Source organism: Bacillus rossius, chromosome 8 (genome assembly GCF_032445375.1).
Source record: "Bacillus rossius redtenbacheri isolate Brsri chromosome 8, Brsri_v3, whole genome shotgun sequence".
In the NCBI taxonomy this organism is placed as follows: domain Eukaryota; kingdom Metazoa; phylum Arthropoda; class Insecta; order Phasmatodea; family Bacillidae; genus Bacillus; species Bacillus rossius.
In genome coordinates this window covers 6,237,391-6,381,569 of record NC_086336.1, presented here as the reverse complement: position 1 = coordinate 6,381,569, position 144,179 = coordinate 6,237,391, and the positions used below count along the sequence as shown (strand labels likewise).

Sequence of the window (144,179 nt, the reverse complement as noted above, 5' to 3'; positions counted from 1 at the left end):
AGTCGTACAAAATTTTCAGTTACAGAACAATAGGTGGTTGAGTATTGAACTACCATGCATTTAGTAACACACATCACATGCAGTGGATGGTGGTCACTATGTTGACCACCTACACAGACTGCACCCCAATTCTTTCAAATCAAATTGTTATACAACTTACAATTTCAGATATATTTTGTCATTGTTACAATAAATGCGTGTATAGTTTACCAAACTAAATTGTATACAATTTTACAATCACACAAAAATTTTTGAAACACTTGTAGAAAAAATTTAGTAACATGTTTTGAAATTCCACTTACACATAATGCACACCACTTCTTTCAAATCAGATTTATTCAACTTTTACTGTTTCAGATATTTTGTCATTGTTACAATAAATGCGTGTATAGTTTACCAAACTAAATTGTATACAATTTTACAATCACACAAAAATTTTTGAAACACTTGTAGAAAAAAGTTAGTAACATGTTTTGAAATTCCACTTACACATAATGCACACCACTTCTTTCAAATCAGATTTATACAACTTTTACTGTTTCAGATATTTTATAAGTGTTACACTGAATGCATATTTAGTTTACCAAATAAAATTGCATAACACGTTACAATCGAACAACATTTTCTGAAATTCCTAGAATAAATTTTGTAACACACATGTCGGAATTCTGATAGTCATTCTGAAAGCTTGTTGTTCCTACAAGTTTTTATGAAAAGGCTCGAAGCAACTTACACATAGTGCAACCTTGCAATTTGTGCAAGTAACCCTACTTCTTTTTGGATTTTTTTTAGTGCTGCTATGTGCGCAACGTCTTGGTGTGCTTTCGGCAGGCATGTGAGATCCAACATCGCAAAGTTGTAAAACATTACTTCTTATGTTGCTATTATCACATGTGCTTTTTCTAGAAAATTTTGCTTTTGATATGATAATTTTTGGGCTTGTTTTAGGACCTGGTGTCTTTTTTGAACAATAAATACCAATAAGTTCATTAGCTAACATATTTCTGAAATTTAGATGTGACATGGGTTTTGTTCCCCTCATGCCAGAAAGTTTCGTGGTTTCAGAGTACAGAATAAAGGAATTAACAATTGCTGAATCCAATATGTAATAAAAAAGCTTGACCCACCATCTACGCGATTTTCATGATATGGAATAACTTGAAAGAAGTTGGTCGAACCTGTCTACACCCCCATGTATGCATTATAATCTGCAACTACCTGTGGACATGAAATCATTTCCTTTTCACCTTTTTTGTTCGTTCTAGAAACTTGAGTCTTTGCTAATGGGTTGTGCATGTTGCTAGCTAAAGATACTGATTTTGTACCTCTGTCTTTCCATTTTACGACAGAAATATCATTGTCCATTACAAAATCACTTTCTCCCAATTTCATTTTTCTGTCCGCTTGTAGGCTGTGTTTTGGAAAATGTTTTTGATTCTGGTTTATTGTACCACATGCAAAAGTGTTTCTTGATAACAGTTTGAAAAATAATGGGAAACTGGTAAAAAATCTGTCAAAAAATATACAATACCCTAACATTTGGAAAGGTGCTGTAAGTGCCATCACAACATTTTCACCTAATGAACCTTCATTGTGCAACAGATTTTTTCCATCATATATGCTAAAACTTAGCATATATCCAGTCGTTGAACAAGCAGCAACCCATACTTTGAAGCCACGCTTGGTTGGTTTCAGTGGCATGTATTGTTTCAAAGTTGAGCGCCCTTTGAAACCAACCATGCTTTCGTCTACACTAATAAATCTACCTGAATTGAAACAATTGAGAAATACAGTCTTCATATGAGTTATCAAAGGTCTGATCTTGTACAACTTGTCAAATGTAGATGTCCCTCTTCCCGGCATTTTTTCGTTGTCACTAAGATGTAAAATTCTAAGTATTTGCAGAAACCGTCTCAAAGACATAATACTTGCTATTCTAGTAACATGTAAATTTAGATCTGATGACCAGTAGAGTCTCATTGTTGGTAAAGAGTGGAACCCCATTATTATCAAAATACCAAAGAAAGCTTTTAATTCCGTGACAGACAAATGTAAATCTACCCCTTTTTGTTGAGCGTATAAATTTGACTGGTCAACAATCATTTCAAGAATTGAAAAGGTAAAAAATGTAAGAAATATTTCAAGAGGAGATTTCAAATTTACCTCACACTTTGGGCCAAAGGGAAGTGTAAAATTGTAACCAGAAAATTCTTTTGCATTCCTTGCATTCTTCACAAAATGAAAATTATGCGTAGAACTTGGTGATCGCATTACTTCACAAGGTTTATCGGGTTAATCAGAATCACTACTTGATTCAGAGGGAACCAAAAGTCGCATCCGTTTTTCTGGTAGCTCAGGGATGATATCAGGATCGTTCACAGAATCATCAGAATCCAAGCCTGTGTCGGAAATACCTGCTGATGCTCTCACAGATATTTTACTTGTCCCACGTTTACTCGGCTGTAGTGCTGGTAGCTCATCGTCTGCATCTGAATCTCCTCCTGCCTCGGAGTCAAATGCCTCTTCATCAGAAACAGAATTTATGAAAGACATTAATTCTTCCTGGCTCATAGACTCAAGCTGTTTGGCTGTGTATCTCTCGCCCATTTTCTGTACAAAATAGGCATGTAATTAGATATAAAATTACCTAAATGAAAAAAAGGCATAATACTGATAATTGCAAGATACCTAAAAAACACAAAAACTACTGTATTTAGGAAAAATGTTTGGTAATATGAGTGGAAATAATAGTTCACACTATTATAAATGAATCATAAGTTAGTTTTTACAATGGAGAACCACAATTGTATGCCTATAAAAATAAAAATAAAAATAAAACTCGCATAAACGTGTTTCATAACCTAAAATATCTCTGCACTCTCTCATATATATATATATATATATATATAACTCGAAAGCACAATACCTAAAACTGTTATTTGAATATTAATAACCAGCATAAATATAGGGTAAATCCAGGAGAGATGCCGCGGCAGGGAAGATGCCGCACCCGTCGTAGTTACTACACTTCCACACAGATCGCAGCACGGGTCGAGCAGAACGTGCGTTTTGTATCCACGAAGCGACGCCATGTTAGTAATCCGGGATAGCTGCTACATTACGCTTGTAACAGTCGATTTTTTATGTAAAGCAAGGGGTTTTGACTCGAAAAACTTCAATGAAGGTATGTGAAAAGCTTTGTTACTACGTGTGTTTATAAGTTTATTTCTTAATATGGTTTTATTAACTTCTCTATTGTGTTGTGAATCTTGTGATGTACAACCATGGTAAGAAAACCGTTTCCTTACTGCAGTTCGTGAGTGCGGCATCTCTCCTTGAACATTTGAAAAGATGCCACGCAAAAATAAAGGAGAGATGCCGCAGTGTCAAAAGTATATTTCTTAAGTCTATTTACTCACGAATAGCTACAGAATGATTTATTTACAGTGTTTTTATATATATTTGCCGTGGTTTAATAAATTTGAAAACTGTATAATTTTTTGGATTTATAATTAAAAAAAACTTCATACAAGATACATATGTTATGTCATAATAAGTAGATCAAAATAAACGAATTTTATATGCTATAAAATAAAATAGACCAAATTACATTATCACTTATGTATTTAATTTTATTTCAGATAAAAATATAACTTATATCCTAATAAATATTTTGTATTTGTTTCAGGAAAATGCCTAATTGCTACCGAAGGAAGTCAGAACGAGCAAGTTGGTCAGAAGAAACTTTGAAAGAAGCCGTTTCCAGAGTGAAGGCAGGGGACATAGGCAAGAGAGAGGCAGAGCGTTATTATGGCATTCCAGCCCGGACCATATCTCGGATTGAGAGGAACGACTGCACAAAGAAAGGTCTTGGACCAGAAGGTACATTGGGTACAGAAAATGAGAAAAGACTTGTTCGTCACATCCAAAATCTTTGCAAAGTTGGATTTGCTCCTGACAGACAAACCGTCCGTGTTTTAGCCTACATGTTCGCCGAAAAATTGAACATTAAAAATAAATTTTCTAGGGAAACTCAAATGGCAGGGTATGCTTGGTTGAACTCCTTTCTCAAAAGAAATCCGGAACTAACAATAAGACAAGCCGAAGGTCTTTCTATTGCAAGAGGTGTAGGGATGAATCGTGACGAGACATGCCATTTTTTTCAGAATGCTACAGTCAGTCTTAGAGGAGTATAATCTGATGGACAAACCAGGGCACATTTTTAACGTTGACGAATCGGGATTCCCTCTCATTAACAAACCAGGGAAAGTGTTAGCAAGTAAAGGTTCAAGAAATGTCCACACATTGACACCTAAAGAAAGGGGAGAAAACATCACTTTGATAGGATGTTTTAATGCAGAAGGAAGGTACTTACCACCTGTCCTTATAATGAAAGGTGTAAACAAAAAACAGGAGTTCTGTGATGGGCTACCTGCTGGTTCAGATGTGTACATGAATCCAAAATCCTCCTACATAAGTGCTGAATTATTTCTTCGGTGGTTTGTAGAACATTTTGTACCAATAAAACCAACAGGAAAAACAGTGCTCATTCTCGATGGACATGCTTCTAATGTAAGTGCCCTAGATCTTTTGGAAATCGCTGAAAAGGAAGATGTTGTTATCATTTGTTTGCCCAGCCATACAACTCAAGCACTCCAACCACTAGATCGTTCGTTTTTTGGGCCTTTGAAAGGAATGTACAACAAAGAGGCTAGTATGTGGATGCGAGAGCACCCAAGCCGGAATATAACCAGATACCAAGCTGGGCAGCTCATTGGTAATGCATGGAGAAAAGCGGCCAGTGTTGGTAATGCTGTTTCAGGATTTGAGGCGACTGGGATCTTTCCTTTTAATCCTGATGCGATTCCTGACCATTTCTATTCAATTTCTGATGCATCTTCGGCTTATGTGAAAACGGGATGTAGTCATGCTTCTCCTGAGAATTTTGAAGTACTGGTGGGCCATAGGCCTACTAATGCTCATATGTACCAAAATAAGGGTATTCAGTCACAGGAGTCATCTAAAGTTCCAATTGAAATCTCATTCCAGAGTACAAATCAAAGTAAAACAGATCCTACACCATCCACTTCTAAAGAAACTCCAACAAAGCATCTCCATGATATAAGTCCACTCCCACAACTACCTCCTCTTCAGAAAAGAAGATTCAAACAATGTGCACAAATTCTTACCTCAAGAGAAAATTTAGAAAGATTGAAAGAGAAAAAGAAAAACAAACCCATGCCAGCATCACTCGAGATAACCCAACCTGTGACTTCAGCTAAAGGATTGAAGAGAAAGAAAACATCTCGTAAAGAATTTAACAAGAAAAATGAAAGTGTTTCTGTTACTCAAACTGGTAATGACATTGATAATATTTGTTGTGAATGTTGGGAGAACTATAACAAAACTACTTCCAAGGTAGACTGGATTCAGTGCAGCATGTGTGCAAAGTGGTTTCATGAGACGTGTACTTTGTACAACACATTATGTAATGAATGCGGAAGAGAAGAAAAGAGAAAACTTAACTTACAACAAAAAAAATAAAGTGCGGCATCTATCCTCATTGGTGCGGCATCTCTCCTGTAGGAAGTGTTATGCTGAGAAAAAACAAGCCCCAGAAAACATTCACTTATTTCGAGACATCTTGTAATTACTATAACTATATGTTTTTTTTTCTGATAAAGCACAAAATGTAGTCTATGTAACATTGTGTATGTAAAATTTAATTCAATATATTTTTTTTATAGATTTTTTTCAAAATGTGCGGCATCTCTCCTGGAATTACCCTATACAGTTGTAAACTATTGTCGTTATCTTGCATTGTGCTGCTATGGTTTTGTTTTGTGTAAATTATAAAAATATGTAAAAACAAAATTGTTAAGTCATTCTTTTAGGTTACGGACTAAAATTTCATATTCTAGGTTTTAAAATGTTGATGCATTAGAATTAATATATGATTTTAACTTGTTACAACATATTCTTCAATAACTCACCTTTTATTTGCCTTCCGTTTTCACGCAAATGCTAATAATATGTCAGCAAACACATGTTTAGACACAAAACCATAGATAGCAATGGATGGTGGTACGCATAGCGACCACCTCGGGAACTTTCTCCTCTCCACAAGGCCTGCCAACATAAGAAGCCTAGAGGTGGTTTCCACAACAACCACTGTCCATTTAGCAAAACACTCCAGGTGCATAAGGTTGAATAAGTATGTGTAAAATACATTATTTTTGCGCTTATTGTATGTGGTTGAAATAGAGACCACTATACTTTAAAGGGTTGTTAAGGTTCCTTACGAAACATAATTTTATACAGACCTGGAGTCCCGTGTGGTTTGTACTCTTCTACACATATTATATTTCCTGGTATAAAGTTTATTTTTTTTAATACCGAGGAACCACTTACTTACTGTACACTCCATAGGTTTTGGCAGGACCATTACATTATCTTGGTGTCCGCGTTTCCATAAATTTTTATGCTTAGAAGCTGTACTTGTAAAATCCTCTTATTCAGGAGCTGATTCATATTTCCTCTTCTTTGCAGTAAGCATCTCGTCATCAACTCCTGTCTTCCTACTGATGGTTGGTTCTCCCTTAATTTTAAGTTCGTAGAGACCACTAGCAAGGAGAAGATTTTTACAAACAGGCTGTATAGCTCGATGAAGGTCACTGGCCAGGTCCGATATTGTAACTGGCTGAAAACAAGACAACCTTTTATACTTTTTATTCGTCCGCAGAAAACTCTTCCATGTGATAAGCAAGATCTGTTTTCGTTGCAAAATGAGTTAGTGGTACGTGCATTGGGTGCCCTCGGCGAACTCATCGGTACTACGAGCGGTATAGTGTGGGCAGTCAACATTCCAAGACCGTGTGCAAGCAGTTGGAGAAAGCACGATGTCAAAATGTCAACATGGAAGCCATTGGCATGGGTAAAAAAAAAGGCTCAGGACTTTACCTGCGACACCACAAATTAGGCCGAGGCATAAAAAAGAAACGATTTAAATAATTCTAAGTTTTGTATCGAAACGTCCGCTCCGATTTAATTAAGTAAGCCCGAAAACTGAAAATCCATTATTTCCGAGGCGTGTATATGCGAGACACTTTACCTAGCAAGCCAAAGACTCGTAAGTGTGCCATTATTAATATTTATGCGTTTTACACGTCGTGGCATGCACTGAGTGGTATACGTAAAGTCTGGAAAAAAAGGCCTAGTACTTCGACAGTTTCGGTAATTAAAGACCTCCGTCAGAACTTAGACGGTACCTGCGTTGGACAACAGCTGTACTACGATTACGAAACCAAACAGTCACCTAACCAAACAAACTGCGGTCACTTGTGCCTTCGCTTTCTTCCTGAATAAAATAAAATAACTGTTCAGGCATGAAAATAAGTCAGTCATGTCTATAACACTTACGTTGACAGGTCACAGTTCGGAGCTGCGGGTGGTCCATTTCTCACCTCTGGAGTTGGAAGTTGAATGGTGTATTCAACACGTACCTAGGCTTTCAAACATATAATGTCATACCAAATATAGACGAAGATAACTGCCAGATCCGCTTCCTGAAAAATAATGGGACCGCTCATGGAATACAGTTACCTGTTGTATCTCACGAAATTCACTATATTGCAAATTACACCAAGGAAAAGTTACCAGAGGATGTAGACTTTCAACAAGGTGGTAACCCAAACAACCAAATAGCATTCTAACATTCAGTGAAAATGTCGACTTTACGAAACCTGGGACCATAGGCACGATGCTTGGATTCGAGCCAATGATTAACGATGCAGCAGAACGTACGAATCTACTCCTCGCGCTGTAAACATATTGGCCGTTAATGTGATACGAATAAACTGCAATTTGACAAGTGGAACGTAACTCAACGCAGGAAGACGAAACAACATGCTACATGAGTTTTCTCCTATGGTCCGGCCAGGATATACCTAAACTGGTTGAAGTGCCGCAAAGTATAATTAACCTTCCAGTCGACGTGAAGTGCTCACACGAAGTCGTCGTCAGTATCGTTGACCAGCAAAGACACTTGGTGAATTTTCAAGACGAATAAATTACATTACGTCTGCACTTGAAGCGATGGGCATAAAGTTTGTGACACCGGAAAGTTATAAAAGAAATCGCATTGGCGTGCCAAATACCAGTTCTCTACCAGATGTAAGTGCATTTAACACCTGATAGCGTCAATTTTTATTTTTTGGCGATATCTTTGAAATAAAGCAATTTTTTTTTCGATTAGTTTTATTCAATATTTTTCGGCAAGTTGTCTCATGCATGTCAGTCTCCTCGTAAACGCAAGACTGGATAATGTCAATCTAAAGACCATATTGCACGCAACATAAAATTTTATGACATGCAAGTTCGTGTTAAAACAAACTTGCAATGATAATAGAATAGTGCAAGAACTTCTTGCTTAACGATGAAGTCAGACAAATTGGTGTACAACTGGTTTCAACTGTAGGTATGTAAGCGTTATAGAATTTTGGTCGAAGGTCACAATTAAAGAGTAACTCAAGCAGTTTCAGATAAGCGCATGCGCGAGTACTGCTTTGTTGTTTTCTCACTTGTTAAATATTGCATAACAGACTCCCTGCAGTTGGTTTGGACCCCAGCTACTCACTGTGGCGTTAAGCCCCTCATAACACCTTCTTTATGAGCCGAAGTCGAAACGTAGTACATGTATTCGTATGTGTTTTTTTTTATTTGTTTCTCACCTGGCTTCTAGCCTTTCCTTCGAAATTTCGTATTCACAGCGAGCAGAAACCACGGCGTCTTGTCTCCTCCTCCTGACCTCTTCCCCCCCCCCCCCCTTCAAGGATCACAGACAGCTCCCCCCCCCCCCCCCCTCCCGCTCACCGCACGACCAACACTCCGAACTTCCAACTTCCACGCGCCTCGCGATTATTAATAACAGTGACAAGAGGCGCAACTGTCGGAGTGTATACTCGTGTACGGACTAATCTACATTTCGCCGCGGGCCGTCTTCAGCGCCTCAGCCGCCTATTTCTCACCTGGCGTCTACCGCGCCTAACTCTGCCGGTGACGTCACTGCCTCGACTCGCTCGCTGCCACCCCCACCCCTGATGGATGGCCGGGTTGTTACAACTTGCAGGTTACTGAAGTCCCTCCGAGTTGTCGAGGTCTGTCCAAGACATTATCTTTGAAAGATTTGTGCAATGGGAGTGCATGACTTGATGTAAGCTTTTGGACATACGCCATTGCTAAGCACATGTATGTCTGTAGAAGAAAACTACAAAAAAAAACCAAAAGACAAAAAACACAAACTAAGCAAAAAAATTTCTGTTGTCAACAGGATGTATCCAGCCCCTACTCAGTCGCACCTGTGTTTTCGTACCATGTGCGTCTCTTCCTGAGGACGGGAACAGATAACAGTTCCCGAAACGTCGCTTGTTTCTGTTTTGGAAAACGATTGTGTTTGTTTCGTCTTTGTGTTTTTTTCTCGTTTAAACTGTTGTGCTAGCTAGTTTCTGTTTTAAAACTATTTTGTTTGTTTCGTCTTTTCGTTTTTTTGTTTGTTTGTTTTTTGTCTCTTTTCAACTGTTGTGCTGAATTTTTTGGTGTTCAATTCATCATTTGTGTTTTTTTTTTCTTTTTTTCGTTCTCTTAGTCCAATTTTCTTTGTTTTTCTTTGTTTGTTGACCATATTCCTGTTATGGAATATTATGTGGTGTATATAGCCTGTTGACAACAGCAATTTTTTGCTTAATTTGTGTTTTTTGTCTTTTGGTTTTTTGTAGGTTTCTTCTACAGACATGCATGTGATTAGCAATGGCGTATGTCCAAAAGCTTACATCAAGGCTTTCCAAGACGGCCGGCGGCGAGACCCCAGCGGGACTTCAGTACTTCAGAACCACTGTGTGTCCCCGTGCGAACAATCTCACAGTGATTTCCTTTTTCTTCTCTATCACATCATGCAGTAAGAATGTTATCATCAATCGTGAAACAGTTACTGGTCGTTTAATAGAATGCGTAAAGTAGTTTATGTATGTGGCATATAGTAGTATTGATAGAAGTGGGTGTTAGTTTAAATGGGAGCTCATCATATATTTCTTGCACTTGGTTGTGGAAAAATGTGGTCATTGTTATATCTCCGGTAACCATCAACGTAGCGAGATTATATTATATATATGTAAGTTTTTTATTCGGATCATAAGCTTTTTAAACACAAATAGTTTCATCAAATTCATTCCATTAGTTTTTGTGCAATACTCGAACAAACAGACAAACTTATATTCAGTAATTATAATAAAGAAAATAAATTTTAAAATGTCAATAAAAACTACTATAATTCAAACTATTTTTAAGTCGATAGTAAAAAACTTTCGGCACAGCCTACTGGCGTAGGTAGTTTTTAAAGTAACTATTTCTTATGGAAATATTTTGGCAATTTCTGTAAACTCCTGGAACATATTAAGAACTTAATGTAGACTACAAAACATCCTTTATGTTCGTAAACATTCAAAAAAGATCGATTTACCATTTTGTCATATTCTATGCTGCTAAATTAATTATAATTTTGTTACTTAATGCATCCAGCATTGAATGTATTAACGTATTTAATATTATTCCTACTAAGGTAGTTATGAAATTATGTTTGACCTCCAAACACTATTTTTCAATCCTTTCACTAATACGTGGTCGTATAAAAAAGTTTTTGGACAAAGGTTTAAGGTACTATTAAGATGGTTATTATTAAATTCCGACGAATTTGATTCTAAGTAAGATTAATTTTTTTTTGTTACAACCCCTGTTTTACGGTAATATGTAGTTCGTTTGATTAAAAATTGTTTTATGCAAATGTATTAGATAAAGTTTATGGTTTTTAAAATAAATTATAACTGTTTTCATAGTATATCTACTAAAAAAAGTTATGATATTTTGTCTTTCTATCCTTGTTATTTCCTCCCCTTGCTGTAATGATTTATTATATAAACTGTCTGTTTATGACTTACCTATAAGTTTTATATTTTTAAACTGTATTTAAGCCTTTTTCACTCCCTTAAAGTTTCAATTTTATTATTATATGATCCAATTATAGCCAGTCGAAATAAATCAATCAAAGACCTTAAATCTAAACCAGTGTTAAATATTCAATAAATCTTGTAGTTCTGCATTATGTCTTAAAAGATGTGGTTTTTATTTAATATCTACAACTACCGTCATTGTAGCCAGATAAAATAAACACCAGTTTTTATGTCCAAAAATAAGCATTTAAACACAAAACGTTTCATCAAAATCGGTCAAGTATTTTTTGCGTGATGGTCAAACAAACAAACAGAAAAACATATAGGTACAGTTTTATAATAGTGTAAATAAATTAAACTAAGTGCGTTTATATTGTGACTTTGATTTTTATAACTTGGAATAAGTATAAGTATTAATCGTGAAATAGATTTCAATATATCGTCTGTATACTGTCAAAAGTGTCCAAGTCAAAAAGTGGTAAAAATGAGATGCCTAAAAAAAGGGCAGAATTATAACTCGAAAAAAGTGTTCAAGTCAGCATCTCAATCTGTAGACAAGTAAATAAAATGTCACTTATCGGACCAACTTTCAATGTCTAAAAAATTGTTTGTAAAAATTATATCGTTAATTTTTTAAATTTTGCCACTTTTTGACTTGGTCACTTTTGTCATTATTCAGTTGATATAGTTTATTAAAGACAGTAAACTATAATAATGATATAAAATGTAAAGCAAAATTTGAACTATCGTGAGTTGTATATTTCTAAAAACTTGCAAAATAAATCATATTTAAAATCTTGTACACACCTATAGAAATAATCTAATTATTTTCAAAGAGTAAGTAAAAGCTGGAATGTGTAATGAATGGTTACCTACCTACCTGTGTTTCTTATGGTGAAAATATGCGAATATGTAATCAAATTTGTATTTGTAGTAATAATTGTTTCTAATCGTATTTGCATAGCCATGTGTCCAAGTATAAGTCTGTGTTTATCGATTAAAGATGAGAAATATATTAACACTGATTGGTTATTCATATATGTTGCATAAGCACCAATTGAAACGCGAATAATAATTCTACAAATAAATAGTTCACGTTATATAGGCATTTAAAGAATCCTTAAATCATTAAGGGTGTGTTTCTAGGAAGACATTTTCATGTTGATATCGTCCAATAGTGGTTATAACTACCTTGAGTTCACGGTTCATATGTACATTAACAGGATTTTATTTCTAAATGAAACACATAAAGGTGATGTATTCAATATCAGATTTAAATAATACACAGGTTTATAAATTAATGCACAGTGAAAATCAGCAATGGTGTATGTCAAAAAAAAATATTTTTTAAACAATCTTTTCCAGTGCAAAAATCTTTTTTAATTTTTTTATTATAGAGATTTTCTTCTGCACCAATGATATTTAACGGTAGTTAAGTCTTCTTCGTGGTTGTGTTATTTTAACTATTGTCATTTTTTCGCTGCTGCCTAGAGATGGAGAATGGACAGCAACTAACTGTAGAGCAGTTTGGGCAGGCTCTGAGGACACAGTCTTAGATTTTGCATGAAATATATTTTGTGTATTACTTTAGAAGTGACTATATATTTAATACATCTCGCGAAGCGGTAAAAAAAACTGTCCTAAAGCGTTGTTGATTTAAGAGAGAGTATTTTCCGGTAAATTTCGGGATTTTAAATCCTCCTCTTTTCGAAGGCCTTTGCAGGACTCAAGCTGTGCTTGTTACAATATTTTCAGTGCATGTAGACACATTAGCCAGTATTATATCGCCTTAAGCAACCCCAGTCCTGTGAAAGGTTCTGTTTCGACATTAGAAGAAACAATTGATTAGTTAATGTTCCAAATAAAGGACTCTATAAAACTTCAATCTCAATTTACTTTTAACATGGACATATTTATGCTCTATTTACTAATATGATAAAGAAACTGTGTGGGTTTGTTTGTTTGTAAAAAATTAGCTCAAAAATGTTTGGAGCTATTTAAACAATTATTTCACTTTTATAAAACAATATTTATTCCAACTTTATATAGATTGAGTTACTAAAGCAAAATTATAAGCATTTCATAAGATATAGCAACATTAGTTACTAAACAAAATTAGCAAAACGACTCAATTTATTTACTGCTTGTTTTACGCTGAATACAGTTAGGTACATACACAACAGTAGGCCTAGTCTAATCCTTTGAGATCATAGACCATAGATTTTCACCGAGATAAGTGCACGAGAAAGACTTAAGACGAAATAGGAATCTTAATCGTCAATGTTGAGTACGACATATGTATGTTTAATAAACGTGGTTGCTTTGTCCATGCTTGTCAAAAAAGTAAAATTTAGTGTTTATTTGAACACGAATAACTGCGTGCCTTTCTGGCAAAGCGCGCATAGAATTTATGTGTGCATGGTATTAAGCGATCCAACTTTACTTGATGTCGGAAGAAGAATTATGGTGATGAAATTTAGATTCATCTATTTTATTTATTGGTTGGCTGTAAGGGCTAGATAAATTGACCTGGGCTCTGAACTTATAACTGCAATTACATAAACGTTTTAAATGTGGTAAGTTTGTTTTCATTAAGTTAATTCCATGCTTGAATTCGTAGGCGTTAGAGAGGTGAGATCTCACATAAACCATCTATATCCATAGTTATATAAACTTTTAAAACGAGCACATGCTATAGCAGAAATGTTTAAGAATTTTTTTTTATAAATTCCTAGTCATATTACAACAATACGTTTCAATGTAAAATACAAAAAACATGCAAGTTCTTAAAGTAAAATTAATTCAAAAAAGGTTTATTTAAAATATATATGATAAAATAAAAAATATTAAATATTGTTTGGTTTTTATAATTTCCTTATAGCTACGTACAAAACTAAACAAGATTTATTTTCGCTGTATAAAGTTTATTTGTATCTTTAAAACGCCATATCAACGAAAAAAAGGTTTGTTGTATTTTCATTGTGAACCTCTGAGAAGGTTAAAAATGAGCAATTAATTTATAAGTTATTACGGCTGTAGATGTATGTCTACGGATTCTCTTAATTAGATCTTTGGATTCAATGAATCAGAATAATATTCTGGTTCAATGAATCCGTAGACATTATGTGACATTTGACGTCTATGCTAACTCTGATCTCAATTCAATTAATCAAGAAATAAAATTTGTAAAAATTTTGGATAAGAAAATCTTCAAAATCTCAATAGCGGGTGTACGTGCCTGATGTATCATTAGAGATTTTATATATATATATATATTATATAATTTCATTTTGAAAACCATACAATATTTTTACGGAAAATGTATAACATTAATTTGAGTTTTTATTTTAACAAAAAGCGTTACTCATTATGTCTCAAGAATATTATAATTTTATTCTTATCATTTTTTTTCACCACCCACAATAAATCCAGCACCATAATTGGTGCAGTAAAACTGTACGGTATTTTATAGTAGCGAGTTTATAAAAAAAATTATTGCAAAACCATTAATATTCAGAAAATATGTTTTGCGCAAAATGGCAAGAACTAGAGATTTAAAGACAGGGAAAGGATTTGAATTTCTATTTTCATTTAAGTAAACTAGACAATACGTTTTGAATTTTAGGTTAATATTTTTCTAGGTCTCCAAAGAACCTGAACTTAGACATACTGGAAATGTTGCGACACACTTGCAAATACAAGTTTTACCAAATTAATAATAGACCTTGAAAAATAAACGCTATGAACGTTAAATATATTACAACACAAATATACCTTATACAAATTATGCTAAATTCAGTAAAGATCAACCAATAATTTATTTATAATACTTTTTTTTTAATTCCTAAGTCACCTTATTAGAACTGAACGTGTGTAATTGATAAACCTTATTTAATATTAACAAAACCATGTTTCTGTTAACTTTTAATTGAAGAAAAACGTTTTCAGTGGATATTAGTTTTAGAAATTATAGTAATTATACATATTACATTACTAATACCATTCAAGTTAATTACGCTAAAAATTAGGTGAATTAGCTAAACTAAAATATTATTTTTATAATCACAAAATTTTAATTTTTTAAATTCACGTTAGTGCCTATTTGGTATACAAATCAAGATATATTTATAGTACTTAAATATATATTAAAATATAAGAATAACTATACAAAATATTATGGAAATATTTTGTAAAATATATAATTTTGGATACATTAGATAGCTAAAAATTGTTTAACTAAATGATCGTTATAATTTATGGCTTAAGATTTAAAAACATTTGTAACATTTAAGACTTCCGAGAAAGAGAGAAAATTGTACCTGCTAGGGATTCAGCGAACACAACCCCTAACAGTTCAAGCGTATACCGCTAGAAAGCGCCTCATTTGGCGGGGTAAGCGAGGGTTGCGCGGTAATATTGTGTACTCTCATACACAACAATACTTCACAGCAGGACGCTTGAATTGTGATCGCTCAGACATTACCTGTTTAGACATCTGTCACAATACTAACGCATGGTGCACTAGAGCTTGGCGTAGTTATGCAATACAGCCTGTCTCACTCATGTCACTTGTCTCTAATTTGACAGCTCTACGTAAGTTTTTGCAATTTTTGTTCTGCCAACAAAGACTGTAAAATTTTTTAAAAGGGTACCAGTAAAGTACTAACAAAACCAAAATCTATTTTTGACAACACCTCATAAAACACCACAATTACAAATATTTTGATTCAACTTAGATGGATATCTGTACATAAGTATATTTATTTATTTATTTATATGCTGTCATTTCATTTTTCATGTATTGCAAATTGTATAATACGTGAAAAAATCAGTTTTTAAATATTCGACGATATACATGCATATATCTTTCAATACAAATAATTCAGTTCATATGCCCTGAAACATGTATTTGGGTTTTAAACTACGATATTTAAATAAATATATATATTAAAAAATTTTTTGCCAATTAAGCGCTTCCCCCCCTCCTTTTTAAAAACAGCACAAATGCGGTGCACGGGGCACAAGCCCCGTCTGCCTCCCCCCCCCCCCCCCCCTTTTTTAGTTACGCCCTTAGGTATTAGTAATACTACTTCTAAAAAATTTCATATCGGAAACAAGTTACATGTGACCGATTATACAAATATTTTTATTCATAACTTATTTAGCAGCGATCTTTATTTATTTTTTTGCAAAACTTTAGCCTACTGTAAATGTAAAATTTTCCAAAAAGAAAATCAGATAAAAAGACATTTTAAATAGTTTTAAAACATTACAAATATCCATTACGAATGTTATTTCTACACTACAGATATTTTATTTCTACTATGTGCAAAACGGAAATATTTATTTTTGAACTATAAAAGGGACTTGTAAGTCTGGAATGCTTTCTTATTTTTAGCATAAACGTATTTGTTTCTTTGTCACAACTCGGTGTGATTTATGAAGTTTATTTTATTTGTTTTTTCAGGTAAGGTCTAAATATAAAATTTTAGACACCGGTACTAAGAACTAGAGGAACCGCGGCTACGGGTCACTGGCTCACGCACTCGGTCGAACGACAGGTGGAGCGAAGCTGCTATCCGTGGGATTAGGTACGTCCGAACGTCTCTAAGGCAGCATCCACTCTGAGAGGAAGCGATGTTCAAGAGTTGCTGATGATGACTATACTAGGCGGTTCCGTCATTGCTACGTCCGTTCACAGACCCCTTGTGTACCTCCTCGAGGTTTCATCGGACACAGCGACTCTTTGCTTCCGACGGTCAGCCGTGAGTATGAAGTTCGGTGTAGGTAATCATCGCCTAAACACGAAATAGAAGAAAAAAATTTATGTCTGTAGTATGTTACTTATATTAAAAAAAATATATCATTGTGCATTAAAACACGTGGATTTATGTGTTACGCTATTTATAAATAAAACAAATTGTGTAAATTTTAGGAACAGACATAATCCAGTAGAAGAATGTTTGAATTAAAGTTTAACAGTAATATCATAACTAGAACATCAAATGTTAAGTTCCTTGGTGTGAACTGAGATGACCAGCTAAAGTATAAAGACCATATTAACTCTGTCGCTAGCAGGCTAAGTGTATCCTGCTATGTACTAAGAAGACTGGCAGACATAGTTAGTATTGAAACATTAAAAACTGTCTACTACGCTCACTTCCACTCTATAATGACATATAATATAGATATCTGGGGAAAATCAGTGGTAATTGAAACAATTCTAAAATACAAAAAAGAGTTATTCGTATAATGACACATGACACAATGTCAGCTTACTGTAAACAAAAATTCAAAAAACTTAAAATCTTAACAGACATAAACCAGTATGTACTAAGAATACTCATATTCATACATACGTAGAAACCCTATTTTCAAAAAAAAATCTAGATATTCATTTATATAACACAAGAAACTCCAATAAATTGAGGATAACAGTTCATAATACCAGTCAGAATGAAAAGGTCATAAATTACATATGCAAAAAATTTACAACTTATTGCCACAAAATGTCACAAATATAACCGTTTTATCTATAGGTATTCAAAAGAACAATCAAATAAGTTCTGTTAGAAGTTAGAACATCGTTACTACTCTCTGATAGAATTCTTTGACCTAATAACAAATAAGAAAACTAAACTCTGGCAAATCTTATTTAAATCCATTACAAAACGAGGAGAAAAATATTGAGTTTTGTAAACTATCTCTTCGCTCTGAGCCTTACACTTGAGTTTATACCATTTCTTATGTACCCATGTATTTTCTTGTATTTTCTCTTTCTTATTTTTGAAAGTAAAAGTAGTCTGTAATATTTAGTTTTTGTGGTTGTACAGTATGTTTGAATATATGTATATATTTGTATTAATTAACTTGTTCTATATCCCGGAATCCTTACGACCATATGGAATATACAGATCAAAAACTGAATAAATAAATAAATAAATATAATAAACAAGTTTTAAAATGAAAAGGAATGCAATGGCGATATTTATATAAATATATTGGTGTGTTAAACATTAGGATTCGTGATAGATTAAAATATTTTCAATTCAGAATATGGTTGGTTTTTTTTTAGACTAATAATTTAAAACGAGTAGGCCGATTCTAAGTTTAATAATTAATATGTGTGTACTTACGGTAGAGGCTACAAGGACCAGTATCTTGATATGTTACCAATGTTTTCCCTCCATATTTAATGGTCTGTTTATTACTCAGCGGAAGGATACATCTTTAGCACTCCAGTTTTTGGTCATTTCAGATTATACATGTCTCTGTAAGCCATAATCGTGTATTCTACGAGTAAAGCTTAACTCGCCGCTAGCTCGCTTATTGGCAGGGTCACGAGTATTTCGTGAATTCATTTGATATTGTTACGTGTGGGAAAACAGGTCCAGGAAGGATAGCCCAATGAATTAAAAACAGTTTTATTTACTACCTGATATTTACACTATTCGTTCAGTAAAAACAATTAAATTCAACCACAAATTAATCACTCTTTCATTAAGTCCGAAATTTACTCTCCTCACTAAAACTCGGCTCGTCAGTGGCTCGCCCTACTGCTCGTCTCTTACCGCGCCCCTCTGACTCAACACACTTCCTCGCACTACTTCCTCGTCCGCCGCACATACAACACCCTGATGCTTCGGTCCCCGATGCACCAGTCTTCGCACACGAAGCATGTCACTCGTCGTCCACTATCGCTCGCCAATTAGTCACTCGCCCTCTTCACTTCACTGCCCTCGCAGGCCAGTCTCTCCGTCTACATACCTGCCAAGTCTTGCCTTGGGAAGATTTCGCAGCCGTCTCGAAGTTTCACGTCATCAGAACCCCCAGCATCACCCCGGAAACTCGGAGAAATATGGCGTCCTAGTTGCGCCACTTCACGTGGACGGGGCTCTGGAAGTCCCTCGAGAGCCGCAGAGGATACTCCGGGCTCAGTGGGGAAGCGCTGGGGAAGTTAAGGGAAGGTAGCGAGGCGCTGCGCCTCTGGTAATAGGATTAGCCGTGTAACGCTAATTGAGAGATGGGCGCTACCTGCATCGCGCCCAACCAGCATGCAAGAACGCAAGCTGGCTGGCCAGCATCGTCGCTAGAGTCCTCGTAACAATACTAAAGTAGACTTGAAGCACATGTATTATATATATATATACATACACATCTTCACCGCGATGATTGTGCCACAGTGCTCTAACACGTCTGTAACGGTAGTACTGTATTATATATGAAATTATTTTTTTAACATATGTTGTTTTGTTTCTTCAAACTCCGAATTCGACTTTTATGACAAATTGAAATATTTTAATACACTCATACATATAAAGCAAAAATAATTTTTTTGCATCGATGTAATATTGTACCAAGAACGGAAATTGATCGAATCAATCAATATTTTATTTTTTCCATGTATTTTGGAATTGTTTCCCGAGTATTTTGGAATATAATTATGATTTTCAAAATGGTGACCAAATTGGCTGACAAGAAAGTGGATGGTATAACAGCTTACGATCTGCTGATTGACTTTATGGCCTCTAGTGGGTAACAAATAAACCAAGATGGTGGCAGTGCCCTTTAACAAACGATGTGTGCAATATGCGACCTTAACGATCCTAGTAGCTCGCATTTAAAACAAAAGTGGTAGCTAGGCCTCTATCAGGTGCAGCTATTATTCCTTATTTAAAAGATAGGAAGAAGAAATATATTTTTATATATAACTAATTGAAATTATATTCTAATGTATGTTCTGATGACTGTGTGGTCAACAGCATAAGTTTTTCATTCCAGAGGTCCAACATGTCGTGGTTCGAATAACCATGGTTCCCATGTTTTTGTATAAAAAAATTTATTTAATGTAAAAATAAGTATCATAACAACAATGGTAGGTATTGGAACCTCAAACTTACATGCCCAAGACAGTGCGACGCGGACACACTCAAGGAACAAACAGAAGAAACAATGACGGCGAACATTACGTCATACAAGATGTCGACCTCCAGCAGGCGAAATTAGATGGCAGCCTCCAAAGGACGAAAACAATATGGCAACCTCCAGCAAACGAAAACACGATAGTTGAATCCAATATGGAGGAATACAAGATGGCGGAATAAAAAATTGCTAAATGTTCTAGGAAACAAGATGGCAGTCGGGATCAAGGTCATTAAAGATATCCACCGTGGTAATGCTAAAGGTATAATGTCAAGGTCATACAAGAGGGCCGCATTCACATCGCAATCCAATATGAACCAGTTTTCGGACCAGTTTATATAGGCTACACTACTCACATTATTTTTTTTTACATATAATATTATTTAGCATACAACGTTGATATTTTATTATTATAATTATTTAACATTTATAAACTCATTAATAGCCTCATGTGTTCTTTTTTTTTAAGATTTGTTGTGACGGTAACAGCCGTCTTTTTCGTTTTTGCTAGACATGATTTTGTTTGGCTTTTTCATCCAACCTCCAACCAATTTTAAAACTTGTCCTATATTCAAATCATTTGGTTTAAATAAGTCATCCAACTTGTCAAACAAACATGACTGTGCTAGTGACGTTTTTTGTTACGTCAAAATCCTCTAACTTTATTTGACAAAACGCGTTGCAAGGTGTGGAAGCGAAAGTTTGACAGTTAGACAGGGCTTTAGGGACTTAACGTTACACAGCTATGCACCTCGTTGCTAGGCGACGGGAGCTCCCAAACACTGGGGTGCCAACCGGGTGATGGTAATAGTTCTTTGGTAGTGCCGGTGTTTTTGGATCGAACCCGAGACACTCTCAAAGTTAGAAACCCAAGCTAATTTCAGTAAAAGGTCTTTAATCCTGCGCGTTTGAGATAACATCCGTGCTAAATTAGCGATTATGACAAACATTTGAAAGATAATAGCCTATTGTTGATATGAAACATCTTAGCTCCCGGTATACGGCATGTGGTGGGGGTAATTTCGTGAATGAAATCGAAGTCGCATGAAACGGAAATGTGTAACAACCACGATACTGCCATCCGTGGCGGATGACGCGAACTAAACTTCACAAAACTAAAGTGGAACATTAAAAGTATTCACTGTTTAATTAATTTTAACAAGATGGGCAGTATTTTAATAAAATCCCTTGTCAAAATTCAGGTCCAAAGCCAGGGTTTAGTTTTTTTTTTTTAATATTTTGTGTTTTGTTTTATATCGGAGCCGTTTCATTACACAGTTTAAAATATCGCTCTTCAAATCAAATGATTCAATAGTCGACGTAGCTGTTCCGGCAGTGAATTCTAGCGACGGGTGCGAAAACTACGTTAGATTCGCGTCCAGAAATGTAGTTGAAAACATAATTTTCGTAATTTGGCATTATTTTAAATAATTCTACGTTAAATTCCGTGTCCTAGTTTCGTATAATAAATTTATTTCCAATATGAGAACACGTGAATTTCCTATTTACGGGGCTTGATGTTACACACTCTGGTGAGTAGCCTACGGAAAGACTCGCTGACATGTTTCTTTTATTTAACGGAACTACCTAGTAATTTTTTTTTACTGTAAAATGGTGTTTAAAACAAGTTTAAATAAGCTAATATAAGTATGCATATGAACGTTGGTTTTCGTAAAAAAAAAAAAAAATAATCATGTAACCCGCAAGAAAATAGGAAATGCAAACCGATAGTAACGATAAACTCTAGACGAACTAAAAACGCCGTGAGCGCAGTAGTGCTACCTGGAGGCTCAGGCCAACAGACGGAATCAAATATTTAAAAAAAAAATTGGTTGTCTGTAAAGACGGTTTACGGACGATAGTTTAACGTGACAACGTCATAACAAAACATTGATGAAATGATTGCATACTTTTGTGAATAAAATTGAATAATTTTATTGAATAATCACTATTTTGTAGATGGATACAAAGAAGGAGTGAAATGAAATCTACAATTTAATTGATAAATTTACTTTTATTTGCACTCATTAATTCAAATATGTTTATTACTTTAACGAAGAGATTATTTAAACTATAACTTTTATACATGTCTGCTATTTAACTTCTACCAATCTGTGTTATTCTGTTAAGGATAGGACGATGATAGGAAAAGTAGGAAACGAATGGGAGTGTTTCAAGTTTAATGTGCCTCGAAAAATTCAAATCGATGGTTGTTCCAATCGAGTGGAAGAGAGATAGATGCGGCGCAAGCGTACAATGAGTGCAACGGGACACAGCGTCACGGGATAATGTGCGTTACGGGACAATTGTTCGTGCGTGCAGCCGGCGTTCTTCGATTTATTAGACGTTGTCACGTCAAAAAAAATAATCATGTCACCCGCAAGAAAATAGGAAATGAAAACCGACAGTAACGATAAACTCTAGACGAACTAAAAACGCCGTCAGCGCAGTAATGCTACCTGGAGGCTAAGGCCAACAGACGGAATCTAATATAAAAAGTAAACTGAACCAGAGCGGCTAGACTGGTGCCGGATTACAAAATGTGCCGAACCATAGAGTACCGGATTGAAGACCCTGCGCTGTACTGCGCGTGGCGTCGCCCATTAATTCCCCTTCCCCTTCAGCGAGCCGCCGTACACCGTTCGCCAATTACCGGTTGATTGACAGGAGATACGTCACCGGGTGTTCACCCCCCACCCCCACCCCCCGCGTGGTCGCTGGCTCTCCTGAACACCGATGGGGTTGTGCTTGGCTATAAGGGCCATTCTGGCCAAGCACACATTCTGGCACATCGCCTTTATGCGCGAGACAGTGAACTGAGGATGCTTTTTAAAGTTGAAGCTTTATTTATGTCTCTACACACAATACAATATATATTTTTTTTTGTGTGTGTTTCACTAAGCGATTCTTTAGAAACCCTATGCTAGCATTTTATTTTGTTGGACCATTGGTTATGCTGCTAGTAGATCGCTGCACAGTTTGCAACATGTTTCTTTGGGACAATTAATAACTAGGCCTTGCTTTTTTTTAAAGATTAAATCATCAGTTTCCATTGTTTCACCAAAATGAACTGTACAGTTTGCAGCTGGTTTACAAAAATTTCTTTGAAAAACTACGCACAATGTAGAATGTAGATGATCACACGAGACTTTCTAAAGGACCAATTATTTAAGTTAAAGAATATTACTTTAGATTATAGTAGCGATCTTCTTGATTAGGAGAATCTCGTTCATTTACGTGTTTCTTAAAAAAAAATTGTGTAACTGAAATTAAGTTATCATTAGTTTGCAAAATGACAAGGCTCGCCGTATTTTTAATGTTGTTAATTCTAGCCTCTGATATTGACTGAAGCTAAAAACAAAATATTAATTTAAACAATTTTTGTGGGGTATGAGGGGTGTTAGTGAACATATTGTGGGTGACGAATATAAAAAATGAATCGTCTGTCACGGAGCGATAACGCATTGTTTCGCGCATACGCGCGGGAACAAATGCGCTCGCCCTCTTCCGCTAAACTGTGAGCCCCGTTCCCCCCCCCCCCCCTCTCTTCCCGGGCGATGCCCTCGGTTAACTTTTAATTCTCCTCTCATGCAGCCGACAAGCCGCAGGCCGTAATTAAAAGGCTAACAAATCCCCTCGCCGCGTCTTTCAATCATCGCCGGGCCCGGCAGTGAAACCATTTCTGCCCTCGGACCCTCCCCTACGTAGACGCCTGGGAGGGGATGGGGCGCGACTGGAGGGGAGGAACACGCAGGGTCGAAGAAGTTCGCCCCGTCACCGCAAGATGGCGCGCGGGCGGCGGGTCGAGCCCGGAGCAGCGGCGTTTGAAATGTTCCACAAGCTGAACATTACGTTTATTCCTGAACATCTACATAACGTACCCTTCAGAGCAAATAATACTTGAAATGTTATCTTAGAGGTTGACAGAGAGTAAAAAATTTAACTAGCGCTTATGATTGCTACGTAAGATAAGGTTAAGTCCATTCTAAATGGCACGTAAACGGAGACGGATCTACAGGAACATTTCACTTATAGCGTCTGCTGTTTGCACAATGCAACGAAATGTAACAATTGGCAACCAACGAGATTACAATTCTAAGTTACGAAATATTAATTTTATATATATAATAAAAAAAGAGGGTTGTCTGTAACGTCGATTTACGGACGATAATTTTACGTGATAACGTCATAAGAAAACATTGATGAAAAATTGCTTACCTTTAAATTTTCAAATATTATTTACAGTTTTTGGAAAATTTAATTTAAATGATTTCTTTAAATATAATCACGAACAATTAGTTAAAAAGCCCGCCTTAACCTGTTTGATATTATAGAAGATTTTCTCGCACGGTGGTTGGCCGGTTCTTGCACGCTCGGCTCAGGCGGAACGTGACAATGAGTCATGCTTTTTCGTGCGTGCAGCCGGCGTTCATCGATTTATAAGACGTCATCACGTCAAAAAAAACAACGCAATAATAGCACACTAGACATTCTTATACTTGAAAGACATTTTAACGTATTTAGAACATAAACAAACATAGCTAGCCCCCGCAGCCATGTACTCGAGTTCTATTGGTCGCACGGATCAACGTAATTGGAAGAGCTCAGCATTGCCGAGCTAGTCCGTACGGGTTCATCTACGTTTCCGTGTCATTGTAGAACGGGCCTTATTACCTTAAATTCGCCACCTAATACATTAGATAAATTAAATTAAATTATAGTTTCATGTCGCACAATGATTAGTGATGCAAAAAAAAAACTAAATTATATTGAAAAATAAAAATTAACGTAAGTAAGTTTGCATAATTTCAATTGTGTAAACATATAAAACAAATGCAGCACCAAATGGTATTACATTTTTATTTTATTTTTCAAAATTTTATTTTGTTGGTCGAATTATGTGGATATTTACTATCGCCATACTGCGCGTTTGTGAATGGAAAGCGGCCCAATTGATTGGTTGTACGTGAAGCAGCCGGCAGTCGGACAGAGAATAGTTGGAATTTTTTCCATTATTATTTCCGGCCTTTTTACGTCGTTCAGCCGACAATATTGGACAGCGGTGCGGCTGTTAGCCTAGTATTATGTTTCTGCGCGTCTGTTCAGCCACGTTATTGTTAAGTTCCCAGGCTTTTTCGAATCTGGTAATCTAGCGTTATCTTTTAGTCCAAATGTAAAAATTACTTTTTCCAAGGCAGAGTTAAACCAAAGTATCCTTAAGTACAAAGGCTGCATTTAGTAAGAAACTGGTCGGGAAATTGCGTTGAGATTCTTTCGGCGCTTACACAAACTACACTGTAAATATTGTATTTTTTGTAAATGGAACAGGAAAACTCAAAGGAAATTTAAGATATTTGAACATTTGTACATTTTTAAAAACAACTGTATCACTACAAAATAGTGTTCTCAGTATTCCTGAGTTTGGATTCTTACCCGGGAATTTACGCTTTGTTTTCCCAGTACCTCCAATATTTGTAAACCGTTCTCTGAATAGCTTTCCAATATTAACTGCGCATCTAATAAGCATTATAAAACAAAACAAGTCACACAATTTAATGTTCGATTATGTTTTACCTGGTTTAAAAATTTTGTTAAAATAAAACATCAATTAAAATATAAAATTACGCGCCAATTTAATAAGAAATGATCAGTAGGTATTACCTATCTCGATAATCATATTTCATATTTGCAAAAATAACCATAGCCATCATGTGTTGGACAAATTTAAAAATTTTCTCTTGTAGGTACACTTAACTGTTTCTTGGCAACTGGTTTCCAAAGGAATCTTTTCTAAAAGTACAGAAAAAAGTTTTTTCTGTGTGGTTTATCAAAAAAGAAATGCGTTTCCGACGGCCGTGAGTTTTTTTACAGATTGTTGTCAATATCTTTCAGATATTTTTTTAAATATATACGTGTTATTAGTTAGTAAAATCGCAATGATTAATACGACAGAAAAAACTTCTTTGGACGGTAATTAGCTAGTTCAGCAAACGACAATCTTTCTTCTCGAGCGAGCGCTACAACGACGCATGTGAGAGGATGGGAGAGAACCGTAATGTCACGAAAGGCTGCATGGGTGATTCTGTTAGGATCCTTTTAACTGTTCGGCAGGTCAGGAAAATTGCCTGGCATTCTTTCAGAGGCACGTTCTAATGGTCCGAGGCAAAAGGCTTCTTTAAGATGATAGGCTATTCGGGAAACGCCATATATTCGGTTGTTTAAGGAGCCTACTATCGACCATATCCATTTGTTTCTTCTTTGTTATTTTCAATACCTTAATTTGAACGCGAACAATCTGGAACGTTCCTGAAAATATTTGCCAAGTATTTGTAAAATCAAATAAATGACTGCCAAAGATATATTTCTTAGTTGACATAACGTGTTAGCATCGAAATCATTTGATATCTTTCACGGTTGAGAAAACGGCATTAATATTTGGACACAGTCATTCCAATAGAAAGTTTTTATATCGGGATAAATACCCACTAGCTTGGGTAGGAACTTATTAATCTAGCAGTTAAATAACCTAATATGTAAAATTAGTACGTAAACATACAACTTTTTAATTGTGTACAGTATAAATTATTTAATATAGCATGGAGTTTTTAAAATTACCATAGTTATTTCTGTATACTTTGATTTAAAAAAAAATTATATAAATTATTTTACGTATATCTTTCAAAATAATTTTAATTTATACAAAAAAAAATGTAAAATAAAATCAAGGATCAATTTAAAAAAAATTAAAATTAAATTATGATTTTTAACAATATTTAATGTTTCATTGGTGTATGTCTACCTGCTATTTAGGTATCCCAACATCACAAACACCAGAGACGAAATTCCCGATACATCACAGCATTATTAAATAAAATGCTTCAGATCTAAATAAAAGTTTGAAAATTAAAAAAAAATTATATATAAGTATTTTAAGTATCACCACTGCCAAAATATTATTTTTGAGTTGTTTCAAGAACTATGTACGTAAAAATCTTTCTTTTTAGGTAGATTTCAAAGAAATACTACATATTGTAGCCGTTACCATGGTGCGTTTAAAAAAAATGTTTTATGAAAAAAATAAGAAAAATTGCTGTAACTAACATAATATGGAAAATATCATATCTGTATTATAACTCGTAAGAATTATACCAAAATCTTTTGTCGGAATAAGTTTTCGATATGACCCACCATAACTAAAAGGGGTTGAAAAAATTAGGGTAGGACAAAAAAAATATAATTACCTTCGTAGCGACATAGAATTTGTACAAATTTTGTATTATCATTATAATTTTTATCTAAAACTTTTGTCTGAAATAATTTTTGTTAGACTTACCATTGCAGAAAAGGGTTGAAAACATTTGGGGTAAAATTTAAAAAATATCGTAACTTCGGTAGTGTGTACAGTGACAAATCCGTTTGAATTATTTGTAAATCTTATAATTTTTACCTAAAACATTTGTCTGAAACATTTTTTTATAATACAAACCATTACTGGTAGGAGTGGAAATATTAAGGGTAGAATGACAAAATTTCATTACTTTCTTTAATACAAATGCTATCATATCCATTAAAAAAAATTATAACGCTTAAACTTTATCTAAAACATTTGGTTGAAACATTTTTCGATAAATTTATTACTGTAAAAACAGGGGTTGAAATTAAAATAAAATAAAAACCTTCTTAGTATCAAATTCGTAGGAATATATTGATAACCATATTATGTTACCTTACAACTGTGTTCAAACAACACTTATACGATCACGTATTAGTGCAAATGATTAAAAAAAATAGTGCTTGATGTTCAAAAATATGAAATTCGTTAAGACATCCAATGCTGGATACATTCAGTTTAAATCATCCATAATATTTTCGCTGCATGGAATATGAGAAAATGTTAAATAATTTTTTTTTTAATATTGACGATTGTATAGGATGCTGCGTAGAATCAATTAGGTTTTTTTTAGTGTTCCAGGAGATTATAGAATTTACCAAAATAATTCCAGAAGAAATAGGTTCTTCGAAATCTACCTACGCCTGTAGGCTGTGACAAAAGGGATTTTTTTTGGGCGTGTATGAAATGTTTGCATTTGTTTTCAAGAGTTTTCAGAAGTTGCAAACTTCTGTTTGTGAACTCTGAACTTTGTTTCGGTCTGCTGGCTGCTTGCCGGAGCATCTGCTTCGCCGCCGGCGGAACTGCGACGACGCAATCTCTCGGCCGCTGGAGTCGTGTCCAGTGCACGCACTTCATGGTCGCTTTGCCGGGCATTTGCTGCTTGGTTTAGGTTTTCATAAATGATATTTATTCAATGAGTATTGTGATTACAGAGGTCTGGAGGCTAATAATATATATATACAAATATATATACAATAAGGATAATAACACTGACAACTTTTCAAAAGCTTAGGTGTCTTAACATTACCATCGTTATACATTTATGAATTACTCATTCACAGTAGAATGAACTGCAGAATTTCAATTTACATAATTATTCGACTAGAACATAAAATAATTTTCATATATTACAACATCGTACAAAATGTTTTGCAAATAGTCCGAGATACTCTGCTATATATCTTTGTAACAAACTTCCACCAGATTTTAAATCAGAAAACCAACTTTGTGCATTTAAAAAAAACTGAAGGATTTGCTGTTGGAATTCAGTTTTTATTCTTTTAATCATTTTATGGAAGCAAAACTATGCTAAAAGTGTATTATTATCATTATTATGATATGATGTACACTATTGTTTTTTTTATTATTTTTGTTTATGTTTATATGATTTTACTTTAATGTGTAGGTATTCATAATGTTTGATATTCTTGACAAGTCCTATACTACATGTACAATATAATTGTATATTTTTGTAGTCGACTTGGACAATAAAACTACTACACAATACTATACACTTAAACCTTGAGAAGCAAACAAACAGCAATTCCAGACGATATGTTCTGTTCTTGCAGAGGTGATAATCGATAAGAACAAAAGGACAAAATTATGCATTATAAAACACACTATAAACAGACATAAAATACATGGGGAAAAGTAGAATTAAAAAAAAACACCAAATTTGCTGCTTGACCATTTATTCGTCCGTTCATTCAATCATTCATTCATTCATTCATTCATTCGTAGCTCTCGGTACACAGCATTTGGTGAGAGTAATTTCCTGAATGCGACGGATGTCAAGGAACGGAAATGTGTAACAACCACAAAGCTGCCATCTTTGCAAATGGCGCCTAACAAAAATTTACAAATACAAAGGGAAACTTTATAGTAGTAACTGTCTAATGAATTTCAACAACATGATAGTAGTATTTTAATAAAATTCCCTGTTTAAAATCAAGTTCAAAGCTGGGGTTTAGTATTTCTTTCAAGTCTTCTCTTCGCTTCTATCGGAGCAGTTTCATTGTACAGTATTCAATTCCTGTCTGCACATGAAATGATTTGGTAGACGACGTAGCTGCTACTGCAGCGAATTCTAGCTGTGGGTGTGGAAACTACGTGTGATTCGCGTCCAGTAATTTAGTTGAAAACACAATTTGCCTTTATTATCACGCTCGGCATTTTTTTTAAAGAATTCTACCTTAAATTTCGGGTCCAAATTTCGTATTATAAGTGTATTTGCAACATGAGAACACATAAATTTGCTCGTTACCGATTTTAGACGTCATACGTCACTGGCAAGTATTAAAAGAATCGCTCACTTTTTTTAAAATTATTTCCTGCGATCCATTTTATTTATGCCTCAGAATTTCCGAACATCCTCTATGTATAGCTCTTTGTACTGTATAAGAGATTTACTAAATTAGTAAATATAGTAAAATTAAATAAAAATTGTATTTAGAAGCGTTATGATAATTTTCAATAACAAAGCCAGGCACGACGAAAATATAAATGTATCCTGTCAGGTTATTGAGATTGTGTCTGGTTGACGTCACGTTGAAATAGCTAATTATTGGCTGTTGTTATTTTGTCAAGGACGTCGAGGTATATGTATTTCAGATTCTTTTACCGTCGGGTGAGAAGAACTGGCAGTTCCAGGACGACAGTTCAATTAAGTTTATTTAACGTCAAGATGATAACTAATACAGCATAAAAGAACTATATTAAACACATGAAAACCAAAATATTAAAACAATTTCGCAATACAGAATTTGAATTTGGTTTCTAAAAAGCAAAGAGAAAAACTTCAAAGCTTAAATCTATAGATAATTGAACACGTGTAGGCTACTGTATGTAAAAGATTTATGTAAACCATATTTCATTTCAAACAAGTGTATGAATATCGTGTAAAAATGGATCTATGACTATTTCAGCATTAAGGGCCATTCTAAAATATAAGCTTGAAAAAATTAATGGTCGAAAGATTAGGGCTCATAACGATATAATTATAATTAAGCTCTCGGAAGTACGTGTAAAAAATTAAAATCTCTAAAATTTACAAACTTCAGTGCAATTGAATACATTACATCTGTCGCAGCCCAATATGACCTTACATGGAACGTATTGGTGGGCATCGAATTTCCCGTGGAGCTGACGTCACTATACGAAATTTCTTCTCATTAGCTGTTGTTAATTGTTTGGTCGTGTCAGGCAAAAAATTTCGTGGTTTTGATGTTCCAGCATATATTCTTTTTTTTAGAACTTCTTGATATTTTTAAAATAGTTACGTATTACTATTTAAACCTATTTCAAAATCTGTCACATGCAAATCATCACATGGTTGTTTGTTTACACTGTTAGGATTTACAGTAAATATACTGACTTTTAAGAGAAGAATTAACCTCAAATAAACTAAGACTTCTTCATAATCTCAGATAGCTTTATCTTCGTAGAAACTACGTCGGGTAACAGTTCTCGAGTTCTGTGTTACGTTGTAAACAGGTAAATCACATGCGGAAGGAAAAAATAAGTTTTTTGCTATATACTCAAAAGGAGTTAGAGTGTTTGGTTAACAAAGTATGATTATTATTTTTATCAATTTTCAAAGTGAGTGAATTCAACACCCGTAAACTCACGAAGAAAAATGTGAATTTTTGAATATCCTTGGAATGATTTATAACCAGAGTTATTCGTAAAATTTAGATGAAATTTTCTTACAGTGTACGAACACTGATTACCACATAAAGTTGTATAAAGACACTGTTTGTTTACAGAACAGCAGTGGCAAAAATATAGTTGGACCATTTGTATACTATTTGTACTGCTGTTTGTACAACAGAGGAGGTTATTTAATCGTTTGGTAAGATAGCGAAAATGAAGTTTGGAGAAAGGCATTGGATAAAATAGAAGACCAAGGTATTTAAATTCTCTTGCGATCAAAGAGGTCATTATTTTTGGACAATTTTACGCAATATGTGGCTGTTAAATATTTTTAACAACGAAGTTCGCCACCCTCTTAATTCGGGTGCATACTCCGGTTAACGTTTCCGGGCTTGTTTTTATTAATAAGCATTCTATCTTCGTGGGGTAACATTTGAACAAGTGAGACTGGGAAGTTTCTTTCGCAAAAATAAATAAATAGATTCTTGTAAGCAGTCCTCGGAATTTCAAAGCCAGGGAAGGAAATTTTTTGCGGTTTCCTTGGGAGGATTTTTTTATCACTGAGCTGAATCTCTGCACCAGCTGCGAAAGCGAACGTCGTATTCCAGTACACGGCGTGTCTTCCCAGCTAGGGGAAGGGCGCACCCTTAGGCACCCACCCCGACACTAACCCCTGAACCACGCATGCAGCTCCCACCCCCGAGACCGCCTGACTATAGTGCTCCAACATGGGGACAATTTGGCGTAACGAACGTCTCTGTTGACTTCTGACCCCGGGGCGGTTTCCCGGAGGCGTGCGTCTTTTGTCGGTCGGATCGTCTCGGTCGGTGTGCCTGAAGGGAAGAGCAGGGGGGAGGGGAGGGTGTCAGGGACCAACCGCGGCGCCCCACAGAGGTCTCCTCCCTGCAGACAAGGGTTCGACGCTCGCGACTGAACAATACATTTAATTTAAATGGCTCTTCCTGACGGCGGGTCAAAATAAAGAATCCGCAGGGGCGAAATATCGCTCCCGTTCGACTTGCCGTCCGAGGGCGAGATTGAGATTGAACCTGATATCATCTTTTTGGTAAAAAAAAAAAAAAGTTCTAGGAGTTAAACATTAGGCTACTAAAATTGTTGTACCGGGCAAAAGGGCGGAGGGTTATGTAGTGTTAACCACCACGCTGTTACGCGCTTCCAAGGTCATGGTAGACTTTAAATCACTAGAGAGGCTCAAGAATTTTAGTTATGTCTGTGTGTCGGGATCAAACCCACAACATCCTCCACTAGAGCGTAAAGATGCAAGAGACAAGGGACAAGGCAAACAAAAAATGTAGCTTCCTTTAAGTACAGGCTGAAAAAACATCTTTGTAACAACTGCTTACCATGACCACTTCGCCGCTACCCTACTGCTTGAATCTGTGTGTGAATGTGCGAGTGACTGGTTTTAATGTAGTAGCACCTATTTTTTTTGATACTATTTGCTGTATGTTTAATCACTTTCCTTTTTATGTATGTCTATGCTTAATTTTTAATTACTTTAAATTAGTTATGGTTAAATCTTTTGTAATAGTTAATATTTGAACATTAAGTTAAAATTTTAATTTGTTCTCTAAATATTTAGTCAACATCTGCTTATATCATGCTTAATTTTAAATATTCCACTATTAGATGTAATTGCATAAAAGTGGTTAAGTGTAAAAAAGTCGTAACGCCTTAACTTCGCCACCAATAAAGACGATAAATAAATAAATAAATAAATAAATAAATAAATAAAATAAATAAATCTCGACTTCCAAAGACTCTAGCGGGGAAATGTATAGAAAGTACGCGTTGCATTTTGATTGTAAAATCTCGGTCTGTCCTCAGATTAATATACAGTTTCTGTGGTATTTATTGTTCCGAGTACTTTTTAATAATATCTGGAACGGAATCTTCCTAGCAAATTTCAAAAATACACTGATATTCTTGAACCATTACTTACCTTATGAAGCCTTATAGTAAAATGGTTTACAGATTGTATTAATTTAAATGAAATTATTGGGGGGGGGGGGGGAGTTTAGGAACATTTATTTCATTCGTGAAGTCTTATACAATACGTTTAATATAATTATTGAATTTTTAATATTTTCCACAGAACATTGTCTGTATTTTCAACAAAGTTTTTTTTAGCAGAAAGAATTATAGTATTTTTTTATTTTATTTTATCAGAAAAAAATTAATGTCATTATTTTATTTAGTCCGTAGAGCTTCATCACAATCACATGCTTATGTTACTGAAATTGCCATTTCTGTAGATAATACGAGTGAATAAAATTGTGGGTAGATAGTTACTTTAAAGAAGCTATTTGACAAAGGGTTTTCATTACAATCTTTTACTTACACATGACTGGATAAATTTAATAACTTTGAAGTTAAGTTAAAAACATTTACAGCCCTCTATAATTCTAAAATTAACTTTATCAATTTTTAGGCGCTATTAGCAAAATCAGTTAAATTTTTTTCAAAAATTAATGATTTTTTTTATTCATTTGAATGCTATCCTGGTGTATTATATATATAAATATGTGTGTATGTGCATGTGTATGGGCCTCGGCGGCGTAAGACATTATGTCCACTTTTGAGAAAAATGCACTTTTAACCAGAAACTTAACCAGCGTTTATCATTCATTTTAGTGGCATATAATAAGTAGATCTACGATATGAATAAATTAACATATTTTTGGTACAATTTATTTGAGTATATAGGTGAGGAACTATTTAAAGTTCTTTAAACTGCTATCACTATATATATATATATATATATCCCATACCCGAACGTCCTAGACTTTAGAAGGAATTTGGAAACGTTACGAGATAAAACGAACATAGAAATGACAAATACTTACCTGAAATAAATACATTATTCATAAGCAAACTGATAAATTAAACTTTACTCTGACGTTAGGCCTAAATAATTTTATTCAAATGCATTTAGGGGTAAAACACTTATTACTATTAAATTTGTGATGTTTGCTCCCCACAGTATTATTTCAATGAAATCATTCTACAACAGCGACAGTGTTTTACGGTGGTTGTATACATTTGTTTAGTTAAATAGTATCCAGACGTTGACTGTTATATCATAAAGCACTTACTCTAATAAGCATCAATATTGGGAAGCACGACTTGAAGCCTCATAATCTTTATTTTGTAATTAACTTGCAGCTGAATATTTTTCAGTAGAATTCTGAATCATCCTGAATTGTTGTGAACAACAGTTAGTAAATAGCAGGTCTTGAGATGCATAAACCCAACTCGCCTTCTGATGACGACTTAACCTGGATAAAATGGCGTTTTATAAAATAAACTTGCGAAAAATCAGTTTTGAATACGAGATTATAATTTCCGCCTCCCTCCTTTAAAAAAAAAAAAAAAAAAAAAAAACACTAACACAACACCTACATGCCAGCGCATATTTTCTGGATGAGCTCCTGTACATATATTGTTTTGAGGGATAACATGTTTTGAGTGTAAATAATTTGTTAAATATTGGGAGAGGGGGAATCAGAGGGCCCGTGTCCCCCTGTGAATTCAACAAATGAATTCTTTAGATAGTCACGGCTGTATTTCTGCTCGCAGGCGGAGAAGACGCAGGCCCTGATCACGTGATGGCGAGCAGGGTGGACCGCCCCTTCGCCCCTGCGAGGGAGGACCACCTGGCAACCGGGAGTCCTGCAGGACTCGCCCTTCAGCTGTCCTCTTCCTCCGCACAAAGGACACGCCTCCACGGCATCTGCAGCCATGGCCCCCGCCGACCAGGAGTGACGGCGGTGACGTTCTACACACGCGTCGAAACGAGCTGCATTTTCTAGTCACGTGTTCATCTTCTCTCCTAATTTTCTGTCTCAAGTTTTCCTACTTTTTTATTTTTTCATTGGCTCCTTCACGCTGTTAGAAATTACACCAAATTTACGGACTTTTCAACAACTGCTTACCACGACCACTTCGCCGCTACCCTTTTGCTTGAATCTGTGTATGAATGTGCGAGTGACTGGTTTTAATGTAGTAGCACCTATTTTTTTAATACTATTTGCTGTATGTTTAATCACTTTCCTTTTTATGTATGTCTATGCTTAGTTTCTAATTACTTTAAATTAGTTATGGTTGAATCTTTTGTAATAGCTAATATTTGAACATTAAGTTAAAATTTTAATTTGTTCTCTTAATATTTAGTCAACATCTGCTTATATCATGCTTAATTTTGAATATTCCACTATTTGATGTAATTTCAGAAAGTGGTTAAGTCTAAGAAAAGGCGTACCGCCTTAACTTCGCCACCAATAAAGACGATAAATAAATAAATAAGAATTTAACTTCAATAAACGAATGGTTCTTCGTAATTTTCAAATTGCTGAATCTTTGCAGAAACTTCGCCGTATTTCAACTTCCGAGTTGTTTGCTTCGTTTTAAACAAAGGTAATGCACACGTGAACAAAAGAAGAAATTTTTTTCAATGTAGACTTATCTAGTTTTTTAATGTTTTGTTGAAATAAAACATATTATATGTTGGATTCATGTTAAAAATGGTAATCAGTTTCAGAAAACTGATATCCGTAAATTTACAAAAATCTCTGTATAATTTTGATCAGAGTGCTTCGTAAATTTATAGGGTGAAAAATTTTAACAGTGTAGTCCTTCAGGGCGTGTCAAATAACTATGTGATATAATGTCCAGGGAAGCTTTAACGTACAAACACTAATATTCTACATTGTCGTCAAATAATAACACGAACTTTGCAAGTCTTTAGTGATATTTCATACTGGTAAGCTCAAAATTCTTTAAACTTGTTCGTACTTTAATCTCAAAATGTATGTGTCCTTGTATTCGTTTAAATTAACATTTCTTTAGTCAGAAGATATTAGAACCAAATGTGTATTGGTTTGAAACACGATCAAATACCAATTACATTATTATAATTATTAATTATGGGCATCGAGTTGGTGTTCAATTTAGTGGCAAACGATCAACCTAATAATTCTAGGAAAAAAAGAATTTTTACTGAACCTCCTTTTATTAAGACTTTTCATAATGAAACGTGAAAATATTTACTGTTAATTTTTTTTTCAAACAAACATTGTCAAGAAATTATAGATATTATCATTGTTGCCACATTACATAATTAAAATATTATTGGTAAATCGCCTCACACTGAGACGTCAGAATGTTTCGTTTGAAATAACTTTGTAAATTTTAACCCCTTAAATAATAACTATGTGCACTGTAATCGATAACATAACAACTAATTAATTCGTAACGTAAAAGTTAGTGCAAGTTTTTTTTAATAACTCAACGAATACTTTTAACAGAAGTAAAATATATAATTCAGTCACATTTACTTGTTATTTTCTTGAGTTCACTTTGAAGCATGAAGTATAATAATCTATATGGACACTTTCCTCTTTGGATTCCAAGTAAAAAAAAATTAAGGGAATGCGTTTTATTTTTAAAACTACATGTGTATTTATTGAATAAAGCAATAATTACTCCACCGGTTTTGCTCATGCACGTAATTAAAAATTATATTGACAATGCCTGCCTAACTACCTACCAAATTTTATGAAAATCCAATCAACAGTTCGAAAGTTATCGTCGGACAAAATTACAAACATACAAACAGACAGATACACACACAAATTCAAAACGCTCTAGTTATTTGGAAGACCTCATTTCGTTCGGTCGATTAGGTCTATATAATTTTATAAAATTTGATAATATGGTAAAGTTTAAGAAAAGGTGAATCACCTTAACTTCGCCCCTAATAAAGACCTTAAAATAAGAAAATAAACCGTTACTGACATGTATATAAAAATATTTAGCAATTTTTTTTGTTTATCCATTAGCCACCCCCAAGCGTTGTGAATTATAATAAACCATATCAAAATAAAAGGCCTCAGTGTCGCTTACTATTACTTACATAAAAAAACGTATCGTAATTTGGAAAAATCGGCAATCCATCCGCTAAATAAATGTACGATTTATTTTTCCTATAATAGATCTGTTATACAATCACACCATCTGATTAACGTGTCTAAATAAAAAAAAATTAATATGACACGAACCTTTTTTTTTTGTAAAGTTTTCAACTTTGTACACAAAAAATGATATCACTGCTTTGGCACAGCGAGAATAAATAGAAGTGCAAATGTAAAAAAAGCCCGAAAGACCTCACCTAAATATTTATTTACACATTAATAGAGGCCTAGTTATAGCCAGGTTTCGAAAAACTGTACCATCGACATATAATTCCATCGTTCTCATAAACATCGTGCAACGAACAGATTTAAAAAAAACACTACTCCCATAAGGACTGAGATCAGCATCTGGGGACACATAATGTGTCACTTAGCCTATAAGGAGGAACGGATCGGAACTAGGGGCGGTATTCCAAGACATTCGGGTAAGGTAGGAAATAAGAAATGCTTTGTTGGGATACAACCGTAAACTAAAACGCAGGCCGTATTCCAGAACATGTCCAAACCGGATCCTAGTAACGGAACAAATCGACAACCGTTTTAATAAATGGTGCTCTGCGAGAGGTTATAAACTGGTTTCGACGCATTCTTGCGGACGTTTCGCAACCATCAATACAAGTGTTTTGCAATAAATACTAGAGATATCAGCACCAACATAGGGTAGGGTGGGGCTATTTGAATCATTTCAACTTTTGACTCAAATTGCAAGACTTCTATTTAATTATTTTTAGCTAGGCACTGAAATTACAGTGCTTCTATGTGTTCTTAACAAGAATATACAATATAAGATTTGAAAAATGCCATATAACTTTAAACACACCACAAAACAGATTGCCACGTAAATAATGCACTTTTCTGAAAAGGAGGGGTAAATCGGATCAGGAAGTGGGGCTAATTGGATCAGAATTTTCCCCCTAAAAAATTATGTTATATAAAAATATAAATGGTTACAGATATTTAAAATGAAATTTAAATATTTACACAACTGTCAAAATGTATTTAAACACTCATGATCATACAATTATGAATTTTTTATGTGTACTTTAATCACATTTTCGGAAGTGGGGCTAATTGGATCAGAATTTTCCCCCTAAAAATTATGTTATTTCAAAATATAAATGGTTACAGAAATTTAAAATGAAATTTAAATATTTACACAACTGTCAAAATGGATTTAAACACTCATGATCATACAATTATGAATTTTTTATGTGTACTTTAATCACATTTTCCACACTTAAATTGTTTTTGTCCACTAGCTCCTACGCAGTGTTCATGATACCAAATGTTGCACTCTTGACATTGTACCCACTCTCCCTTCTTCTGAGATTTGGTGTCATAATACCGGACTCCACAGAAACCACATGGTGTGTTTTCTTCGTCTTCTGAAAATGGGACATCACTTGAGTCACTGGAATCATTACAGATTTTCCTCACATATTTTTTAACTTTTTCTTGGCATGTCGCTGGTGCTTCTGATGTTCGTGATTTTCTTTTATTTATTTTTTCTTCCAACAACAGTTTTCTCTTTGCTCCTTCCTTCCTTTCCTTCATATTTTCGGGTGATGTTAGATGAAGTGAAGTATTCTTTTTGTTGTTAATTTTTCTCTTCTTTGGCGCCATTTTAACTGGAGATGGCAAAACTTCTGAAAATTTGATTTCAGAGCAAGTCAGTTGGTAAGATTGTACGTTTGTACTGGAAGAAATGAGTGTTTCATTTGAAGGTCCTGGATTGGAGGATGAAGGAGTTTCATTTTGTTCAGGGCCAAAAGTTTCTGAAGATAGGAACTTGTGGTCGGGTGTTCTGTTAGGATTGTAAGGACACAGTCCAGTGCACTCAAATCCTTTAACTGCATAGCCTACAGTGGCAACCTTCCACCAGGCATTATTAAAAATACCACCAAAAACAAATTTGGTAATCGGTGCTGTGGGATTGGTGTGAATGAAGGAAGTAGTTTCTTGGTGATAAAATGTCTTCAAAGTCTTTAAGAAAGTTCTGTCGAGTGGTTGTAGTATATGAGTGGTGTGAGGTGGTAGGCAAAGAAGCTCAATTTGATGTTCTGTGCAAAAATTTAGACACCCGATCGAATGGTGGGAGATGTGGCCATATAGAATAAGCAAACATTTTCCTTTGACACGATTGTTTTCAAAATGTTCAAGCCAGGCGATGAACAGATCTTCATTTATGTACCCTGATTCAGACATAGTAACCTAGGTACATGGTGGAAAGCCTTGTTTGTATTCTTCACGCATCCTTTGTCCTTTAAAGATTACAAACGGAGGAATGAAAGCCCCGCTGGCACTACAGCATGCAACCACAGTAACATTCTCGCCTCTTTCCAAACTTGTGAGTGAAGTTACTTCTCTTTTGCCCTTTTCACTGATTATTTTAGCTGGTTTGTTGTTCATAGGGAAACCACTTTCATCCATATTATAAATTTATTGAGGCTGGGCCTGAAACCCATTACTGGTTTGAACTTCTTTCAACAATTCATAAAAATTGACAACTGCCTGCTTATTCATTCCCATTGCTCGTGCTTTTGATAGACCTTCAGGTTTTCTTAGGGCAATGCTATCTTTGTGGCAACTCATGAATTCCATAAACCAGTCTTTACCGACCATTTTCACTTCGTCACTCCAAGGAACAGTAATATTATTAATTTTTGTAAATTGGAAAACTGCTTTGCGCACATAGATTGGGGTGAGGCCAAAACCACGATTACTCAAAGATTTCAATCTCTCTACAAGATCCCTTTCTTGTGCATCTGAAAGAATTGTTGGATGTCCAATAGCCTTGGGTCTGATGTGGGTAATTTCTTCACCCCTGGCAGCTTTGTACTTACCATGTGAAACTCGTCGCTGAAGTGTGGTGAATGGAACATTGAAATGAATCAGATGCTGCACGTAAACTCAGATGTCCTTGTAGTGTGCTTGCTACGGCCTGATTCATATATTCTTCTTTCCACTTCAAATACACATCCTTCGATTTATATTTTCTCACCATCTGAAAAAAAATTGGAAAACAAACAATTTTTTCCAGCTTTTGGTAATATTATGTTACAGGTCAGCATACAGTCTTAGAAAAGCAAGTCTGGACACTATTGGCACTTAGGGTTATTACCAGAAATTAAATCATTTAATAAGGAGGCAAATTTGACAGCGTTTGTAGGTAGGGTCAATGCGAGTATCCATACCAGTTCTAGTAAAGTCATGCTTGCAAGTTAAAACTGGAAGAACAAATTTGCATTTTTTAAAAGAGTTTTTAATTAATCACTTTATTCTTTGATAAAAGCTCTGAATATTGTTTTTCAATTGCTATTAACGAGTCCAAAAGTATCGCACATTAAATTATAGCATGGTAAAAGCAAACGCAACTAATTTAATGACTTGCACGTATAAACTAAACCCATTTAAAAATTAAAAACCTATTTACCCCACATTCATTTTTTTACAAATAGCTCTAAATTTTGTTGGAATTATTTTAACCTAAATGTGTGTATTGGGATATTACAAACATCCAAAAATTTATTCACGTAATCCTAGGTCAAAACAGCATCATTAAAAACACACAAAACACTGATAGACACACTTCACTCAGCGCAGTTCGCGATGTAGGTAATGTTTTCGAAGAAATGTATAAAATTTGTAGAGCCACAGTGGCTATCTGTAAACTGCTTAAACTCATTCTTCCACGAAAGATAACAAACTGCAGCGCAAACTCGATAAATATGTCGTGCCACGTCCGAACAACGCTGATCCAAATAGCCCCTCTAAAAATGATTCAAATAGCCCCATGTGATTACTCTTCGAAAAGGGCTAGTAGTTCCTCCAAAAATCAACATATCGCGCAAGTTGTATAATACGCATGTGTGGAAAGAATGGCGCTGTAACCACTGAAAAGAGAAACTTTGAGGAAATACTTATTTTTACGTCAGACCTTATATTCTGCACAGAGAAAATTACATGAGTATAAAACAAGGGAAAGTACCACTTACCTGTACAGATTCAAATGCAGTTTAGAAGGCTTCTAAATAGCGCAATCAAAATAATTCCTCAGAACATATTTCAACATATTCCTTCTAAAACGCAAGCTCGAATGTGACGTTGCTGGTGCATCAGGATCTAGGCCCAGCAGGCCATAAGCTTATTTTGATCCGAATAGCCCCTTGATCCAAATAACCCCACCCTACCCTACATAAATATAATAGCTTTTATAATTTTCTCAAGTAGCCTAATTTTAAAGTTTCAATTATTTCTTCTGATTATTAAAGTTTAGTATATGTATGCAAAAAATAGTTTCATTTTCATAAGGTTTCACTTGGCAACCCAACACGCTTGGTACGTCCCAAAATATTCACAAAAGTGAATATATACGTGTTAATAGAACCTGACGCAGGTCCATGATCTGAAAGAAATCACTGAAAAATTGAGCTCTGCGCTTGCGCGGAGTTTAGTCATCAGATCGGCAACGGATAGGACACCAAAATCGGTTCCCTTGAATAAAGGGATTGGCAATGTCCTATCTTTGACTAGAAATGCGGTCAGGGTACGTGTGTAGCATAAACATTTTTGACGTGACAACTTCTAATAAATCATGAACTCCAGCTGCACGCACGAAAAAGTGTCCCGTTACGCACATTTTCCCGTTACGCTGCGTCCCGTTACGCTCATTGTACGCTTGCGCCGCATCTATCTCTCTTCCACTCGATTGGAACAACCATCGATTTGACTTTTTTGAGGCACATTAAACTTGAAACACTCCCATTCGTTTCCCACTTTTCCTATCATCGTCCTATCCTTAAAAGAATAACACAGATTGGATGAAGTTAAATAGCAAACACGTATAAAAGTTATAGTTAAAATAATCTGTTTGTGAAAGTAATAAACATATTTGAATTAATGAGTGCAAATTAAATTAAATTTATCAATTAAATTGTAGCTTTCATATCACTCCTTCTTTGTATCCATACAAAATAGTGATAATTCAATAAAAATGATTCAGTTTTATACATAAAAGTATGCAATCATTTCATCAATGTTTTGTTATGACGTTGTCACATTTAACTATCGTCCGTAAACCGACTTTACAGACAACCAATTTTTATTTTTGTGTCTTTGAATACCGGCCTTGAACATCTTCCCGCAGATTTTTCTTGTTGCTTGCATTACCGACGACTTAACTCTTGAGAACGGACGTCATGAAACAATATGAATTTGTTATCGTCGTGGAGGGCCAGAAGGGGAGGGGGAAACATTTGGGCGTGAGCCCTACTGGTTTCGGAAACCGCTCAGGTCACGCGCGGTCCCGCAATCGCTCCAGTTCGGGGTGAACGTCATAGTTACCCCCGTCGTCCGACCAGCGGCGCAACCCTTATTTTCGACAAGGCGAACAAAAGAGGGGCGGGGAAAGTCTCTTCTGGGCCCGGCCCATAAATTGCGCGTCCCACCGCCACGTCTTCCCCAACCCTCCACCAAGAACAACTGAAAGGAGATAGCGGATTCTGTCTTTTGTAAGTGGCGACCCTGGCGGAGGAAAGGGTCAACTAGCATTTCTCCGCCGAGCTGACTGATTTATGTCGGAGTTGCTTGTGAGGGAAGCATGTCTTCTGTGGCTGGTGTGTCATCTTGGTCATTTAGGACGCTGCTGGAGGAGGGGAAAAAATTAACTTGAAAAAATAAACTATTTGCCGGAAATTCTCTTTGAAAGATTTGTGCAATGGGAGTGCATGACTTTATGTAAGCTTTTGGACATACGCCATTGCTAAGCACATATATGTATGTAGAGGAAAACTACAAAAAACACAAATTAAGCAAAAAATTGCTGTTGTCAACAGGATAAAAACACTACATAATATTCCATAACAGAAATATGGTCAACAAACAAAGAAAAAACAAAGAAAAATGGACTAACAGAACGATAAGACCCCCACAAATGATGAAAGCACAAAAATATTGTTTGTTGACCATATTTCTGTTATGGAATATTATGTGGTGTTTATATACTGTTGACCACAGCAATTTTTTGCTTAATTTGTGTTTTTGTCTTTTGTGGTTTTTTGTAGTTTTCTTCTACAGACATATATGTGCTTAGCAATGGCGTATGTCCAAAAGCTTACATCAAGTTATTTGCAGGAAAGTGGCAGTAAGTACATAAAATGAATTCTGGGATCGTGCAAACGAACTCTGAGAAAAATAAACGTACAATGAACAACACGTATGGTAGCAGCACCAGTCATCCGTGCCAGCAACAGAGCGATCCCTTAACAGAACACCATAGTTCATGATAGTTCCGTGTACTGCAGGAATATTTGTACGGTGCAAACCAACTGTTTCTATGTTAATTATATTATATGTGAGTTATTTACTTTGGGTTAAACAATATTGCACTTTGTGGTTTAATAGTTGAATGAATTTATGTTTGTTTTAAATATATATAACTCCATGAGTAAGTATAATTTATGTAATAAAACTATCTTGGAAGTCACGTGAAGCTCCGTTAACAGCGCAGTTACGTTACGTGGACCGCGTATGACGTGTCTCTCTCTCAACTGTGCCCAATTATCTACATGGGTATCCCACACTTTCAACAGAACATTTCATGACAAAACTGCAGCCACGCTTACTCCTGCAAAACTGTGAAACAGGAATGGAATGGCTCTGGAATAAATTTGACCAAGCGACAACGCAAACAAAAAATCTAGCTTCCTTTAAGTACAGGCTGCAAAAACATCTTCGTAACAACTGCTTACCACGTCCACTTCGGCGCTACCCTACTGCTTGAATCTGTGTGTGAATATGCGAGTGACTGGTTTTAATGTAGTAGCACCTATTTTTTCCGGTTTTGATACTATTTGCTGTATGTTTAATTACTTTCCTTTTTATGTATGTCTATGCTTAATTTTTTATTACTTTGAATTAGTTATGATTGATTCTTTTGTAATGGTTTATTTTTTGAACATTAAGTTAAAATTTTAATTTGTTCTGTTAATATTTAGTCAACATCTGCTTATATAATGATTATTTTTTAATATTCCACTATTTGATGTAATTGCAGAAAAGTGGTTAAGTGTAAGAAAAGGCGTACCGCCTTAACTTCGCCACCAATAACGACGATAAATAAATAAATAAATAAACACGTAATACCGCCTTCCCCCCCCCCCCTCTCTGGGGAATCCTACAGTTTTTCGCCCTTGTGAATGTGTTTTCTATGTACTGAAAGTACGTTCCTACAACCATACTCTTTTTTTTCTGTGTGAAATGTTTTCTGTCTGGACTCAGCAAATTAATGAGCAAGATCTAGGGGTGCCAGCCAGCTCGTACTGCAGAAATTAAGCGTAAACATGAGTCTTCTGTTTGCTCAGAAAGGGTATTACGGGTTGCCTTGCATTCAAAGAATTAGTTAGGTTCTCAGGCTTAGAAATGTGGTCATGTCTGCTGCACTGAAGATAGTGACTGCAAGGTCGATTAAAACGTTGGATGATAATTATTCAACGTTGAGGTAAATACAATCCACAAGCCAACTTAACCAAACAACCTTTTCTTTACTGTTTATGTTGGGTACTGGGATGAAAACATAATGTTTTATTATGTTTTGTGCAATTTCATTTTAAACATATAATAAACTTAATTTCACTGTAATGACTGTAAAATAGTACTTAATAGTTTGCTAATATATTTAAATATTAAAATAATGTATTGAGGGATTTGATGTTTAAATGTTACATCTGCTGCATGATGCAATTTTTTTATATGTCCTCTGCAATTATTTGCTTACAATTATATTAAACAAATAAAATAAAATGTAAATGAAAACTAATTGTTTTTATTTTTAAATCCAAAATATCAATCATTTAAATCATATATGTTCAATAAAAATATTTTACATATTTGGAAGTTTGGTTTAGTTGTGAGGAATACATAGACTAAAAAATAATAATTTGCTATAAACAAGCGCGATAAAAAAATATTAATATTTACCCTTTCACATATATTTATAACTAATTGTATTTTTTTGTGTCATTAGATAATTAATATTGATAAAAGAGTTCTACATAAGGAATACACGTTTACACGTATTAGTAAAATGATTATTTTATTGTTAGGGCATATTTATTTGAGAATATTCTCGTATCTAAAAGCGACCAAAGTAGTGGGGAAAAAATAAAATGTCTAAAAAAGCTTCTAGTTATGTAATACAAGACTGTTATCTGTAAATTTTAACGATATCATTGAATTATAATATTATATAAGTAATAATTTTTATTCTCATTTCGAAATCCTGACGTAAAAATAAATGTGTAATTTTAAAAATATATTTTAAAAACAGAACATTTTTTGGTAAAACATATTTTTTAGGGTAAGGTATACCTATTTCTTTGTCAATAGTAAACATTACGCCTGGTATTAAAAAAACTGTTGTAATTGTATGAGTGAGTGCAATATATAAATGTGTAAAAATTGGTAATTGCATTAAATATGTATGGTTTAAGTTTTACTATGGGAAAAGTATTGTCTTTAAATTGAATTAAGTGTTTGGCTGGTTCGGAAATAGAAGGCCGTTTGAATTTCAGGTACCTACCTAACTATAATGTGTATACTTTAAAAGTCTGATTTTGTAATTTTTCTCAGTGATCACTCTGAGACCTATATTTGTTTGTGATTATTTTTAATAAGATAGAAATTTTAGTTTGAACTTAAGTAAAACATACATATTTCGCGGCTGGTATATTGTGTTTATGACCCATTAGTAGAGACCGGAAAAATTCGCGTATTCATTTCGTGATAGGCTGAAATTCAAACATGTGTACAATTCTGCTGGTTCTGCTATTGGCTCGCAGTTTAACTGGAGCTCTCTGGGCCAATGAGAGACTATCGACCAAAGAAGCGTCGAATCACAAGCTACCCAGTGGAGACGCCTCACAATTTAGTACCCAATAAACACGCGTGTTTACTTGAGAAATGCAGAGGATAATGGAGGCTATCCTAGAGGTCATTGAATCCGCGAAATTTTCCGGTCCCTACACATTAGCCCTTCTCGGATTTTCTGGAACACACCCTGCAACAAAGGCTAAACGATGATACATTTAACTAACAGGTGGCAATACTTACATTTTGTTAAAACGAAGACTTTAGATTTATACAGTGGCGAATTTTCAAAAACACTCTGCTCTGAAGTTATGGTAAGGTACGAGCACAGAAACTTTTAAGTCTTGACGGAACTCTGTAATGTACCTCCCCCCCCCCCCCCCCCTTATTTTCATGTTGTATTTATGAAGGTTGTTAAAAGGTATTGTAGAGGGCTTGTAAAACAAACGTTTAAAGCAAACCTTCTTACCGGCAGAATACGACGTGTTTTTTTTAACAACCACACAATGAGTCGGCGTCTCTTTGCCTCGCGCTTGACGGGAAAGCAGTCTGGAATGTGTGAGAAACAGGTAAAGTGGATGGCCTGCTTCCGAGAACCGCATTAGTTCCGATTTTCAGCAAACATAGTCATCTTTCCTTGAATTTTAATTATCGCCTTCCCCCCTCCTTTGCCGGCCGTGCGAGGAGATAAACCCCCCCCCCCCTTCACTTCAACTATCTACCCAACAGCCACTCTTGTAAATCCTCTTCTATTGTCGGTGTGTCTCCTGCGAAGGAACGGAAAAAGCCGCAGGAAGCAAAGGGATTGGACGCTTCTTCAGCCAGGAGCGATCCAGTCGTGTTTGGCGCGTTCCGTCGGTTTTTGTCGGAATTCTTCACAGCGGCCACCCTAGCCTGTGAAGAGAAGGGGGGGGGGGGGGATTATTTTCCTTTTCTCGCCGGCAACTGAAGCTTTCCTTAAACAAGAACAAAATAGTTTTATTTCAGTGCAGCACCCTTTTTCTACCGTTACAAAGTTATTGTTTACGAATTTTTTTTTCATCGCAGAAATAAATAGTTTCTTCTGGTTTCAACTAGTGTTCGGGTAACAATAAAAACTGAATTGTTCTCAAATATAGATTTTGTATCGGTCACCTGTTAAATTTTTGATTACATCTGCGTTTTTTTTTTCTTTTTTTTTCGTTTTTCCCATTTAAATAGCTTATTTAAGACTTTCTAGGAAAATGGTGCTTGCCTTTGTATTGTCCTAAGACCTTTTCTTAGATTCTTTGTAAAAGTTAGACATTTTTATATTTTATGAAATCAATTATTGTTCGTTATAACTAAGAAATTTAGATATAATTATAAATTTTTTTTTTGCAAACATATAGAACGCTAAAGCAAAACAATTATTGTTAAAAAAAATTTCACCATGTACCTATTTGCAGGTATGCTATTTATTTTTTCTCCTTCTTAGACTATCTGTTGTCTGAAATCAGGCAAGTTTTCTTCAACCAAACACTTTTAAAATACCTGAGGCTATTTTCAACTACGAAACCAATTATTTTTAGCTAGAAAAAATTTTGTTTGAGAAGAATAATATACTATAAAAATATTTTTGATTAACTTCACTATGTGTAAAATGAAATAATGAAACCTATGTAACAAAACTGTTTAAGGAATTAAGGAAGGACTGTAGACAATTTTAAGGGTACAAAGTAATTTCTTTGTAAATGGAACAGAAATATTCATTTAAAAATACAGATATTTGTAAATTTTTTACATTTACATGAAAACAGCTGTATCACTATAAAAAAGTGTACGCAGTAATTCTGGATTCATATAAGTACTTTCCCGAGCATCAATTATTAGTTTTGTCCCACTAACACCAATTGTTAAAGTTATTTGTCCTATATCTACCGTTCCCAGAGTATTAACTGTATAGTATTAAATGCGCACATTAATCAGCATACTAAAACGAAATAAAGTCCAATTATTGAATATTCGATTACATTTTCCATTGTCTAAAGATATTATGCTAGATTGAAACATCGATTAAAAGATAAAAATTATGATTAAAAAACGTATTTTATATATAAAAAAAATTACAGTATCTTTAATGTGGCATTACAAACTATTTCTTTGCAAATGGTTTCCAAAGGAACCTTTTGTAAAAGTACAGAACGTTTTTTTTTCCTTCTGTGTAATATAAAATGAATAGGAACCGGAAAAATTCGCGGATTCAATGACATCTAGGATAGCCTCCATTATCCTCTGCACTTCTCAAACAAACACGCGTGTTCATTGGTTACTAAATTGTGAGTCGTCTCCACTGAGTAGCTCGACGCTTCTTTGGTCGATAGTCTCTCATTGGCCCATAGAGCTCCAGTTAAACCGCGAGCCAATGGCAGAACCAGCAGAATTATACACATGTTTGAATTTTTCAGCCTGTCACGAAATGAATCCGCTAATTTTTCCGGTCTCTAGAAATGAATCCCCGACATAACCGTGGTTCCAGGTATGTGCACAGTGTTGTACGACTGGAAGAGCTGCGAAGGCGAAGCTTTGATGCCTGCAAGCAAGACCGTCCACGTACATAAGCCGGTCGTGGCTTGACTCAGGCCTGCAATGACGCCGCGAGCAGTTTAACCTCTCCGAGGATTGGAAATCAATCGTGCGCCAGTTTGAGACCCTAGGCGTCGTCTTGCTTCCAGCCCCCCCCCCCCCCTACACTTCCCCCACAACACTTCCCCTTCCATCATTCCGCCTTTGCGCACCGGCAAACCAGCAAGTTCTCGACACCATACGACCGAAACCCTCTTTTCGCTTCTCTTGCCTGCGACCGCTAATAGCTTTTCCAACTCCCCCTACCACTCCTACCCCACCCACCAGTGACCGAAAACCTTCTCCCTGCGAAGGAAAAAAAAAATTCCCGCCCTCAGAGTACGTCAAACCTCCCTCCCTCCCTCTACCAATGAACAGCAGTTACCGAGACTTTAATGGGGGTGGGTACTAATGGAACTTCTCCAGAATATAAAGGAAAGCCAGAAAATTGGTATGCAAATTCCTTGAGCTATTTTTTTTTTTAATAACCGAGATTCAAGTTTGACGAAGAATACATAGGGCCTTAACGGTAATTCTCGCCACATGGCTTGGCCAAGCATCGTGTTGGTATGAGATTTAAGGCATTTTTGTTTTGCTGTTTTTCCACCCCTAGTACAGAATGGGTAACGTTTTATTTCCTACTCCACCATTATGCAAGTGGTTCTGAAAAAAATTATAATAATGTCAGTTCAAATATAATTTAACGGGCACATATACACAAGGAAACATATGTTATATATTACGTTAAAAATTTATAAACCAATGTAGAGAACACACTAGAAATTCAATAAACTTATAATATTATTTATGAGAAATAGTAGTCTCTATGATATTTCAGGGAATTTATATTCAAATATTTGATAGAAAAATATATATATAAATTTTCCTATATTAGTGTCATTAGAAAATATATAATATAGCATTTTTCGCCGGCACTGTCGGCTAAATATATCAGATATATTTAATTTGTCAAGAATCAACATGGTTTTTTAAGTGTATAGAAGTTCATACCGATGTGACACGAAAGTTTAAATTATTTTTAAAATTAAATCTGTTAAATATATCTGACAGAGTTATGCGCTGTTGTGCAACAATAATTTTTTTTTATGATTTAGTTACCAATATATTTACATATTTCAGATGTGAACATTTTATGCAATTATTTACCTATAGAGTAGTTTAAGTTGACTAAATTCAATAACTTTTAGGTATTTTAATATTAGTATATGTGATTTTGGATTAAATTTAAATACCAAAATAAAATTGTATTGAATTGGCTTTTATCTTTTTAATAGATATATCTGCTGCCTATAGTTGGAATCAATAAGAGTATGTGGTTATGTGTATTGAGACTTGTAATTGATAAAATAAATACATTACAAAAACCCATGAAAAGGTTTTTATTAAAAAGAAATTAATGAATAATATTTACAAATGGATGTAATTTATAGTTCATTTATGGAGAATTTAGGTTAAATTTTTTTTGAAAATAGCTATTTAGTTAGTTTATCTCCTTACTGAAATATTGGGTGAGATTTCAGAATATCTTGCGAGGCAGTTTTGATTTTTTGAGAGCATTAATTTGTCTGATTTTAGTGTCAAAGCTTATGAAGGCGTGTCCAGCCGAATTTTCATCAATTAAAATAGGCAATAAATCCATTTTTTATTTAAATGAGATAACTACACTGCAAAAAGAACTTAAAATTACGTATATAAATATTAAAAACCTTTATTTATTTATAGGCCTACTAATCTCCTAAAAAACAAGTAAATATGTAGGTATATAGTCACACAAATGTTTCTAAAAATTGTTTACTGTATGCTTTCGTTAAATGACCCTTATAAATGTTTAAAATTTATAAGTTTTCAAATTATTCATATCCTATTATTGTCAATTAAGTGTAGTAATTAACCTCTACGCCATTTTCAAAATAGACTAAATTCTTTGGAGTAAAAATATAGCGACCAGGTCTCTAACATATAGTATAGTTTATACATAAAAATATAATTAATTTAAATATAAATCATTTTTTATTTTATTTTAACACGTTATAGTTCTTATATTCCGTATATTTTATCATTTATAAGTAGTAATTGCACACTAGTTGAAAGGTCAAAACATTATACTGGAATTAAGTAAGTCATGATTTCAATGCTCCATACGTTCACTGAATGAAATAGGAAGGTTTTATGATAACTAGTAGTGGAGAAATTAATCACACCTATTACAAAAAAACTTTGGATTAAAAGCTTCAAAAAAGGTTTTCTTTGGAATAATTGCAAATTTAAGTTTTCTAAATTTATGAAGAAATAATAAATAAAACTATAAGATTTCCTGTAAGAAGAGGCATGTATATATATATATATTGTTACAAGTGGAGAAAAAGGGTTCGTGAAGATAGCCCAATTGCTTTTAGTCATTGTTATTTGCTATTAATATTTACATTGCTAATTAATACACCTCACTGAACGTGTGTTCACCACTCGCTAAGTATCTGTCCAGTCCACAGTTCGCACTCCTCGCTGGAGCTAGGCTCGACAGTGGTTCGCCCCTCACCACGCACCTGTCCACACACACAGTCTCGCGCCACTCGGTCACACACGCACGGTCCCGTAGCTCCGCGCCTGCGCCGTTCGCCGAACACGCAATTCACTCAACTCGCACGTTTGAGAACCACGCGGAGGCCGGCGGTCCTTCTCGAACCGACGGGAGTATCTGTGACGTGTCGCGTCGTCCCGGGGCCGATCCGAAGCCCGAAGCATCCAGAAACGCGTCGGAGACACGTCAAACCCCGCGGCGGCCTGTGAAAGACCGTAGACTTCCCATTTCACTAGTATAGGGGCAGTAACAATAGTGGAGCGGGGGCTGCTCTGGAAGTTTTTTCGGCCCTCAAGTAGACCTTGATGTTGGCTCCCTTTTAGAGTGGAGAAAGTCCAGACAGTATTTCAGCTTTAAAACAGTACCAATTTCACAAAACATTCATTGAGGAAAATGAATATGGCCACCTATGCCACCTGTTGAAGCAGGAAAAAAAATGGTGATAGAGTCTTTAAGTACTCTCCAGACATGTTTAAAATCTAATCTCGGTAAAGAGCAAAATTCATGTTGCAAATACACTTGTAATATGAAATTCTGACAACAAATTTAACATGGAAGTCTTTAAAATAGTGCTGAGAGTGATAAATTTATATGCAAATTGTGTTTTCAACTACATTTCCTGACGCGAATCACATGTAGTATTCGCACCCTTCACTAGAATTCGCTAACGGAGCAGTTACGTCGACTTTCGAATCATTCGATTTGTGGAGCGAAATTTTAAACTATATAATGAAACGTCTTCGATAAAAGTGAAAAAGACTTGAAAAACTAATAAACTTAGGCTTAAACTTTTTTTTTTAAATATTTTCCATCTTGTTAAAATTCCTTAAACAGTTAATACCATAAAGTTTCCATTTGGCTTTGTGAACTTTGGTTCGCGTCACAGATGGCAGCACCGCGGTTACGCATTTCCGTTCATTCTACTTCCGTTCCATTTACGAAATTACTCCTAGCAAATGCCGTATACCGAGAGCTAAGATGCTACACCGAAAAAAAAAATGGTTGTCTGTAAAGTCGATTTACGGACGATAGTTTAACGTGACAACGTCATAACAAAACATTGATGAAATGATTGCATACTTTTATAAATAAAATTGAATAATTTTTATTGAATTATCACTATTTTGTAGGGATACAAAGAAGGAGTGAAATGAAATCTACAATTTAATTGTTAAAAATTTACTTCTATTTGCACTCATTAATAATTCAAATATGTTTATTACTTTAACGAACAGATTATTTTAACTATAACTTTTATACATGTTTGCTATTTAACTTCTTCCAATCTGTGTTATTCTGTTAAGGATAGGACGATGATAGAAAAAGTAGGAAACGAATGGGAGTGTTTCAAGTTTAATGTGTCTCGAAAAGTCAAAACCGATGTTTGTTCCAATCGACTGGAAGAGAGATAGATGCGGCGCAAGCGTACAATGAGCGTAACAGGACACAACGCAACGGTAAAATGTGCGTAACGGGACAATGTGCGTAACGGGACAATTTTTCGTGCGTGCAGCCGGCTTTAATCGATTTATTAGACGTTGTCGCGTCAAAACAAAAAAAGTTACAGAGTTTAACTTCGGTGTGCCGAAAATGGCACGTGGTTTTCGGTCATGTATTTTCGGACCAAATAACAGACTTTTGAGACAATCTGTATGTTTTGATTTACTCTCGCTGGGATGTGTGGTAAGGCTTCGCTACCAACCTAACCTGGGCGAGTATCTCGCGTGCATTCTGCCGTGACGGCGGGACCTCTCAGGGTTTGTGTTCCCAAGCAGGGTTGGGGGGGGGGGGGGGGGGAGGATGGGCTAAATTATCACGTTCTCGCTCCACTTGGCCTGTGGCGACACCAGCGGCTGGTTTTTGAACTAACCCCTCCGCCAGCCCCGGCGGATCCATTGTTTTCCGGGCGAAGTTTTCCCTCGACCGCCCTCCCTCCGGCATGAATTGAATTCACCCGTAACAAAAGGGGGAAACGTTGGAAATGATAAGAGAAGGCGCGGAAGGGGGCGGGGGAGGGGCGGGCGCTGATAAGGGAAGTGCGTGAGACTGCCAGGGGGGAAGAGGGCAGGGGAATCAGCCACAACAATCATTAATTAGCTATTGATCGGGCGCGAGCTCATCCCGGAAGGCTGTTGAAACAGCCCTGTTTGACGCAGGAGCAACTCAACAGCAGCTGAGCGGGGCTTGGATCTTGCTCAGGGCGCCACGCCGTTTCCCCTCTTAATAAACCAAATAAATCTCAAAACTTCTGAGTTCTATTCTAAATGAAATATACTTTGTAATAATTGTAGTCGTTTTACGTTTTTTATTTATAACAGGATTACAACCTATTCGTCGACTGATTTTCACACAATACGTGTTAACATACTTACATTTAAAGGTGTCTTTTTTTTAAACCTTGTAAACTATATAAGTATAAGTTTATTCTTCAGAAATTTCACATTCAAAATATTTTCACGTAGATTAGCCATCAACATAAATATTTAGTTTAAGGAAAAGAAACTTTTTTTTTGTAGTAGAATACACGCAGCCATCTTTTTTTTTTATTATTATTCGGGCTTCCATATTGCTTCCAGTAAATCTTTCGGTAACAAAGTAGACTTCAAGCGCATATAACACAGCGTCTTTTCAATGATTGTACTAATCACACACCCTTGACTACTCTGGGCCAGAGACAAAACAAGTTGCAGACGGGGACATATATTTAGGTGTAACTCACAAAGAGATGCAACATTGGAATTGGCTTATGGGCAATGTGTAATTCTAAAGGAAACAAGCGAGATATTCGTAGGTGTGTCGGTAGATAGAGACCGGAAAAATTCGCGGGTTCAGTGACCTCCAGGATAGACTCCAATATCCTCTACACACTCGGGAAAATGCCAACTGTTCGTTGGCTGATGACTTGCGAGTCGTCTCGACTGGGTGGCCTGTGATTCGACACTTCTATGAGTGAGGGTCTCTAATTGGCCCTAAGTCCTACAGATTAACAGTGAACCAATGACAGAAACAGCACTAAGGTATAATTATTTGAATTTTAGCATAACACGAAATGAACCCGCGAATTTTTCTGGTCTCTATCGACGGATGAACTAGTAAAGGGGCGTGGCCGGTGTTTCCAGCGAGTAGCACACCATCAATATCACACACCGGGCGATGGCACACGACGCGCGCACGCATCAGCTGAGCGGAGAGGCACCGCTTCGCCGGAGGGGAGGGCGAGGCAGGGTGGGGGTGGGGAGGGGAGGAGCGAAATTCAATTGATCTCGGCGGAGACGGTGCTGCCATCTGTCTTCGTCAGCGCCCAAGTCGCGCGGCTCGTCCGGCGTCGCTTCGACTACTCGCGCCGTCTCTCGTCGAGTAGCAAGCAACCTCCGCGGCGGTCGCAGGCGCACTTGTGTTTCCGTGGAAAACCAGATAATTTCGCGAGTCAAATCCTACGTAGGAAATAGTTCCACAGCGTATTCATCACAGCCGTATTTCTTTTTTTGACTCATATAAGTTTTGCGCTTTTAAGTGGACAAGTTCTCTTTTATTTCGGGTGTTTCTTCGGTAATCTCGTAAACTACAAATATAATAAATTATATTATCTGATTCGTATATATATTTAGGTTGTAAAAACAGAATAAATTAAAAAAAAATACGTTTCTGGTAAAAAAATATTTTAAACAATTGTAATTCATGACTTTGTTTGTTACAGGATTCACAAAAAAATGTAATACATAGGGACCGGAAAAATTCGCGGGTTCATTGACCTCCTGGATGAACTCCATAGTTCTAGGTACACTCGGTCAAATGCCACCCACTCATTGGCTGCTGTCTTGTGAAACGTCCCAACGTAGCAGCCTGTGAGTCGATAAGCATCTAGGTGAGTTGTGAGTCAATAACAGAGGCAGCACTGAGGTATAACTATTTGCATTTAAGCCTATCGCGAAATGAATTAGCGAATTTTTCCTGTCTCTAGTAATACACAATCAAATATTATGGTGACTAACTAAAAAAAAATGTCTGTAGTAGTTTGGGAAATCACAAAAACTCTAAATCAGTCATGGTTAAAACTGGATTCGAATATGGTTTTGCTTTTACGTGAGTAAAATTAATTACTATTTCACCAAATCACATCACTCAGTTAGGGTCTACGTATTGCATTTGTAAACTCAATTCTTATCGTGTATGGTGTATAAATGTACTCTACTCACAGTTTAATTCCAGAGAGTAACTTAGAAAAAGAACCACTTATAAGCAAAAGGGTTTCAGTGAACCAACTTATTGACCTACTAAGCACACTTATTAACATCCCTTCCCTTGCACGTCTTGGATGGATCAGAAGACTTTTCAGGCGGTTTTTTTAAATCCCATCATACCACTCGCCGAACTTTTCAAAGATTCAAACAATGTAATTGTTTGAAAGTTTGATACGCCGCGCCACCGTAGCGACGGCCAATCACACGAGCCCATTTAGAAACACCGCCAGAAACCTGATTACACAAACCCAGGATTTGGCATTCCGTGGATGATGTCATTTTGTTATTACGTGGATGCTCCAAATAAATTAAAACAGACCAAAAATAAAAGAAAGAAGGTTTATAAATCGGGTTTCCAATAAGGTAAACAAACGAAGTTCCACAGCTGGTAGCTAGGCTACATATATTATATTTTAATTCGTTTAAATTATTTACTTTGGAGTAGTCTTCTTTGCAAAATAAAAATACATTCACCCAATATCACTTTAACTCGATATTCCAATCTATTACTTTATTTCGGTCTTTGAAAGGCAGATGCGAAACATCTGCTACGCCATGATATGCTCCACGCCTTTCTTACCCAGCAACATCGTTTTTATAACGTTATGATTATATACTGTCAAAAACAAAGAACCAGATCATTAATTCTGGCGAGGTTGCGTACTGCCGGACATGCCCGCCCAACTTTTAGGCACTGCGAGATAAATTAAATAATAGATCTCTTCCGACAGCGATTACAAAAGTAATTATATTTTTTGAAGTAATAGAGACTTAAATGACGTATTTATTTCTGGCTTGTTATAAAGAAAAGAATAAACACAAAATGTTTCTAATTAATGTATAACTTTATATCCTGACTGAATGTAGGGCCTACTATCTTTTGCTTATAATTTTGTTGTCTAAGTACTTTATAAAATACCTTAAGTTCTTCCGTTTTAAAATCCAAATTTTATTCAACATCCACTTCAACATCACTATCGCAATTTAATTTAGTCCACACAAGGTAGTTTCCTTCGCGATACTATAAGGGAAGGTTACTATTTCAAACCCAACACTAGCTCCTTGCGCAAAGCTGTAGTGACAGAACACATTCTAAGTTTTACCCCACTTAGAAATATGAGCAGAGAAAGAACAAACGGTTCTGTAATAAGTTTATAAGTAATAAATTTGCAGAACATTCTAAATAATTCTTTGTAGTAGTGACTTAATTTGCCTATTTGTGGTTTTTCTTTATGAACTTTTGTGGAAAGAGTGTAGGCACAGAATTTGGGTTTCTTTATGTATACATAATTTTTTCAGACTCACGCTGTATTAATATAATTTACAATAGCACAGCCATGTCACAGAACAGAACAAAAATTTTATAATTTGGCTATGGGAAAAATAATGATATATATAATTTATTTTAATATCATCCTTCATACATTTTATTCGGCAAAAATTATGAGAAATTATTTTTATATCCCGATTCAAAATTGCTATAAAGAATAAATGATTAAAATATTAATTTATCGTTATTTTAGTATGCAGTGTCAAAATCGTTTAGCTTTTTGTTTAGTTTTTGAATGTAACAGCAACAGCTTATTGATGTAACCTTAAAGATTTACACCTTCTTGATGGTTATCTGCATCTAGGCCAAATAGATTATTTCCTTTTAAAGAAATATTTCTTTTTGTAAACTCCAGTGCTATCCTTAGTACATTCTATGAATATAATATGTTTTACTTTTACAAATATCATTGAATAAATAACAGTTACTAATTATTTATTCTACATGGTAAATGTTATAAACCTGCGTTATTTAACAACTGTAAATATTTTAATAAAAATCAGAGTGACTAAAATTTTATTTTATTATTTATTAGGTGCTTTACTTTAATGATAATCAATGTAATATTTCTTAACGGGGTAATTTTTAACCGGTATTTAAGATTTTTGGTCTTTTGGCAGAAATTAAAATGAAAAAAAAAAGGGTATTTTACGGACGTGCGGATGATTGTGAATCGCTCGGTGGATGAGACCGATGACTGTGAGTCCAACTGTCCTGTCTACAACGTTCTGCGACTGGCGGTGACACCGGCGAATCCTCGGAGCGGTACTAGAGCAAAGTGAAGAGGGTGGCGAGCGATAGCGGGCGACGAGAGAGGAGGAGGCATCGGCGCGACGGACGGCAGTGTGTTGGGACCGAGGTGCGAGGTGAGATACGAACAGATGAGAGGGAAACTGTTGAGCGAGCTCCAGTAAGTAAAGCAATTAGTGGACTCTTTATACTAGTTTGTATACAGTCATTCAGATTCTTGTAGTCAACGAAATATTGCAGGTATAAGTTAATAAATTTCGGGCGTGTTTTCCTGCGATAAACAATGGAATTGATTAACATGATCATCTTTACCGACATTTCCCTATAAGTACGTGGTTCCTGCACATGAAATTGTTCAGCATAACAGTCAGATGCATGGGAAATGTAATTTTAATTTTATGGCAAATTTGTAAATGTAATTTTCTGGGTGAATATCGTATATTGTGTGTTTAGGTTGATTGCCAAACACTTCTCGCGGTATTCTGGCCGTGTAATTCTTGTTTACAGACCAGACGGCGGCGGGGAGGGTGAGATGGCACCGGTTGTCGGCCTGCCCCCCCCCCCCCCCCGGCCCTCATCATGGCGTGTAATCGTGTGCGCGCACGAGTGTTGCGACGCCCCATAACGACGGTATCGCGTGACCCCGGTTCAGGCAAACCACCCCCCCCCCCCTCGTCTTTCCGTTCTACTCCCCCGCCAAGGGAGCGAGTGTACACTATGCCTAGAGACCCGAAAAATTCGCGGGTTCATTTCGTGAAATGCTAAAATTCAAATAATTATACCTTAGTGCTGCTTCTGTCATTGGTCCACTGTTAATCTGGAGGACTGAGGGCCAATTAGAGACCCTCACTCATAGAAGTGTCGAATCACAGGCCACCCAGTCGAGACGACTCACAAGTCAGCAGCCAATGAACAGTTGGCATATGCCCGAGTGTGTAGAGTATATTGGAGTCTATCCTGGAGGTCATTGAACCCGCGAATTTTCCGGGTCTCTAACTATGCCTAACTCTCGACCTTCGGCTGTACACTAATCTAGTGTTGAGTACAGATTTAGCGTCAAAGCCACTCAAAAAATCCCACTATCATACAGATCGGTATATAGGTCGCGCGATCTTTCTCCGCGCGTTTAAAGGGCGGAGATAGGATCCGAAGACGCTATGTTGTATTCAAAAGTTATAAGTTATAATTTCTTCTATCGTTTAATTTTACAAATTTTATTTTGTCATAGTAAAGTATAGACTTAACATTAATCTAATATCTGTAGTTTATAATGACTAGCTAAAACAAATATTTTCCCATGTGTATTCATTGGTGTTTAATATTGAAATAATTCTGGGGTATGACTTGAACTGTAAACTACACATGTTAAAATTATTATTTTTGTATTAAATGTAAAAAAATGGCAAAAAACCGTTAAAACTAACATGGCGTCACGTGGTTCCTATCTCTACCTCTTTAGGTGGCAAGATATATTTCAAAACATTCAACTGAAAAAAAAACGTAAATTGGTGAAATTTGGCTGAAAAACTGTTTAACAATTCAATGTCGAGTGAAATTCAAACAGTTATTTTATTTCATTCAATTGATTTGCAGTAGTTTTTTTTGTTTCAAGTTTAGAGCTCAAGATTGGATAGGGAGGTGCAAACTTTTGACACCAACTAAATGATCCTAAAACTGAGCTGGCGGGGTGTTGATAGTTCAGTTCAAACTGGCTACCCTCGTCGCATGAGCAACCATCCAGGCGCCTTGTTCCCCTCTGCCCGCGGCGCTCTTCTGGGGCGGGGGTCGCGGGTTCGAACCCAGAACCCTCGCATTACCCAAGCTCACGACCAGCGAGTCAGAGACTGAGCGGTCCCGATGATTGTGATTGACCTCGTGACTTTGAACAACAGGCCTGATATTTAAGGCTTTTATTCAGTTCACATGGTGAATTTTTGGTTTTTCGCTAATGGTAGATTTTCAAATCTTTTCGAAAAAGAGAACATACAAAATTTTTTGTAGCTCTGTATTAACCAATTGTGGAAACCCAGAAATGCATTTTCTATTGTGTTACATTAACGCAGTTATAAACGAGAAAATTTTAATCTTGAATATTTCTCTGCCATTTTTCAGATCACACAAATATATAAACAATACATATTTACTACAGTACGCATAATAAAATGCCAGTAAAATTGAAAATAAATAATAACCTTAGATATAAACAAATGGCTTGTAAATTCGATGAATGGCAAAACTTAACTTTATAAAACAATTATTTTTAACGTAGAATACTTCAATAAATATTCAATATACCTATATTGAGGACTCGTAGTTCAAGCTAGCACACAATATTTTCATGAATTGAACAACTAACTTTCCCTAAATATTTCGGACTTATTTCTCGTCTTTAGTGAAGTTATTAGACATGGTATGCACAACAACACGTAACATGGAAATATAAGGAAGAGATCGGCCTCAGGCTTATACTTCAGGTAACGATGGAAAATCGAAATCATCTTGACTAGACTGGGACTCAAACCCATTTCCTCTGTAATCGAGTCCAGTGTCTACCATTACACCATTTCTCTCTATTTGAATTTTTATTGAAACCGCTTACAGTGAATATAAAACCAAGCTTGAAATAATATTTAATTTATTTTATTTCAAGTTTCATTCTATATTCTGCCATATGCACGAATGCTTAAGCTTAGCATCGGCGAGCTTTTTCTTGAGTACGAACATCAACATAGAAGGTGAATAAGAAAATGAATAATGTGAAAAATTTAAGCTAGTTGTAAAAATATTTAATTATGTATTTCGAGGGAATACTTTTGGTTTGGAATATTGTTCCCGTAATAGTTTATTTTAGTGATATAAGAATTACATTGTGTATGTTCTATCAGATTGAGGCACTAGAAAACATAATAAAGTATGCATTAATGGCATGTTTATCATAACTTACGAGACGATACATTACTAACTTCTTTAGAGTAAACTTTCGTTTGATATTAAAATGTATTTTTGTAGGAATATGGTGCGTAATTTACACTGGTGTACTTGTAGAATCACCTTGAACCCCACACGCATCTCAATCTAAAACACTAAACATATTTTCCAGCCAATCGGTTGCCTTGACGGTGTGACGTGAAACAAGTGAATCTTGACTAGGGGCAGCTCGACAGTGCGCTGAAGAGAAATGACCTCGCCTTGGGGGACCAATCAGTCATGACGACGCGTTGCGACGGAAGAAAAATCATCCCGCCTCAAGTGCTAATCAGCCTGGACGCGCCCCAGAGCGGAGTGTTTAGTTCTGGGTGTCGGCATGACCTCACCCAACTGCGCTTCTGACTCGGCGCCTCTCGTAGTGTGCGTCCACTGCTTGCGTCTTGGCTGCGTGGCTCCTCCGCTTGTTCATCTGCCGTATTCTCTGGTGGCGAAGTCTTATACATAGAGACCGGGAAAATTCGCGGGTTCAATGCCCTCCAGGATAGACTCCGATATCCTCTACACACTCGAGCAAATGCCAACTGTTCATTGGCTGCTGACTTGTGAGTCGTCTCGACTGGGTGGCCTGTGATTCGACACTTCTACGAGTGAGGGTCTCTAATTGTCCATCAGTCCTCCAGATTAACAGTGAACCAATGACAGAAGCAGCACTAAGGTGTAGTTATTTTAATTTTAGCATAACACGAAATGAACCCACGAATTTTTCAGGTCTCTACTTATACTTCCAACACATTAAGGTTATATATAGCTAGGGGCAGGCATTTCTCGCAAATAAATCTGAACGCCTATTAGGCTGCAACAAGGTATGCCCGCACCAGTGGTTTCATCCTTGTGATTGGCGGCCGTCTGTGAAAGAAGTCGTTGCCTTTTTTGACTGAGCCACTCAGGACGCGTTTGCTTTCGCACTGAATTACTCTGATTCGAGTTGTATCAATCGATATGAGCCTGAAAGAAATTCACCCAATCACGAAACACAGATAGCGCTACAGTGTTTTAACTTATAACTAGAGACTTGCAAAATTCGCGGTTTCGATGTCCTTCAGGATAGACTGCACATACCCCTGTATACACTCGGGCAAATAACGCAAGTTCATTGGCTGCTGACTTGTAAGTCGTCTCAGCTGGTTTGTCTGTGATTCGATCCTTCTTTGGTTGAGGGTTTATAACTGGTTGAGATTCGTCCAGATGAACAGTAAGCCAATAGCAAAATAATCTAAGAGGTATATGTGTTTGAATTCTATCCTATCACCGAATGAATCCGCGAATTTTGCAGGTCTCTACTTATAACTATAGACCCGGAAATTTCGTGAATTTGTCTTGCCTCAGGGTAAGATTCAAAGTCATGGGTGTGTTAAACCGATGTTTGCTTATCCATTGGTTGATTTGTTAGTGAGAACAGTTTTATCCTTGTTAAATGGCACTAGCTGATTCGCTTGCTTCTCTCCTAGCTGAGCATCGTTGGCTCACGGTCGTAGAGGGGCGTGTACAAATAACTGCGTTCCAATCATGAGCACAATGCGAGAGTGTGAAGGTTTGCATTCTAACTTGCGACTAAATGAATGCGCGAAATTTCTGTATCTCTACTTATAACTAGTCTAGGAATCTTTTCGCGAAATATGCATGGCCCTATATATAGCTCGAGGCGGGTCCCACCTGAACCCAAAGATGAATCTTAACTCAAGGTAAAACCTGCTTGCCGAATTAGGAGAATACCCTACAAACTCTGAAGGTTAGGTGGAAGAACATCAACAAGATTAAGTATAAGTTATGTGTTTTATGTTTATATTCTCTTATCTTTTATAGCAGAAATATGCACGTATTTTTTTAAAAAAAGCTCTGGTTTTGTAAATGGATATATCTTTTGTCAAAAATACATCAAGTAAGAACATAAGTTTTTCAACAAAAGCGTATTTTGTAGAAAAAAAAAACAAAAATTTAAAAGCCTGTGATGACAATCACACTAAGTCAAAATAATTCTGACACCAGCCTGATGCAAAACATGAATTAATGGAAAGAGTTTTAAAAAAACTAATTTAAATTTATAATTTTAGTGATAAGGTTAATTAATATAGAGAGCTAAAAGTATTTTAATGAAAAAAACATGGTTGTAAACAAATTTGCCAATCATTTAAGCAACAAGTGCAGAACGGTGCAAAAAGGCACCGTGGAAAAACAACTTTATTATCACCCAAGAACAACTAAACTGACTCCCTCAAATTTTACCAAGTGCATCACATAAAGCTAAATGTCCGAAGGAATATTATCATACCATAAAAAAATAAACACTAACGAAAACTATCATTACACAATAGCAGAAGCTCTGACTGAAACATTACTGGCAATCATTTAAAAAAAAACACACACACAACTACAATTCTTAGCTCTACAAACCTCCATAATGTCGGTGAATAACTCACCCCCGTCAAACCTTCACAGGATGTCTTATGTTGTGTCGGCACCTAGAAACTCCCTGCTCTATCTGCTCAAAACTCCGAATAGATATACCATACAATCCATCACCCTTTCCTACTACTGCCCCACAAATCCTCTGAGATTTCGGCACGACTGAGAAGCAACTGATCCCTTCGAAAACATTCTTCGCTAGTCTGTATTATACTCGGCAAAGTCGATTTCTAGGCGAGGTGTCCGCTTTTATTCTTATTCTTTTTAAACTCTTGACCTGTTTGGTTTCTGCTCTTGAGTCTTTCCTAGAGACGAAAACAATATAGCTCACTCCATACAGCTACACATCTTTGATTGATCGGATGTTTACCGTTATCTACAGCACACAGTAACTGAACAATTTATGATTGTGTATATATACATAAATGTATCGATTTTTCCACACTATTTACGAGATTACGTTATTTATTATATTCATCACCTTAACCAAAACCAATAAATAATCTAGGGAGTAGCATAAATTAATTTTTCAAGTGTTTGGTGACCTTGCATACAGTCACAAGTTTCAAGCACAAACGCATTGTAAATTTATAGTAAAAATGGAAAAAATTCTCATAGGCCTAAATGTAGGCTTAATTAAAAAAAAAATTGCTTTTGGAAAATGAACTAAGCAATATTTTAATATCTCTTAAAATAAAACTAACATCAGTTTGAAATAATAAAAAAAACTTTAACGTGAAAATTCTTAACGCTTTAAGCTTACATAAAAAAAGTTATGTTAATTATTTTAATACTGTAAAATGATATACGTTTTAGAAGTTATATTGGTTATTTCATAATTAAATTACGGTTGGTATATAAGTCAAAGGGTGGAAAATAGTAATACTCTGCTTCCTGCTAACAAACCTCAGCCTCAAACATGTACGCAGAACTTTAAAAACGTATCTACCTACTGTAGGTGTAGTAAGATATTTATGAGGTTTGTGTGTTTTTGTATGTAGCCAATGCTGGTGTCAAATATATAAATTCTATTAATGAGAAGGTGACACTTTTTATTTGTCCTTTTCATGCAAGGCAAATTAACATTCATAATCCTTTAACGTCATTTCCTTAAAACATTTTTAGTACTGAAAAAATCATGTGTCATGTGAGGGTATCAAGTGTTAAAATATTTTTATGACTTTACAGCTCATTGTTCTCTGTGTGTATATATATATATATATATATATATATATATATATATATATATATATATATATATATACACATACATTCTGAAGGAGCGGAAAATAGAATATTTGTTTAGTGTTTTGACAACTTAAGTACGAATTAGTTTTCAACGTTATTAATGCTGGGATTATGTTGACTAACCTCGTAACTATCACTAAAATTAATACGCTTACATTATTTGTTAGCTCCTGGAAATCAACCTCAAGACTATTTACTTAAAAAAAACTTTCATGAAAGTAAAAAATTGTACCAAATGAGTCAAACACTTTTATTTCCAAGAATTCTTCGTTGCTAGTAGGACAAAAATATAATTATTACGAGACAGTTGGAAACAAAATAAAATAACCAATGCTAGTGTTCGTGAAATAAATTAACTCTGAAGACTGAGATAAAGTAAATATTAGAGTGAAATTAGACTAAACTATGGAAAATGATATTTTATGTGCATGAACTATAAAAAAGATTTTATGGCTATTTCACGAATGTTTGAACCTTTTTTTTATTGAGTTGTTTTGTGTTTTTTTTTTCCTTTCTGTCTCAAGCAAGCAGGCTTTCCTAGTCTATAAAATTCACTGTGAAAAGCAATACAAAAGTTCCAAAAACATTGCATCTTTTTTAAAACGCTGATTTTTAAACTAGAGGATAGGTACATACTTAACAGCATATTTTTGGAGGTCTCTAAAATACATCGATTATCTTTCAATCAACCATTTAATAACTTTAACAAACTGCAACTACAAAATAAAAACGCAACTACTTTACAACGTTACTTTCTTAAAGATTTTTACTAGCCACATCGTATATGAAATATAGAAATGTAAAAGGTAATACTGAAAACATTACACTGACAAACTTTGTGTCAAGTAAATGTATAAATGTTACCTAACTTGAGATAGATAAAATATGTAATGTCCAAAACCTTAAGGAAAAACATAGATATAATAGAACAGACGTTAACACCCTAATTGTCACGTGTAAATATTCTTTATTTAAGTTAATCGTAACACTGACCAGAGGCTGTAGTTATGTCTGGACACTTTTACACTTTGTTACACAATCTTTTAAAATATTTTACTCTGTGAGGAAATGTACACTTAAAATTTATTACACTTCTCAATGAATAGCACAGAGATGAAGTTGTTTGCGTGATAGGGAGTATGGTCGTGAAGAGAAATTTTTGATGCATCAATCAAAATGATAATCTTTTTAGCGTAGCTAATTATTTGTAACTTAAGTCAATTCATCGAAGTACAGCTCTCTAGGCTTAAAGAGTTGCCTCGTATCTCCATTAATTTAACCTTTTTGATCATTTTTGAGTCTTTCAATATTATAAAGTTTGCAAGGCTGTATTTGGAACGTTTTTAAAAATGCACTCAAAAATGTTTTGGTAACATTTAGAAACTTATAAAGGGAAATTATTAACAAATTTATTGTACACTCGTACAATTTAGCCGTTTAATCTATGGCTAAAAAGTAAAATATTACTTAAAACATTTTAAAATGCCCTATTTTAACCAGCTTGGAACAATTTTAGTTGATTTCAAGTACAATTTCACCGGTTTGCAGTTGTTTAATCAAGAAATTGTTGTAAATCAAAGAACCTTATATTAAAAAATTCAACATGATTAAATATTTTTCAAAAAAAAATAGCAGATAAAAATTTACTAACTAAGAATCTATAATAGTCTAAAAATCTTATTAGCATTAAAATTATAATTTAAAATTTTTGTAATTTATTTTTTATTAAATACGTTTTATTATTAAGCGTGATTAAAAACTAAGCGTTTTTAAAAACTATGGTATATATGTGTGTGGTGTGATATTTAAGTTGGAGTATTGCAATGTCATAATAACTTCCTAAATTGTTAAAACCATAAAAAATTATAATTAAGTACTTTTTTTTCAAATCAAGTACTTTTTTCTCGCCTAAATTGGTACGAAATATTTTTTTCATTGTGGACACCCTGGGTATCGCGGGTCGACATGTTGACACCCTGGGTATCGCGGGTCGTCATGTTGTCACTCTGGGAATCGCGGGTTCGATATGTTGACACCCTGGGTATCGCGGGTCGTCATGTTGTCACCCTGGGTATCGCGGGTCGTCATGTTGTCACTCTGGGAATCGCGGGTCGACATGTTGACACCCTGGGTATCGCGGGTCGACATGTTGTCACCCTGGGTATCGCGGGTCGTCATGTTGTCACTCTGGGAATCGCGGGTCGACATGTTGACACCCTGGGTATCGCGGGTCGACATGTTGTCACCCTGGGTATCGCGGGTCGTCATGTTGTCACTCTGGGAATCGCGGGTCGATATGTTGACACCCTGGGTATCGCGGGTCGTCATGTTGTCACCCTGGGTATCGCGGGTCGTCATGTTGTCACTCTGGGAATCGCGGGTCGACATGTTGACACCCTGGGTATCGCGGGTCGACATGTTGACACCCGGGCGACACGGGCGGACAAGCCCCGCTGGACGTGCGGCGACGTGCGGCTGGTGTCCGTGTGTCCGGACGGCATTGTCCGTGCAGTGTCCTCCCGCCGAGCCAAGGTCGCGCAGGCCCCGCTCCACAGAACAGGTCGGTTCGCCACGCTTTCGCACGCCGCGTCACGGGCCGCAGGCGTGACGGAGTCACCCCGACTCCTCAGGTGGGCCTCCTCGCCATTGTCCCCAGCTCCGCGCGTCTCCTCGCGCCGAGCGCTTCGCTGCGACAAGGGGGAAAAAATTTGGTTGTCTGTAAAGTTGGTTTACGGACGATAGTTTAACGTGACAACGTCATAACAAAACATTGATGAAATGATTGCATACTTTTATGAATTATATTTAATCATTTTTATTTTAACAATAAAAGAATAAATACTTGAAATTACACTAGTAATCAGATTTTTTAAATGCAAGAATAATTAACCTTTATTGCCGAAATTTTTGTCGTAATAAGCAATGAAAACCACATTAACTTTTCACTTCACTTTATAAACAGTCGACGAAACAGTTCACGTGTAGATGACTTGTAATTAATTTTAAAAACTGGCGTTTAGCAATGAAGTTTAAATATAGTAATGAACAAGTTTTCATATAAATAAATTGTAATCAAATATCGATCATTAATTATATGAATCTCCATAATTTTTTAGTCAATTATAACATAACATATTATTACTGCACTCGCCGACAGCGTAACGGAACACAGCGTAACGGAACAATGAGTGTAACGGGACACAGCGTAACGGAACAATGAGCGTAACGGGACACAGCGTAACGGACCAATGTGCGTAACGAGACATTTTTTCGTGCGTGCAGCCGGCGTTTATAGATTTATTAGACGTTGTCACGTCAAAAAATTATCAAGGGACAAATCACTCCTAGTAGTTACTCATAAAAGTTTACATTCCTCACTAAGCCATCAATAGTGACATCTAGCTTCTTGTAGAAACTTTTATTGTCTGAAAGAGGGTTGGTGTAATTTCGCTGCAAAACCAAGTATTCTTCAACTCGCTCCAAGCATATTACTCCAAATGCATCAAACACTTCCGTCGAACCATTTGGTTTAGGGGGTGAATTATGAGTGTGCGTTATTTATTTACTTATTTATCGACTTTATTGGTGGCGAAGTTAAGGCGATACGCATTTTCTTACATTTAACGACAGTAAAAATTTTAATTTCTCTACATTAACGCTGCAAATTAAAAACAAAATAATAAAGTGTAACAAAATAATAAATGATATAAAACAAACTTGAATATAAAATAAATATACGAAGGTAACAGATAAACAGAAAACTATATATTGGCATAAACATCTGCTGAAATGTAATTAAATATTAAGAATCATCAGTTGTCCAATATGGTGTAGTATAACGTTAATACAATTCTCAGGTGCTAGCGAGACCATGTGGACACTATTCAATAGCTTGTGGTACAAGGTCTGCACTGTTTACAACATACTCATGAATAGATAAATAAAAAATTAAAACTTCGATAATTTTATAATAAATAAGCTTGTGATCACAAAAATTTGTTAGACACTGAAGGCATTTGGCACAAATTGTATTATTAAACTGTCATATGTGCTATTTGCAACAATTAAATTCTTTTAAGGGGGGTGGGGGGGGGGGGCTAAGTTGATAGCTGACTGTTGGTTACCACTTTTACCCCCCCCCCCCCCCCCCCGGCTAAGAGCTCCTTGGGCCAAAGATTCTGTGAAACCTATCGCAAATCCTACAGATGCGCCCCTGCGAGACACATAACTCTTGCAGTCGCTACTGAGGCAATGTACGTAATTTCTAAATTATTCTTCTTACAGTAAAAAACGGTTATTTGAGTCCTCGTGCTCTATGACACTTTACATAGACATAGATGTTTCCATAAACAATCCCCAGTACACGTCAAACAATGAAGTCTTTGAAAACGAAGATTAAAGAAAAGCATTCAACAAAAATTTTGAAACGTCCAAAACTAAAAAAAAAACGAACTAAAAAAAAAATGTAATTGAAGATTTCAGTTCCTTAAATTCGACAAGATGATCGCGATTACGATGTTTTATTGACGCCTTTTGCCATTCAAGCGAATGGATTCAATTTTTTTAAAAATGAGAGCGAGTTTTTTTTTCAGTACTCGCCAGAGACTTGTAACATCTATCTAACCTCGGTAACGAGCAAATGCATGTGTTCTCAAGTTACAAATACACTTATAATACGAAACTCGAACAAGAAATTTAACGTAGAATTCTTTAAAATAATACCGAGCGTGATAAAAATACCCAAATTGTATTTTCAAGTACATTTATGGACGCGAATCACACGTAGTTTCCGCTCCGACCGCTAGAGTTCGCTGCCGGAACAGCTACGTTGACTACCGAAACATTCGATTTACAGACCTAAATTTTAAACTTTATAATAAAACGACTCCAATAAGAGCGAAAAAGACTTGAAAAATCACTAAACACCCGGTTTGGACCTGATTTTCGATAAGGATTTTCATCAAAGTAGTGTCCATATTTTTTTGTTGTAATTCTTTAAACAGTTTCCATTTGGCTTTGTGAACTTTGGTTCACGCCATACCCTACAGGTGGCTTCACCGTGGTTGTTACACGTTTCCGTAACTTGAGTTCCGTCGCATTCACGAAAATTCCCCCACCAAATGCCGTACACCCAGAGCTAGGATGTTATGGTTTTGTGAAGCAATACTGGATGGCGTGAGATGGCTCTCGGCCAGCTTGTTGTCGGTTTGTTTTGGCAGGACCTCCGGGGCCTGCGCTGGCGGAGTTACGTCACGGTGGAGCCGTGACAGACGGCAGAAGGCTCGCGGCGCCGCAAAACAAACAGGACGACGCCGGGACGCCGTACCTGTCGCGCGGCATTTCTGCCATCTCGGCCAACCCCGTTATCTCCGTCATCTCAACCATCTCCGTTTTTCCGCCATCTCCGTCATCTCCGTCATCTCCGCCATCTTCGCCATCTCAACCATCTTCATCATCTCCGCCATCTCCGTCATCTCCGCAATCTCCGTCATCTCAGTTATCTCCGTCATCTCCGCCATCTCCGTCATCTCAACCATCTTCATCATCTCCGCCATCTCCGTCATCTCCGCAATCTCCGTCATCTCAGTTATCTCCGCCATCTCCGTCATCTCCGCCATCTCAACCATCTTCATCATCTCCGCCATCTCCGTCATCTCCGCAATCTCCGTCATCTCAGTTATCTCCGTCATCTCCGCCATCTCCGTCATCTCAACCATCTACGCCATCTCCGTCATCTCCGCAATCTCCGTCATATCCGCAATCTCCGTCATCTCCGCCATTTACAACATCTCCGTCATCTCCGACATTTCCGTCATCTCCGCCATCTCCGCCATCTCCGTCATCTCTGCAATCTCCGTCATCTCAGTTATCTCCGTCATCTCCGTTATCTCCGTCATCTCCGCCATCTCCGTCATCTCAACCATCTACGCCATCTCTGTCATCTCTGCAATCTCCGTCATCTCCGCCATTTACAACATCTCCGACATCTCCGACATTTCCGTCATCTCCGTCATCTCCGCAATCTCCGTTATCTTCGTCATCTCCGCCATCTGCGCCATCTCCGCCATCTCCGTCATCTCCGTCATCTCCGCAATCTCCATCATCTCCGTCATAACCGTCATCTCCGTCATCTCCACCATCTCTGTCATCTCCGTCATCTCCGCAATCTCCATCATCTCCTTCATAACCGTCATCTCCGTCATCTCCGCGCCGTGACGCTTTTCTGCGAGCTGCGTGTTCGCTGGGGAATCGGTCACAACGTCGCGAGGAAATTCTCCTTTCGATAAAAACATTTAAAAAAAGTGCACGTGTATCTCAGTACACGTGATAGAAGTGAAACTTCTTTGGCAATTCAAACTTTTAGTAGTAAGTGCTCTCGTTATAATTCGTAGGCGTCAGAAACTTCTGAAAACAATGTTTCACGAAAACGTTGCATTCAAATTTGGTCTTAAAAGTTTACTCCCATCATGCCCAAATAAGTTTTACTTCAATAAAATAATAATAAAATCGAGTAATAGGACTTAAGACTTCCGTAGCCTCTGCTACTACTTCTTAACCTTTGGGTTGACACCACGTCCATATAAATAAAATAGTGTTCGCGACGTTTCGGCGTGCTTGCTGCAGCCATCTTCGAGGGCGATTAAAATCTTTGTCATGGCTTCAACAAAGTATGCCAAAAAGTCAAAAACACCGTTATTTCCACGGGTGTGGCCACCACAAAGGGCCATGAAGTACACTGTTTGATATTACAGTAAATTTACAGACTTTTCAACGAAGAATTTACGTCAAAATAAACGAAGAGTACTTCGTTATTTAAAATAACTGAATCTTCGTAGACACTAAGCCGTATTTTGATTTCCGAATTGTATGTTACTTTCTAACAAAAGATAAACACATATGTGGGCACATAAAGGGGGTTATTAACCGTTTTTTTAAAGATGTTTTAATATATCAAGAAAATTCATTTGGATTCATGTTCAAAGAAAGTGGACACAGTGTCAGTAAAATTACGTAAATAAATAGGTTAATTTATGAAGATTCATGGACTTTTTGTTACCAGTGTGCTTTGTAAATTAGAGAAGACTAATTTTAAGATTGCAGTTAAAATATACGTAAAATAAAAATTCAACTGTTGAAGCCGGTCCCACCTGAACACAACACTCACAGCAAGCGTCACTCTATCTACAGAGTTTCCACACATACAAAGTAAACTTGCTTGCCGAGATGAGACCAAACCTGCACATTGATACCAAAACAGAAGGAAAATTACCTGCGTCCAAAATCTTTAATGTGTATCAAAACGTCAGCAACTAGTTAAAGCATGTTTGTTTGAATTTTATTTTATATCTTATAAAATATAATTCTTCTTAACATATAATATTTATCTCTTCACAAAAACATTAGAAACCTAAGTTTAGTGATTAATATACCTATACAACAAAAGGTGTATTTAAAGAACAAGATAGCCAAAATTAAAGGCTGCAATGACAAGCACAATAACTAGCTCAGCAGTCTGTACAAAAACATTATGTTAATAGAAAAGAGTGGCAAATGAAAAATTCAAAATCTCTTAAAAATATAATTTTAGGGATAATATACAGATTTTTCAAGAGCTAAAAGTATTTTCTCTGAAACTTATAAGGCCACCAAATAACTTTATGAGCACCCATAAAAACTAACCCTCTATTTTTCTTAACAGGTGCCTCACACGGGCCGAATTCATATTCCAAGGCCATCATACGCAAGAATGAGACATTAAAAACTACTCTCAGTACACAAAAGCAGAAAATCCAGATTCTGGAAATTTACTGGCCATTATAGAAAAAGTAACAAAACCACTAAATACTCAGCTCTTTAACACCACCCTTTATTTCTCTCTCACTCTCCCAAAACCACTAAATACTCAGCTCTTTAACACCACCCTTTATTTCTCTCTCACTCTCCCCCCCCCCCCCCCCTATTTGCTTTCAATTTAGTGTCGGCATCATGGTTCTCCTGTCCTGAATTTTAAGTACCTCCTTGGTGTCTCTCATGGGGTGGAGTATCTCCTTGGTGTCTCTCATGGGGTGGAGTATCTCCTTGGTGTCTCTCATGGGGTGGAGTATCTCCTTGGTGTCTCTCATGGGGTGGAGTATCTTCTTGGTGTCTCTCATGGGGTGGAGTATTTCCTTGGTGTATCTCATGGGGCGGAGTATCTCCTTGGTGTCTCTCATGGGGTGGAGTATCTCCTTGGTGTCTCTCATGGGGCGCAGTATCTCCTTGGTGTCTCTCATGGGGTGGAGTATCTTCTTGGTGCCTCTCATAGGGTGGAGTATCTCCTTGGTGTCTCTCATGGGGTGGAGTATCTCCCTGGTGTCTCTCATGGGGTGGAGTATCTCCTTGGTGTCTCTCATGGGGTGGAGTATCTCCTTGGTGTCTCTCATGGGGTGGAGTATCTCCTTGGTATCTCTCTTGGGGTGGATTATCTCCTTGGTCATAGGTGATATTTAAGAGTGATTAATATTCTAATCCTTCCTATTGTTAGCTTCCTGACAAAAGGCGACATGTTAAGATGCTCTTAAAAGAAATTCATTACAAGGTAAACAAAAATGATTGTGCACACTTATTTTCTTATTGTTACAACTTTTTAATTTTAACAAATAACTTTTAAAAGAGTTTAACTGGGGTAAGATTTATTTAAATTGTTATCTGTATGTATACCCAGTGATACTCAATATCAGGCTATACTACCGGAACACACACATGTTCTTTCGTTCCATGAGCCCAAAACGTGTCTCCATTGTACCGTAGAAGTCATAAAACGCAAATGTTGTAAGTTTTCTAAATCATTTGGGTAAATGTAAGGCAAAAGTGTGGTTCAATTTTTAGTTAGATTTTCCATAACAGTGACAGAAAGTGCACTAGTTTTGAGTCGTTAATTTTTCATTAAAACTTAATACTTTAGGCCTATAGCATAAATATATAAAAATAATTTGTGTATCTCATTAAATGTGCACTCTAGTGAAATTCTAGAAAATGCAAGATAACATTTAATTATTTAGATAAAGTGCAAGAAAATTCAGGATAAAGTAGAGCAATCTAATAAAGAAGCGGTTTGGATAGTGTCACAGTTGTTTTGCATGGTCTGTAGGCTACCTTAAAAAATTTATATCGTAGTTTTCAGCGTCCATCTGGTGTATTTGACACACGTTGGAGCGTGTCTCCTAAAACGACTTTTCACTATACGACGCTGAATAAATATAATGTGTCCAAAAAAGCAAGCAATTTTTGAGCAATTATATTGGTGATCACCATGATTTAATCTTTTTATGTGATCATTTGTTACAAAACCATTCCGCCGCTCCACGTTTCCCGCGCTGTCAACTGCGAACAGAGCAGTGGTGGCGTCAGACACGTCCTGTGGCTTGCGCTGGCGATGACGGCGAATCAGAAGCGACCGTTTTTCAGTCCTGAGAGGTTTCCACGCCGTCGTAATTACGTCAGGATTATTCCATCGCGGCGGGAGAGACGCGGACAGACGAGTCCTCTGGCTCGGCTGCAAACGGCTAAAGAGGTTCGTGTTGCGAAGGGAATGAATAAGGAAGGTGGGAGGGGCGGTAAGGGGAAACCAGAGGGAGGAATCTTTGGGGGCTGTTTTTCGTGGCTGGCGATTCAGACGCCGGGATTAAGATTAACGACCGGTTCAACACATCAGCAGACCTCGAAGGAAACCTCCCACTGCCGGTACCACCTCGACCTCCAAGCCCTCCCCTCCTTCCCCTCCTCCTCCTCCTTCTTCTTCTTCTTCCCTCCAATCCCCCATGCCTCCCGAGCATAATGCACGGCCGTGTATCGGATACCCGTATTGAGTCATCATGGAGAGGCGATACAGGGTGTGCGCGAACTTCCTTCACCCAGGAAGCCTCGTGTGCTCCTCGCAGGAACCTCGCTTGCGAGCCGAGTGCGACGTTAACAGTTCACAGTACTGTACTTTCACAAAATATTCATTTGGACACCCGTTGACAAGAAACAGTTTGTAACACTACAAGAAAGATACTGTTACTTTGTACAACACATGGCTATGGGTATTTTTGCATATATTATAATGTTCGATTTCGAGAAAATACTGAGTATTTCTTACGAAAAATTAGTGCATAATTTTATATTTTCCTTGATTTTGTTGAAATGTGTTTACAAAGAGCGCAGTTAATAATCGAAAGCTATTCAACGAAAACTTTACAAAAAATTTTAACTATTGGAGGTAGGCTTACTGGGACAACATACGGCATGAATTACAGAGTAAGAATCCGAACCAAGTATTACTGCCAACACTATTTTGTAGTGATACAGCTTTTTTTCATTTAAATGTAAACATTTACAAATATCAGTAAATTTTCATGAATATTTCAATTCCAGTTACAAAAAAATATATTAAAGTATATTGTTCTCTGTCTGGTGTCTTTCTTGCGAGTATTTTCCAGGAAATTTCTTTTGTGGAACCTCTAGTGAAACAAATGACATCGCAGAAAACCAAATATTTCTTCCTAAAACTGATGTAAATTTAAAAAGCATTACGGATTTGATCAAACATCTAATATTTGTTACGAAGAATTAAAAATGTATTCATTCATAGGCTTACAGTCAGATTCGTATAAGCGGGACTAAAAATAAAGCGCGTTTTGATTAAGAGGATATTTCCGATGGATTAACTTTGAACTCGGAATCGAAACACTTATGTATTTATTTTGAGAGATTTAATTTGTCGTCAATATATTAAGCTATTGAGGACGATGAGTTAAAAGCCTGGAACTAAGAGACATCAATGTGAGCGACTTACTGGTTTATTATTTTTAATGAATTCCAGATGCAGCTCGAAATTGTATTTATCAAACTTATAGTAAAATTTCTGAACTGTAAATAATTAGAAATTGATTAAATATAGGTACAGTTACAAATTTTCATTTAACAATGGGCATTAGCTAAGAGTGTTAAACTTAAACTCAATTAGTCTATTTAAAAATACTAGCATATAACGTTAGTGGTTTTATCATATCCAGCTGACATAATTTTTTAATTTTTTTTTCATTCTTAAACTTATTTTAAAAATTTACCCATAAAGTAATTTTTACTACAGAAATGAACAGTCGTTTAAAATACTCACATTTGACATTATTTTATTTTTTGCTTACAGAAATTAATATTACGTTGAAAAGAGTCTCAGCGTAGGTAAACAGATAATTTTATAGCGTTTGGATACACAATGCTAAATAATATAATCACAGTCAAAATTTAAATTGTTATTTTTTTTGTTATATGCGATTATTGTTTATATCATGATCTGGAAGTAAGGACGGTTTTATTAAAAAAATAATATGGACTGGTTAAATAATATAAAAGTTCAAAAGAAGTTCTACACATTATATATTTTCTGTAGAATATATATGAGAGTATTAAATAAGGTGACAATGCGTACGTGTATATCATATTGCATGAAAAAAAAGAGATTCAAAACTGATATTGAGATTATCGTTTAAAGATGTATGTGATTAATACATGAAACAAACTTGGTATTATACCGTATCTAAGAAGTCAACCATATACCACCATTTAATGGGTGATATTCCTCTTTAAAAAATTATTTTCTGAATGTCACAGAACAGGTTTTCTTTTAGAAAAATATATTTTTCAGATACATTTTTAAAACTAGCTATACTTTAACAAATAAATTTTACTGAATTTTCTCTATAAGTTTCAGAAGTTCTTGTGATTAAGACTTGTGTGTTGAGTTCCTGTAGAAGACATATATTTACTATCACAAATTTAGATTGACACTGAGTGCACCAATTATCTCATCTGTTATGTCATCTGTTATGTCATGTCAATTATGTCATCTGTTCGCCCTGCCGTTTGTGAAACATTCGACAGTCACAAAATTAACGTCGTCTAAGAGTGGTCAATCACAGAGTTGATGGGACTGAATTTACGAGTCAGGATTCTGTACCATTACAGTAACTTGTTAATGATAGGATGCACGCACATAGATAATTTGGATAACTGTAAATCTACGAATACTGTACACATAGAACTATTTGTTTACCACCCTGTCAGCTTACCTCTGAAACGCAATTGGATGCACACTGCTATCGGAAGAAAAGGTTCTGGGTTCAAGTCCTGGACAGGGCGTGGGTGTGGTATTGTATAAATTTGCTTATAACATTTTTAAAAAGTTAATAAAACTGTGAAATTTAATAAGTTAATGACATAAAGTTGCGGGATTTGGCTCGTTTGTGATTAAAAATTACCTTATTATATTTTTGTTTAATTTTGTTTGTGTATGCCGTCTTCTTTAAAAAAAAAAGACAGCCATATTTGATAATATTGACATTCAGGCACTCGGAATGTTGAAGTGCCGCATATTGGAACAGTTTGACACGCTAACAGTTGGGCACAAAAAGATTGGACCCTCGAAAATTTAACTTAAAATCAAATAACTTCAATGACATAATAAAATATGTACTCAAATACCAAAGAGAAAAAAACTTTTTAATATTTTACTTATTAATTATAAGTTCAGTGTCAAACTCCCAGCGTGGTAATATTTTAGTTCCAAATTAGAGACCATTTCTTACAATTACCGTACTGACCAGATATATAGGTATCATAGCTTCCTAGTCGTGAAATAGATACAATATGTCACCGACTGTTGTTAGACACAAATTAGGCACGGCCCAGTTGTTCAATCCATTAAAGAAATGTGCTCGGGTTTTTATCTCAGTGATGTGTGTTAGTGTAATTTTATTACAGTTTCGGTTTAGCAAACTGTCAAGAAATTATTCACTTATGATCTAGTACCTATCTAAGAACTACATATAAGTAAATCATGGCCCATTCAAACAACATACAGTAAAGTTTTGAAAATAGAAATATTCATATAAATTTACAGATATTTGCAAATTCCTACATTTTCATGAAAACAACTGTATCACTACAAAATATTGTTTGCAGTATTACTAGGTTCGGATTCTTACTCGGGCATTTATTCTTTTTGTTGTCCCAGTACCTACATTAGTATAAGTTATTTGTAAACCGTTCCATAATACATTTCCAGTATTAACTGCGCACACAATAAGCATGCTACAACAAAATAAAGTCTAGCTATTGAATGTAAGATCATCTTTTCCATGGTACCAAAAATATGCTTTAGTTAAAAATGAATTAAAATATAAAATTTTGCACCAATTTCGCAAGAAATATTCGATATTATGTCGAAAAACATGTTTCATATATAAAAAAATTAATCATAGCCATTTTTGTACAGATTTACAATATATTTCGTGTTTTATTTCAAACTATTTCATGGCCACTTGTTTCCAAATGAATCTTTTTTAAAAGTACAGAATTCTTTGTCTTTTGAGCAGTAATAAATATAGAGACCAGCAATATTCCTATTATTTTCTGATGCCACGCTATAAAATTTACAAATGGGCGTAATCAAAATAATGTCATATGTTCATTAACTGATACCAAGTTTTTTCTAGGGGTATTTTATTGGCTGTTAGTCTTTAAGGGCGTGTGAAATATCTCGCTATCTAATAAAGTGTTCTTACGTGTTAGAGCGGCCATTATTCAGAGGATTTGTTAGTTAGCAAAGTAGACTTGAATTAGACGGCAGTGTTCTTGAAGCCACTGAGTCAGGTATAAAAAATATAAAGCTGGAGTTACCTTATAACGTGTATCCCGCCAAATCTTTATGAAAACGTTGATTGTGGGTATGAAAGTAGTCTCACGAAAACTCGATGTGCCAAATTTTATTAGCGTTGTTGTACGAGTCGTACACTTTTGTACTTAAGTCAGAACTTCAGGAACGTTTTAGTTCCGTTGAAAAGGGCAGACAAACGAACAAGCGAAGAAGATAAATTTGCTTCTTCTCCAGGACACGAAAAAAAAGTGACGAAAAAAAATTCCTCCAGTAAGAAAATACGGGGAAAGGCGAACGTGTGGTGCAAAAGCAAGAGTAAAAACACATTCCTAAACGAGAGCGAAAGAAAAAAGGAACTGTAGAAACTAATTAAAAACTCTCAACCCCAGAAACATCGCGACATTTGTTATTTCCCATCCCTTTGGCTTCCTAGCCTTTCTTCCCCCTTCTCAACCCTCCCCACACCACCACCCAAGCCGGATCAGCCGTCGTGGACCAATCACGTCCTGGAATTCTCCACTTGAAGTTGGCGATACTGGACCAATCAATCCTGCGACTGACTGGAAGTGACTTTGGGTCCATCCCCCCCCCCCCCCCTTTAGCCGACTACATTTCTCTGCCATGTCAGTAGCGAACGTCTTAGCACCACCAGAAAATAATTAGGGTACCTTACAAAGGGAGCGTTATGTCCCAATGCTTGGAGTTAAACAATTACATAACTGCTACATCTCGATAGTGTCTTTAAGGAAGGACGTTTTTCAAAAATGAACCGTCAAGAAGTGCTGCCAAGAGAAATAAATTTTTTTATATTATTTAGTATTATTCGAACTCAGAAATTAAACAACAAATGCCATGACAAAAACGTTTAACAAATAAGAGTGATAAAAATATATATATTTCTTTAAAACGAAACATATGCACATTTGGTAAAATACAAGCTTAGTGATACTAAATATAATTTTCATTAAGTACTAATTTAATACGTTTATAACTTATATTTTGTATTTAATAATACGATTAGTTTATTAATCGTAAATACACATAACTTGCAGTCAATGAAGGTCGTATAAACAAATTATTTCAGACGAAACATGAAGATAAAAATGCAAGGTTTTACAATAAATGAGAAAGAATTTGAAGTGTACATGGTACGGAAATTACGAATTTTTGAAAATTCTACTCTTGTTTTTTTTCCAACCCCCCTGCAGCGATTGCTCATATTATAAAAATTTGTTTCAGACAAAAGTTGTAGAAAATATCTATTCGGTTTACAAACAATTTGAACGGATTTAATAGTGCGCATTTTAAGGGAGCTAAGATTTTTTTTCAGCCCTTATTATTTTACACCCTTTGCAGTAGCCTACCTAATGGTTAGTCATATAAAAACAATTTCAATTTGTAAATACATTTTTTATGTGTTACAATAAAAATAAATGGATTTTATGTTGTACAAGTTACGGATTTTATAAAAAAAATATATTATTTAAAAAAAACAACCTTTTTTTCAACGCCTTACAGTAATGTTATCTCTTATGAAAAAAAATTCCGACAACAGTTTTAGATAATAAATGATAAAATTTACAAACACTTTCAACGAATTCTATGGTGTGCATACGAACAGAGTTATGATTTTTTTGTCCTCCAATCCTCGTTTTTTCCACCCCTTGCAGTTATGAATGGTCGTATCGAAAATGTTTTCAGACAAAATAATTTGGTATTACTCCTACGAGTTATAATACGTTCAAAAAGATGACATGTACATCATATTATGGGAGTTGTATCGATTTGTCTGTTTAAAAAAAAAAAAAACCTTCCCATTCCTACATTTTTGGTTGGATATTGCCCATTAACGTACTCGATTGAAATTTTCCATGTACCTATATATTTTATGAAACAGTTTGGGAGTGATTTGTGAAAAATTATGGCACTTTTGTTCCAAAATATTTAATATATATAAAAAAAAAATTTGAGTTGACGATGGTTTTCTATAAAAACTATCCGGAAGTTGCACCATGGTAACGGCTACCATAGGTAGTATTTCTTCGAAATACACCTAAAAAAACGGATCTTCGGAAAAATACATATGCCCTATTTCGAAAATTTTGAGAAAATTTTAAACTACTGATAGGTATACAAGAAAACTATATGAATGAAATAATTTATTATTTTTGTAGAATATTCTCGCAAATACACTCACCTAGCAAAATCAATAATAGCTATTCACTTTCAATCTTCAGTTTTGTTTAATCATAAAATCATATGTTAACATAACGCATAAATAATTTTACGAGTGGTAAATATACGTACGGAAAGGATATCCATAAATAATTACCTGGATATTGATTTACTACCTACAATGTAACTCTTTTTTCCTCTATATTACTACAATTTAAATCACTGTCCACAAGTTCACCTCACTTTCTGAAGTCCACTATTCTCCCTACTGGAGCTCGCTCGACAATGTCGCTCTCTTGTGTTCGTCTCTAACACTGCCCCGCACTAGTCGCCCTTTCTCTGCGCCGCGACAACGTCCTCCGATACACGGATCGTCATGCACGAAGCTCGTCGACCGCTATAGCTCGCCAAAAGGGACGGAGGTCACTCACCCTCTTCACTTCACTGCTCTCCTCGCTTCGAGGATTCTACGGTGTCGACACCAGGCTCGCGTCACTTCACTTCACTTCACTTCGCTTCACTCGCCTCAGGTAAGTGTCGCCTTGTGTACCTACACACCTGCCAAGTTCCGCCGTCGAAAGATCGCGAAGCCCTCAGAAGTGTCGCGTTCGTCAAAAGTCCCGCGACTCAAGTGGCCCATCCAGTCATGGGTGTACATGTGTTGGTGAGGCCGGATCATAAGCGCGATGCCCGCTGGTGCTTCTAGCGCGGTATCGCCTCTAAGCGCAAGGCTCTGAACTGGCGCGCAGTCTTCTCGTCGTGCAAAGGGACAACTGTGAAATTTGAGCAGTTACCGTATTACATGACAGATTAATAAAGATAATGGTGTAATGCAAATCACCTTAAGTACTTTCAAGAATTTGTATCGGTTGTTTTATGCCAGAAAATTACTCAGAAAAAACGCCATTTAACCAGTTTCACTCTTCTTAAAAACACAGTTTAAAAACTTAAATACTTTTCGTTAACTGACACCACTCGGATATGTTGATAATTTTTTTTAATTCGCGTAGTTTTTCCCGAAGCTGTGTGCACTGTATGTGTGTCCAGGAAGGCGGGGACCTTAACACTCGAAGATACGAGAACAATGGCGTCCTGGTCTCGCCACTTCTTGCACCGGTTACGTCTGACTACACCGCCATAAACTAGCTGGTGGTTTTTCTATACTGGCACTATCAACCAATGACGGCCACTCCACATTACTACCTCTTCCTACCTCACGCCTGCTACTTGTATAACAGAATTGCTAAGCGCGATGGTTTCGTCTCCCACAAATATAATAACTTCTTCCGGGTTGACGTGACTTCCTTTTCCTAGACAGGGTAAACATTTGGCGTACTTTGAACTCTCAGTCTGCTGCTTATTCCCTTACTCTTTCCGTCAATCTGACATGAGTAGTAGCTAAGTGAAAATCCTAAAATACTTACGTTATTCGTTATGTCAGTGACAAGTAACATGTTAAAAGTTTGATTTAATACATTATGAAGATTTTTGCAAACATTTACGCAATTATTGAGGTATTTGTTTTGTAAATTACACTTTTCAGCTGTCTCTTGTCTCAGGAACTAAGGAATCAGTGATAAAATTAATAAAAATTTCAAATTTCGTTACGACACATTTGTCTGGAAATTACATGGGAAAACTGTTTTAAAATTGCGACAAGAGTGTTTGTTTACTCATCTCGAGTGAGAAAAACACAGTGGTCTTGTATCTAAAATCACCTGAATACTAAAGTAAATTTAGTAAAAAAATATTTTTTCTTACACTATAGCAAAAACAGCTTTTATATGAGCTATCAATTTTTTCGCATAATAGGTGTTAAATAATAATTTTATAAAATAAATTGAGTTAACCTACATTTTCTAAACAAAATCATGTCAAATACAAATATTGCATTTTGTTCTGTTAACAGATACTTAACTGTTGTAAGTATTGTGTGAGACTCCGCACAACCAAAACGCTTTTTGTACTTTTAGCTCTCAAAACCTTACCTTGAACTTAATAAAACACTCTTAAATGTTTTGTGTTCAACTGTGGCAATTCCAATTTAAATACAAAATATTTGGAACTACAGACATTGTATGACATTCGAGTGAAAAAACCTGTTAAGTTTTCTTCATTTATGGTATCGATGAACGTGATTAACCCCTTTACAGCCACACTATACCTACTGTTTTTTGTGGTTTTAAAGAGTATCGGATTCAGAGTTCAAGGCTTTACATAAACCTTTTTGAAGCGTAGTGTTTAGAACGTTAGTATTTTTGTCCGCTGCATCTACAGAATTCAGCTGAAGCCCGCTGGCGAAAGAGCACAAGAGTCAACGCTACTGAACGAAGATATGTGGTTATGTACTTTATCGTCAGTCGGCTGGCTCACTTGCCCGCCCGGGCGTGACATTCAACTCATGTCGCGTACCTTTCCAAACCATCCTTTACTGACAGTGAAACCGGTATTACTGACCGGATAGTTACATTTTAATTTTTCAAAAATTAAAGTGCTTATTCGCGTATCACCACTTCGTTCACACCAATTCTTTCTGTTCCGGTATCTAATGTCAAATATATTCCCGCTAGTACAACCAACAGCAACCAAGGGGGTGAAGAGAGAAATAAGCTTTACTGAGACATTTGATGTGTGGCATCTGGAACGTTGTTATTTTGATCCGCTGTACCTCCGAGCTGCAGTTTCGAGACCGCCAAGGAGAGAGCACGAAGGTAAGAGAGAGAGAGAGATGCTGGGGTGGTTCCCCGTCTCGAGTGAGTTCTTATCTACAGACTTTTGTTTTGCGGTCTGCGCCGCGGCGAGGTACAGACAGAAGGTCGGGTCCGAAGTGTTTCTCCCCCCCCCCCCCCCTTCTTCACCCAAGGACTTGTGTAACTACGATGAAGGGGGGAGGGTCCGGCCCGAAGTTAGAACAGGGAGGAGTGAGGGGGAGGGGGGAGAGAGCTTGTATCTTTCCTCCGTCGTATGATTGACAGTGGCGAGCAAGCAGTGGATGATTAATGGCGTCCCGCCACCCTCCGCGGATGGTACAAGGCAGGGACGGCAGGAAGGTGAAAGCGGCGAGGAGGGAAAACTCCGGAATGGTCGAAGCAGGAGGGAAGTAAACATGTAACTGTGGCGGAGCGGCGAAGGAGATCAATAATCGTGCGGTTGGCAAGACTGCATCAACTCGGCGCCAGTTGTTTGGTTTACACGGCTTGTCCCCTTGTGGTTGGAAACTGTTTGTAAAAAAACAATTTCGTTGGTTGATTTCGCGTCCGGCTAAGATTCAAACATTTTTTTTTTAAAAATATTAATGCACCTACAGTAAATGGCTCGCAGTATATTCAAAAGACTTCGCGTCGATAAAAAAAAGACCCAATAAAAGACCTAATGAATTACGTTCCAGACCTCTCGCACACTCAGTAGTCAATTTCAATTCACTATGATTATTACCCGAAATTATTTTACAGGTTTATGTTATGTGTTTTAAAATTAGTAAACAATAATTCGTATGTACCAATTTTTTTTAATCCTCACAAATCCGTATAAAAATGAAACAAATTGACCTGGCTCAAAACTTCAGGAATTATTTTAACATATAATAACTTATTTATTTTCATTGCTTTTAATAAAAAAAACTCGTATTTACAGCAAGTTGGTACTCTACTTTTTGTAGCCTCCAATATTTTAATAGAAACAAATTTATCACAGGAAATTCAATATTCAGTGAAAAAAATTTAATTATTTTCGTATAGGTATAAAAAGACAAAAAAACATGATGGAATGTCATAAATAGGTATAATAAATAAATTGGTTTAAGTGTAGAACAATGGGTTAAGTTGAAATATTATTATGTGTTATTGCATATTTAAATCTGTATAATTGTTTCTTTGGTTGTTGATGTATCAGATTGATCATCATAATGTCGCGAGAATTTTTGCCTAGAAACTAGCTTTTTATTTGCTGACAGTCTAGAATATAACTTGTTTGTACACTTGAACGTCCAAAGGGCTCTTTGACGCGCCCTAAAGGACAAGACAATGAAAAACACCTATAAAAACACGTGACCGAACTACGTGCGACAAAGAGAGAAGTTGCAATGTGGTGGCAGAACACACACAGTTACAAACTACAGCAAATTTTCGGACTTACCTTCAACGAAGAATTCATCTCAAATAAATGAAGAGTGCTTCACAATTTCATACAGCTAGATCTTCGTCGAAACAAGGCCGTGTATGAACTTCTGAATTATGTTTTCTGTACAAACAAGGTAAACGCACCCGATGAAGAAATGAGTAGAGAACTGAAAAATTCGCGGGTTCATTTCGTGTTATGCTAAAATTCAAATATGTAATTATACCTTAGTGCTGCTTCTGTGCTTGGTTCACTGTTAATCTGGAGGACTGAGCGCCAATTAGAGACCCTCACTCAGAGAAGTGTCGAATCACAGGCCACCCAGTCGAGACGATTCACAAGTCAGCAGCCAATGAACAGTTGGCATTTGCCCGAGTGTGTAGAGGATATTGGAGTCCATCCTGGATGTCATTGAACCCGCGAATTTTTCCGGGTCTCTAGAAATGAGTTATGTTTTCGCGTGAGTAGCCTACTTACCAATTTTTTTTTTTTAATATTTTTCTTCTATTTCAAGAATATTATTGTGGATTCATGTTCACAGTAAGTGAACTTTGCACCCGTAAGTTTAGAAGATAACGATAAATTTCCGAATATCCCTGGAACATTTAGGCTAACCAGCATTCTTCGTAAATTCAAGGTGGAAATTTTTAACAGTGCACGACACTGACGCCATTACGCACACGTTGTTCGTGTATTCTAGCCTGGAATCAGGAAATGACGCTAGTTTCGCATGTCTGTACGATGGTCCAGTAAGTCTGTTGCGCCGGAGTGACTTCCAGGAAGGATACTAACTGGAAACCCGTGTGTTTTGTAATGTCTTCTATTCTGTGCGTTTCTCTGGAAGTATCTGGGCGTCGAGTCTCCGCGCGGTCGGAACTAGGGTCCAGGGGTGTGAGAACCAGGGTCCAGGGGTGGGAGCCAGGGGCTTGGCCACCCCTGCAGGCCGGGGCTCGCCACATTTCCGGCGCAACTGGCCCGCTGCTGTGGCTCCGCTTCCCCCTCCGCTTGTGTCTTCCGGGGGTGTCCATCAGGCCTGTGCGAAGTTCAGATCCGAGCGAACCAAGCGAAGCTCTTTTTAATGTTCGATTTGACTTCGCCAGGAAATTCGCCATTCGATTTATTTGAAACCTCGTTGGCGATGCATAGCACCTCATCCCGATATGAAGCTTGGCATTTGTTGGCATAGCTTTAAAACATTTTGCTTTAATAATGTTGGTTACCTAAAAAAACTAACTAAAAAGTGGCACTCCATTTGCTTTTATGAATGCTCAGTACGAATATTATGAATGGTTATTTTAAATTTTTTTATTGAATTATGTTACACATACGGCCCAACGGGTTAAACACTTAATTAGTCCAAACAATAGATACATATGTTAAAGTTTTTTGGTTAGTTCAATCGTGTATTTTGTAAAATAATTTTAATAAAGTTTCGCCGAAAACCACATACACAATTCGATTCAACTTCGTAAATATTTTTAACATTCGATTTGATATTCTGTTCCTATAAAAAAAAACTAGTATTCGCACAGCGCCCAACTTCCAGAAAGGCGTCTTCGAGAAGGCTCGTGAGATGTCGAGAGGAACTGGATTCGCGCCCTGGCAATTTAGGCCGGGTTCGTATCTGAGCAAAAAAAGAGGAGAAAGAACGTTACAAAACAAATCTGTAACTATCCAGTCGTCTTTAAGTATGACAATGATTATTTCACGCATAAATTTCACTCCAGGCTTATCCATAATCAAGCATTTCGAAAGTTGATAAACGGTCGACAATTCGTTTGCCGGGTTACACATGTTTGGGAAATTTGGAATTTTTCCAGAATTTTTACCTTAAAAATGATGGAATTTTTTAGGTGGCGTCTAATACTGTGGACATTCTAGCAATAAATAATTACTGCTCTATAGCGGTTAAAATTTAAACTAATATGGCGGCAGCATCCTCTAGCAGACGAGAACTACATATATGTTGGATCCAATATGACGGACTCCAGCAGATGAAAACAAGATGGTGGTCGTGAAGTCATACTAGCTGGCGAGATATATACCTACCTTGGCATTAGTGGTGAGAGGTCAGTCTGCCGATGGTTTTCGTGGAAGAAGTATCCGTCACCATTTCTTTATTAATTGTTTTTTTAAATTAATTTTTCCCTAATTTATAGCTAAATAATTATGTATTTTCAATATGGTGGCCGTGACATCATAATCCAAGATGTCGAAATGATTTTTATTTAAAATTATAATATTTAATTTTTTTATTTATTTCACAATTTTTCTTTATAAAATCAGACAATAATTACGGATTTTTAAAATGGCAGCCGCACCGAAAATTGCAATGGTTACGTAACAATTCAAAATGGTGCCCATGGCATCCTAATTAGGACAATTGTCAATTGAAAATTGTCAAGGTCATGACCTAAGCGGCTTATGGCGGCTTTTAGATGCTGACTTAGTCACTTTGCATACTTTTCAAGCCACTGAAAATTTGAAGACTAAACGGGAAATTTTCTCTTGAAAAAGGAATTTTCTTCTCGAAATATTGATTTTTTTTTTATTTTTCAGATGTGTTTAGGTTTTTTGCAGGAATTTTTTCCCCTAAAAAATTGGATATTTGGGTGAATTTTGATGAATTTTTGACAAATTTAGACTATTTTGACAATTTGTTTGGAATTTTTTTGACAAATTTTGAAGGTCAAGGTCATCCAAGTTGGCCGCCGTGACGTCATCGGAGATGTAAGTTCCAAGGCAGCAGACACCTCCGCCACCACCACACCCTGAAACCTGGGCTAGTAGGAACATTTATATACTACTATCTACAATTTGTTTTGCTACCCAATTACTAACCAGTCAACTTGAGAACAGACAACCACTTTACAGAATAATTAATACCTCCATGGTTTCAAACGTCAAGTGTGCAAAATTTCTTAGAGATCGGATGAACAATGAGTTATCAACGCAATGGGGAAATTTTATCAAGAATAATTAAATATGCTTTAAGGATTGGTTTTTATCATAATCTAAACTAGACAGTGACCTTTACCGTGTTTCGAAGGTCAAGTGTGCAAAATTTCAACTCAATCAGATGAACAATGAACGACGCATAGATTCATTTTTATACATACGATTTTTTCCTTAACGAAAACTATAAATACACATTTAAATACTACAAATAAATTAATTAGGTCAGCTTAAAATCAAAGTCGTTACTGCTAGTTACATCGGGCATTCCACTAAATGATATTGCTTTCGACATCGAAATAAAAACACCTACAGAAGAAGTACCTACTTCCTCGAATCGCAAGAAGAGTTTCACTACATTTTTGCATTCCAAGAATAGCCTAAATGTATTTTGTGTTTGGGATTTTTGATTAGTGATTGTAACCTAGCGGTAAGCGTTTCCATGGTGATCAGTCCGAAGGCTTCAGACTAACTACGTGTTTTCTTTTTTTTTTGGACGAACCCCGAAATATGACTGGTGACGCTGGCTCTCAGCTGCAGGATTGGAAGCCGCCGCGCCTAATGACCGGGAGGCGTTGTAGCGGCTGCGAGAGCGTTGTGCGCCGGGCGCGTCCATTAAGGGCCAGCATGTCAGTTTCGACAGCTACCAAAGTGAACCTTACATACCCCCGAACGGAAAGTGAATTGTTTGAGTGAAGCTTTCATAGGGGAAGGAGGGGGGGGGGGAGAGCGGTGGCGCGAGGAACAGCTCACAATGGCGCAACAACGGAAGGGCTGTGGGGGGGTGGTTTTTCTGGTTTTGGACAGCGGTGGGGAACTGAACTCGCGAGGGGTGAGTTAAGAAGGGAATGCATGAAGAGGAGAAAACAAGCATCTCCGGTGACATTGATGGATTATAGATTGTAGAAATGCCAAATTGTGAAAAGAGACGGGAAGGAAACTAGTTCTCCTGGTGGGAAGGGGAGGGGGAAATGGCTGCCGGGCCGAAAAAAGGGGGCGGGAACTCAGTTGTGTGTGAGCGAGGGAAGATCGGGCAGGGGCGATGTGTGGGAGTGGGAGAGCAGAAGAAAATTGATGATGGCGAAGCAAACGATGAAAGTTTTCACAAGTCTTACCGCACTCTCTCTCTCTCTCTCTCACTCACTCTCTCTTAATGTACATTCTTTATCCGCCCCTTTGGCTTTCGGCGCCCCAGAAACACGTGTTCAGCGATGGAATAAGTACAAAGAAATAACGTTTGATAGAAAATTAATGTTTAGGATTTGGAATACTGACATTCACGTCCAGAGATTTTTAGGGGTGGCCTAGCTGAAGACTCAGCCATACACTCATTGAGATTTTACAAGCTGAATACTTTTAGGCGTGATGTAGGTACATTTCACAATATCGAATCAAAATAAATTCCTTTATTTACCAAATTAAGTTAATATATTTATGTATGAAAAAAAACATGCAAAGTTTAATTCATATATTTTTGTTTTAAATTCCGAAGCATTTAAACAGCAAAAAATCACTATAAATACTTGCCTACTATAATATTATCATTCCCCTGTTCGCAATTCCTAACGTGTGTTTTTATAAAGCAATATTTTTGATGTATCTTTATCGCGCCTTCAATAAATTATTAAATATGTGATACTATATCGTAGAGCATTACTGTATCACCAGTTAGGTGGTACTGCAAAAACATTAAATTACATACAGAAATGTAAAATGTTTGCTATCGCGAGACAAGCGTTACCGCTAGGGCACAATAAAGACTAGGTATTAAAGGCCGCCATCTTTGGTCTCGCGCAAGTCAGCGCAGCATTACGCAGTGGTATGGTACAACAAGCTCGTCATCCTGAAGTAACTAACCAACTTCATACATATTTAAGTTTATGTTCCCTGAGGTGCATACCCTTCAATGGTTTATTTTTTAACACTGTAGTCACTATGATATGGCAGAAAAAAATACTTCGCGAAGCGTTTTTGAAAATTTCAAGGTGATATGTTCAACTTTATTTATCGAAGGATATTCTGTTTCACCAATTACTGAATGTAGGTAATGTAAGCGTACGAAATGCGGAGTAAGGATCAAATATCAAATCTACTACGTTTGCTAAACGTTGGTATAGAAGTAATATACACACATATAGCTATAGGGCCGTTCCCTCACAATTCTCTTGTAGGTTTTTATTTTTTCGGGCTTCTGCACCCATTTTTTATAGTAACCTAAGTTACCGCTAGGGCGTCATTCTCCTAAACGAAGTATCGTTGGTTGGACATCAGCGTACAAGCATCACTCAAGTGTTTGTGCAAAGTCCGTGCGGTATGTTTTAACTGGCATGCAGAGATTCAAAATATAATTTCGTTTCTTTCAAACTACTCAGCGTTCTAGCATCACAATTCATTTGAAAATGAAATGTGAGCGGATCTTTCAGTACACGCCAGAGATGTGTAACATCTAACCTTCGTTAATGAGCAAATTCATGTGTTCTTATGTTGCAAATACATTTATAAATACGAAACTCGAACACGGAATTTAAATTAGAATTTTTTTATAATAATGTCGAGCGTGATTTATAAACGCAAATTGAGTTTTCAATTATATTTCTTGAGGCGGATCACAGGTAGATTTTGCACCCTCCGCTGTAATTCGCTGTCGGAGCAACTGCGTCGTCTATTGAATCATTTGATCAGCAGACTGATATTTTAAACTGCATAATGAAACCGCTCCGATAAAAGCGGAAAAGACTTGAAAGAAATACAAAACCCCGGATTTGGACCTGGTTTTCGACTAGTAATTTTATTAAAATCCTGATCGTATTGTTACATTTCATTAAACAGGTAATATAATTAAGAATCTTTTTGGTTTTGTGAACTTTGGTGTGCGCCATCCAACACAGATGGCAGCACTGTGGTTAGGTACACATTTACGTTCCAAGTGACTTATTAAAATTGGATAATAAATAAAGACTTAAAAGATGGCAGCCGTAACGGAAATTCAATGGTGACGTCATGTTCCATGATGACATATTACATGATGACGTCAGAGGATTATCGGAGGCTGTAGACATGAATACTTAAGCCTCAATATGAACATTTCTAGCCGCTGGTATTTTTAAGGACTAAAAATAGTAAATTTTCCCTCGAAACGGGAATTTTCCCCTCGAAAACGGGAAATTTGGAGTCATGTTGAGTCATTTTGAGTCATTTTTGAGGAATTTTGAGGAATTTTTGAGTCCAAGATAGCCGCCGTGACGTCAGAGATCAGTCGGTCATTGACCCCACCACCACGCGCCTGGCGCCTTTGCCAGGACATACCAAAACATACTACTTTTGTGATCCCCCATGTGGCAAAACATCCGCCCATGGTCGCGATGACAACTCTTTTTGGCTGGCCTTATCGTTCACCTGACATAAAACCGTGCGATTTTTTTTTCCTTCGTGGCTTAATTAAAGATCGCGTCTTACGTTCCGCTGCTACCTAATGATTTGCCAGAGTTGAGATACATAATTGAAGAGGCTATTGCTTCCATAACACTGGACTTGTGAACCAAAATGTGGAAAGAATTGGAGTTTAGGTTGGATGTGTGTCGTGTAACTAAAGGTACGCATATTGAACATTTCTGAGAAAAACTAGTTTACCTTCAATTTGATGTATGATTTGTTGTAAATAGTCTAAATTTAACTGTTATATTATACCATTGAAGCTGAGACATTCTTTTAATTGGCATTCTATATAGATATATGTGCATGTATAAATGGGAACTTTTCAAGTGATAGTTTCATAAGTTAAGGGCCTTCAGCGCTGCCATAATACTTCAAGTTATTTCAAAGTCTAACTCTCAAAGACGCGATGTGTTAATTGTTTGCGCGCTGAGGTCGTACTACTTATCATTGTTTGCCTTTTAATTTTCGAAGGAAAAAAAGTTTTTACACGAATATTTATTTGGCGAAATTTAAAGATCATAAGCAGGTGCTAATAAGTGATTGTTTATCTTTATTCTTGCAGTATTTCTGACAATTCATGATCCAGAATTGGGCGTGCTGTCCTCTGACTCTCCAGTAGTGGTGACAATTTTCTGTAGGCCCTTCATGCTCGTTTTTTATTTACGTAAGAACTTCCCGAGTGCCAAGTTAAGTTTAAAAAAAACTGGTGGATCATACAGAAAATTATAATTTATTCTTCAAACAAATTACACACCAGTCAGTTTCACTTTGTTTTTGGTACGCGCCATCCTTCACAGATGGCAGCACCGTGGTTACACATTTCCGTTCCATGCGATTTCCGATCCATCGAATAAATTATTCCTACCAAATGCTTGCGAACGAGCAAACTCGCGATCACGCAAGTAGGAGAGTGTGAAATCATGCACAAAGGGGAATCAAATAGAAGCATGCCATTATCTAAGAGCTTCCCGAGTCTGACGCCTTACACCGCCAAGCTTCGCTGGGAGAAGTGAAAGACGATGGCGGAGGGAACGTACCATATTGGAAAACTATCGTACTATAATGGCAGGATTCCCCTTGGTTTCCTAGAAACAATGGGAAAAGTACCATGCTGTAAAACTACCATATGTTAAACGGACGAGGGGGAATTCTGCCATAGTTTTTATTTATTACCTACATATATTGGTCATAAAAACACAGTGGTGCGCCCTATAACAAATATGGGAAGAAAAAAATTGTTTCTTCTCGTGCACGATCTGTTTGAACAATATACGACTGGAACTACGGAAATTCGCCGTCAGAAGTGCTATCTGTAGACTTTTAAGCTTACGAAAGAAACCGCTGGGGCTGACAGCGCTACCTATCGACGTGTTGTATGCACTACTTCGAGAGCAATTTTATTTTTCCTAGCCTAAATTATTCTAAGTGTGTAAGGGGAGGGTCTAGGTTAGGGGAGGACCTAAGTGTGTCTCAGGCCAAAGCCTATACACTCTACCATGCGGGGTATAAACCATGCAGGACAAGGACGCGTGCATCATGTGCTAATTGGGGTTTACTGACCAGCCATGGCAGCGATTGGCGCGATGGCTGACGCCCCATTGAACGGCTAACTTAAAAGCTAGCTAATGTGACCCAGGTAAAACCTGCTCAGACACAGGGAAAACCCTGGGCCGGGTCGATGTCGTGCTCGTGCCATGGAGGGTGTAAGAGTTCTCCCTCGTCGTGCTGGCTTGCGGTGGCTCGTGGTGGCTCGTGGTGGCTCGTGCTGGCTTGTGGTGGCTCGTGGTGGCTCGTGGTGGCTCGTGCTGGCTTGTGGTGGCTTGCCGCGCCTCGGGAGCAGAGCCCTGGTCACCGCGCGAGGCGGTGTGGTGGTGGTGGTGGTGGTGGTGGCTGGGGGGGGGGGGCGCGAGCAGCGCGGGGGGGCCGCGGCTCGCGACCCGGGGGCGACTCAGCAACAATGCTATCTGCGCCGGTTATCTGCGCCTTGATTGGCCGCGGCAGGCGGTCGCGCCGGGTCCCCGCTCGTCACACGGTGACACGCCCGATACCGCGACATCGCCCGGAGGAGGGTCGACGCGCGCTCTCCGCAGACACCCGGACCACCAGGTCCCGCCCGATCCTCGCGCGCGGACACCCGTGGCAGGACTCCTGCAACATTTGCGACAGTCTGGAATGCAATTAATTATCTGTCCCTGGTCACTGGATCACGGGGTAGGCTATCGGTAGGGGCATGCAGACTTCACGAAAAGACTTCGAGACTCCGTGAAAGTTAAAACACTGTAGCACCGTCTGTGTTTCATGATTGCGTGAGTTTCTCCCAGGTAGGCTACACGTCGATTGTAACAACACCAATCACAGTGATTCAGTGCGGAAGTAAACGCATTCTGAGTTGCTCGGTCAAACAAGGCAACGACTTCTCTCACAGACGGCTGCCAATCACAAGTAAGAAACCACAGGTGCGGGTATACCTTTTTGCAGTCTAATAAGTGTTCAGATATTTTCGCGAATAGTGCCTGCCCCTAGCTATTGGTACAGACCGGGAAACAAATCGCCAAATTCATGTCGTAACAGCCTAAATTCAAACCACTATACACGTTTGTACCGCTGCCGCGATTGGCGTAGCTACATTTTATCTGGAGGACTGTACCTACACCTCAACCAAGAAAGTACCGGATCATGGACAACTCAGATGAGACGGATATATATGACATTCGGGCCAGTGGAGTATATCCTAGAGGTCGATGAAAAAGGTGAATTTTTCCAATCCCCAGTTGTTGCACACGCCCTGAACAACTGGGAAACCAGAGAATAACATCTCGGAAAACATCTTACCGAAACATGTGCGGCCCAGGGAGAAGGGAAAATGTGCACAGGACATTGACTTGATTATGCACACGTTTGTGACGCGAATCCAGGCATGTTTAGGGACCGGAAAAATTCGGGGATTCAATGATCTCTAGGATAGCCTCCATTATCCTCTGCATTTCTGAAGTAAACACGCGTGTTCATTGGGTACTAAATTGTCAGGCGTCTCCACTGGGTAGCTTCAGGGCCGGTGCAAGATAAATTGGCTTCCTAGGCGAAAAGCCTTAAGGGGCCCGCCTACCTGGTCACACATACGGTGTGTAGAGCTTCAGGAAAAACAACGCGATTTCAAAACTACTCAAGGTATCCGAGTGGGGCCTATTTACGAATAGCATTTAAGAGTTCGCTGAGGACCGAAAAGTACTTTTAATTTCGGATTAAGTTTTTAAACTGTATTTTTAGAAGCGTTAAAATGCCTAAAACGCGTGTTTTCAGAGTAATTTTTAGGCAAAAAACAATCAGTACAGATTCTTGAAAGCACTTAAGGAGCTTGCATAACACCTTTATCTTCATTTCTCCGCCATATAATGTTACGGTCACCGCTCAAATTTCACAGTTATCCTGTGACGACGAGACGAATGCGCGCCAGTTCAGAGACTTGCGCTTAGAGGCTATACCGCGCTGGAAGCACCAGCGAGCGTCGCGCTTATCATCAAGGGGCCCGCCTCGTCAGGGGTGTATGTGTGTTAGTGAGGCGGGATGATAAGCGCGACGCTCGCTGGTGCTTCTAGCGCGGTGTTACCTCTAAGCGCAAGTCACTGAATTAGCGCACAGTCGTCTCGTCGTCACAGGATAACCGTGAAATTTTAGCGGTGACCGCAACATTATATGGCGGAGAAATGAAGATAAAGCTGTAATGCAAGCCCCTTAAGTGCTTTTAATAATCTGTACTGGTTGTTTTACGCCTAAAAATTACTCTGAAAACATGCGTTTTAGCCATTTTAACTCTTCTAGAAATACAGTTTAAAAACATGATCCAAAATTAAAAGTACATTTCGGGCCTCAGCGAACTCTTAAATGCTTTTCGTAAACATACCCCACTCGGATATCTTCAGTAGTTTTGAAATGGCGTTGTTTTTCCTGAAGCTCTGCGCACCGTCTGTGTGACCAGGTAGGCGGGCCCCCCTTTCCGGCCGGAAACCCCAAAGAAAAATTGTCCTTGCCTCAAAATACATCACGTAAGCCTAGATTTTGTCAACAATCAAATGTAAGCAGGCTTGTGTTTTTTATTGCTTTTTTACTTATTACAAATCATAAACAGGTCACCGTGGACTTTAAATACCTAATTACTTATGTCAATATAAATATTCCAAACTGTTACAAAAATCCATTTTCATCTAGTTTCAATAATCGCTAAACATATTATATCAGCTGTTATGTGTCGTGCTGCGCCTCCCCCAGCTACTTGGCGCCCTAGGCGGTTGCCTAGTTCGCCTATATGGACACGCCGGCCCTGGCGTAGCTTGTGATTCGACGCTTCTTTGGTCGATAGTCGCTCATTGGCCCAGAGAGCTGTAGTTAAACTGCGAGCCAATAGCAGAACCAGCAGAATTGTACACATGTTTGAATTTCAGCCTATCGCGAAATGAATCCGCGAATTTTTTTCGGTCTCTGGGCATGTTTCTTTCGAAAGAGGCGCGATGCCTGCCGGGTGCGGACGCGCCATTCGTCGGCCGCGCGGCTGGTGTGTTTGCTGCTTCGGGCGGCGGCGCCGTATCAGCTGTTCCGCTGCCCCGGGCTGGCCGACCAATCCCGGACCGTGTTTGCACACGTGGGGCCGCGCTAAATGCGGGCCGGCGGGCCGTGTAAACAACGAGCAGTTCCCCTCGACGCCTCCCCTATCGGCCCGTGGCCATCTTGCCGTCTTGCTCTTCCTTGGCCCGGGAACACAACCCCGCCCCCCCGCCCATCAACAGTCGGGAGATAACAGTGGCTTCTATCGCAGCCTCACGAGGATGGAGGATTCGACACGTGGTTTACCCTCAGTGCATCTCGTTCCTGTTTGCTCGAGTGCGACGCGGCGATAAGCACATCTACACGTGCACCAATAGTTACACTTCGGTCCTTACAGACACCGCGCATGTGGTTTTCGTCTTTAAAATTATCCACCTGGTTATATTTAACACTTGCTTTATTACTAATTATTTCTTAACTCTTTTTTTTTTGACGTCACAATGTCTAATGAATCGATGAACGCCGGCTGTACGTACAAAAAAGATGTCCCGTTACACACATTTTCCCGTTACGCTGCGTCCCGTTACGCTCATTTTACGCTTGCGTCGCATCTATCTCTCTTCCACTCGATTGGAAAAAGCATCGATTCGACTTTTTCGAGGCACATTAAAATTGATACACTCCCATTCGTTTCCTACTTTTCCTATCATCGTCCTATCCTTAACAGAATAACACAGATTGGAAGAAGTTAAATAGCAAACATGTATAAAATTTATAGTTAAAACAATCTCTTCGTTAAAGTAATAAACATATTTGACTTAATGAGGTTAAATTAAATTAAATTTATGAAATTAATTGTGGATTTTATTTCACTCCTCCTTTACAAAATAGTGATAATTTAAAAAAAATGAATCATATTTATTCATAAAAGTATGCAATCATATTTCATCAATGTTTTGTTATGACGTTGTCACGTTAAACTATCGTCCGTAAACCGACTTTACAGACAACCTTTTTTTTTAATTGTTTAAATTGCATGCTGATGGAACCACAATAGCGTGGACGCGATGCGAATCAAATTTTTTTTCTAACCAAGCACGTTTGACAAATCTTCGATGTCGTCAGCGCGACGAAAAGAAGGGTTTTCGATTGTGGTTAAGCTGGTGCATGTGTATGTAATTTGGTAAACATTGATTTGCTGGCGTAAATGTATAGGGAATGTAATGGCAATAAACATTTTATAAAATGATGTTGTGAGTTCCTGTTTGTCACGAATTAAAAAAAGTTGATACATCGCTGATGATCCTTTATATGTGCTCCAGGTAGACTGGGTAATACAGTTATCAAAGTATTTTTAATTTATACTTCTCTAGACGCGTTGAGTACGAAACTAAATGCGTGCGCACCAACAGGGTGGAGTTCGTTAGTATGTGAGTTTCGAAATATGTGTTGAAACTTAAGATGTAGACTACAACTTAGCACGTGAATATTTTCCAACGAATGAAAACCTTTATGCGATAATAATATTTTCGGGCCTATATGTTTTTTTTATTGAACTATTAGATACAAATATTAGTACTTATATATACCTATGTAAATGTATATATGTTGAAACTAGCATTTTCTGCGATTTTATTAACTTCATGTTTAGTATAAGTACTTATATTTTATTAGACAGAAAATTGTTTAAGAACCAACATGGCATAGACGATGTTTACCACTCTAATGTGATAAACACTGCACTACCTCTTGCCTTTGATGTCGACTGTGATTTAATTAATTTGTCAAACTAAAGGTTGCAGTTTAAAGATCACGCGTATTGTGCTATCCTGGTCACGTGATTCCTAGCAGTTAAAGCCAGCATTAAGGATTTTGTTAATCTTTTTATGCCTTTATGCCAGGCAAAATCATCAAGGAAACACCAAGTATTTTCATGTAGCTAACTAAAATATATTTTACAGACATAATGAATTAATGCCCCTACCAACCAGTTTAGTAGTACAGGCCGTCCCTTATTATGTCATTTAACATAGCTACTTATAACTTACATAAAATTAAATGTATTTTTGACTTTATAAAACGTCTTATAAATCGATGAACGCAGGCTGCACGCACGAAAAAGTGTCACGTTCCGCCCGAGCCGAGCGTGCAAGAACCGGCCAACCACCGTGCGAGAAAATCTTCTATAATATCAAACAGGTTAAGGTGGGCTTTTTAACAAATTGTTCGTTATTATATTTAAACAAATTATTTAAAACTGTGAAATATATTTGAAAATTAAACAGTATGCAATTTTCCAACAATGTTTTCTTATGACGTCATCAAATAAAATTATCGTCTGTAAACCGACTTTACAGACCAACCCCCACCCCCTTTTTTTTAAAATGAGATATTAAATATTAATTACAATGCGTGCTGAATGAATTACGTAATTTCTTTTTAAAGATGCACACCTACAACAGACAATCCTATTAACATTTTCAGGGTGGAATATTGTCATATGAAGCTGCTACGTTATGGAACACCGGGCAACACGTTAATGATGCTCGGGCCCGCTAAGTACGAGCTGGGAGCACACATTCAGTGCAGCGGAGTGAAGTGAAGTCTGATGTGTGATATAGGTGATTTATGACGGCGGGGTTCCTTTTTCAGCGGGCCACACAATGGAGAGTTTATCTGTGACTGGTGTTGGCACTATCTGCCGGAAGGCTTCGGACGCCAGAGCGAGTTTGATTTACCATTGCGACGAAGGAAGTCAAACAGCTAGTATTAAAAATAATATTATTTTTTCCCACAGCGTTTTTTTTCTAATGTTTCCTTTATATGATAGGCATCAAACATTTTATACTAAATGTGAACTTATTCCAAAGAAATTTCTAGAAAAAAATTACATTTAAAAAAAGTAATTTTAAATTCCATTGATTACTTATTTAATTAATAACCTTGTACTACATGAAAATTTATTGGTTATTTCATAAGCCTAAAATTACAAAAAAAAATCATACAAGTTTTGGTGATTATGTTTTTTATTTATTTATATATTTAAAATTATGCAAGTGTACTTAAGTTACATATAGTGTTCTAGTTGCACTCATACACAAAATTGCTTTTGTGAGAGTTTATTATCTGTATAACCATAGTGTGTATGTGTATATGATTTTAAATTAAATAATAAGTATTGATATACAAATTTTATGTTTGAGGTTTATCATAAATATTTGACTGAAAATTGTTGCTTCCATACAAACGTATTAGTAGTCCTATTTAGTTTTATTTAAGAGAATGTGGTGTATAATAGTACAATTAATATCAAATTTTGTGAAAATCCTAAAGATAACCGTAAAAGATAACATCCGCGACTGCGGATCTCCAAGCAGAAAAGTGTCTTCGAGAAAAGTTTCCCTGCGAATTGGAGTCCCGAACTTTATGTACCTGCTACCTCGAAGATTTGGATCTCGTGCCTATTCGCGGTGGCTTCTGTGCCAAAGAGATTCAGTTCACGATGTATACCGACACATACTTGATGGAAAATATTCTTGAACGAATAAATGGATCAACCCACGTCAAGTGGTGGGGCTTCTCATCTCGCTTTAATTCGTGGGTTCCAGATTCAGAAATCGAAAAAAGCTAAAGACTTTAGTAATTTGCTTTTTTGTCTTTTAAGTAGTGTAGACTGTATGTAAGAAATTTTGTATGTAAAAAATGTAATGTTTTGCTTATTGCATTTGGCACTTGTATGGTGATATTTTTAATTAAGGCGATATTCAATAAAATTATTATTTTTTCAGCTAAAATAAACACTTTTGAGTAGACCAAGGTATCATACAAGAACATAAATAGATCAAATCTATATATTAAAGAGTCCTAAGTATTATTGATAATTTTTGGATTTTTAATTTTAGATTAATGATTACAGATTTTCAAGATGGGGTCAAAATAGCAGATACCACAAGAATCTGATAATAAATACTACTGCACTCTAGTGGGTTCAAATTAATCCAAAATGGTAGTAACGATCTCTAGCAGAAGAAAACAAAATGGCGGCATATAATAGTAGCCGCTATAACCTCATACTGGTTGGCGCAATATCTACAGTTCCTATTTTTTTTTTTGCACTCAGCGAGTTCGAACCCAGGTCTCCAAGAACCTTGATTTAAGTGCATTTTATCTAAATTTTCATAATTATATTTTATAAATTTTAAATTGTTTCCGATTTTTTGGCGACGATAGCGGACCTGACGACATAATTTAAAATGCCGTAATCCAATATGGCGACAAGTTAAAAAAATGGTGAAACGTTCTAGAAAATAAAATAGCAGAAAATTATAGAAAAAATTGCAGAAACAAATATAGGGAAATTCAAGATGGCCCCAGCGACATCATACTCCAATATGGCGTTTGACAATTCACAATATAAGCTCCAGCTCCAGTCGTCGGACATACCAAGGTATACTAATGAGAATATATTATAACTTCAGACTTTCTAGAAGTTTCCAGAATGTTTCAGAAAAAATAGGTACTACTTTGAAATCTAACTACGCCTGTAGGCTGTGTCGAATGAGATTTATTTTTTCGCTGTCTTTGAACAAAATCGTAAACTTGACAAACAAAAGGCTAGTGTTGAAATATTAAAATAAATAAATTATAGGTATGTCTTCCTGCTATCTTCTTATGTGAATAAGCACTAAATACGAGGGTTGCCTGTAAAGTTTCCTACCTCAACATGACTATTGCAGCACTCGTCAATAATAATTGGGGAATGTATTTGCGCATGCTTTGGAATGTATCTCTGAAATGGTATAAAGCCATTTTGGATGCTCAGTTGTTTTTGATAATCGTTTACTTGATTCCCTGCAAAATAGTTGTTTAAGAAGTTGATGGCATCCTCATTCCAAATAAAATCTATCCTCGGAGTGCAATTTTTACCCTAGCAAACAAATAAAGAGTAAATTGGGTTTAGATATGGTTATAAAGGAGGATGTTCAAGCAGTTCAAACCGCAATTTGTAAGTTTTCATCATGGCAACCGCTGAGGTATGAGCTAATACATTATCTTGGTGAAACAAAAAAAAAACGTTTCTGCAAATGTAACCTATTTCTGAAGTGTCTTTCTTCAGCTTGTCAAGTAATGATGTGTAGTATTCTCCAATCATGGTTTTCCTTCTTCAAGATAATTAAGACAATTCCCCGACTATCCTAGAAAACAGGCACCATCACTTTCCCAGCCAAAGGAACAATGTTTGCTTTTTTTTGGAGCTGATTCCGTTATCGCAGTTTTGCAAACGTTCATCGTCCGTCACCCAAGCTGGTACGGCCATGTTTGGATTTAGCTGCCCAAAATATCACTGTGGTAAATGATGGTGCAGAGTCCCAGTACACAGAGTCCAACTCGTCTTTATATTTGCGTAGGCGTATTGTCTTTCAAAAACCAATATTTTAATGACAGCTCGAAACTCAATTATCCTTTTACACAAAAACATGCACATCAACTGACGCAAAAGATTGCCAAAAAAATGCACGTCTAAAATGACTGGAATTTCAGAGAATATATTCCAAAGCATGCGCAAACACATTCTCCAATTATTGTTGACGAGTGCTTCAATCCTCAGGTTGAAGTCGGAAAATTTTCAGACAACCGTCGTAGTTACACATTTTCTGCACTTTAAAATTTGGGGGAATAGCACTGAAACGTTTCAGGACTTTGAAACATTCTCTTTATCTTGTATACGATTATAAATTGAAGGAAAGCAATGTAGTAACTTTTGAACTGCTCTCCTTGCTGTATTACACACAAAACATATCGAACTAAAGCTAATTTTTAAAAATCCGACGATTAATTACGTTTCATTACAGCTAGCACGCCGATCACTGTCACAACGCTATGATGTCTTCTCTTGCTTTGCTAAAATTCCGTACTCGTCAGTGAAGTGCGACATCTAACCTCAGTAACGAGCGAATTTATGTGTTCACATGTTGCAAATACACATAACATACGAAAATCGTACACGAAATTTAACGAAGATGTTTTAAAATGATGCCCAACATGATGGATATACGTTTTCAACTAAAATTCTTGGTGCGAATCACACGTAGTTTTAACACCCGCCGCTAAATTTCGCTGCTGAAGGAGCTACGTTGAACATTGAATCATTTTATTAGTAGACAAATATTTTCAACTCTACAATAAAACTGCTCCAGTAAAACGAAAAAAAAAAAACTAAACCCCGGCCTTGGGCCTGATTTTCGACAAGGAATTTGATTAAAATACTGCCCATCCTGATAAAATTCATTAATCAGTTAATACTTTAAATTTCCACTTTGTCTTTGTGAACTTTGGTTAGCGCCATCCGCCACAGATGGCAGCCCCGTGGTTACACATTTCCGTTCCACTCACGAAATTACTCTTACCAAATGCCACATACAGAGAGCTAAAATGTTAAATTAATTAATTTTCGTTCAAAAAGAAGTAGTATTTCAATATTTTTCTAGAGTTTTCTTTTTAGCATAGGCCTGTAGTAATCGGCCAAGTGTTTGTAGTGAACACTCTCTGCAGGGCAGCTCGCATGACCGCGAAATTTTTCCCCGGTGGGACAAGAATCTGGCAGTTAATTTTTCCCCCCCTCCCTCTTAGATTGACGTGTAAAGTTTGGCTCACAATTTAATTGTCAATTTTTAAATCAATAGTAACATGATTATAAACTAGTTTTTTATGGTTTGGCATTTGTAGCATTTTTTTAAATTTAATTTAATTTGGTTTTTGGAATACTTATTACCTAACTTACCGTCCAATTTATAAATGTTATATTATAGGACTTTATGCAACTAGTTTATTTTAAAAATACCTCAATCAAAGGCAGTCAATCTAAAAGCGTGATTACAAGTAATCACAAAGACTTCAGGCAAATAAAGGGTCTGGATTGTGCCGCGCAGACGGGCTCGACCCTGTGAAGCTGAGACTCGTCCCTGCGACAGGAAACGAAACCTCGCGGACACAGAGAGAGGCACCGCCGGCCGTCACTGGCCGAAGAGAAACGTCAAGAACAGAGAAGCTGACGTGGAGAGGAAGTGTACCTCCCCCCCCCCCCCCCCTCCCACGGCCGGGACGCGGTTAGCCCCCTGGAGCGCGGGTCTCTGCCGGAGGCACACACATGGCCGCGGCGAATGCCACGGATCTTTGGGGCATGGAGGGTGGCTGACTCGGTCAGGGGTAGGGTGGAGGGTGGTCGAGAGACTGGGGCAGTGTTGCCACTCGCACCACTATCATGGCGTGTGCCACACAGAAGGAAATACTGTCCAATAAGAATAGTATGTTATATATTTATTTATTTATTTATCGTCTTTATTGGTGGCGAAGTTAAGGCGGTACGCCTTTTTTTACACTTAACCACTTTTCTGCAATTACATCAAATAGTGGAATATTAAAAATTAAGCATGATATAGGCATATGTTGACGAAATATTAAAGGAACAAATTAAAATTTTAACTTAATGTTCAAATATTAACTAAGTATAACAAAAGATTCAACCATAACTTATTTATAGTAATTAAAAATTAAGCATAGACATACATAAAAAGGAAAGTGATTAAATATACAGCAAATAGTATTAAAAAAATAGGTTCTACTACATTAAAACCAGTCACTCGCACATTCACACGCTGATTCAAGCAATAGGGTAGCGGCGTAGTGGTCATGGTAAGCAGTTGTTACAAAGATGTTTTTCCAGCCTGTACTTAAAGGAAGCTATGGCACCTAGCATCGTACAACTCATGGCTATGGTTATTTTTGCATATACCAAAATCGACGCATAATTTTATATTTTGATTGGCGTTTCATTCAAGCAATTTTTTTAAAACCATAGAAAAATAATCGAATATTTAACAAGTTTGGTACTTTTTTGCTTTATGCTTACACCAGTGGTTCCTTAAAGGTGTTCCATAGAGGATTGCTTGTGTTTGTTGTCTTCACCAGCGGTTCCTTTAAGGCGTTCCATAGAGGAATGCTTATGTTTGTTGTCTACAGCAGCGGTTTCTTAAATGTGTTTCATAGAGGATTGATTTTGTTTGTTGTCTTCACCAGCGGTTCCTTAAAGATGTTCCATAGAGGAATGCTTGAGTTTGTTGTCTACAGCTGTGATTCCTTAAAGGTGTTCCATAGAGGAATACTTGTGTTTGTTGGCAACACCAGCGGTTCCTTAAAGGTGTTCCTTATAGGAATGCTGGTGTTTGTTGTCTACACCAGTGGTTCCTTAAAAGTGTTCCTTAGAGGAATGCTGGTGTTTGTTGTCTACAGCAGGGGTTCCTTAAAGGTGTTCCATAGAGGAATGCTTGTGTTTGTTGTCTACAGCAGCGGTTCCTTAAAGGTGTTCCTTAGAGGAATGCTGGTGTTTGTTGTTTACACCAGTGGTTCCTTAAAGGTGTTCCATAGAGGAATGCTTGTGTTTGTTGGCAACACCAGCGGTTCCTTAAAGGTGTTCCTTAGAGGAATTGTGGTGTTTGTTGTCTACACCAGCGGTTCCTTAAAAGTGTTCCTTAGAGGAATTCTGGTGTTTGTTGTCTACAGCAGGGGTTCCTTAAAGGTGTTCCATAGAGGAATGCTTGTGTTTGTTGTCTACAGCAGGGGTTCCTTAAAGGTGTTCTTTAGAGGAATGCTGGTGTTTGTTGTCTACACCAGTGGTTCCTTAAAGGTGTTCCATAGAGGAATGCTTGTGTTTGTTGGCAACACCAGCGGTTCCTTAAAGGTGTTCCTTAGAGGAATGCTGGTGTTTGTTGTCTACACCAGTGGTTCCTTAAAGGTGTTCCGCGCCAGGGTCACGTGGTTCGCGAGTCTATGGAGCATGTGGAGCGCGCGGCACACGAGACTGCACTGCATCCACCAACGATAAGTACACGTCTTTCTGATATCTAACCCTTAATGCACATTTTCGCATGCTTGCATTAACTTTCTATTGTCATCTGGAATGAAATATCTTTTGATAACGTACTAAATCATCTGCCGAACATCAAAATCAGTGTGTGGCGCATTATCATCGAAAATTACAACATGCGAACAATTAGGTATCAGGGATATTTAACAATAAGGTGTAAATACAATAAATTTGGTTTGTGTGTCCACTATTATTGTCAAATAACTTTCTCTGAGGGAGTTGGGGTTCCGCCAAAAGATAGTCTATTATAGGGGTTTCGTGGCCGAAAAATAAATAATTGGGAACTGCTGGTGTATGCAGTTGCGGGTCGGATGGCTTTAGAAAGCACTTTTCGCTGCTGGCAAGTCCGGATTGAGCGACGGAAGAAGTAGGCGCTCTCTCGCCCGGCCCGGCAACACTGGCGCTGGAGCGAGGGGGTGGGAAGCGGGGTGGCAGTCAGGTCGGGAAAGGTGGCCAGTGGAGCCTGGTCTCGGCCAACTGCCACCCCCGGGTCTCGCCGAGACCTCAGCCGGCGGCGCGCAGTTGTGAAACCCGACCCCGTCGCTCGACGAGCCGAGTTGTAACCCGCGCAGGGAGAGTTACCCCCCCTCCACCAACCCTCCACCTCTTCCGCTCGTTCCGCCGGCCATTTCACGGTCAATCGCACCCCTCGGCCCGGCATAAATTACAACTTTACAACGAGTGTGGGCTGACAGGGATAATTAGGGGGTGGATGGACGGAGGGAGATTTGCGCTACGACCGAGTGGGCTGTTTGCGATAGGTCAGTACAGTCTGTGTCATGTAACTTGTATCAAATTTGAATTGTTTTTGAGGTTATTATTAACTTAATATAAAAGTATATTTAATTTCCAATTTAAAATGTCTGAATTAAATCAGAGTAAATAATAAATTCAACAATTAAAGTAGCAATAATGACCTTATTAATTAAAAAAATAATAATAAATATCCTATCGAATAAATCAATTATACATCGAGAAAAATTCACCTTTTGATTGTGGACTTGATCCTAAATAATCCTCAATTCCGTCTTCACTGAAGTTCTTTTTGATTGTAGTAATCTGACGGAGGGAGTTTTGCGCTACGACATCGATTGCCACAACTGTATCTGCGAACAACTTATTTGTATCACCGTGTGATGTTTTTTAATGGAACATAAATATTTATGTATTCTAAAGCTATTATTATTTTATTTTACATTTACATGAAAACAACTGTCACTACAAAATCGTGTTCGCAGTAATACTGGGTTCAGATTATTACCCGGTAAGTTATGCTTTGTGTTGTCCCAGTACCTCCATTAGTTAAAATGATTAGTGAACCGTTTCCCGAATATATTTTCCAGTATTAACTGCACACATAAAAAGCATGATAAAACAAATTTAAAATGCATATTGAAAAATCGATTATTTTTTCCAATGCTTTGAAAAAATTATGCTGGATAGAAACATCAGTAGAAATATAAAATTATGCGCCAATTTTCGCAATAAATAGTAGGTATTATCGTAAAAAAGTACTTTATGTATGCAAAAATAACCATAGCATTGTTTTGTACAAATTTGCAATACATTTGTCGTAGTATAAAACAAATATTTCTCTGAAACAGTTTCTCAAAGAAACTTTTGTTAATGTACAGATTTTTTTTCTTTGTGTGGTTGTCAGTATTCGCAAACAAACTTCATTTGTTGCTTTACAAGTGACGTTAGGGAAACAGGTGCCGTTTGATAATTTTTTTTTGGCATTTGTCAAATTTGAGATAAGTTACAGGACACAGAACCGACCCGCGCCAACTGGGGAACACAGAAGTCTGCTGGCGAGATTTAAGTGGAGGCTGTCAAGCTCAGACCGTTTGGTCCGGGGTGCTGTCATAACTAAGAAACACACAACGTAGAAACACACAACTAAGAAACACACCACTTAGAAACATACAAGGTAGAATTTTTAAAGATATGACATTTCTAAGTTATGACTCTTCTTAGTTACGACGGTTCAACGTTTTGTGTTTTTAAATTACGCGTTTCTAAGTTATGACAGTTCTAAGTTGATTGTTCCTAATTTTTGACTGTTATAGCCTATGTTATTACTTTCACAGTTATGATGTTTCTAAGTTGTGTTTCAAAGTTATGTGATTCTAAGTTATGATCGTTAAAACTTATGACAGTTCTGAGTTATGTGGTTTCTTTCAAGAATTCTAAGTTATGGTTGTTCTATAATGTGACATTCTAAGTTATGTGGGGATCACGTGTGGTGCCACCAAGGGTTCCCCCCTGGTTGGGTTATTTTCACGACAGGGAAAGCGTTAGTAGTGAAACTTCACAGACAGCTGTAGGGTACTCTAATATATAGAAGGCACGTAATTATCAGTTGAATTCACTAGTGCACATGACTTCAGGAATGCCTATAGGTTTATGATGCCCAAAATATGGTACATAAATTCGCGGTTGAGTTTATCTAAGAATACTATCTGAAAAATATTGGGTCGATAGTGGTTCTAGATCTTGTATTCTATGAAGGTCTATCATATTTCGTTTTCAATCTCCATTCGTCACCCAAGATGTGAATCAGTGGTTGGACTCGTGGGTTGAACCGTGTTTCCAGCGGTCTGTGTCCTCTAGGAGCGGCGGTCAGCAGGTCGAGTGTGTTGCAGAGGAGGTTTACAAACATATTCCAGTTCTGATACGTGATAGCGACCAGTAAACTATTACCCAAAACGTTGAGTGTCGTCATTTGATGACCCGACATTTCTTATTCGAATTAGTATTTGATAAACTTCTAAAAAAACATATACTTGGGAGTTGTAAGTGTAAGTACAAAGTTTCTCAATTTAGACTGAATTAACGTTATTTTTTAAAGAGATAAATTCATTGTTGTTTCAAGCTGAACGGAAAATGCAGCACTGTAGTTTCGCTTCACTAACGTCTGCCCGTGTTTGAAGAGTGGGCTGATCGATGTTCTCCCTCCCCCCCTCTTCCCCCCAACGAGGCTCCACACTTCAGCTTTTAACTTCTCGTCACGTTTTGATGAGTCATCGTATCGACTTGCCCTACCAGCTGTAAAGAGGTTTACTTCAAAAATGTTGAAGCAACGAACATTTAAACATTCAAGCAATATTCATCACACATTGCAACCCTAAGATGCTTAAACACACACAAAAAAAGTGAATGAGTCTCTTAGTAATTGCTAGTGATGTTTTAAGATCTAACCTCAGTAACAAGCAATTTCATGTGTTCTCATGCTTTTCATGAATCGTAAACATTGCTTGCCACGAACCGCAGATATCAATTAGCACAACTAAAAAAAGTCATTTGAAACTATTAAAAAATGCTCTTATTAAACCCCATCTTGGACCTGGTTTTCGACATGACATTTTTTTAAAATAGGTACTAGCCATTTTCGTAAAACTCACTAAACAGTTAAAACAGTAGTATAACGTTTATGTTCATATTATAAATTATGCTTCTATGGCATTATTAAATTTTTAACCTGAAGCATTTTAAATTACATATTATAACACTCAGTATATGTTCGGGTATTTGTTTGTTCCTTAAACATTGAAATCAGTCTGTAATTATTTCCTTCAAACAAACAACCATACTGAGCAGATTGAATATTATTTTAAATTATAATTATATTACCAAAAAAGTAAAAACAAATTCCAGTGACGAGATTTGAACCACGTCCTTTTTGGTCAAAAAAAAGCACTCATTCTACTTCTGTGCTACTTAGTCCATTGGGAATTTCGGAGGAGAAATTTTATTATAAAATGCAATGCCTCATTCCTTTGGTATTTTAAAACTTGTGACTATTGTAGTTTTGCTATCATAAAGTTTCATCGAGCTCACCAGTAATTTTGGTACGTACCGTACATTCCGGTTTATGTTACAGCACATGGGTTCGCAATCTTTTTGTCACATTTCCGTTCAACTTCCGTTCCATTTCTACGAATTTACTCCTACGAAATGTCGTATGCCAATGATAAGATGTTAACACATCATACACTTAAGTATAGTCTTCTCTTGTTTTATAAAAAAAATACCTTTTTTAGTTAAAAGTTGAATTATATAAAATCATTTTAAAGAATTAATAGTGAAAGATTCATGGGATTTTGATTTCCCCCAAAAGGTATCAAACTGCCAGCTATTTATGGTTGTGCAGTATCGTTGCCTGTGCACGTGATCACGGCGTTAAGGCCCCTGCCTACCCGCGCACGCACACGGCGCGCAGAGCTTCAGGAGAAACAACACGATTCCAAAACTGCTCGAGATATCCGAGTGGAGGTCTGCTTACGAAAAGCATTTTAAGAGTTCGCTGAGGGCCGAAAAGTTCATTTTGATTTCGGATCAAGTTTTTAAACGGTATTTTTTAGAAGAGTTAAAAATGGCTAAATAGCATGTTTTCATAGTAAATTTCAGGCGTAAAACAACCTGTGCAAATTCTTTAAATAACTTAAGGGACTTGCATTACACCATTATCATCTTTTCTCCGCAATATAATGTCACGGTCACCGCTCAACTTTCACAGTTGTCCTGTGACGACGAGACGAATGCGCGCCAGTTCAGAGCCTTGCGCTTAGAGGATATACCGCGCTGAAAGCACCAGCGAGCGTCGCGCTTATCATCCCGCCTCACCGACACACATACACCCCAGATGAGGCGGGCCCCTTAATGGCGGGAGTGAGGGGGGGAGGTCTGCCTCCATAAGAGACGGCAGGGGGGAGCGGTGTCGGCCAAGCATTGTCCGGCCTTCTGGACGGCCGACGCAATAATGCCCGCCCCGTCATGAACCGTTTACCCCGGTCCCGCGCGCGCGCACACACACGCACACACGAACACAAACTCGCCGGGAATAACTCAATATTCGCGATATTCACTTACGGGCGATAAACCGCGGGGGCCCAGACCACCTTAATAACCCTCGTAACGACCCGACGAGTGTCCGGGGATAATAACCGAGTGCGGTCGATGCACGAGTGTTGTGTTATCCCACTCATAACACCGTGCCTCGCGCGAGGGGACACGAGTCATAATAACAATCTACTGGAGTGTGTCTGTGATGGCTGGGGTCAGTCGCCTCCCCTCCCCGCCACTCCCCCTGTCCAGACCACCGCGTCCCCTTATGATTGTGAGGCCAGGTACTCGCTAATAACGACCATGACATTTTACTGCTGATTTCCCCCCCCCCCCTTCTTATTCTTGCAAATCCTCTGCAATCACACTAAATCAAAACGTTTGAGTGCAAACATCTTCTCTTGCACAAAAATAAAACATTATCCACTTTCTAGATATTTTAATACCGTGAACAAGTTAACTTTTTTTTTTTTCGTCTAATCGTATTATGCATTCATCTGTGATTTACACCTATTTATTATTCCCTTGAATTAAATTATAAATGACCTTTTTTTAAAATCCGAAAAAAAGTTAGTTGTTTTTAACATAAAATGATTAAAATTTCTATAGCTGAATTATATTGTATGGTCTATTTACAAAAATTATTTTTTTGTTATTTTAGCTATTAAGTATATTTCAAATACATACTACCTATTGTAGCCGTCACCATGGTGCGACTTCCGGAAAATTTTGATATAGTTTTTCGTTTCGTGGTCAATAGACTCCAAAAAATATTGGCAACATAAACTATTGTATTTTTTCACAAATCACTTCCAAACTGATACATAAATTATTATCGTGGAAAATTTTGGTCAAGTTCGTTAATGGGCAATATCCGGCCAAAGGGGTAGAAATGGGGAAGGTTTATCGAAAATCAGACAAATATCTTTAACTCCTATAGTATTGTGAATATGACATTCATGTGAACGTATTATAGGCTGCCTACACACCAAGCTGACGTTTCGTTTTAACATGTGTTAACACGTGTTACACGATAAATACATCCTTCTTTTTATATGGAAGTGCTCACATTGTTCTGCCTTGCAGTGTTAACACGTGTCATTTCGTCCTCTGATGCCAAGCGCGTCACAAAACGCCGTAACACGCATCAGGCGAAGAATTGGACGTCTACATTTTCGTCAGACGTGTTGTGCATCAGACGCTAGAAGCAATGGAGGAACAAGTGATTGAACTAGGGCGTACTTACAAAATTTTGTACGACATTTCAAGCAAGGACTTCAGAAACCAGCAGGCTGGGATGCCATCGGTAGAGAGAATGAAAAGACATGTATGTCTTAACGTACTATTAACTACAACAAATTCCAACAGGTTGTTGTGGTACACTAATTTATCGGTAGATCTCACACAGTAATGTTCACTACACTTAGAAACACACGACGTCGAACCACATAACTTAGAGCTTCATATTACAAGCTATGACAACGGTCGTTTATTGCATTGCTCCGTGTCTAACATAGCACTCGGCTGTGGGAGCCTTCAATGTTTACTAGCCGCAAAATGATGTTGGATTTTCACCTTAAAATACGAAGTACACTGGATAAAAATATTCTTGAGAACTTCATAAACGTAAATATATATTTTCCAATTTCCGAGTATTGATATCGCAGACTTTTAGTATTTAAGCATTAACAGAACCTTCAATTAGGTCCACCTCAAACACAATTCCACCCCCCCCCCCCCCCCCCCCGTTTTTGGCTTCAAGCTATTTCATTAAGTGGCTCTCTTTACACTTCTTGGCGACGTTTATCGCCCGAGACAACCAAAACGACATGATAGCGGTATATTAGTTAACTATCAAAGCTAACGTAATACTTTAATGACGGAGAGCTGCAGAACATTTTATGACAGCGTTTTCAAGCTTTTTTGAGCGTGATTTTACTTTTATTTACAAAAGGTTTCAATGAGTTAGTTTATTACAGGTGGCCTCTATAAAAATTTAATTATATGATAACTATGAATTCTTTTATGTTTCTTAAATAATTATCTCAGTCACATTTAAACTCAAAATGAAACTATTTCTAATAATTTTCATTTATTTTTGAGTTCATTTGAGATCACTGGAATATGTGGACTTTTGGGAATGTGATTGATGTAACGAGACCTATCCTGAATACACAAAAAGAGAACCGAAACTGATCGTATCCAACGCCATCCGTGTACACGCCTTTATATAATACCAGCTAAATAACCCGCGACTTCGCTCGCACAGTTTCTGAGTGTTGTTCAAATCTTACCATTAAATAAATTTATGTGTTTCATTCCAAAAAAAATACTTAATAAATAAACTAAATAAATTGTCAGATACCGAAAATATTTATTTAATAACCTAACATAAATTTTTAAGAAAGCTATATTGGTAGTAGTAATGCATAGGAATTTTTTTATCACAGATTAACAATCTGATTTTAAAACTTCTGTTTCAGAGAGTTAGAAGATATATTTTACCTTGATGAAATCATAGTTACCTCCTTTTCATATGATGAGGAAGACAATTAAAAAAAAAGTTATCTCACACTTGAATTATTTTAACTAAGTTTATGCCATCGTTTACACAGGCATTTTAATTTACTATAGTGGGAGTTATTCTTAGTACCAAGTCTTTTCAGTCAATTATAGTCAAACAAATTGCATTTTTCCCCCTGCGTGAATTTCATGCAGCAGAGAAGAAAACAGACGGCTGGCATACAAAAAAGAGCTGTATACAAAAGGCTTGCCGCCAAGAATGGATACACGTGTCACGTTTTTTTTTTCTTTGCTAGATTCATTCGCGGCGGTCCCTTTAGGTCGCGACGCCTACGATAGCGGCAGCAGAGACACAATGTCCCCGTGAATAATAGGCGACCGTAAAAATCGGCAAGTCAATCCAGACACTTCCCCCCTCCCTCCAACCCCGGCCACTTTTTGGAGCGCATCGAGACGGAGTTGGTTTATCGGCAGAAATTGCGTTAAAATTGGTCGTTCTGCGGGTTTCAGTTGGGGCGTTTAGGTGCGAAGGGGGTTGCGTTGTCCTGTGTGCGGTAAGGGATGGGGTTGTTGTTTTTTTTTTTTTTTACTGTTGGAAAGGGGTGCGGGCGGCTGCAGCCATTCAAGGGAGACGCGGGAAAAACACACACGGACACGAGCGAGGAATTTTCGATTCGTTCAAATGGCGAAGGGAAAAAGGAAGGGGTGGAATATGAGCCACGGGTCGCAGGGGCAGAGTGAAAGAATCACGTGAAGGGGGGGGGGGGGGAGAGAAAAAGTTGCAGCGGCGGCGAACAAACACTGAAGAGCAGGAATTTTTTGGCCAGGCCTGTGAGGGAGGGGTGTGTCACCAAAAGGCGGCGAGGGAGGGGAGGTTAGACCTGAGCTCAGGAGACTCATTGTTACACTTCCACTCCCCCCCACCCTTCATTCTACCTTTTCCTTTGCAACGAGCGTTGGTTTACTACAGCTCCGTGGGCCATTTTTGGGGGAAAATATCTTTTGCCTCCGGACTATTTGCGAGAGTTTATATTAATGGCCGCGGAGTCCTAGAGGCGTGTCCATGTTTCTGCTGTGTTTGGATCAGAGCAACTTTTCTCGGCCGCTAAGGCGAGTGAGTGTGAAGTAACCTGGGTTACGGCTGACATGGTACTCAAAAAAAAAGCTTGGCCTCTTAAAAAACATCAACCTAAACAATGTAAAATTTCGTGTGCAAAGGGCCGTTAGCAACACATCTGAAATGCCTAAAATTTTCTACTTTAAAAAAATATAAAAAATAGTTAGTCGTATTTCGGTAAATGCTGTGTAAAAACACTCTACTTATTAAACGAGGGTTTTTGTATCTTTCTATTGGTGTTAAGAAAAAGACATATTAACGCGGTCATTTGTACTTTTCACGCCATCCAATCATGTGTTTACAAATACTGAAATCTGAAAATTACTCTCTTGTATTGAAACGCTTCGAAGAAATATTTTCAATCACAGAAGTACTGAAAAAAAAATTAAAATAAGGTACGCATCGTATTATTTAGTACAAATATTGCAACAGATTTTGTAATAATTTACGAACATCTTCAAAATTACATTCTCTGAAGATAAAATTATGATTAAAATAATAAAAAAAAGCCACGGGGGATAAGGAAGAGACCTTATTACATGTATACCTCTCCAAAAAGAATCGGCTCATTTTCCCAGTGGGGTAAACCGAATTTAAACGAAGCGAAACCACAAGTGTGTCAGAGCACAGCGTGAATTTTAAGTTAAAAGAAACCGTTAAAAGCGATTGCTGTCAAAATGTGCGGCTATAAATATTACGTCATTTCGTCTATTGCCCTCCTTTCATAAAAATGTACTTTATGTACATGTCAATAAAATCTCCAATTTTCTGTCAAACTAAGAAACCAGTGTCCTTTTTAAGCATATTTAAAAAGCGTTTATTAAACACAATTGAAAGTTTCAGGGATATAAATAAATATCGTTATAACATATTTACCCCTTTTTCACCCCTTAAGGTTGTAATCGTGTATTTATAGATAGCTTAGTTTCTAAGTTAGCCAAAGAGCTTTCCAATAAAAAAAAAATCTGTTCAGTAATTTTCGATTGATGCTCGAACAAGCATACAAACAGACAAACGGACAAAAATTTAAAAACTAAATTTCAGAGTTCTAAATATTGTAAGTATATATCCATTTGGAATAGATTTTTTTCATTTTGATAGACTCTAAATATTATTTAGTTTCTGACGGGTGAAGTAAATAAATGCGATGAAATTGAGTGGAAAAAATGAAGTCTATTCGAATTCAAGTCCATAAAACTCACTTGTAAAACTGTAGGAAAACTACTAAAAAAATTAATCAATAATATTTAACTTTTCGAATTCAGAACAGAAAAATATTTAAAAGGACACTAAAGAACACATAGAAATATGTACAATAATCTGTCATTTTATATAATAGTTTAAGTGAACATTTACACTATTTAAAAACTATAAAAGTTACAAATAGTTTTTAAACGAAAATTATAACGTCTCTTAGTTGCATTAATGGCCAAAATTGCAATTTTTTATTTAAAAAAAGTACTGATATTCATACACAATAGGCTACTTCTAATATCCTTTTTGATGCAACGCACTTTAAGTTCCCTGCTTTTTAATAAAGAGTACAATTTTCTTCAACATCATTAAATCCCTAGCTCGAAACCCCCACCGCCAGCGAGTTGACGAATTTTCTCCATCTGCTCTCGCTGCATCACTTTTTAAAGCGACACCGCACAACAGAAATGAACTCGAGTTTTTTTTTTTTTTTTAAAGAGCATGTCGGAATCAAAATCCCGCTTCTCAAATCCCTCCCGCCGCGGCCTGTTGATGGAAGTCAGCGGGCCGGAGGCAGTGCTGCTCCGCGGTGCGGGAGGGTTGTGCCATTGTCGGCAGTTGGTCACTAATGACTGGGGTCTCCTAGCCCCCCCTACCCCCCCAAATATCGGGCCAACTCATGCGGGATCACGGTTAGCCCCCTGCCACCCTCACCCCGACGTGACGAGCCGCCCCCTCCACGGCTAGAGTAATCCCGGCACGACGGAGGAAAAAGAGGGGTTCCCGGGCCCCCCTTGCATTGACGACGTGACAATGGTTCGACACCGCGATTGGCCCTGCCATGCGAGTGGCCCAGCCACCCCCACCCCTGGGGGTGGTTTTGGGGGACGGGAGGGGGTGTCTGGCGTCTCTCCCGGAGGGTGAATGTCATTACCGATACGTACGTGAAAAGAGTTCCCGCGAAATGAGTGAATACTGCGTTGGAGGTGGAGCGGGTGTGCGAGTCCTGTAGTCCTGTAGTCCTGTAGTCCTGTAGCTCTGCGCTGAGCTGGCGCGGCCTGTCTGTAGCGACCGGCACACCGCCCGGGAAAACTTTTCATCCCTCGCATTCTGCGTTCCTACAGCAACGACACGCACAAAACCAATATTTTTTGACGTGGAAACGTCTTTAGAATGGCTTCCATAATTCAAAAAAATGAACGATAACAAAATCGGGGGATACAGTTTATTGTTGCAGCTACATATCCATCATATCCATCCAAAAATTTTTACACCACTGGATAGCTAAAGGATAAAAATATTCGTCACGATAAGTGAGGACTGTGACGCATCGCGCGCGGTGGAGAGGGAAGCGCCGCCATTTTGAAGTCATTTTGCTTGCGTTTCGAGATTTACATTTAGTATAACTTTTGACTCGAAGAAGCTACGACGCTCGTTTGAGTTTCAATCGTCAGCTCTCGTCAAAATCTATCAATTGCATATATAAAACATTAGTATAAAATATATTCAGTGAATATATATGGTGTTAAAATAAAAAGAAGCGTATTTTATATTTTGTAAAGAAAATATTACCCGTTACGTACAAGTATTCACGTACAACACACGGCCGTGTCCATGACACAGCCACACACCATTTTTTAATCTGCTTCTGAGAGTCATTTCCGTCATTGTCGACATCTAAATAAAACATAATTGTAATGAGGAACATACCCAGTCTTACGACTGTTCCAACTGACTCGGTTACAGAGACATCTCTTCTTGTCTGCAACATTTGTGGTTTGAACGACAACAGTAAGCAAAATCAATTTTTTTTTGTGGACCTACATTTAATTACTAAGTTCCTACTTTAGGAGCTAAGTAAACTTAAAAGTTAAAAAAAAAAATCGTTTTTAACTGGTGACAAATCAGTTTACAAGATATTGTTTATTTGATTTGGTTTTCTAGCTGTATTTACTAGTAGTAGTAATAGTACTATCAGTACTTCTCGTAGTAATACTAGTAGTAGAAGTTGGGGGGACGCGGCAGTAGACCGAAAATCACTAGACCGAAAGGCACAAGACCGAAAGGCACAAGACCGAAAAATGAAATATTTCTCTCGCTAGTAATAGGTATGTCTTAACTCTGGCGTCAGGCACAAAACCGAAAATCACAAGACCGAAAGGCACAAGACTAAAATCCACAAGACCAAAAGGCACAAGACCGAAAGGCACAAGACCGAAAGGCACAAGACCGAAAAATGAAATATTTCTCTCGCTAGTAATAGGTATGTCTTAACTCTGGCGTCAGGCACAAAACCGAAAATCACAAGACCGAAAGGCACAAGACTAAAAACCACAAGACCAAAAGGCACAAGACCGAAAGGCACAAGACCGAAAGGCATAAGACCGAAATTTCGGTGTTATGACTTTCGGTCTGGTGACTGGAACCCGAAGCTGGAATGGTCAGACCTTGGTCTTGTTTCCGGGAGATCTGGGTTCGGACCCAGTCGGGCCGTAATGAGTTCCGTGTTTCAGTTTCAACTGGAAACTCGCCAGGCATTTACGTAAAAGCTAATAATGCTCGTAGTCGATTCTTAAACTAACATCTCGATGTGTGCTCGTTTCCGTAGATATATAAAAAAAACTCGGTGTCGTCAAGACACAGGCATTAATCAATTATTATAAAACGGAACCACTGCAAATGTTTATAAAATCATCCACTTTTCTAACTAATTCAAGAACAATAAAAAATAATAAAAAAATAATGAGATAGTAAAAAATTAAAAATATTAATTATAAATACATTTTTATGCTACTTGATGCGTATTTATTTTTAAATAGTCCCTAGTTTACTTTATTTAATATAAACATAATATTTTTATTTTACATTAAGTATTAAACAGCAATTTCACAGAAGCTCAAACCTAAAAACGTCCTTTCAGGCATAGTGGAGGCATGAAACTTGCTTGCAGGGGGTGTACGACTGCCGAGCAGTGTACGCTGATGCAGCTAGGGTGTAATGCCAGCTCCGCGCGAGTAGCCGGGCCGGAGGAGGGAAGGGTGCAGCTGATACAATGAAACAGTCACAATAGTGCGACCCCTGCCGGAGGGGGTGGAACAGGCACAAGGTCTACCCTCAACCCTCAGAAGGGGGCTTGTGTCCCCACTCCACCGGGCGGTTCCACGTACACCTCCCTCCCCCTCCGACACCCGGTTCCGCGATTTTTCGGGGGAAAAGAGAAAGTTGGCCGCGGAGGACGATTCATTCCCGCCGTCAACGCGGCCTGTCGCCCGGACAGAGAGGTCTCGGACAGCCGGGCGCGGGGATCCACGTCGAAGGACAGACCCGGGTGAGCGATGAGCGGCTCCGCGGCGACCTTCTGCGGGCCGGCCAGGGGCGGCTGCCAGGCGTCGCCGGCGGGCGCCTGGGGCGGCCAGGGCTTCGAGCCGGCGTTCTTCGGCTGCGGCGGCGCGCCTCCGGAGCCGCCGGCCGCCTACCAGGGAGGCGGCGGCGGCGGCGGAGCAGGGTCGCCGTGGGCATCCCCGCCGCCGCCGCTCGCCGAGGCGTCGTGCATGGCCGGCCGCTACGCGCCCGCGGCCTTCGACTACCGCGCGGCGCAGGCCTTCGACGGCTACCCGGCCTCGCCCGAGGTGGCCAAGCGGCCGGGCGCGCACTACTCGGGCTTCTTCGGCGCGGAGGGGCCCGCGGCCGCCTCCGGGGGCTACCCCCTGCCGCCCCCGGCCTCCCCCGCCGGCGCTCAGGAGTGCCTGGGGCCCGTCGGCGAGGCAGAGACCCGTCAGCAGCCGGCCATCCCCTTCCTGTACCCGTGGATGAAGACAGGTGAGTGACGACCGCCCGCCCTCCCGGTCACACCCACACGATCCCTGCTGTTTGTAAAATGCCGTGCAAGTTATAAGCTAGGGACACCTCTATTTCGCGAATACTACATTTCGTGTCAAGGTATTTCACAAAATATCTGTATCTTTTCTCCTTTGGTTATTGGCTGAGGTCGGTGAGAGGTGTCGTCCCGCTCTTGACGGGGCCTAATGAGAATGCGGTCACCGTACTGCTGCACCCTCACAATTTGCCATGACTCTTAGAAAAAGCTACATTTTTTTTTTGTGAAATACCTTGACATGAAATGAAATCGCGAAATACAGGTGTCCCTAGTTATAACGTATAATTTAAAAAAAAAAAATTCATACAATATAAAATGGCCAGTTTGTATTCTTAACTCAAATGTTTACGTAACGATTTGTATTTTGTGGCCATTTACAAGAAAACAAAATTTTGGGTTTTCCACAAATTGCCAAACCTACGTAAATACTTCTATAATCAATTTTTTTCACATTTCCTAGTAAAAAAAGATTCTACGTGCGTGAAGCTGAGCTTCGTGGGACCTACATTTAGCATGTGCCATGTAACTTATCTCACTTCAATAGTTTTCAATAGTTTTCTTAATCAATACCCACAAATGCCCATTTCCAACTTTTCGTTTACGAACGCTGACGACCACCTGAGGTTGTTTACAAATACAATGGCCAGAATAACAGCGAGCTGAGGGTTACTTATGCTCTTGGTAATACTTTTAAGAACTGGTCATTTGAGCCAAGTTATATGTTACTGTCACGTGGTGAGATATCGTCAAATTGTTTAACGTGCGATGTAGTCATATTTAAAAACATCGTTCTCTTAAACGAAAAACAGCAGTGTGCACCACGAGAAGAATGATACTAAGAAAATAGTACATTTTTTTTTGTAAATTTTATTTATATCTGTTTTTTTAATGTTTATAACATTAAATCTTAAAAATTTATAACTTTATTTTTACATTTTGGCCAGTCACAATTTGATTTTTGTTTAGAGGGAATAACATGAAAGTGACCAAAAACCAATAAAATATTTTTATATATCAGTAACTAAGGATGACACTGGCCAGAAATAGTGAAACAGGATTCATCCATGGTCTCTACAGAAAGGAACCTTCCCTGCATTGTCCTGGAGTTATTTTGGAAAGCACTGGAAAAATTCAATTTTGGATTATTCGGATCTGGATCCAAACCTGCCTCCTCTGGAATATGGCTCCAGAGCATTAAAACTGTCTCGCAATTTGAAACACCATTTGAAACACTAGCTCTGCATACAGCTGAATTTCCAGGTATGCAGGCGCCTTAAACGAACAGGTAGGTTTTTACGTCACGTGGTTTTCCACAAAAGCTCGAGGAGACACAGCATTGTGGACTCAGGGGCTCCAGGGTGTGGACTAGGGGCTCGTAAATTACAATCGTGCAGCGAAGTCTGGACTCGAACCCACAACCCGCGTCGCGCGATAGCAACGCGTCCGCTTGGACACCCTGACTCGAACCCGCTTAGCAATGTGCAACTGCCTCAGCTAAAAAATAACTTTTAATTTTATAACTTAGAATTTTTTTCAAGGTTATTTACGCTAGGAAAGTGAAACATTGCCAAAATACATCGTGGAAAATCTTTAAATACTTTGCTTTTTTACAATTTTCCAAATATTTTTTTTTGCTCTACAAATTTGTGCACCTAAGTTATGCCAATTAGGCATTGTTTTTATGACAAGTATATTAGCTGCTTAATTAAAGGTTGTTTATAGTAGTTCGCAGATTAATTATAATCCTGGCTGGACTCAAATTTCCTATGCATGATCAGGCAATTTTAGAACCCTTATTGGTCGATATCATGGTCACATAATTTGGCAGGTTATGCGTTTTTGGGTAAATAAACTTTCTCCTTGTGTGTAACTAATAACGGGTCGGCAAGGGCGCACCAAAAGCACTGTAGAACAACCCTCAAAGTGATGTATATGTGTTTCAAGTCTACTTTGCTACGCAATAAATACGTAAAATAATTTTGGTGGAGGTTGTGAAAAATTAGGTGGATCGGAAACAAAATGTACCTATAATAAGGGATACACTGGAGCACCTCAAGAAAACACACCGACTTGGGGAAAACGCATTATGTTTCACAAGTTAAAAAAATCTGTCTTTCGACTTGGCTAGGCTTTGAACACAGACGCCGTGTGTTCAGGCGGGAGACCTCTCCTTTGACCTCTCAAGACATTTCTTGGTACGTCTATGGTCACGTCGACTACACTGCAATTTTTTTTTAATAAAACAGAAATATTAATTTAAAATAACAGATATTTGTCCATGTGTACATTTACATGAAAACAACCGTATCCACTTCAAAATAGGGTTTTCAGTAATACTGGGTTCGGATTCTCTCCCGGGCATTTATGCTGCGTGTTGTCCCAGTACCTCCAATAGTTAAAGTTAATTGTAAACAGTTCCCTGTTTAGCTTTACAGTATTAATTGCACACATTAATAAGCATAATAAAACCAAACAAAGTCTAGCGATTGAATATTCCATTATCGTTCCAGTGGTTTAAATAATTGTGTTTGTTTGAAACATCAATAAAAATATAAAATTATAAGCAGATTTTCGTAAGTAATACTCAGTATTATCTTGAAGAACGCATTTCTTGTATTCTAAAATAATCATAGACATGTGTTGTAGAATGTTCTATCATTCTTGTAGTGTACCAAATTATTTCTTACAAACTGGTTCACATCAGGCCACTAACATAAATTTGTGTTTAATTTTTCCTAGAGTTTTTATTGCATGAGTTAGCTAAACAATAATGTAATTTCATGTCGATTCATTTCAGTTTTAAATGATCGCCGAACATGTTCAAGCATCTTAATATTTTGCTAACTACGTTTGGCAGAGCGAATAAATGCAGTTAAATGGATTGTGTTTACTGCAACGACAGCACGTAAATTATCAGATAATATAAGTCAAACGTATCGTATCTTACAGAGGTATTTAAACGTTTTCACTGCAACACATTAAAAAATGCGTTTTAAGAAGTTTGTGCGGTTTTTTTTTTTCGTAACGGGTAAGGGGGCTATGACGACGCTGTTGGTTGAAAGCGTGTTCCATAGCTGCATGGCAGCGAACAGTTGGCAAGCCCTGGTCGTACACGCAGCCAGCATTCAAATAACATGACCCATGCTTCTTCTTCTTCTTCTTCTTGGTGAAGTTCATTCATGAAAACGTATCAAGGATATGATTTCTTTGGGACTCCTCACTTCCACTCTTCGCTTACTTGGTATGTTTTTTGAACCTCCTAAACGTGATTTACCATTGGGTAACGTTTCGAGGATGAACAGCTCATGATTTAAGATCAAAACTCCCTTTATTCTTTCAAGCTTCTTAAGCCCGTACTATTCATTCATTTAACAACTTCGTAGGTGACGAAGTTAAAGGTGGTATCCCTTATCTTACACTTTATCACATTTGTTAATTAATTACTATTCAAACGCACAAGCATATATATATATTCAGGTATTGTCTGACAAGCCATGCCTATTGTTCATTTTCTCGTCATTTATATTATTGATGGAGATAGGCCTATAACTGTAAATTTAACACGATAACTCTTTTGTTTTCGTTATTATGGCACAAATATTTGAGACAGAACAACAAACTAAAAGGAGGTATCTTGACGGAAATAGCCCTTATAGCAAAGTTCATAGGCATGGAACTGTCGTCACTCCGTGTGAGAACCAAGGTCTCTGTGGTCCTTAAGGTCTCTGACATTAGGTCACAGTAGACGGCAACTCTCGACAGATCTGGTACGCAGACAAGGGAACCAAGGACTATTAAGAAGCTATTCCAGAGTTTGCCTAGAGTTATTTACATAAAGTGTTGATTACTGAAACAATGATCACCAGACAGCGATTCTAACCCAAGTCTTCAGAAATGTGATTCGAGAGAGTTTGTTTGGCTAGTTGCTGTTAAAAATAAAGAAAATAGTTAGAGCTTCTGACTGATTCGATTCCCGGCCGAGACAGGGATTTATTTAATTTACTCACGGCTGGGTTTCGTGTTTGCTATTCACCTACACACTGCAGAAGGCACCGTCAAACCATAGCGTAATGATCTCGTCCAGCACGCTACAGTCACGTATCTGGACGTCTCCAGTGATGTACCAGTTGAATGCAGCATCTAACTGAAGTTATGTAGAAACATTTTTCTCTGTTTCAAATCTTAAAGGTCGCACGTTTACGACAAATTCCTTTTAGGTCGGATGATTGAGGGCCCCGCCTACCTGACCACACACACGGTGCTCAGAGCTTCAGGAAAAACCATGCGATTTAAAAACCACTCAAGATATCCGACTGGGGTCTGTTTACGAAAATCATTTAAGAATTCGCTGAGAGCCGATAAGTAATTTTTGATTTCAGATAAAGTTTTTAAACTGTATTTTTAGAAGAGTTAAAGTGGCTTTAAGACGTGTTTTCAGAGTAATCGTTTGGCGTAAAACAACCGGTACAGAATTCCTGAAAGCACTTAAGGTACTTGATCACATTGTTTTTAATTAATTACTATTCAAACGCACAAACATATACATCTTCAGGCATTGTTTGTCAAGCCATGCACCTTCATTTCACCGCCATATAATGTTACTGTCTCAAATAAAATTTCACAGTTGTCCTATGGTCGACGAGAAGACGATAGCGCACTAGAAGCACCAAGGAGCGTCGCGCTAATCATCCCGCATTATAACACACATACGCCCCCACTAGACGGGCCCCTTAACATCACTTACGTGTTGTCTTTGGTTGTGTCTGACACGCGAAGTCGATTTTTTATTTAATTTTTTTTATTTAAGGACTATTTATAAAATTACTACACGATAATTTCCTTTGTATTGGTTTTTGTGCCACAAATATTTAAAACCGATATTCACTTGGTGAAATGTCTTGGTATAAGAAGTTGAGCAAGTGATAGTTATTACGAAGACTTGTGCGCGTTTTTACACCTGTGATTAGGCTAAGTTAACACCAGTTAAAAATATTAGTGGCAAAATAACAAATGCAAGACCTATAGAGTTCAATTTAAATAGCAGTAAAATAAAAGTAATGACGAAAAATTGAAAGAAAATAATCCAACACGCACCGTAAAAAAATATTTTTTTCTACTTTTTATACCGAAAATCCTTGGAAACTCAATTGCCAACGGTATCACTTATAAAACTGCAAGCTAGAGTATTGTAAAATTTTAAATGGTACAAAGTTCTGACATGCAATTTTACAAGCCATATCGTTGGCATCTGAGTTTCCAAGGATAAGTCTTGTTAAAGTACAAAAATTTTTACACAGTGTGGTGTGAGACCATAAGAGCAACAACTAACCACGCATAGTGGCGATAGAGGCATCGGTGGTTGATCATTCGCCCCTCACTAAGATGACCATGTTCCAATTCCCCAAGTGGAAGAACCTGAAGGTACCTCAAGTGGTGGACATAAGCCGGTGTTTTTTTTTAAAGTACTCCTCCTTCACTGATGTATTCTGAAACTGATCCACCTCACTGTACCATCCAATTTCACTCTCTGTTGCCCTCGATGTCAGCAAGACGCTGAGAAAATTCTGTTCACAAAGTGTAGGTACCTTTTTACTCGTAACTTAGGTCATGGCTAAACCCACCTGGGTGCAGCGCTCTTTCAAGGACCTCTCTTATCGCGGATCCCAAGATCCATCAGACCACCGGTATGTCGGACACTATGTGAAAATACAGAGACATATGTTAGTGTAAAAAAAAAAACTAACATTTGAGAGATTCGTGCTGCCACAAACAGTCATGTAAAGTTACAAAAAGGCTTTACATGCAGCTAACTTTGGTACATGGGTTCATCGTAGGTCATAAGCAGCACTAAGAAAGGGCATTTCACGTCTTTGACTTCTTATGAGCAATGCGAGATTTTCTACCTGTAGACTACTTTCGTAGCGGAGCACGGGTACATCAGGTAATCGTGAGTATTTGCCGGAATTTGTGCACATAGCAGTCCGACGTGTTGGTTCTCAGGCCTCAGCTCTTAGCTGGTGAGCCAAGGGTTTCAGGTTCGATACCCGGCCGGGTCAGGGTTTTAACACTAGAGTGGCTACGGCCGGGTCAGGGTTTGAACACCTGTGGATGTGGCTGGGTCAGGGTTTGAAAACCAGTGGATACGACCGGTTCAGGGTTTGAACACTTGTGAATACGGCCGGGTCAGGGTTTGAACACTAGTGGTTACGGCCGGGTCAGTATTTGAAAACCTGTGGATGTGGCTGGGTCAGGGTTTAAACACCAGTGGATACGACCGGGTCAGGGTTTGAACACTTGTGTATACGGCCGGGTCAGGGTTTGAACACTAGTGGATACGACATGGTCAGTGTTTGAACACCTGTGGATGTGGCTGGGTCAGGGTTTGAACACCAGTGGATACGACCAGGTCAGTGTTTGAACACCTGTGGATACGACCGGGTCAGGGTTTGAACACTAGTGGATACGACATGGTCAGTGTTTGAACACCTGTGGATGTGGCTGGGTCAGGGTTTGAACACCAGTGGATACGACCAGGTCAGTGTTTGAACACCTGTGGATACGACCGGGTCAGTGTTTGAACACTTGTGGATACGGCCGGGTTAGGGTTTGAACACCTGTGGATGTGGCTGGGTCAGTGTTTGAACACCTGTGGATTTAGCTGGGTCAGGGTTTGAACACCAGTGGATACGACAGGGGCAGGGTTTGAACACCTGTGGATACGACCGGGTCAGGTTTTGAACACCTGTGGATGTGGCTGGGTCAGGGTTTGAACACTAGTGGATTAGGTTCCCTCCTGGATTCAGGCATGAGTTTTGTGCTCTTTGCTCGGAAAGCAACGGGAAATGAGATAAGCCTCCTTACCGTACAACTCATCGTCATTACAAATAACAGATAACTTTTAAAATATTCCTACCTGTTAAAACACTAACAACAAAAATAATTTGCGATGCTTGGACAGTGTAACATTCTTAGGGATTACTTATTGTAGTGCAACAAATTAATGATGTGGAAATGCAGTAACCAACATGGAGGGTGGAACTTCTTTTCTTAAGGTCGAGGCCACGTTCACTGAACTGAACCTTGTTGCAGCCATCTTCAAGGACAATTAACAACTGAAAACCCGGTGTTCTGGCAGAGTTTTAAAACAGGGCCATTCACAGCTGAGCTGATGTCGGTTTCTGTGGTTGGCCGTGATTGGAGGATGGTCTGCTTAGTGGGTGAAACAGCCTTGACTGTGGCTAATTCTAGGATAATGGCCGTTCATGACTATCGGGAAACAAAGTATTACAGTTAGGTATTAGTTAAGAGGATGCTTCTCATTTCAGATCATTATGTTTTATTTACTGTAATCACAAATTAACGTGTACACTTTTTAAAATGTTAAACTTAGACATAATTAAAATATATACATCGTATATTTTTTTCATAATTAACAGCCAAAGTTACACCCTTAACGTTTTTGGGTTGTGCAAACAAAAGAATTTTAATGGATTACAGAACTGAAAGTTTTTATATTTAACTGCAATAATACTGGCTTCTTCATGATAAAGTATGCATTTACATAACAAAAACTCGTTTTATGTTGCTTGGCTGTCAAAATCCTGACAATTTTGAAAATTATTTATTTGTCAGGCAAAATTAAAATATTTTCTAAAATACGTTCTAACCATTTATGGAAGTAGCCAGTAAAGTTGCAGTCAAACCTAAAGAAGCAAATCCGGTTTACTTGTTGGTTCTCCGTATTTTTACAGCAAAAAAAAAAGTTCAAAATTAACTTTGGCAGCTAAAAGTATGCGACGTACATTTTTTTTTTTCATTTCTTGAACGTTAAACAAGTTAAAAAGTCTGCAGGTTTATCTGCGATCACTGCATCCTACATATAAAGTCATGACATGAAATGGCAGGCACTCCTAAAGCTGCACCCATATTCCCTGCGCTAGAACACCAGGCATTCTCGAAGACGACTGCAACAAGGCGGGGACGCACCACAACGCCGAAATACCACAACGCCGAACGTACAATAACGCCGAATACCATAACGCCGAATGCCAAATTGACTACAACGCCGACAGCTAGAAAACTGCTGTGTACCACAACGCCTAAATACATTAATGCCGAAAAATGTCATTGCAGGACTGCCACAAAGGTTAGTATAGGTAAGGTTAGGTTAGGTTAGGTAAGGTTAGGTTAGGTTAGGTAAGGCTAGCCTAGGTTAGGTTAGGTTGTGGTACATTTTTCGGCGTTACTGTATTTCGGCGTTGTGGTACACAGCAGTTTTCTAGCTGTCGGCGTTGCGGTGAATTTGGCATTCGGCGTTATGGTATTCGACATTATTGTACGTTCGGCGTTGTGGTATATCGGCGTTGTGGTAACGACCCCAACAAGGCATGTCCAGCCGGGAAGTAGTGAGTGACTGCATGCCGCGACCAGGACGGAGAGTGGTTCGAGACCGGTGCGTTCCTCCGCAGGTCTGCAGGAGAAGCACAAGCGCACCCGGCAGTCCTACTCGCGCTACCAGACGCTGGAGCTGGAGAAGGAGTTCCACTACAACCGCTACCTGACGCGCAAGCGCCGCATCGAGATCGCTCACACGCTCGACCTCACGGAGCGCCAGATCAAGATCTGGTTCCAGAACCGCCGCATGAAGTGGAAGAAGAAGCACTACCAGGTGGGGCGCGCCGCCGCCGAGGGGCCGGCGGGGGCGGGGGCGGTGGGTGGCGGCGCCCATGCGCCGGGAGGCGGCGAAGACGCGGCGTCGCTGGCGCTGAGGCGGCACTTCGACGCCGTGGCCGTCAACTGAGGCCCCCGGGTCTCTCCGGGCGAGAGACCACCCTCAGCCACTACCATCCCCTGAGAGACTACCCTCAGCATCTACCATCCCCTGGGAGACTACCCTCAGCATCTGCCATCCCCTGCTCCGGTCCTGTTCAGCCGAGCAAGTTGTCGCTTGAGACATCGGAAACTTACTTTATTATGTTCGGGCATAATAGGCGGAGACCTGAAAAATTCGCGGATTCATTTCGTGAAACGCTACAATTCAAATAATTATACCTTAGTGCTGCTTCCGACATTGGTTTACTGTTAATCTGGAGGACTGAGGGCCAATTAGAGACCCTCACTCATAGAAGTGTCGAATCACAGGCTGGCTACCCAGTCGAGACGTCTTACAAGTCAACAAACAGCCAATGAACAGTTGGCATTTGCCCGAGTGTGTAGCGAATAGTGGAGCCTATCATGGAGGTCATTGAACTCGCGAATTTTTCCGGTCTCTAATAATAGGTCGTTGACACTGAGGTTGTTGGACACAGTACACAGAACGACATAGAAGTAATATGTAATGAAGAAAGGCATTGGCGTTGATCCCAAAATGGCCTTCTGTATATTTTTTAAGTTTTCTGTTTATTATACGCACATATGCCAACATAAGGGCAGTATACAACATGGGATCACCTTATCCAGAGATGACGTATGTAGTTTAAAACCCTTGCGCAAAACTCTCGGTCGGCGCAGCTCCCCTTGCAAATACCGCAGAGTTGCGCCCCTGAAGGAAGGCGTAGCGATGGCTTGTAGTGAGAGTACGTCCCGGCATTTGACTGAAGTGCTTTCAGGAGACCGTGGGAGAAAAAAAGAAAAGATGGCTCATCTGTGGTTCGAGTCCTGTCTCTTAAGGGGCCCATCACTTCAGGGGTGTATGTGTGTTAGTGAGGCGGGATGATAAGCTCGACGCTCGCTGGTGCTTCTAGCGCGGTATCGCCTCTATGCGTGAGGCTGTGAACTGGCGCGCAGTCTTCTCGTCATCCATAGGACAACTTTGAAATTTGAGTGGAAGTCAAAGTTGTAATGCAAGCACCTTAAGTGCTTTAAAGAATTTGTACCGGTTGTTCTACGCCTAAAAATTACTCTCAAAAATGTCTTTTCAGCCTTTTAACTTTTCTAAAGATATAGTTTAGAATCCTAATCAGAAATCAAAAGAGCTTTTAGGTTCTCGGCGAACTCTTAAATGCTTTTTGTAAAAAGACCTCACTCCGATATCTTGAGTAGTTTTAAGATCGCGTTGTTTTTCCTGAAGCTCTGCGTGTGCCCGGGTAGGCGGGGCCCTTAAAATGGGTCACCTTACTACATGAGGGGCAGGACTTGGGTCTTGGAAGATCCTGTTACGAATCCCAGAAAAGTCATGCTTCTCCGAAGTAACTCCTAGCAAATGCCGGTATGGTAGGCCTACCTATTACTTAAGCTGTGGCTGATTCTTTCCTAAATTTCCTTCTTTAATGATATCACTTTCTACAAGACGTAAATTATAGTACATAAAACACTTAAATAAAAAGGGATTGAAACTTGTATACAGTGGTGACTGATATTCGGTAGTCTTAACAATTAACTACCGAATATCAGCGACACTTGACTGCGCATCGGTTAAAACTAATACACATGGCTGCTATTTGCAGAATTCATTCTTTGATAACTGACACTACTAGCCTAATATTCTAAATAAGTTTCCTTGTTTAGGTGAGAAAACGCCTTATAAGAATCCATTTAATCACAACATTTTGGCATGCTTTATACATATAAGTACATTTCACAAAAATTTTATATATTAATACCTACTTTCTTTATAAGGATTGGTTTTTACGCTTTATTATGAATTGACACTGTTTTATTATCGTAGAATTTTTTTTTTTTTAGAAACTAGGTGAAATGGTCTAAATGCTGTGGATTTGTAAACGTTGCACAAAGGTCAATTATTTGAATTTTTGCCTGCAGCTGGACTGATTAGGATAATTTTACAATAGTTGTGGGGTTAATTGAGCACTTTAAGACAAACTTTAAAGTACAAAAGTAGTGAAATTCAGACTAAACATTGTTTGTCATATATAAACAATCGACACCGAAGAAAAAAATTATTATTTCTATCAAAGTGCGCCCTACAAACTAATAACTAACTTCAAAAGATAGTTTTATTTGGTGTTATGTCCACGTGAATTACAATTAAAATTTAAAAAAATATATATTATTTTATTTTAATCGTTATGACACCGTTTCAAGATATCAATGGATAATTTGAAACACAAGAAGTATTATGGTATCTACAGCGTGTTTGAAATAAAAGTGTTTCTTATTGAAAAATAATATTAATGAAAATTTATGATGAATCATTTATAATTTTGGAAACCCGTGTTCTATTTTGTGGCAAAGAACTTTCTTAAGTCTGCTAGTAATATTCTCTATAAATAAAATATTGAATTTGAGATATAAAATACACACTTACTTTCAGTCTAAAATAAGTGCACTCACTTTTTGGCTTACACTTCTAACAAGTTTTAACTGAACTACTTTGCACTTAGACAAATATGTGAACTTAACTTGTAATTTTTTCCATACTGTATTAATTATATTCATTGTGAACACATCGCAAATTTCAAAGAATTTATTTACGGGATAAACAACGTCAGTATCATAATAAATGTTATTTTCTTAAATAGGCCTGCACTTACATTTTTTCTCACGTGAAGTATAAGATTATTTATTTATTGTATGAGTGAAATTGTGTTTAACATGTAAAAATGTTTAAATATTATTATAACATGGACTGTAAATGTATATTGTCATAAAACACTAGACTATAAGTTTATACTATAAAGAGAAAGCATAAAATCAAAATATTTTGTATGAGTTGTTAGTAGAAATATTTTTCCATACATAGCGTAGTTTTTACTTAAAGTGAATGAATGCTCATGAACACAACATCAGTACACCGTAATTATAAAATCTATGTTAAGACCACAATTTTAAGCTACTATTAACAAAATAAGCAACTATTTATGGGAACATAATTTTAAAACTATGAAGAGTATACTAATTTTTTTTTTAGAAATATTTGGGAATGTAAGTAGGTATTAAATCAGTATCAAAATTGGCTATGTGTAAACAAATAATAGCCCAGCACAATGTAAACGGTTTGGACTTGTTTAAAAACGGTAAAATCTAACTTCTCAAAGAAATGTAATATTTTGACAGAGTCAAAGAAGCACTGAACAGGGAACCTACCTACCTCTATTAGCTTTGTGCCACAGGTGCAAATCCCGTGGGTGGAAGGGTAGGGTATAGAGTTCCAAAACTGTAGGGCCTATATTCGCTTCGCCCAAAACAGAAAACAGGTTTGTTGTATTGATGGGTCGAGAGGGTTTGGTTATTTTTCGCGAAGCAGGGGAGAAAAAAGGAACGAGTTGAAAAGTTCATCACTCACAGGTGAGAACTCGGAGCCAGGTATCCAGGTATCCGGCGGGCAGAACTGACCCGCAGGTCGATTATTCTCGCCGCGTTCGTCGCGCGTCTTCCCTGGGATCTGACCGTTCGGGACGCCTGCTCCTTCTCCCTCCCGTGTTCTCACGGACAGCAATCCCGAACGTTTGTTCTAAACGACAACTGCCAAAGGAACACACTTTGGAAAATTAATGTGACCGTTTGAGTCCACGAGCGACAGAAGTGAAACTTCCTTGCTTATTAGTAGAGACCGGAAAAATTCGCGGTTTCAATGACCTCTAGGATAGGCTCCATGATACTCTATGTACTGGGACAAATTGCACCTGCTCATTGGATACTGACTCGTGACACGCGTCAACTGGAATGCTTGTGATCTGATACGTTTTTTGTTGAAGGTTTTTCATTGGATTAGAGTCTTTCAGATAAACGGTGGTTTAATCGCTGAATCAGCATAAAGGTGTACGAGTTTGGAGTCTAGCCTATCGCGAAATGAACCCGTGAATTATTCCGGTCGTCTCTCCTTATTAGTTATAGATAGAGATAAATTACTAATAATTTTCAACATAAAAAGAGATAATAATTGAGAATAGTAAGGACGCGGCTATGATCTCAAATAAAATATTTTTTTCCACACGAATAAATAATTTGTAGATTCTTTGAATAAAAAAAATATATTAATTTTTTTTTCTCGTACATTTAAATAAAACTTTTATTTTGAATAATTCATAAACTTTCAAATGGCCGATGTCTAGGTAGTTTATGCAGCTTAACTAATTGCCCGAATTGACGTGTGTAATCTGAGGTAGGTATCTGGCATGTGAAAGTGACAACATGGCATACGAATAGGGAAAAGGTTTTCTGCCCATCGAGAGATGTCGCAACTCGTCTGCTCGTGATTTAATAGTTCTTATTTTAAGTTTTTTTTATTTGCTTTGGGACATCCACATAAGTTTTTGGGCCAATCGTGGAAGCAAAGGCGAAATCAAAAATTGTTTCAATTTTATTCTATCTCAAAATGGAGCCACGTATTTTTCAGGTCAACGTGCTCCCCTTTTAAAAAATAACTTTGTGTGTACCTGAGGAAAATTTTCAAACAACAGATCATTATATGTAGATAAGTTAATTTATACTTATATAGATGCCAACCTTACTTACTCTGAACGTGAACTCTTCTTCGCATGTTGACAAACCTTTCAAAAACTGGGTAAGTTCGCAGCAAACACAATCACTCCCTTCCGCGTGAATGATCGCCCTTTTAACAACTGAACACAGAACTCTTTAAAGTCGAAATTTGGCGCAGTTTCAACAAACATCCTATTACGTATTCAGAATGATACCTACTTAATATCATCCCATTATTTGTAACTAAAAATAATCATTCATTTGTTTGAGGTGCATCAAAAAATGCGGTCCTTTCATTGTAATTTCTAACAGATTGCCTTCTTTAATATCCAGACAAGGTGGATCACTGGTAAAATAATTATAATTAACTTGGACGTATGTTCGAATCCCAGTGAAGTCACTAAGCGTCGGTTCATCTCTAGTATGCTGTATCATTACACCGTTAACAATTTTCACCAAATATTTACGAAGAACGTTGGTCTCAAATTATCCAGGGGTCTTCACAAATGTATCGTTATCTCCGTAAATTTTCAGTTAAAAAGTTTATTACTTTGAACACACAAGAATAATCTTGATATGTATCAAAAAATGTACACACAAAAACTCTTTAAGACTCATGCAAAAACACATTTTTTCTTTTACGTGTGCGTTTAACTTTTTTCACCAAAAACCGAATTAGGAAGTAGGAAATACCTTGTAGTTTCTTCCACTTATCTGACACTACGAAGAACCTTTCGATTTATTAGGTAATATCTTCGTTGAAAAGTCCGTACGTTCACTGTAATTTCGAGTATTGTTCAGGCAAGTTCTGGGGTGGTTCCTCACGACAGAAAATGGCCGATTTCAATCCCCATTTTCCTGCAACATCGGCTGTGCACTACTTATTACAAATAACAGTATAGTTACGGACATTTTAACGAATAATTTAATTCAAATAAACGAAGAGTTCTTCGTAATTTAAAATTGCATAATCTATCATACAATCAACAGCGTATTTCGACTTCCAATTAGTATTTTTCGTGTTTTAAAAAAAGGAGGTTGTCTGTAAAGTCTGTTTACGGACGATAATTTTAAAGTGAAAATGTCAATAATAAAACATTGATGAAAAATTGCATACTTTTAAATTTTCAAATATTATTTACAGTTTATGCAAATTTAATTTAAAAAATTTGTTTAAATATAATCACGAGCAATAAGTTATAGAAATAAACTGAAATCAAATCATTGTCAAAAAATTGTTAATTTAAAATGACGAAATTGGACATATAAATCAAATTTTTTATATGGCTGCTTTTAAAAAGCCCGCCTTAAACTGTTTGATATTATAGATTTTCTCACACGGTGGTTGGCCGGTTCTTGCACGCTCAGCTCAGGCGGAACGTGTCATGCTTTTACGTGCGTGCAGCCGGCGTTCATCGATTTATAAGAAGCTATCACGTCAAAAGTTAAACACACGCATAAACAAAAAAAAAAGAGAGTTCTTGTTGAAGACATAACCAGTTTTTGAATGTTTTGTTAATAATACCAAGGCAATTCTTTTGGTTTCATGTCCGAAATAAGTGAATTCAGAGTCCGTAAATTCTGTCACATGCTCTGTCACCACCGGTTTTAATTAAAAATCAATGTTATGAATGCTGTTTTGAGTTTTTAGTGATTAAGAGCACAGCCAATTAAGAAAAACTTTGGAGAACTTAATCCAGGTATTTTTTGAGGGTTCAATTAACTACAGCATAAATTATTACTGTAGTATTTTATCACTAAACATAAGAGTCAAAATTGTATGGTAAAACATGGATAATTCTATTAATTATTAATAACATGAGTAAATTCTTATGCATAAACCCAGCCACGTTAACATTGCATGGCCAGTAGAAATTCCTGATGAGTTGAATTTAGTTTTTTTTTCTTTTATTCATTCTATTTTACTTAACAAGATGATGTTAAGTTTATGATGTGTAACATCTTAGCTCTCGGTATACGGCAGTTGTAGAAGTAATTTCGTGAATGGAAAGGAAGTTGCATGAAACGGAAAAGCGTAAACACGGTGCTGTCATATATGGCGGATAGCGTGAATGAATTTTAAAATTTCCTGTTAAAAATCAGGTCTAATGCCGGGGTTGGGTAATTTTTCAAAGCCTTTTTCACTTTTATTAAAATCATTTCAATATATAGTTTTAAATTTCTGCCTGCAAATCAAATGATTCGAAAGTGGACGTAGCTACTCCGGCAACCAATATAGTGCATGGCAGATCAGGAAACTACATACGTGTGATTCGCGTCAGAACATGTAGTTGAAAACAAAATTTGCGTATACTTATCACGCTCGGCATTATTTAAAAGAATTCTACTTTAAATTTTGTTTCCGAGTTTCGTGTTAGGTATAAGTGTAGCCTATTTTCAAAATGAAAACACATGGTTTTTGCTCTTTACCGAGAAGTGAAATAACACATCTCTGGAAAGTACTAAAAGACAAGCTCAAAATTTTTTTCATTTTTATGGTTTACCTTTTTTTTTAAATGTTTATAATTAAACAGTATAACATTAGCCACCACCTGCGAAATACGTTTGAGATAGTCATGGAACTCACAAATATTTGCTCTCGCACGTGTTACCAGGAATGCTGTTGCGCTCGAGGAGCTACTTGTATGCGCCCCGACTGTACCGCGGACCCTCCTCTCCCAACTGTCGGCGTGACGTAGCACGACGAGCGCGTGAGAAGGGGGAGAGAGGGGGCCAGCCCTCCGCTGCGCCGGGGGCTGACAAAAGACTGCCGGCTGGTCAAAGATGGCGGTGCTCGCGTAAACAACAAACACCGCGCCGCGGAAACTCTCAAAAACAAAAGGGCGCAGTTGCAGATTGCGTCGTGGAAGGGCTCGCAAACACGGCATCTCGCCTGGCAGTTCCAAATACCGCTCGCGGAATGCGTTTTCCAACGCCCGATGGCCGGAGGGAAACTCTAGATTATCGATTGGCGAGCAGCGAGCGGTAAAAATGGCGGCGCTCGTAAGGAGGAAACTGAAGCGCGGTTATGTATCTTCCAGGTAAGGCTGCGGTTGCTCTCTTAAGCACACACATATTTTTAAAGGTTTCACCAAGCTTACTAGAACATTCATAGATGCCAAATATTTTAGTTATTATTCATACACGCGTAAATTATTAAATATTTAAAATCCATCAATAATGTAAACACATTTTAACCGTAGCTGCTTGTTTTATTTTGCAGGCATATAATTTCATTAATTCATTAATTTTTAAAGTGTTTTCATTAACCTACTAAAGCAGAAAATTAAAAAATTAATAATTAATTTTATTGTAATATGGTGTAAAACAAAACTGTAAAATCTTCTGGCTATTGGTTTTAATATGATAGTTTAAATTGCCCTTATTAAAAACTGCACACATCTTTTTTTAATGTATTCTTTGAGTCACATCCAATATATCTGTACCGATATTATTTAACAAAAAATAATATTTAAGTAAGGTAGTTAACATACCGGATGCCATTTGAATAGTTTCAACTTGTTTTTGTAGGTACGTAACACATATACTTTAGTATAATGTAAAAAATATTTATATAGATTTAATAAGTAGTTGATTTTTTTTCATTGGGAACATAGAAATCCCGAACATAGGTGTATAGTACTGTAATCAATGTACTGGTTACGTATATAAAACGGAGTTTTGAAGAAAACTGAGTCTTTATTTGAGGTTAACTCTGTGATTATGATTAATAATATTATAAGTTTATGAATTTCACATTAATAAAACAATCATAAAGACATATATCTATTGAAAAACTTAAAATTCATAATTTTACTAGGTATACGAATATTTTTGAAGAAAATTTTTATAAATGATATATTTGAATTGATTAATTTAAATGTAAAAGTAGGTATATTATATATAATATACACATATATTTAATATATGTATATTATATATAATATACATATATTTAATATATACCTATATAGTATACCTATATATATACTCCCAAAGGTTGTTACTAATCGAAGCTTAAATACCTATAACATGAGAGCAAGATACATACCTACATTACAGTTTTTTTATAAAGTAATCTTTAAGCTACTATTTTCTTCTCTATTATAGCCTAGATTTAAATAATGTAATTGTGTAAAAATTATTTTACGTTAATATCCATTGTATTATTAAAAAATGTTTATCCTTACACTTAAAATAGATTTTAATAGACATCGCCTAATAAGTTTTTTTTTTTTTGTAAAACCGAGAAGCTGCTCTTTTTAGATCATAAATGTTTAACTCTCTAAAAACATAAACATTCCTCTTGCATTAAAAAAAAATATGATTTAAAAACTTAGTTTTTAATTGACACATTGTCGCACTCGAGAAGATGCTGTTAAGAAATTGAATGTATGCCTTTAAACACGAATTTATTTATAATTTTATGCCAAAAACTTGAAGGTTGTTATTTTACCAAATGATACGTATTAAAGCCATACAGTATTGTAGGATAAACATTTGTACAATTGTTACAGTTGAGAAATGAACATTTCGACTACTATAACACGAAGATCAAATAAAAGTGAGTTATTTTTCTACGAAAAAAGATTACCTACGTAATAGAATTCCTACAAATAAAAGTGGGATCAGGATGTAACAATTTCCAAAATTTTAAATGTTACTATTACATTATTCCAAAATGCAATTCTCGTGAATTTGTTTTGCTTAGCTTTGTTTTCATTCCTAACTGCATTTTGCCTAACGATTAGGTGAATCGCCATTAAGGTGAAAAGCAACGCCTCTATACAATCACTCGCCGGAAAATGACATGGTGCTTGTAACTGTAGCTACGATTTCCTGTGGTTGGAATCGACATTTGACCCCCGTCAAAAAAGTGTTACACCTGAGAAATCATGACCATAGAGAAACCTAAAACATATACATTTACTTATGTAAAATTATTCATATATACGTATATATAACACACACATACAAACAATAATTATCTGTTGTCTGGCACAGGAGGTTACATTTAGCTAAGTGCTTGATATTAATTTATTTTTCCTTACAGCTATTTACATGACATTGAAAATTATGTGCGGTGAAACAAGTGTTGATAATCACCCAATTTTCTCATCAAATGTCCTATATGTTTATTACTATAAAGTGGTTTAAGAACTAAGTATCCACAAAATGTAAACATTAAACTACTTTCACAATGTAACAAAGAATATCTCAGTCAGTGTTTGAATTAAATACTTATAAAAATCACAAAGAAATCATCAGTCAATGCGGCAACTGTCTATACCGATGTGGTTAACTAACAGATTAAATATAACATTTTCAACATATTAAATATATTTCATTAGCACACTAAGTTGCTTAAATAATAAAAAAACGAACAACATGTCTAACTATCCAGTTACATCACCTCTTTTTTGAAAACAAAATTAGAAGACCATTAGTTTTATTTAACAATAAGATTATCTATACGAGCTGATCCGATACAATGTTTCCAAACTTTCTTTTTGTATTTACGATACTCTTTCTGATATTAAATATGGCTATTATTTAATAGAATTCGCCTTTTTGAAAATGCTGTCATATATGTAAGAAAGGAGTAAATTTGTCAGTAAATATGTTATTTTTATTAGCAATTTTCTTCACAGTTTTTCTTCTATTTGTTTTTTTACTTACTCTTTCTCTCTGGATACATTTTCGATAAACAAATACTCCTACTCAAACTATGGTTCAAAGTTACACAAAATATACCCAATGATTTTTTTAAGTATCTGAAAAACGTTATTTCAAAGAAAAGAATTTTGTTTTATATAATCAAATATCTTAGATCTGACGAATAATAAAAATGATTAATTCTTTGATAGAATCTCGGTTACAATCACGTTAAAAAAATTTATATTTCCGCAAATTTTGTGGGGAAGAAAATGGAATTTTTATCCAACAACAACATTAAATCACGTGTAGTAAATAATTGTTTAGTATATTTCAAAGAGATACTATCTTGAACTGTCTTTAGCATGGTGAGACTTCCGGATAGTTTGCACCAATATTTGTTTTCGGTTCGTGGACACCAGACCCCAAAACTATCATCAAAACAAATGTTTTTAGCCCTATAGGAATATTCATTAGTATATTTTATGGACACGACAAATGTGGTAATCTGCACAAATTACTTACAGAATGATATATCAAATATGGAGATGTTTGGTCAAGGTTGTAAATGGGCAACATCAGACAAAGGAGGTTGATTTGGAGAAGTTTATATGAAAAATATTTGAGGATATTTGATATTTTTAATATGGTGATTTGTTCATAAAGTTCCAGAATAGCCTTTTCCAAAAAAAAATTTGAATGTTCAAGAATTTACTGAAATGTTCCAAAGGAAACATTAACATCGAAATGTGCCAGCGGCTGTAGGCTGAGCCGGAAAAAAATTTTTTTTTTTAATAATGCAATACATTTTCCAACAAAAGTCTTTCTTCGAGCAAATTATATTGCAGATAAAACCTGCACAGTATTATCTACATAAAATCTTGGTGGTAGAATAAAGAAATTTCAAATTTATCTGTTTCTTGACTCTTGAGTAGGCTGTCATGAAGAATGTGGAGTGAGACAGCAGTTGGGAAAAAGGCACACCGCAAGAAAAAAAAACGCTTGTTAACAGTGTTTTTTCAGCACATACTAATTTATGTCTTAAAATATTCCTACTCACTAGTGGTAGTTGTAGAACCAGTGATTTCATACACCTAACCTCAAAACACAGGCGGTCCTTGGGGTATTTTCAGGCCCCCTAAATTACTAAACTTTATTTTTAATTTACTTTTTTATTAAGTATTCCTAAAAGAGCCAACGGTGAACGTGACTCATTGGGTGATGGTAGCATTTTGATCACATATTAAATTTATGAATGTGAGTGTGTCACCTAATGATCCCTAAACTTCACATTTTAAATGTTTCCGGACATTTTTAGTAATTGTTTTAAAATAATTAAACACATTATTTCAACGGGAGATGGGCATTACTATAAGGGTATTTTTAATGTCTCATGTCCGTATTGTAAAGCGAATATAAAATAAAATGTTTGCCCTAATTATATTTAACTATCTACCAATTTAAGGCGCAGTTAAAATAATTTATCTGACGGGATAACATGATCAAAAATTAATCCCTTTCTTGCTATATAATACTATACTATTCCAAATTCAAAAAATACTTTATTCACAGCTTTTTATCATTAAAAACGAGACAGTGGAATGTTTATTATTTCTACTCTGTCATTTAAGGCAGTGAGACTTAAATTTTCCTTACCTGTTCATAATTTTCACGGTTTAGATTGATAAGTATCAATCCAGCATAAGTATCAAAATATTTTTTATCGGTTTAAATTTCATGGTAGCAAAGTATACAATTTTTTATTTAAATATTGGTTCGCCAGTTATTAAAACGTATACGTCATTTTTAACTTATTAATAAATTATATAGGTAATTAGAAAAAAAATTAGGTCTTGTAGTCAAGCTTGGTTGAATACGTTGTTGATTTAATATTTTTTCACCAAACTGCCCTGAAAGTTTTTCTTGAAATGCCTATTGAGGATTTTAAAAACTTAAAAAAAAAATAAGCATATTCAGGCAGCCCTTATGTGGAAATGATCGAATAACTAATCGTAATTTATAGTCTTACTAGCTGCCCGACCCGGCTTCGCACGGTTGTATTAATGGGGGGGGGGGGGGGGGGAATGAGACCAAATCTCTTATTTACAGTTATAATAAATGAAATAAAATGGAAATTAATTAATTATGACAAAAACTTAATACAACGCTTTGTAATGTACCGAAGAAAAAACGAATAGCACCGATGGTTTCCCGACTCGAGCACGCAACGTTGTCATGGAGACGAAGTACCCACTGTTTCCCGGGCTTAAACACCAATCAACATTGCTAATAGTTTATTATTAATTATAAATTATTAAGACCATTAATCGAAATAAAAACAATCCTATCTCTCAAGTTGGAAAAAATTACACATAATTGCCAATTTTCATCGAAATCGGTTGACTTGGTGAAGAGTTCATTGGAAACAAACATCAGGACACTGGATTTATATATGTTAAGATTAAATTATAAAGTTTTGATCAATGAAGCACAAATAAGTAAAAAACAGGATTAATTTCGCTGTATTATCTTCATTATAATATGAATTCAATTTACACTTCAGTCTAAGTAACATGCTAACACCAAAAATTTAAAAAGTAGCTTATATGACACGTTCGTAGATTTACCATAGCAGCGCCATCTATTGATTACTTACTCAACCCAGTCGAAAGGTATCGACATCTGTTAGAATCATTTGGAGTTAACAGATAATTGTGACTGTCAAATAATAACAGACAAATAAATAGCAATAAATTAAAATTGCGACTATAATTTGAGATTTAAACTATCCTACCTCTCAAGTTGGATCGAACTGCACATGGTGTGCGAATTTTATTATAATCGGTTAAGTGGTTTAGGAGTCCATTGAGGACAAACATTGTGACACGAGATTTATATATATTAAGATTAGTATTTTAATCAATGATGAAATTATTTTAATACAGTTTTTGAAGTTAATAGTTCAATATTATTTAGGCCCCTTTTATAACAAGTTAATGAAACGGTGAACTGGTGTTGTGTTTTTCTATTATATATTATTTCTTAAGGTGTACCTAACTAATTGTTAAAGATTTCACGTGTATTGTAACTGTTAGTTCCTATACAATTTTACGCCAGGCTGTGTGTAACAATAAGCGCAGATATTGAAGACTGCTTACTTTTACTATGTATTCAAACTTGGGATTTTTTATGTTAATTTTTGTCCCACATCGACTGAGTTTGTAAATTGTAGCCGATGTCATTGTTATTTTATAAAATAAGTTATACATAATTAGTAATGAAAAAGGTTCTTGAACATTTTTGTAAGGACTAAGCACAGAATTGGTTTAGTGTTTGAATGCTAGACTTTTTACGCACCACTGTCTTAAATTGAAAAAAAAAAAATGTACGTGGTGAGTTAATCTGCAATTTTTTTTATTCTTTTAAGTTATGAGGAAAAATCACTAACGCGTACTAATGTCTCTAAAACACTTTTATATAAATAAAAATGTTATTACTGATATTTAAGGGTTGGTGCGATTAACAGTAATTAACAGCAAATTGAAACAACTATTGAACGCACAACAACCTGTCAATTTCTAGTCAAGAGTGCTATTGTAAGATAATTTTATATGCATTAATATGAATTTTTGTTAGATATCTTGCATATCAGAATAAAAATTTTTTTGTAGATGCAGATTGTATATTTAGCTATTTATAAGTGTTTCATATCTTTAACTATACTGTATGTAAAATGCATATTATAATTGTTCTCTCTCGCAGTTTTATGCTCTAAAGATTTGTATCAAATGGCGCTTAAGAAAGTGAACTAATTACTGGTCGTCAAAAATATTTTCTCATCGAATTAGTATAGTGTGTAAATAATGTGATCTTTTTACGATTTAATTTACATAATTTTTAAAGTGTAATATTGATGGCTCGTAAATAAAATTATTTTGCCAAAAATAGTTACAATTATTTAGTTATGTTAAATTTTTCCTGGAAACGAAATTTAAAAAAATTAACGAACTCTACAAACGTTTACGCTACTTACGAAACAAGATGTGTATGTTAAGATTCTAGTTTTTATTTAAAATTAGATACACATCATGTTCTCACATTTTATTTAATAAAACTAGGAATAAAATGACAGCATTGTTTTCCTATGGCTGCGAGTGAAAACTTGCACCCTCTAATAGTAAAATGTTCAGACTATATACAGTAATACCTATGTCATTACTCTTAATAGCTCTGTAGTTATGAATAATAATTTTTGGCAATGTCCACCACACCTGATGTAAATATCAGCGCAAAATAGCGAGTAATCATCGAGAGACAACACGATCTGCAGCAATTATATTTCTTTGAGTCAAATTAAGTACAAAAAATGAGAAGAGCTAGGAAGCAGGGTGTAGGCTTTCTGATGCTAGATGGTGTCGAATGGGGATAAGTATTTCGGCGCTTGTTCAGTTCTGTTCAGTTAAATGCGACTGGTGGGCCAAAGCTTCTGGGTTCGTGGCCCGGCTGGGTCGCAGACTGTCCTTCCTGGGTTCAGGACCGGGTGTTTCGCTGTCTCTGCTCTTCCACACGGCAGAAGGCAGCGGCTAACCACCGCAGTTGCACCTGGCCTGGTTCGCCCACATCTCGTTGGCCCCGGAAAGATCACCCCAGCATCGTCAAGCTCAGTCATTTCAGTTTGAAACTCTTTTTGAAAGTCACTTCAACCGACTTGATGATCGACAGTTTTATCTGGAGAGAGAAAAAAAAACCAAGTGCAAAAAAAAACACGTAGGAGAGCCTGCAAAGTTAATTGAAATCACGCGTCAGGCTGGGAAAACGAAAGTTAATTTCTGGATTCATTGGGGCTTATGATGAGGGTGGGATGCTGCGTGAGTCATCTGCCGCCGGACAAATCTCGTGATGTATGGCCGCGCTGACAGACTCCTAGAGTTTGGGGTGGGGGGGGGGGGGGAGGGTTTCGTGTGCGTGTTCGCTGGTGCGTGCGTCATGGGAAAAGACGCCTTTGGCCGCAGGGTGCGAGGGAGGGGGGAAATACTCACCCTCATTTCCCCACAAATACGGTCTCGTGACCCCCCTCCCCCTCCCTCCCTCAATGCAGGGACGTGTGCATTCGGACAGAAAAGTTTTGCAGTCGCGAGGGAAGCTTTTCTTCCCCTTTCTTCGAGAACACTCCCGGAAACTTGCATGCGCGTCGCACACTCGTGCAGAAAGAAAATTTCTGTGGTACAGAAGGGGAAGAATTTAATTTAACAAGAGCTTAGTTTTTTTTTAAAGCATGTGATGCTATTCCTTCAACACACTCTGTGTTGCTGTCACTAAAAATAGGGATCCACACATAACTGAAAAAACACACAACATATAACATAATTCTCGAAAAAAAAAAAAAAAACATAACTTATAACTGTCATAGGTTCGAACGGTCATAACACAGAAACACGTAACTTAGAATCACAATTAAAAAACAAACAACTTAGAAACACACATCGCCAAACCACACGACTTAGAAACATACCTTATATGATCATAATTTATAAATACACAACTTAGAACTGGTATAACTTATAAACACGTAACTTGGGAAACACACAACGTCGAATCACATAACTTATAATAGTCATAATTTTGAAACACGCAACTTAGAATGGGAATAACTTAAAAAATATATATTGTGTGTTTTAAAGTTATATGTTTCTAAGTTGTGTGTTTCCAAGTTATGGCAGCAATTCCTAAAAATCCACCTCCATGTCAATCACATGCGTCGGTCGCTAACGGAGAACGTACTGAGTGAAAAAAGTAAAAAATACTGTAATCTATTGCAGATTTATTTGGAGTAATACCTAGAGGTTAATATTAACTGAAGCTTATACGTAATCGCTTTGCTATAAACAATTTGATCCAGAAATTTTCAGTTTTCATAGAGCATCTTATGTATTTTTTAAATTTTATTTTGAATATACATAACGCAGCAAGCTGTGATATTTTTTATTCTAATCTTAAAGATTAAAGTTCCACTGCTTGAGAGTTACATCGAATTAAGTTGCAAATATACGGTAGTAATGATCATCAGATAATCATTGCTTTGCACGTTTATAGCATGAGCGATAAGCCGTACGATATGCTAGCAAAGGGAAGACGACGTGTTTGAAACTTCAACATACTTACAATACACATATTTGATATACATGCACATGCATACAACCTTTAATAGAACCGTGATGAAAGGCATTCACGAGGGAGACAAGAGTAAGTTCAGAAAACCTACCGTTTTGGTCACAGCCGCTTTATTTTCCGTAATTAACAACTGACAGATGTAGCAGCATGCATATGTAATTTAAGTAACACGAAGGGCTTTTTCCCTTTCTTAGGCAGATAAATTTTTGATTGGTTATTATAAATTTTCAACAATTTTTTTTAATAATTATAAGATTAAGTCCTTACTGATGTACAATCTCACACTTTATTACGACTATGTCAGTACACAATAAATTAGGATTTAAAAAGTCCTACATTATTTATCTTAATGGATGGGTTTTTATAATAAATGGAATATATTTATTTATCTTTAGAACAGTCAATTCCTGATTAATAGAGCATACAGCTGCTAGATTTTTAAAGTTTTTTTTTAAATTTACTCCCAATACACTGTCTCCCTTAACATTTATTGATCATTTGATAAACCACTCTTTCCCACCAAAGTTCTGGCAGACCCTGTAAGCGTGACGAAAATAATGCCTCATCGGAACTAGCGATTGAATCTAACAAATATTTTGAAATAAACTTTAAATAACAATCTTTTCCTGCAACGAAACTATTATTAGCTTTTAGAAACATTAGCTGAACAGAATAAAAGTCTCAAACAATTATTTCATAATTAATGTGTTTATTTTTCTTTCTCCATAACGATAATGCTTATCACTCGGCACATTAGTTCTCAGAATACACAATGGTTGTTATTTACTCGTAAAGCATAGGTACAAAATTAGCACACTGTACTTCTTTTGTTTGCATGGAAACAGATGTTCCCTTTATATGGCCTTCGAACAAACCAAGTATAGTAAGTAGACCCTAAGTATTTGATAGGATATTTTACAAGTAGGCTAATTATTTCCACGTTTAAATATGATTTTTTTGCTGATATAAATTAATGGCTAAGTGTTTGTGGCATTAGTAGGGCACAATGTACGAAATTTCTTTAAAAAGTATACAACACCATCAGTATTACTAGAAACTATTAAATAAGGCCTGCTATAAATTTCGAAACTATTTATTTTAGTTCTACGTAATAACACTTGTTTTTTTTCTTCCAAAAACCATATATTAAATTACCATAATACTATTTGTTTTTGTTATGACCATGCCATTTAAAGACTTATTTGTGAAAAAAACTGCCAACACTATTGTTTAAGTTGTATTGTTTTCGTGAGAGATAAGACTGAACATTTAAAACCAATTTTGGCCTAAATAAATAATATACCACTAAACAAAAAAAAAATGTTTGGATAGCCTACAATATGTTATTTACTAACCAAAATACAAACATTCGTAACATATATGTCAACAAAAAAATTAAGAAGTTTTAAAAGTAAATTTGTAAAAATTTTGTTTAAGAAAAGGTAAAGGCCAAGTTGAAAGTTTATCGCTTACATAATTTTACAATATTTATCTTGTTTTCTACTAATAAAATGTAAGTGCCATGGTTTTGGTTTTTTAAATCTGACTGGTTTAGTTTACATAGAAAACAGATATTCAATTTTTTTTAAAGAATTTTTTTTTTTCAGTTTTTGGACAAATTTTC

General features: G+C 37.0%; 1 protein-coding gene across 1 annotated transcript; it reads left to right on the top strand.

The window, feature by feature from the left end:
- Positions 1–70,045: 70,045 nt before the first annotated feature.
- LOC134535255 (homeobox protein Hox-D4-like) lies at positions 70,046–126,146 on the top strand (the record flags this gene model as incomplete). Its single annotated transcript, XM_063374327.1, has 5 exons — positions 70,046–70,080; positions 115,424–115,493; positions 116,595–116,797; positions 116,843–117,288; positions 125,815–126,146. Coding segments are annotated over 5 exons (1,086 nt in total), but the record flags the coding sequence as incomplete, so codon positions are not given.
- Between the last annotated feature and the right edge of the window lie 18,033 nt (positions 126,147–144,179).